General features: G+C 41.4%; 4 protein-coding genes across 6 annotated transcripts; 1 reads left to right on the forward strand and 3 right to left on the reverse strand.

The window, feature by feature from the left end:
* The first annotated feature begins 14,230 nt into the window (after positions 1-14,230).
* RAB43 (RAB43, member RAS oncogene family) lies at positions 14,231-30,991 on the forward strand. The gene is made up of 3 exons (XM_086755208.1): positions 14,231-14,488; positions 23,738-23,921; positions 24,800-30,991. Exons 1-3 carry the CDS (start codon positions 14,267-14,269, stop codon positions 25,051-25,053), a joined length of 660 nt encoding a protein of 219 aa, XP_086611334.1. The 5' UTR covers positions 14,231-14,266; the 3' UTR covers positions 25,054-30,991.
* Positions 30,992-40,977: 9,986 nt separating this feature from the next.
* Positions 40,978-53,193, reverse strand: LOC104477879 (haloacid dehalogenase-like hydrolase domain-containing 5). The gene is made up of 8 exons (XM_086755206.1): positions 53,023-53,193; positions 50,741-50,950; positions 49,562-49,674; positions 48,432-48,525; positions 47,258-47,291; positions 46,181-46,355; positions 43,908-44,096; positions 40,978-43,072 (listed from the first exon to the last, which is right to left on the reverse strand). The coding sequence occupies exons 1-8, from the start codon at positions 53,149-53,151 to the stop codon at positions 42,676-42,678; spliced, it is 1,341 nt and encodes a 446-aa protein (XP_086611332.1). The 5' UTR covers positions 53,152-53,193; the 3' UTR covers positions 40,978-42,675.
* Positions 53,194-55,671: 2,478 nt separating this feature from the next.
* Positions 55,672-68,846, reverse strand: ISY1 (ISY1 spliceosome associated protein). Its single transcript, XM_086755207.1, has 11 exons — positions 68,445-68,846; positions 68,253-68,275; positions 66,141-66,192; positions 64,374-64,439; positions 63,540-63,582; positions 63,259-63,371; positions 62,428-62,545; positions 61,636-61,758; positions 59,077-59,186; positions 57,926-58,012; positions 55,672-56,471 (listed from the first exon to the last, which is right to left on the reverse strand). Exons 1-11 carry the CDS (start codon positions 68,682-68,684, stop codon positions 56,364-56,366), a joined length of 1,083 nt encoding a protein of 360 aa, XP_086611333.1. The 5' UTR covers positions 68,685-68,846; the 3' UTR covers positions 55,672-56,363.
* A 2,628-nt stretch (positions 68,847-71,474) lies between these two features.
* On the reverse strand, positions 71,475-80,651 carry CNBP (CCHC-type zinc finger nucleic acid binding protein). Of its 3 annotated transcripts, XM_086755210.1 has the most exons (6): positions 80,494-80,606; positions 75,579-76,037; positions 74,130-74,249; positions 73,775-73,870; positions 73,395-73,593; positions 71,475-72,448 (listed from the first exon to the last, which is right to left on the reverse strand). In XM_086755210.1, exons 3-6 carry the CDS (start codon positions 74,230-74,232, stop codon positions 72,331-72,333), a joined length of 516 nt encoding a protein of 171 aa, XP_086611336.1. In that variant the 5' UTR covers positions 74,233-74,249; positions 75,579-76,037; positions 80,494-80,606; the 3' UTR covers positions 71,475-72,330. The 3 variants fall into 3 exon arrangements, with proteins under 3 accessions (XP_086611336.1, XP_086611338.1, XP_086611335.1); XM_086755212.1 differs by lacking the exon at positions 75,579-76,037 and having other exon boundaries at positions 73,775-73,867; positions 80,494-80,651; XM_086755209.1 differs by lacking the exon at positions 75,579-76,037 and having other exon boundaries at positions 80,494-80,651.
* Positions 80,652-115,039: the final 34,388 nt, after the last annotated feature.

The raw sequence follows: 115,039 nt of genomic DNA on the forward strand, positions 1-115,039 counted from the left end.
TTCCCCAAAATAAAATAAATGATTAACACTAAAAGCTTATCGCTCTCTTTTATGCCTATAAAGCTAGAGACGTGTTTTTGATCTTGTCATAAAAAACAGGCCTTGCAACCCAATTAATCTGAATAGATACAGCCCATGACCTGTACCCGAACAACATTCAATATGCAGGTGAAGTGGATGAAGTTATAAGTATGCATTGCAACACAGTCATCTTGGAAGTTTGCCAGTGTAGATAAAATAGTAAACTGCTTTACTGTGTAGCTTTAATTATACAAACATATAAACACCCGAGTAATTAGCAAACATTTCTGCTTATACCAACCAGCACATTAAATAGGATGCACAGAATACAGGGAAAAAAAAAAACCAAACAGTATTTGAGAGAACATGTTCTCTAACGTCATAAAAGGAAAGAAGAGAGAATCTCTTCCATGATAGTATTGTATTTATCACTTCTGAACCATCTGGCTTTTATCTGAAAAAAAATTCTGAAACGAGGAAAGCTGGAACTGCTAACTACAGGCTCAAGAGCAACATCCAAATGTTTATCTGGCAAGGCCACTACGTCATGCCTAAGCCGCGTACTCCATCAAATTGCATAAATAAAGCTGCAGTTGCTAACAATGTGCGAAGAGAGGAAAATACATCGCCTATCTAAACATGCAGACAGTGTTCCCAAAAGAGTTTGTAAAGATCCCAGAAAGTATTACTGCATCATGCCTGCAAGAGTGCAAACTAGTGAATGTATCTGTTTTCATACTCTGCTAGAACTTACAGCAAATGAAATATTTGGGGAGTGTAGTCTTTGGTAACACAGGTACAGCTACTGGGATTAATTTCAACTAAAAAGTTGTGACTTCTCATTTAATATTTAGCAAGACAAGTAGTCATACTCAGAATTACTGAGCAAGAATAAAAAATCATTTTTAAACAGTTCACCATAATAAGTAGAGTAGACTTGTGTAAACTGCAATTCAATTAACATGGAAAGTATTTGTGGGCTTCCTCTACTAAATAGAATGGCAGGTGAAATCACCTTTTTCCTTGAAAAGCTCAAGATTTTCTTAACATTGAAACAAAAAAGGCTTGCTCCACCAGAACAATGTCTGTTTAGCTTAATGCTTTCTTTCTGTCTGAGATCTACAGTTAGGTTTTATTCCAGATCCACTATTTGAGTTCATATATCAGAGAGGTTTGCTGCAATTTTTTTTCCTTTTTTTTTCATTTGACACTAATAAATATACAGAATTATTTAGAAAATAGCTACTACCGCTTATACGAATAAACAAGTCTTACCACATTTGACTTCCAAGTTTCCTAGTTTCCCCAAACTTGATGTCACAAAGTCTTGCATTCATTACAAGCATTTTCATGTGCTTGTGTTTGACCTTTTGGCAGCTAGTTTCTAACGTATTTGGATTTTTTTCGCTTTTCCATTAATTCAATAAATTAACTGGGAAAAAATCTTTTGAACAAGAAAATAACTCCCACTAAAGAAAGTGCAATATATTCAAGTGACTAGTGCACAAAATTCGAGTGTAATAACTGGTGGCCACAAACATACAGGATCCTTATTAAAGGGCACACAGGGCAGGATTTCTGCATGAAACAGAGAGGTGAGAATCACCAGGCATAAGCGTCTCACGTGGCCTTCTGACAGAATGTGAAGGAAAAATGAATTTATTAAGGATATATATGTGCGATTGAAGTAACATGAATATTGGATTCATGTAGCGTTGGAGTACTAGGTTGCTTGTAAGAGGGTCTCATCGCATGGCAGTAACATTCAGTATTTGGTTGTATTAACAGGAATGCTTAAACCACTCTCCTGTGTAATATTACCTCTTAATATGACCTAAAATTAATTCTAAAGAAACTAAACTTTACATCCTCTCATGTTGTCTAATGGCTGACATTTTTTTGTATTCCGTTTTTGCCCTTACTGTTTGTTTAGCATCACAAAGACCACCATCCAAACAATGAGTCACACACAGTCTCGGACAGAGTAGATTATTCTTCAGTGCTGTCCCTGCATCCACTCCAAAAAGGAGGAATCTGTTTTCATTAGGTATACTATTAAGCTGTTCACAGTTATTTTTGGTAAAGCTAGGAAAGAAAATCAGTCTGCATTGTAGTCTTATTTTAAGTTCTCTACTGTTTCAAAATCTGGCAAAAAGAAAAGCATTTCAGTGGAAAACTAACAAATTTTTGAATAAAATTATATTGCATAGGTTTAGGCTGAAGATCCTTAATTCAGGTTCTAGAAATTAAACAGAATAACTTTTCTAATTTTATCACTGCTAGATGAGATAATTGTTTCATTTGTAAACAAAATTGTATCTAGTTCTTTTTCCATCTTCATTTATTTATGAACATGTTTGAGCAGTAAATTTAATTACAGGCTACCAGATTATTGATTGACACAATTCCTTTCTTGAAAGTTGCAGATTTATTTACACAACTCTTGTTCACAACTATAAACCAGTAAGGATGAGGTCTTGGCATGTAATAGAACTTACATAGATCTGTTATGTAATAGACTAAAAATCTTCTAATTCCTCGCTCATTACTTGGATATAATTATATCCACTGGTGATTCATATCCTTATGAGGTAAATGAATAAGTAAACACATACTATAAGAGCTAAATACTAATTGACTGTACAAAATAGATGTAGAGTGGCAGCAACACAAGTTTGTTAATTGGTCTAAGCTACCAGACCTGTATTCTTTAAGGTAAACTAATTGGCCAATATACATACATTCTCATACTGGTTTTATGTGTAAATGCACTGTTTTGGGAATTACTAAAATAGAATTTGAGGCTTCACAAATCTGCGAGTTTTCTTGGACTCTTAAGGTCCACACACTTCTATATCATGACTTATACCTGAATTGCATAATTTTGTTACTTTAGCCTGGCAATAGGAGAAATTCAGTACTCTGAAAAATTAACAATTCCTATCTAATGATTCCTTTGATAGCACTAAGTTTATTGTAATGCTTAGTAATGCTAAGTTTGCCTTAGTAATTCTGCTTATCTTAATGCTTTTTCTTTTCAGAGCACTACACAAAACAATTTTCAGAAGTGCTTAGTCTGTTGCTAGAACCCATGTAAATATTTTGCTATTACATTGACGCCAATTAAATTTAGATTACAGTCAATAATGGGTGTGTGACAACAAATTGCTTTAGTTGCATAATGGCCACATGGCTGCTATTTATACTGAACTCTTCCCCGGGGCAGTCTGTTCCCTGACATACCATCTCAGAATGCCTTCCCCAGCGGCATATTCCCAGTTTATCAAAACGATTGCCCACGGGCAGCAGCACTGATGTCACTTTAGCAGGCACATTGCTACTGACTGACGTGGCAAGTTCATTTTAGGCAAAATAAATCTGAGGTACCTGATAGACGTTCATTCAGACTTCATTCAGCTTTACTTATGACTTTCTTGTTTGGCCATCAAGGATCTAGTTCTTTAAAAGCCTACAGTTATTAAAGTTGAATGGCACTGTTTTACACAAGTACATTCTCCGGGAAAAGTGGATGGATACCTCTTCCCTCTGAGAAGTATTATGAAACAGGGCTAAGGAAATGCAGAGGATTCATCTTAGTCTGGGGAAAAGAAAAAAAAAATCACTTTAAGCCCATTCTTAAATGGCCTTGATTCAAAGGGAAGGAAGTGTCAGCAGGGATAGATTACAGGCTCCCTTTTTCTCCTTGAATTATTTTTTCTTGTCTCCTGTGTAGGGGTCAGAAGATTTTTGCCTCTGATATTAATGATTAATTTTTTGCCTAAGACTCATATATTGTCTCTTATGACCATGGAGAAGGAACCTGACACATCTGTCTAAAATCTACCTTTGCTATCCATTCATATCAGTAGCAGTGCAAAGTAGCAGAAGAAGGTGGCCATCACCACATCATAAAAGGTTGCTTTACAGACAGTAGAGCACTTAGAAGCAAGTGTATATTTGACTTCCCCGAGTTTGCAAGGCAACTGCAAAAACTGACAACTTAATTTTCAGAAACTGAAATTTCCACTTACCAAAAGCTGAATTATTGGGAAGACTAAAACTAAAATAGCAGCAATTACAACTTGAAGGAAAAGGGCAACTGCAGTCCATAAAAAAAAAAAAAAAAATTGTTCATAACAGAACCTCAGAGACCCTGAAGTGATTCCTTTAACTCTAGTAACAGTTGGTCAGACAGAAGCTCTGAAACTGGATCAACATTGTCACCTAGTGGCTGCTGAAAACTGCCAGAGAGAAAAATCCCTTGAAGCTTGTCACCCTTTCATACCAAGACCTCAGTAATGGGTTGTGATAGAGTGATTTTCCACACACTCTACCAATTACTGTTAGCTCTTTCTAGAGCCTTAATACAGGTCTTCTGTCACAAAGGGTCAGATGTTGCAAAATGCAAATTGTTTTCTATTCACTGAAACCTAAAGTTACTATTCTTTTACACACAGGGCAATGCAATCTCCATTTACATTCCTCATTGTTTAATCATTTTAGACCTGTCTTAAGTTTTCTGCTACTACAACACTCAAAGACACAGCTCAATCTTCATATTAAAACCTGACATAGATTTTATTTCTTCTGTTCTCCTAAAGTTATGAAGAACTTTCATGCAAGTTAAGATTTGACTAACCACTTTGGTACTATACTTTCATCCTATGAAAGTGTAATAATAAATAAAGAAGAAAAAAATTGTACATTAAGTAACTAATACAAAATAATTAAATCAAAGTAAACAGGACTTCATGGGGTTTTCTTCCTACCATTCCCCCCTTATTGCTGAAAGTCGGAAACAGATCTTTCTGAAACAGATTGTTTCAAAAAAGAAGAAACCTCAACAAAGTCAATCCAAAAATAAAACAAAATTTTAAAACCTGTGGTAATGTTAGCTATCTTCAATGAAGTGAGAGAAATGGTTTTAGATATATTTCAAATAGAAATTATGACCCATTGTTGTATTTTGCATAAAAATACACAGTATGATTTTTCTTCAGCAGCTTATTGTAGTAAAGATTCTTAATACTTTTAAAGGACTAAGCACATGCACTTCCTCTCCCATTTGAGAAAATCTGCTGTAGAGGTAATCTGAAGCCAAAAGATATAATAAACAAAACAAATTTATACCAAATAATAAAGAAAATCTTAATCTATTCAGCAGAGGAGCAAGATTTATGTTCTTTATATACTTTCTTTAAGCAAGAGCGGACAACTTGCCAGTTTCATTAAATTTAATTAACTGTGTGATGTAGCTATATTCACGTATACATCTATCCTTCCAAGTTTGATGCTACCACATATGAGTCTGAACCTACAAAGGCAGCAATAAAAGCACAAAAACCAAACTGCCACATCTGCATTGAAAAATAATTTCAGCTATTAATGACACCAAGAACTGCAAGGTCAAAAGAATGAGAGGGCTGACAGAAGCAGCAAACTTCCATATTATCTGTAGCTATCGTGACGATTAATGTAATTGAGGAACGCATTTATTAACCTTAATGAATACATGTATTTTTGTTCTCTTAATTTCAGTGAGGCTTTCTGTATAATATAGCCTAAGTCTGGCAAATAAAGTACTTAAACTTCTATTTCCCAACACAAAAATACAACACGTAAATGGAGCACAGGACATCTCCCTGCATCAGAGGTCATGGAATACCAAGTGGGGATTTGGTTTGTCAAAATTTTGCATGCAGATTTTGGCAAAATATTAGAGATTCTCATACTTTGAAGTATGAGAATAATGTAACAACACTGGGCAACTTCAGATTTAATAATGTATCCCGTGAAAATACACAAAAGGATTCACTAGCTTTTGGAGCCCAATTTAACCATGAATATGAATACATCTTAACTTCAAGCATACAAGTTAATTCAACTGACTCCTTCCAGCCCAAAACCTTTGTGAAGAGTAGTAACAAATACCAGGTAACACAGAAACTGAGAACAGTTGAGCAAAATGAGCAGGCTATTTAAATCAGTGAGACACTGCCGTTACAGTTGGATAGGCAGACGCTTGCTTTAGTGCTGAGCTCTCATTAAAGAGAGTCAGAGAAGAACAGAAGATAAGCTAATGGAGGTCTGAAGCCAGGTCTCTGGCCTGCCGTCTCACAAACTGCACACTTCTTAGGACAGGTGCACAGCTGTCCTTCAGTTGTGTCCTTCTCCAAGTACGTTCAGGTATAAAAATCAAGTCTTCATCTAGCTGCATGCACTATGCAAATGATCATTTTGTTGGCAGAAGCACAAAGCAAACAAGAAGCCTTGTAATCACTTAAGGTGGAATTAAATTTTGCCACTCCGATGGTGATAATAAATTTTTATAAGATGCTGAAAAAAGTTATTAATTTTGGTAAGAATTTCAAAATGCTTAAATGAAGATAAAATGCAGAGGCTTCTATAATACACTTCTAGCAAGCTAACCATTTTGATCTTTCACATTCTTGGTATGATAAGTAAGATAAAGCAAAGATTTACTGACCTGTGTGGGAAAACAGTTTCACTTCAGAAATTAAAACCTCCATCCAGTATTACTACCTGATGTTAGTCTTCTTTGAGGAACACAGCAGTAATGCCAAGTGCTCAGCAGATTCACAATATATTCCAAAACTACAGGTGTATCTTTTTCTTACCAGTCATGTGTAAATCTGAACTGCATACGTACCTCTATTTCAAATCATTTATACAGCTCAATGGTGTATCTGACCATCAATGCGTCCACACTGCTACCAGTCTCAACTGAATAACATAAAATTGCTCTTTATTCTTATATTCACTGTTCAGTGATCCAAAAATTATGTTGGATTTGCTGTCTATGACACGAAAACAAAAATACTACTCTACCCACAGAAAGAATAAAAAAGGCATTTTCTTACCAGATTTTCTCCTTTTATGTACTGAAGATCTTTTTGCTCCTTATTTGTCTAAATCCTCCAGAGGCACCATAACTAAGGCAAAGATCTGGACTGTATTCCATACTGGCAAAGTTATTTCACATGTTCTAATCCCTGCTGCACCTGTGCAGTTCAAAAGACAACAGCTGACATAAATATTACTGCAAGCTGAATTTAGCCCCAGCTTTTTTATTACTGGTGATGGGGCAAAAGTAGTAATAAATCCAGCTTGCTCTCAGAATTAAAAATGGGGCCACAAGTCAGAAGAGGAAAAAATATTTTTAGTTTAGGCTGAAAATATATTCAGTCAACTGACAGTATATTTTCCTAACACCATTATTACAGTCCATGCTTAGAATCAGTAGTTTTCTTAACCTAGCTTTATTCATCCAGTAATTAAATTACTCTGCCATAGAGGTATCACCATTTGGCTTGAGAAGAATGAATTTCCCTAGAATTTGCAAAGCTGAAAATTCACAAGGCAATAAAATGCAGGAGGGTTTGGAGAGTACTGTCAGAATCATGACATTGTGACAACTGCCACACTCATTATCTCCTCCAGGATAACACAATAAAATTATGTCCAAAAGGATCTACTGTTGGGGACAACGAGTATCAGAAGCCATGAGAATGAGAAACAAGAAGCCATGGGATTGAGAAACAAGGGACTTTCCGAAAGAAGGAAAACAAGACAAAGGACACCTGGTGGTGGTTGGGCGATCGGAAGGTATATAAGCACATAAGCTGCAATAAATGATTTTCGCTTAGCATGCAGCGGGGGTCCGTGACTACATTCCCACAGATCTACTACCTGCAATTTTTCAAACTTATGTTTGCAATTGTGAAGAACATTGTAAACAGTTGGTATTCTTGTTATGACAGGATTTCATTAACTGCCAACTGCTCAATTAGCACACTCTAAAAACACACCAAAAAGTTACACCTTTCAGTCCACCTTTTAATAAAGGTGTAATAGAACAGGCAAAAGTTAAATCACACACTACTATGATACTTAAAATAAGTTGCTTGTAGGTTATTTATATTACATGACATCATATAATTGAAATTACAGAGAAAATACTAGAATTTAACAGAAAGATAATTTTGGTTGTATTTTTTCCAATGTGTTATATCAACACTCTCGTCTACATTTGGGAAAACTGGAATGTGCACTTGAACTGAAGCTTTGCTGGCTGCATTTCAGTTCCATTTTCTAGACACAGCAAAAATTTGTTTGTAGAATATATTCTAGATTTACTCAAGTCACAAGGCCAAAGTAATTGTTCTCAGGAAATAAGAAAGCTATGATATGTAAGACTTAACTTGGAAAACCTCTACACAAACTCTTTAGAGCTGAAGTAATCCTTATGGTACTAAATGAAGTAAAGGTATTTCAGGTTTTGACTCTCACATGAAGACATTTCAGACTGCACATAGGAGAAGCAGCAGCAATTACAGCATAAATACGGACAGAAAATATGTTGAAAAGAGAAAAAGTATTCGCAGCCACTACTTAACCTATTTACACAATTCAGAAGGTAACAGAGACGAGTATGTTTCAAATGAAGACACTAAACATGAAATAATACTCAAAAAAAAAAAGCCTTTTAAAAACTGTAAGTAGCAGAAGGTAAAATGTCTTGAAAACCAAACACACAGTTGAAGAGAAATGATAAAGCAAACTTCTTTAATGAAAAGAAACATCAACAGATAAAGAACTCAGAATAGAAGTACTGCCATGAGATGGGATGCATTAGCTACAGGACTATATATGCAGGAATGAGCTGTGGTTTAACTCACCGCAACCTCTGTTTTTATCACAGGTAATTTTTACAGTATCAACAACAGGAGTGCTACTTTTTGGTAGATTTATAATATTTTTTTACTTTTACAGTGTTATTCAGGAAGAAAATGTATTCATATATATTCAAGCATATATGCATGCATACACATACATACAAGTATATATATCTACACACACACAGATATATATCGCAGATCTATAAATACATCTATTAAAAAAATATATTCACCTATCTTACATGCCCTTACTAAGACAAAGATATCTAGGCTGATATCGTCAAGTGTTTGACAATCTTTATTTCATTTTATTACATCAAGACTAAAACATCACTAAGCCGAAAAGAGAAACAATGAGAGTTAACAAATGCAAAAAAACATTAAGGAGGACAGTTTACACTACATAAAACTGATTCCTAAATTAAATGCATCAGCTCTGAAAAGAAGACTTGGGCACTATGAAAACCTTTACCTAACTGATGTGCAACATCATAATTTTAAAGGCCCAAATACATTAGAATAACCTCAGCTCCCTGAGCAACCAGGGAAAAGCTACCATCAAGAAATCCAACTATCGTAACAGTGTCAGGGGATCTCAGACAGACACGTGGAGACTGTGAAAACACCAATTTTAAGATCTCTGATAAATTTACAGGTACTACACTAATCTCACTCAGAAGAATAAAAAGTCAGCACACTATGCAGATTTCCAGGTGGTTCGTTACTGAGTCTTTAGCACTTCAAGCAATATTTCATGAATGTGCAGTCACAGGCCAGCTGGTAAATCCTCAGTCCACGTGCATAGTGCTGCTCTACAGGATTCTGGTTGCACTTGAAATACAAGAGAGGAATACTAACAAGCACAGGCACTGTTCAAAGGTATTTCACTCATCCCCCTTACCCTACATTCCTGAAGGTGCATCTCCAATCTATAGTGGCAAGATGACACAGGTCAACAACAACTCAAGGAACCACATAGATACCTGAAACCAGGAGACTCGCCTGTGATGACTTGCCAAATAAACCTGACTGCAAGGAACCAAGGTTTTTAGTTTCATCAGCAACTCTTTAGTGTTTGAAACTGTGATTAACAGCTGTGTCTTAAGAAATCTGTTCTATTAATTGCCATGGTTTCTGAAGTAGCACGTCTCCTCTTACACTCTTTGAGATAAAACTCACGCAATGACTGGCTTTCATTCTCTACAGAATACAGACAAGGAAAACGGATGGGTGACTAAGATAGATAAATGCCTTTAGAAGCTAAGCAGAGGAGAATTTGCATTGCATTCATCCAGAAGATGATTAAGCTATGTATATGAATATAGTATTTCAAATGACAATGAAGCCAGTATCCACAACTGAGTCATCTGAAAGGAACTGGAAATAGCTTATGGCTTCTAATATTCAAAATGCATAACTTAGAAAACCTCATGAATGCAATTACAATTTTTTATTACTAGCTTGTTCTGAAACTTGGCTGATAACAAATTCATCACTCACACTGGTTAACAAAGACGTTACACATGACAAAGGCATACACTTTCCTGAACAACTGCCTAATAGAAGGTATTTCATTGCTAGGAATCATCCATGAAGGAGACACTAAAATTTTTCTCAGAGCGAGGCTTGCCTCTGCAAGCTTACAAGGGGAAGTGCTCAATAAAAATCCTTGGTTGGAGACATTTTGGACCCCAAATTCATCCCTGTTTGTTGGTCAGCAACTTCCTTATAACTTGACAGTTTCGCTGCCACTTGTGCTAGTACAGTAAGAGACCACCAGGGCAAAAGCAAAATTTCTGCTAGAACAGGCCCCAAGCCATACAAGGTCTGAGTGGCATTACTCTTCAAGACTCCAGGAGTCTTCCAAGTGCTGCGACCACTGCACTTTTGAGGGACAAATGACTGAGTGTGGAAAAAATGAGCGTGTAAGGTGCTCCAGGAAAAACCCACTGTAAAACTGTGGGGCTTCCCAATTAATCATAATTCTTACCATTATCTTAGAGAGCATTTCTATCTTTATGCTGCTCCCCAATTACTTCTCACACAGAATACAGACACACAGATACAGAACAGAGAGGCTGTCATGTACAGCAAGAATCTCTGTTGACTAGTGACAGTCTTCAAAATACGCATTCACTTTTGTCAGCCCTCTGCAAATGAATGAAAAGGTCTAGACTCCATCCACAGAGAGGACAAAACTTTGTCTCTCCTGTAAACATTCAACACTCAGATAACTTTGCTAATTCTCTTTCTGCTCAAAAAGGCTTTAGAATACTAACAAACTAAAAATAAAACCTACCAACATTTTAACTGGCAAACATCAGGCACTGCTAAACTTCAACGAGAAAGTTTTGGACACAGATATGCCTAAATCAGCATGTTCTTCACTTTAGACTGTATTACTAAACAGTCTATTATTACAAAATTCTTCTGGTCAAAATTCAGAACAATCAATTTTTGTAAAAGAACACATCCCATAATACCGCAGGCTACCTTGCGCAGCAGACTCAAACAGATAGCCTTACCTGTGGCAAACTGAAATCTAAGGCCTCTTCAAGATAACCTCACCCTGTCTGGAAACACAAAGCCACAGCCCACATGGTTACAATCATAGGTAAATTTTTAAAGAGTAAAAGTATTTAATTTCAAACAATATAAAAAATATTATAAGAGGGGAAGAAGAGCAGCTTGCTCTCATGAACTCTAGAATCACAAAATAACTATGAGTTAATATGCACAACCAAGAGTCTATGCATCAAATATACAGGGTCACATGAGGTAATGGTGAGTCCGGGAAAATTATTTTATGACTTAAAAAAAACCCCAAACAAATAAACAACAAATAAGTAGTTCTTGTTTTGTATATATTAATTATTAAAAATAAACATTTAACTATTTAGCAGATATCTCTTTTAAAAAAGAAAGTATAATATATTACGACTTCTGTTGTCTTGAAGAAATCCATCCGTTCAAACTGACTGAGTTGTAAAATCAGCAGGCTATAAAGCCATCAAGAAATACAGATGCTTAAGCATTCTTTTAATCAAAATCTAACCAAAGAAAGTTTGTACCACATAAGGAGTGTTGACACAGCAAATAATAGGCCCGCAATACAAATACAAGAAGAAAATGTTGAACTTCACTGAAAAATGTATTTTGGAACACAGCATAAACAATGTACCACCCCAGCTATAATTCAAGGCATCTTGGTTTTCATGAACTTTGGGTTTCATGAACAATTTTGGCAATTGTTCTATAACCACAGTGGAAGTTATTAAGAATGAATGCTTGCTACTGCATAGAATTACAGGAATCTATAAACTTATTGAGTCATTGCATCCAAAATTTACTTTGAACTGCCACCCCCTGCTCCTTTAAATACTGCTGCAGAAATAATATATTTTAGGACTACTCCTTCTGGGTTTTTTTTTAGTGTTTCACATAAGATGACTGTGCCTACCACCTGTAGCAAAAGCTCTGCAGCTCAATGACTTTATGTTAGAGCTGAAATGCAACTTCTCTTGTTAAACTGAGATAGTGGAGTGAAAAGGACAGTACAGGGAGCCTTCTACCATGTTTTGGTATCATTTTCTAGTACCTACTAGAGCAGCACTAGTCAAGAGACTACTCTCTACTACTAGAAAGTGTTTCCTAGCGCTCTCTACACTTCTCTGATGAATGACTCTCAAATACAGCCTGATACAAATTGGAATTGACTCAAACCCATTTTGTTTTTCCTAATCTTTGCATGAAACAGGTGTTAACTCCAGTGGAGCCTGGGGATTAATCAGACAACATTTTAGCATTCAAGCTGCTATTTATAGCTTTCACAGCCTGAGAGAACTAATGAAAGATCCCTCACATAAACGTAACAACATAATGTGACAATAAATGGGTTTTGTTTGGAGAATTCTTTGCTTTAGAAGCAGTTAAATGCTCATGATGACAAGCAGAAACAATGACAGTTAATGGGGAAAATGTTTATAATGATCTACAGCAAGGATAATGGAATACTTGAATTATAATTATCTTCATGGAAGCAGTGCCTTTATTTTGCCACTAAAATGAGGACACACAACAATTTCTAAATATTAAAGACTGACATCTCTAGCAATGTTTCTTCCTAAATAACCTAAATTCCCTGAAGTGTTTGGCTCAGACACTGAAAACAATACAAGTGCTAATTAACATGAAAGCACATGCACATTGATGTCTTATTTCCTCTTTAAGACTTTTTCTGTCCTGGTTGATTGATACCTCAGAAATCAGTGGCCTGCTCAGTTCAGCGTTGCAGGCTACCAGGAACAGAAAGCCTGTGCTCCAGCCTGACAAAGTACTCATACCTCTGCTCTTGCTGGAAGGTTACCATGGATCACCAAAAATATACATCCAGACCTGAAAGGGAGTAATAATGAAGCCACCCACCCCAAAATACATTGATTCAGAGCATTTCAAGACAAACTGGCCAGGTTGGTCTAAACTGGCTCAGTCATAAATCAGGTTGTTCTCCTCCTGCACCAGTACCTATGGGAAAATTTAACTCTCTCTGCCATTAAACAGTTTAATTTCACAATTTCATCATTTGAAACTATGAGGATGGGATTTAGCACATCTTTGTTACAAAGAACAGACTAACATAATGTGCTGCGTCAAAGCATTTCGTTAGTAAAGCTGGTTTTTATTAGCATCTTGACTCACCACAGAATCTAAAGGAGAGTAGCTATTAGAGAGCAGTTTGTTTTGTAGATAACCCAGGTAGCAGTTAAAACACAAATAATTCCAGATTGCTGATACTTAATACACATAACCAGTCTGTGACGCAATATATAATCACACATATACATGTGCGTACATAAGACACATAGCGTGATGTTCACAGTTTTAAAGACGTGCCTAAGCAGTGCCGCACCTTGCAGGGCTGAAAAACCATCGCCCTGAGCCTTGGACTGTGACTCTGGAAGCAAACCACACCCCGGCTCAGGCCTAAAAATGAAAGGCCAACAAGGCAACTCAGCTGCACTCCCGGGATGACTTAACGGTGTAATTACACCTGTTTATTTCTACGTGTCAGTAACAGGAAAATATAGCTGAAGGAATATGGCACAAAAATATGTCGCTCCAGCAAGAATGTGGACGAATACCCGCATATGCAGGTCCTCTGCACAGGACCGGGGCACGGGCAGTGATCAATGGCTCACCGGTGCCACTCAGGACACCCGACTAACGCGCCTGTTTGCCCACGCGCGATGGTTCCCGTGGGTCGGACCGCGGGTCGAGCAGGCTACGCCAGCGCCAGCCCACCGGCGGGAGCCCGCAGACACCCGGGTGCCCCCCGGGCCGCCGCCAAGGCAGGCGCGGTTCCTCCACACAGCACCCAAGCCCGCGCTCGGTCCCCCACCCCGTTACTACCCCCGCAGCGGGCGGGGAGGCGCGGGAGGCGGCGGCCAGGGCCGGGGCGGGGAGAGGGGGTGGGCCCGGCGCGGCGGGCGCTGCGCAGAGCCCGGCTCCGCTGGGCGGCGGGCGGAAGGCCGGTGGGCGGCAGCGCCATGCCCGGCTCGGCAACGCCAGGGGCGGCAGGGGGGCCCGGCCCCGACTCGGAGGAGAGCTATGACTTCCTCTTCAAGCTGGTGCTGATCGGGGACGCCAGCGTGGGCAAGACCTGCCTCGTGCAGCGCTTCAAAACCGGGGCCTTCGCCGAGCGCCAGGGCAGCACCATCGGCGTGGATTTCACCATGAAGAGCCTGGAGATCCAGGGCAAGCGGGTGAAGGTGAGCGGAACGCCGCCCCGGCCCCCCGTCCCCCGCGGCTCCGGTTGCGGGGCAGGCGAGGAGCTGCGGCTCGGCTGGCGGCCCAGCACAGCCGCCGAAATGCCGGCGAGGCCGCCCGGGAGGTGGAGGAGGAGGCTGGCGGCGAGCGGTGCCGCCCGTCCGGGGTGCCCCGCCCCAGGGCAGCTGCCGCGGCCCGCCGGGGACTCGGCCGTGGGCTGCTGCTGCGCTCGGGGCAGGGCTGCCCGGCGCCGCTGCCGCCTTCCCGGGCGAGGAGGGACCGGGACAGGACATTCCCCCAGCGGAACTATGCGGGCTCTCGGTGGCAGATTCCCTACAACGGACTGGGCCTCCGACTGCAGAAGCATGATCCAACGGGAGGGGAAAAAAGGCTTAGAGCACCTGTAGTTCATAGGGGGCTGCGTAAATCCCTTCACCAGCCCCCTCCAGAATGGAGCCATATAACTATCCTTGCTTATCGACAGCGGGCCTAAAAAGAACTTAATGCAGTCACTGCCTGGGAAAGATCACGAACTGTAAAGCTTTTGGAGGCACAGAAACACGGTAATTGTGGTTGAATTTTGGTCTGTGTTTAGCAAAGCAGGTGTCAAACTCCTCTATTGTCTTTTTCTTATAAATTAACTTTGGTGAGCAGAATATTAAGCAGATAAAGTTGCAGAAAACAGAAGGAATGAAGGCTCACATTTTCTAGGAAGGGAGGGGGGTTAGAGGTTCCACTCGTAGCAGAGGTGTTTATTTCCTTGGTAGTATTACACCTCTTCCTATCATGTATAGCTGGGGTTAGCAGTTGGAAAGGAAACTCATATTTTCTGTTTGTGCTGCGAGTGCCTTTTCTGTGCTTTGTAGCAAGTGAGCTGTTAGAAGTGGGGTTTCTCCTTTCAGATAGAAACCTGGCTCCATTGAAATGCCAGGCACAGAAAAAAGTGACAAACGCATCTGTTCCTGGTGCCAGGGGTCTCAGCTGGATTTCAGGATTAGTGGAGGACTAGCCCAGGAAAGAACCCAAACTTCCTAGGTGTCAGTACTTCATGTTGTCAGTACTTACACCTGAATGTTCCTGTATTATTAGTCAGTCTGTAACAAAACCTGTGGATTATTTCCAAGTATTTAACAAAAAAAAAAAAGGTAAAAAAATGCAAGCTCTTGAGGCTTTCTTTTTCCTCAGACGGCTCTGTACATCCACGTAGGAAAAAAAAAATAGGGATGCAGAAATTGAAGAAGAGTGTTTTAACCATTACTTTAGGCAAATTAATCCAACTTTGTTGCTGATTTACCTTACAGGCATTTTTGTTAGCTGCTGAGTCAGGGACACAGCTAGAATATCAAAACAGTTGCTTGGAGGGGTTTTTTGTTTGGTCTGTTAAGGTGTGGGTTGCATGTGAAGTTTAAATTCCAATTGGACTGAGATTTCAGAGCAGTCTAATGTGGGTAGGTTTGTTCAGCATGCTACAGGAAACAAAATGAGGAGGCATGTCATTATGCTTTTGTGAGCTCCCTTATAATGTAGGCAAGTAGATGTATGTATCTTGCACATTTTACAAATGTAATTTTGGTGTAGTTCTAGTGATTCTAGGCGGAGCACTTCAGCTATCTGACTAGATAATTTCCTAACCCGTTAGTAAACAAGCCTGTACATGTGCTCTGCGAGAGATGCACTGTGTTTCTCATTGCTTCTGATACCCTCACGAGACATGCTTGTTTAAAAGAGTTTCACATGAATTGTTGATTGAGATGCCTCAAATCAAGAGATGTTCAGGACATGTTTAAAATAAAATTTGTTTGATATTACGGTGAATTGGACACTTATTTTGAGATTGAAACAAACATTTTAAGGTTGTGTTAGTGCCACTTTCTGTTTAAAACTTCAGATGTTGTTATTACAGTTACATAATGTTTCTGAACCATTTGGAGCCCAAGGATTTTAAGTCTCGCTTCCTTTTGATGAATTTTTGTTGGAGAAGGGAAAAGCAGCATGTTGTGATACTAAAGGTTCTGCAAATAACTTTTTTTTTTTTTTAAATGCAAGGCTTTTCTTGCATCTTAAAGCTATATTTTTTTCAAGAGTCTCAAACTGCTTCATCAGCTACTGGAGCTGACTAAATTTCATACATGGAGAGACGTTAGTGCTTGAGAAAGGAGCTATTCATGGACAGTCCCGGTAACTGAAGCTTCCTCTTTAGAAAGAAAACGGTAAAGGGCGGGTATCATAGGCTTCGCCAATATGTGCTAACCCTGATTTGCAGACATCTACCACTTCCAGAGAGGAAGAACATGTAAGCTTGTCTGTGCCATCCAGTCTTCTGTTTCTCTTCTTGTTCTTTCAGATCTCCAATTGCAATTTGAGGTATTGTCCAGTGGGATTATACAAGGCAGTTGCCTCTGGGAAAGGCTGTTGCGAGCCATGAGCTCCTGGAGGCATTGGAGCTAAAAGGCAGCCCTCGTGGCATGGAGCCAGGCAGGGATTTGGCATATCTAGCACACTGGGTTCTAATGGAACTTCAAAATCAAAGATACTTGTGATGACCACTTTGATTTTTATCACAAAGGCAAATTCTGACCAGCATATATCCAGAATTACTGCTCCCCCCCCCCAGCTTTATGAAATGTCTGCAGTCTATCTTCATTTAAAAAAAAAAAGCTCTAGTATATGCAGTTTAACTGGTTGAAATTGTGGCATACTACTCTCTATAAAATACATCCTTCCTGGCTGGCTAAATCCTAGAGTACAGACTGTAGTTCCCAAAAGTTCTGGTTGTTGACTTAATGCATAATGATTAAAGTCATATTGATAAAACGAATACTTGTTCTTTGAAGAATCTGGCAATAAGAACAAAAATGTTTTGTAACTGTTATGTCACTGTAAGAGAAGATATTTATAAAACGGTGGAACTAAGATTTTACATAATGATAGGCAAGGACATTCCTAAGTCCAAGTCCATGAATTGTGATTAGTAAGAACAAAATTCCTTTTATTTTTATGAATTTCCTCCTGTGAACTGATAAATTAATTGGGTATCTTTAATGTCTACTTTATGCTGTCATTTCATAGTGGTTTACATATACTGAATATTTTTTTCCTTTATGCCTCTCTTACTGTATCTTTCAGAAAGCAGCAGGAGAGCAGAACATTTGAAACAAACACATTCCTTTTTTAACAAATATTTCTTTATGTATCATTGCACTTTTTAAATTAAAAGCTTTTTCAGCCCATGTGATATCAAGATTCTTGGCTTTTATTCAGGCCTCATAGATGTAACTATAATCCTTTCAGAATGGCCCAAAATGTAATGTGTCACTGTCTGACCAAATGGCAAGTAATACAAAATAATGACTTGGTAACTGTCTTGTCTCCTGACTGTGGTATTTAATAATGTTGCTAAACAAAGACAAACTAAGCTATTGGTTATTAACGGAAGCAGTATTCTTTGATATCCAGAGGAAAGCGTAGCTCTCTTCTCTGTCAATCACTTTGCTACTTTGACGCTCATAATGCTAGAACAAACAAGAATGCTGCATTCCCAGCAAACAGGGATTCCTCATTCTCTGAAAATTTTCTAGGGAAATAATTGAATGGAGCAGTGTATCCTAACTGTTCTGTGTATGGATATAACTTTAAATTGCAATACATTGCCATACAGGTGTTACTTTTGTTGCTTTTGGCAAAAACTGTACAGATTAAGATGCAAGATGGCTTCAGTAAGGCTTTTTGGGAGCAAGTGTTGTGATTTGCTAGTGTACAGAAATGTATATTATTGTTTGCCTTCTGAGATGACAGGACTTAGACACAGTCAGTCAATTAAGAATCATTTAGCACAGTCTTTGCATCCATCATTTCACTACAAGGGAATTTCATGAAGTTGCTATATTTTGAAGAATTCACAGCACAAAAGTGACATTCTACCTTGGTAAAGGTATCAGCTATAGGATGTACTTAGTTATCATTAATGCTGCTTCACAGCAGAAGTAAACCTGAACTCCTGTGATACTTTAGAGGAATCAGGAAAGTACTTACTAAATTATGTAGGAAGTAAGGGAGGGAGAAATCTAATGTGTCTTGAGGCCATTTGTTAAGCGTAAACCTTTGATAAACAATATGTTTATCAATGTAAGAAGAATCCACCTCAAACTATTTGATAATACTCATTTACTATGCTCTTTGGTCAACCTGTCACTCATAATTTTCAATGCTTTGTCTTTTTCTGTAGTTGAAACTCTGCTTTCCTTAAGCCTAATCAGACATCCCAGAATAAGCTTCCAGAGACTCAGCATAAATTTTACCACCTTCTGTTTCCTCTTTACATCAAGTTGAAACATTCCTTATTTCAGTTTTTCTCTGGTGTCTCTCATCTTCCCATCACGTGCCACTGCGAAGAGCCTGGCTCAGTCATCTTAATAAACTCCTTATACGTCCTGGACAGCAGCTAGCAGGTCATCTCAGACCCCTCTCCCATGGTGAACCAGCCTGTTTCTCTCAGACTCTTCTCACAGGGTATGTACCCTAATTACCTGACCATCTTGATGGCCCTCCACTGAACTTGCTCCAGTTCTTCACTGTCTTTCTTGTCTGGGACGCCCAAAACTGGACACTGTATTTTAGCTGGAATCTAGTAAGTGCCAAATAAAGGGGAATAATCACCTCCCTTGACCTACTGGCTTCATTCCTGTCAATACAGCTCAGGGTGCTGCCAGGACATGCTGCTGGCTCCCACTGAGCTTGCTGACTGCAAAGACCCCCAGGGCCTTTTCAGCACAGCTGCTCCCCAGCCAGTCAAACCCCAGCCTGCATCCTTGCAAGGGGTGAATGACATATACTCCTTCCCAACAGAAGAAGATGAAAAAGCAAATATGAAAAGACGTTCAAGACTTTGTACTTGTGGAAAGCTCCAATTCTACTATGACTGTATGGAGTCATGAAAAATCTTACAGGAGTTCATAGCTGGTTTAGCACTTCGCTGTTCCGTACCAGCCAGTGTGAATGACTCTGCTGTCCAAAAATTTCAAAGCTAAAAGCAGCCTTTTTAAGTAAATGGGCATTCAGTAGTGAAACGATTAGCACAAGAAAGGTGTCGCCCTGTTTTTGTTCACTTAGGGTATTCTGTCATATTCCTTCTGAACAATGAGTATTTATTCTCTGTTCTTTATTCTGTCCTCATTTGTTACTAGAGATGGTCCCCCTGAAGGCCTGCCACCAATCTCTTATTTCATAGATGTTTTTTCTTAGTATCCTCAGATGAATTTAACACAATTCTCCAGCAATCCCAACTTCTCTCCATCTTTCTTACGGCAAAATTGCTGTCAAAGTAATTAAAAAATCAGGAATTGCTTAAAAAGGTTACTGAGTGACAGACATGGCTTGCATCACATCATTTATGAAGCTGAAGCACTTAAGGAAATAAATAATTAAGAACTGTGTCATGTACGTGATATACAATACAAAAGAATATATGATCAAATCTTCTTTTTGTAACCTGTGGCTAGTACGGTTCATTTGATATTTTGATTTTAACGTCTAACTTACATTGACGGGCTTTTAAATGAGAAATAATAAGACTAATTTTTTTTTTTCCAAGGAATTTGCAATTGTTATTTCTTGTCAAGAGTTACATAGTTGTAAGTATAGTTTAACAGAGAAACTATATAAAATTTTTACTATAAAATGGTGGTTTTAAGTTACAGTTGTGATTGGTATTCATATATAGTTGTCATGTTTCTTTTTCAACAAAATTGTCTGAAATGTATCTCTGTACACCTACTGGAGAAAACAGTGTTTACTTAGGATCAGATCTAGTATTTTTTTAAGGACCTAATTTTTTTTAATCATGTGAGACTTATTCATGCTGTACATAAATATTTTTCTTAGAATTTTCTAAAGATGCTTTCAAGCCAATTACCTATTTAAAGGAAGATGTATTCCTAAAGGCAAGACATAGCTTATCCAGTTCATAACACTTGCATATTCTATGTGTGTCTGTATCACATGTTTTTAATGACTTAAAATAAGACAGTTATGAAAACTTCAGGCGATGTGACAGGCCAGGTTTTCAAGCTTCCAAATTATAAGGAGTGAGTTACTATCAGCCCCCCAGAAAACACCTCTGCACACTGAGCACGCTGGAAGGGAGGCTGATCCTTGCTAGCTGAAGCTGCCCTCTCTGCATAGGTCTGTCAGAGGAGACTGAACAAGGACTCCTTGCTCAGCTTCAGGTGAGGTTATTGGATCGGTTCACACCCACCTTCAGCAACCAGGTAAACTGAAGGGGCACATACACGATTGACTCAAGACAACTTTGCTATTACTCTAAAGGATCCCCACACCAGTCCGCATGCTTTCAGTACCATGTGGCTGTGTAATTAGTGTTAACCCTTCAAACAAAAGGAAGTTACAGCAGCGAATTAAGCTATATGGTGAATCAGATTAACAGGTGCTAGTTTCAATGCAGAGAAAGGGCAAGGATAGGCAGCTGGGATGGCAAGTCTTTGATGACAGTATGGTCTTAGTTTAGCTTAAAGAAGTCAAACCATGGCCTTCTTTGACTTTCCCTGAAACAAAGAGTGAGGACTCACCTGGCTCCTTCTGCCAGCAGAAGCAACAGAAACAGTGACACACAGGTGTTTCAGTTGATATGTATGTGTGCAAAGAAAGTATCTGCTTATGGGTCTAATACATACTGCAGTCTCAGCAATGAAAGCAAAACCACAACAAACTGAAGATGATGTAAAAAGCTGAATGATTCACAGTCCTTACACAAAAGGAGTGACAAGTAGGGGAGCAGAGCTTCAAATGTCTGAGAGCGTACCTGGAGGGCATGCGCTGGGAGGAAGACTGCTGTGTGAGCTCCTGAGAAGGTGAAACCTGTGGTCTGTGCTGTTCCCAGCAGGAGACTCGGGGCTTCAGTACATTCAGTCCTGTGAACACACAGACATAAACACATGAGGAAAAAATGTGTAGGGGTGCTGTGAGATCTTGCTGGTGACATCTGGAGGCTATTCTATTGAAAGGCTGTGGAAACTGGGGAGGACCATAGAAAGGAAAATATCATATCCTTATTCAGAAAGGGCAAGAAATCCTGAGAACTACAGGCTGGTCAGGCTCATTTTGGTCCCTGGGAAAATCATGGAACAGTTCTTCCTGGAAGAGTAACAATTGGACTTGATGATGTTAGTCTTTTCCAACCTAAACAATTCTATTATTCTATTCTAATTAAGTTTTGACCCCCACTTTGAGCAGGCAGTTGGCTTTGTCACATTCCTGAATCTGTCCTAACTTCATTCTGTGATTCTATGGAATGTACTTATACAGAGGTTTTAAAAATCCAGTATACAAGGCCTAAGACTGGCTTGCTCAGTCACTCTGCAAGTAAATAACGTTTATTTATACTACGTGAAAAGCATAAGCTAAAACAAATGCAGTTTGTTTTTTTTTCTTTTTCTAATTTAAAGAGTTTATAATTTTTCTGTACACACAGAATCTCTGACCTCTCCCAAGAGTCAGGTATTCATCATTAGCCTTGTTTTGCACTTGACCTTATCACATATTGAGATTTAAAACTACATAACAGACACAAAGGTCTAGTGGGAGACTTGAGTACGGAGAACATCATACATAAACCTGCCATGAACTTCCTTGTCTCTAGTTAATTGTCTGTTGACTGCTCTAAATCATTATCTGTTCCATTAATAATCATTGCTTTGAGGTTTTCTGAGTCCATTACAGTCCCTTCCCCTTCTCTGAGAAAACTCTTGCCAGGACTGAGAAGTACTTTTTCATTAGATTGATTCCTTTTAAGCTGTATATCACTTGGGATCTTAACGCTTAATTAGCACAGGAAAGTGATCTGATCAGTATAGCCTTTCTGAAAGTGAAAGTTTCTGCTCAAACATGCAGCAGTCAGAAGACAGAAACAAAACACTAATGTGCAAAAGAAATAAATGGAAAAAATTATTCCATGTTATTTGGTACAAAACATCACTGGCAAATCATGTTAAGTTGTTGTCAGCCCTTTAAAATGAAGGAGTTCAGAGAGAGGGGAACTAATAAGGAACAGGTCCACAATTTGGGGAGATTAAAAAACTCAGGAGTATTTGCTTATGTCCTGTCTCAGTTAAGAGGAGATGCAGAATATAAGGAATGGTGCAAAAAGACAAGCAGTGGTCTCTCATTTATCATTTGGGGATAGAGAAGCGAAAGTGCCACAGAAAGACACAAAATACAAAACTTATAAAACAAAATACTTTGGTTTAATTGCTACTATATATTGAAGCCAAGACTTTAATCCTTTTTTGAATTTGTCAGAGATTTATACAGAGAATGAGAGGATTCACAGTCACTTTACTTAAAAGCTCCTTGAATATAACCTGTCACATTCCAGGACATTAGACAACCTATAAAACAAGAGGATTTTAAAAGACACTTTCCCTATGAGGCAGGATGGTTCATCAGCCCGGAGTTATTTGGCTTCTTCCTCTGGAACATCTAGTGCTGGGAAGTCAAACCGTGACACTAAACTCGTAGTTCTTATGCTGCTGGATTTAGGCACAAGTATGTAACTAAGCATTTCTTCTTTCTGCCCGGATATAATGTCTGTTCTACCACCTAAAAAAGGACAGGTGACTAGAGTGACTACATCTTTGACTGACTATTGAAACCTAGAATTGCTGGTATTTCTTCTATACATTCTTATATTCTATATATTTTAATTGTCTCTTATTTCCTTATAAGACAGCATCAGTGCTCTCACATGATACAGCAACATCCTGCTCCAGTTGTTACTGCCCCTGTAGCAGAACTGGCAAAGCCATGCCAGTACCTCAGACAATATACCAGTGAAAACCCACTTGTAGTTTCAGTGACGCACCAGATGAACTGCAGTGGCTTGGCTCTGGGCTCACATCTTGTTTTGCTAACTCTGCTAGAGCAGGAGGCAAAGGGGTAGAGCTGGACACACAAAAGTGATAATCTCAGAATCTGCTACAGAAGGATGCATCCGAGCTCACCTGTAGGCACCTAGAGTGTCTCAATTGATACAAATATAAACTTGAACAGCCAAGTGTGAAAAGGTTCTTCAGTGTATGCGATTATCCTTAAATCGCAAACAAAGGACTAGAAAAATGTGATGCTAGAATGTGTTACATGTAAGGGAGATTTATAACAAGGCTATTGAATCAAGTTCTATCTTTTGATTCAGGAAAGCTTGCTGGCCAGTGTCTCACTGTGCGCTTTGTTTTATTTAGTTGCAGATCTGGGACACAGCTGGCCAGGAGAGATTCCGAACTATCACACAGAGTTACTATCGCAGCGCCAATGGAGCAATCCTAGCCTACGATATCAGCAAGAGAGGCTCTTTCCTGTCCATTCCTCGCTGGATCGAGGATGTGAGAAAGTATGCTGGTTCCAACATAGTACAACTACTGATTGGTGAGTTAAAGATATTAATAGCAAGCGCTACAGGTTACTGTACAATGTAATTAGTTGCAAGACTTGTTTAAGATGGTTAAAAGTTTTATTTTTGGTTGAAGTTAAGATGCATGTAACAGATCTGATTAGAAATTTTCCCAAATTTTTTTTAATTAGAAAGTGCTGATTAATCAAAACAGAAACATTTTGCTTTGATTAACTTCTGTTAATCTGCTTCTCACTTAATGGAGAACTGAGCACCTGAGATTCTCAGGTTCAGAGGCACAGCTGCTGGGAAGCTGTGCTCATGGTAAGGACCGTAAGGTTTCCAGAGCCCAAAGAAGTTCCATTATATCAAGCTGATGTGTTTTGGTGAACTGCAACGCTAACATACTTCAGCAGTCGGGGGATTTCAGAAGGACTTTGGGGCACTCAGGGTTTGTCAGTTCTCTGTTACAAGTTCTGCTTCCCAGCCCGATGTTTCTGACTCAAGATGTGGCTCTCGCGGCCTGCAGACCTGCTAATACGATGCCAGTACTACTCTAGAATCCCCTAGGAACCAGCAGACTGCTGTTATTTTCACAAAATGGTTTTAGCTTTCATTTCTAGTCCATTTTTCTTTTAAGGTCTACAGCCACCACTATGCAGTTACTGACTTTCTGTTCTCTATATGAAGCACAGAGAAATACAGGTTGGAAGGGGCTCAGGAGATTGTCTAGTCCAACCTCCTGTTCAAAGCAAGGCCAATGTCAGGTTGGTCAGAGCCTTTTCAGTCAAATTTTTAAAATCTCCAAGAATGGAAATTCTGTAGCTTCTCTGGGCAACCTGAGAACCTCCTGCTAAATACTCAATCTGACATAAATAGTAATTATAAATTACTTTGTTTCTTTCTCTTCCAGGAAACAAGTCTGACCTAAGTGACCTTCGAGAGGTTCAGCTGGAAGAAGCTCAGAGTCTGGCTGAACAGTATGATAATATCATCTGTGCCATAGAGACCTCTGCGAAAGACTCCAGCAACGTGGAGGAGGCTTTTGTGAAGATGGCTACAGAGCTCATGATGAGGCATGGAGGCCCTATGTTCAGTGAGAAGAATACTAACAGCATCAAGCTTGACAGCAAAGACGTTGTCGAAGGCTGGGGGTGTGGTTGCTGATATGAGCTAGGCGATATCCCTGACTTTACTGGAATTTAGATGGTGCTTCACCCTAATGCTGAGTAGCACAGTAGCCATATTCTCCTCCTCCTGTGAAACCAGCAATTTTGTAGAAGTTAGACACAATCCTGTTTGCTTTGGTCCCTTTATTTTTTAAAAGGGACTCTTGAGAGGTTAGTCCTAAAGTCAAGCCCTCTGAAAAACTTACTCAACATTTGTTCCCACCATTTCCTTTTCTGTAACCTTCATACAAGTTACGAAAGTGGAAGAAACAACTTTGAACTGGTGATGTGGGGTGGGGAGACAGATGGTTGGGGAAGAGATGAATGCACACCCAAAGTTCTGAAGCATTTAGCATGGGACTGTTGGCAAAGGAGGTAACTTTTGGAACAGGCAGTCTTGACAGTGTGTCTTTAAATCCTCAGCACCCCACCAATGACCAGAAAGTGACAGTACCTTTGATAAAGGTATTTCAAGTGTCAGAATACCCAGCATTTTGATTACAGGACCAAATAGCAGTCACCTGTCCTGGGGCATATGGATTGCTAGTTAGTGTTGGAACACGCCCAGGTGGGAAAGCCTTCTCTCAGGTTTTGTTATAATTTTTTTAGGTTATCATTTTAACAAAAAGCAAAACCAGCCTGAGCAGTATCAAGTGACTTGCTGTCAAGCAGGACTGGACCAGTGTAGTTATTTTAAATACAGCCTTGAGGAGAGGGTAGATGCATTTAATTTGTCATTGTTTGCACAATGATAGCTCCCTCTTCCAATTGTGTATCATTGAGTTTTTGCCCTCAGGTCTCTTCATTTCATTCCGTAACTCAAGACCTGCACCACTGGAAACAGGAACTGGAGAAACTTTGAACTGACTGGTAGCCAAGATCTCCTGCCATAAGGTTAATGGTCATATACACGGTTAATTCTAGTCAAACATGTGACATTATGTTACCAGAGTGTTCACTGCTTAAGTGGCATAAGTGGATTTGGGTTTTGGTCTGAGTTTTTTTTAAACTATCTCTTTAAATACGATCTTGGCATATAATGGGAAAGAAGACCTCAGAATAGCTGAAAACTGCATGCATCGCAACTTGTTGGTTGTAAGAAACCAGCATATTTTTGAGTGATTCCCTCCCGACTTTGTACTCAACTGTTTTCCTCTCCCTATCACAAGCTGCCAATTGCTTTTAATTTCTTGAAAACACTCAGCAGGAAAATTATTTCATCGTTTATCAAAGGTCTACGTTGTTAAGTAAAATAGATTTTATAATTCAAGTACATATAGTCGTCTTTCAGATTCAGCACTGTATTTTATGTTGTAGATGCAGTAGTACTGATGGCAGCAGTCCTCTCTGGATTTAAACTCTCCAGCACCTTATAAAAGTGAATTTCCGAAGGGAGCAGAAGCAGGATTATTTTAAATTCTGCAAGTTAAAGCAAAGGAGTTCATAGGTGACAAGTAACTTTTGCAATCCTGATACTTTAAAGAGCTCATTTTCAGAAAGCAGCCACTTCCAAGTGAAGTCACTTGTCCCTTTTGAAAATCTTGATCAAAAAGGACCTGGATTAATTTGCTGCTAGGACTATACCGGTTTTTAGCCATTCAACATATCCAGTATCATGAAAATCAGGAAGATTTAAGAAAGGGCTAATGGATCCTAATTTCAATACTATTGATCTTCCTGCAGAAAATATTAAACCATTTTCTGGTCTTTCTGTTTTTTTAAACTATGAGGTAGACAATTGACGAGTTACATATGCTTTGTAGCCTGTTTGCTTTTAATCTAAGGGGTTAGTTGTAAAGTTTTATAGTTGAAATAAACCACACTGTGAGGGTGGTGAGGCAGTGGCCTAGGTTGCCCAGAGAAGGCGTTTATGTCCCATCCCTAGCAGTGTTCAGGGCCAGGTTGGACAGGGCTTAGTGACCTGGAATAGTGGAAGGTGTCCCTGCCCAGGGCAGGGAGGTTGGACTAGATGATATTTAAGGGCCCTTCCAATGCAAACCATTCCATGATTCTAAGAATGAAAGGGCCTTAAATTTTTCAATTAGTATAGTTTTCACAATTCTGATGTTTTATATGCAAGAGCAGGTTGAGCTGCAGTACTCGGTAGTATTTTTGGATAGTTTTCCAGGACATTCCCAACTCTCTTACATCCAAAGATAACGGACAATAAGTGTCCAGCCGTAGCTAGACAATGAAAACGAGAATTGTCCAAGCTCCTCTGGACTTGTTAGTGATTAGCAAACCCTGTATTCCGCTCTCAGGAGAAACTATGAAGACAGTCAAAGCTAAAACTCAGTCCTGATGACTGTTTTTTCTTCCTGGTTAAGATGATCTTTAAGATACAGAATACTAGCTAGCATTTGACTTTGTCATTACGTACTGTAGTTTACATCTGGAGGTCACAGTCCTGCATGCTTGAACACGGACCCTCAGATAAGCTCAGCCTCCCACTATTTTCAAGATTTAGTGCCAAATTATTTAAGCCATATTGATAAAAATTCACATGCATTTAATAACAGTATTGCTACTCCTCAGATTGTAATTGGTAGTTTACATAGTAACTAATCTTAAAACGGGAGCAAGATGTAAAATGATCATAAATCCTGCTTCCAGTGCAGTCAGTGACTGATTGTGTTTTTACAGTAGATGGAGAAACAAGGAAGTATTGATCCATTTCCTTAGTTTTGGTGTTTGTTTAGTAAACAAGTAGAATTAGACCAAGCACTATACTTTTCCTTACAATTTGCCCCCATATATCTCTTAAGCTAGTCATGAAGGTTGAGACTCTGTCTGCAGGTTAGTCTTTCAGTCAGAAAACATGAAATACAGTGTCAGTGACTTGTTCACTCTGTTTTCAAATGAGGCACCAATTCAGATTAGTTTCATTTTGCTGTAGCAAACTAAGACTATGTCTTTAACTAAGCTTTGTCATCTAACTGTTGGCTGGCTCTTCACTTGTTACAACATAGTAATACAAGTTTGCATGCCCTGCCTAAATGAACAAAAGGGAACAAAGAAATAGACTGAAGACCTGGGTTGGTTTCTTTTCAGATTAGTAGCAAATATGAATTACAGTGCTTGAGCTATCAGAAGTAAAAGGCTATTTCAATTTCCAAATCCCTTTGTCTATTAGTAATAGCATGATACTCACTAGACTGATAGCTTCTTGACCAAAAATAAACTAAATGGTAAATGTAACTTAGCTTTTCACTCCCTTTCTGGAGACTTCTATTAAATCTAATTCACACGCTTAGCTATGTTATTCAAGTATTAGAAAGACAGCCCTGTTGGCTTAATTCCATTAATCCTGTTGAAACCAAAAGGATACCTGGGTGAAGAGAGTAAGCAGCAATAAACTTGATGTTTACGGGTAAAAACCTGTTTCAAGTCTTAGGTTACAAATGTGCGCTGATGTACATCAAGTGAATGATTCAGTAGTGCATGATCAGAGTTCACAGGATAAACATTTGCCAAGAAACCTGTTTACTGGGAGTTGAACATTAACAAAACTATGGTGCAGTAATTGCTTTTAAGCAGCTCTCCTTGGCTAACCACGTATTTGCATTAGTATTTATAATTTATTTTTGGCAGTACCCAAAGTGTGCAAAATATTACAAAAACACAGAAGGGGACATTGATCCCTGCCTTGTAACACTTAAGAGTGGAATGCAGAGGCTAATACTGAAATGAAATCATCAGCAGAATGTGGTTCCCAGGAGCACGAGCACTGTAATCCTTTGTATTGATTTTGATTTAAGCTAATTTTATCTCATCTCCAGTTACTCATCCAGTCCAGCATCATGGATGGAACTTGTACAAATATTTATAATTATGTAAATATAATACCAAATAAATGTCAGCTCAGAAACCTGCTAACATTTGCTTTGCAAAACAATTTTTTTTTTAAATGAAAACACTTAAGAACAGAGGAAAAGTCTTAATGATTTTATCACTCTCACTGTACTGGAAAGCAGGTCACTTTTTTGGAGAGGAACTACAAAACTGAATGAAGCCCAGCTAATACTACATAGATTTCCAAGAACTTCATGAAAAAATTGAGCTCTTGCTCAGTTTTTTCTTTGCCTTTAAAGAAGATGATATTTGTGTGGAAAATAGAGCTGAGTCATGTGCAAGATACATGTGTTACTGCAGTAGTACATTACATTATGTATACACTTGCACAGTAGCACCCTTAAATAACATTAAAGCCATTCCTTGATTTACCCCAGTACTGTCCCACAAGATTTACACCTCCGTTATTTAATCTTAGTCCCAGCCAGTTGATCATTTGAATGCCTTTTGCCATCTCAGGCCAATCGCGAGGGAACTGGGAGGAAATAACATTATTAGTTTCTCTCCATGGGATTGTTTAACTCAATGTTATAATGAGAGTCTTTTTTAATGAAGATTAATTTACATGATATTTCATAAATAGAAATTGTTTCTCTTTACCTATCCTGCTTACAGCATGTATATATATTAACAGATGACTGAAATTTACCCTATTGCATTGTTTTGTGTAAACAGTGCTTGAGGAAAATGAAGTGAGAACAATATGTGTTTTGTGAAACTGAAAAATAAAGTTACTCTCCTTTTAGTATCTTCCAGCCTTGGAGAGTGCTCAGTTTAACCCCTGTCAGTCATTCTCTGTGGAGACTTCACAGAAACAAACCACCTTACAGGCAGAGAGTGCAACCAGTAAACAGGGAAAATCCAAAGAAATTGGAGTGAATATGTACTTTTTTGGGAGGAGGTAGACCTCACATAACTCGCTTTGCCCCGGTAGCTGATGATGACCATGTAGCTTGTTTTTCCACCCCTGTGGTACAAGAAGTGAGGCAATTAAAGAGGAATAGATCCAAGGACGTGCAGTTCTTGGTGGAATTGAAAGGAAATTAATCTCAAAGTTTAGGCTCATCACCCTAATCACTTAATTATCCTTTCTCAAATGATACTTGGTTGTATCATCAACTAAAAGACATTCTACATTTACAAAGTTGGCAATAAAAGATGCCTCATTTTTAACCCATGTAGATTCATAGTTACATTTCATTAAGTATTGTTAATAAACAATAGTTGTATGAAGTTGTGTGAAGTATAGTGACCTACAGAGCAGAGTCCTTTATAACTGGGCTGTGCTCAGTTCTGATAATTCTTTCCATGCTTTAAGAGACTTGTAGATTTGGGAAATACTGTCTCAGTTTCATTTTTTTTTAGTATATTCTGGTGCTGACCATCCCACTGAGATTTCAGTTACAGAACCAGCCTCCTGAGTCTTAGTTATTGCTAGCCAGTTAGCATTAGATTTTTTTTAACTCTCTTGAATTGGGTTATAGAGCTATTTGAAGCAGCAAAAATTCTCACATGGAAGCATTTAATTGCAATCCCCACTACGTACTTTAGAAAAAAAACCCCAAACTATTCCACAACTAGATGTTCTGACTTCCAGCACAAGTTTAGCCCTCTGCATCTTTTTTATCTTATCATTTTAGTTTACTTGGAAAAGAGCAGGGTTACAAAATCAAAACAAACAAACCAACACAAATGTTTGTTGTCCATTGAATTGTTGCCAGAGGTTAGATAAAAATAGCCAGCATACTCTCCTATCCTGCTCTTAGATAGCATTTTTAAAATATGACTGAAAAATGTTTAAATGCACTTCAAAAATAATTCTTTGAAGTGCAAAAGGGTTGTGATTTTTTAACTGTGTCTTTTTCAACAAGGGTTTCTATTACTTGAACACTGATAAAGGCAGTTACCTGTATTACATTCATAACTGAAGACCACTGTGTTAACAATTGTCTTGTTTTTCTGTATGAATCAGCAACCAGTGGAAAATAAGTGAACAGAGTGACTTCACAAGAATGAGAAAAGTCTGTTACTGAGTAACTGTCAGGGAAAATTTTCTGTTTAGACTGATTAAATGTGTTAGGTTTAATCACTGCTTACTCAGTTGAAAGAAAATACTTTCCTTCCCAAAGGTTAAACAATACACTATACAAATAGTTACGGGTTTTCCTGTTTGTTTTTTTTTGTACAACAGAAATGTTACTGCTGTCCATGCTGAACAGGAGTAGACTGCTAAACTAGTTAAGTGTATGGTACCAGAATAGTTTAACATTTGGGGAGCTGTTAAATTGCCTTAAAGCCGTATTTAGAACTTATTCCTTCTGTTAGGAGGTAAAAACAAAAAGTATGTCTCTCTCACCCAGGACACCATTTGAAAACCTTTAGAAGATCCAAGATTGTACATTGATAAAAATTTATTGAGGCTGTCTTTATAATTAAAAAAGTAACTTTCCATGTTTCGTTTGGAAGATTTTTTTTAGACTTAATTGAGTTATTTCCAATTCAATTATCCAACTAAACTGCTGACACTGACTTCTACTTTCTTTCAGCCTCAAATTTAACAGAAAACTGAGGATTAATCTTCCTATCACAAAGTGCTGAAGGGCCACCAGATAGACGATAACCAGCAGGTGTTTTGTCCTGTATATCAATCTCCTGCGACAGTTACTTAATATCTGTAATGTGTGTATGTAATGCACTGTACTCTGAAATCAATCAAGCCCAGCTTTGCGATCATTCATCCGAGTAGACAGTGTAAGTCAGGGTAAAGTACTAGGTAAGCACAGCAGCTTCACAAAGCTTGCTTCTGTTTGAGCCAGTTCTGTCTCAGGCTTACCTAGCCCATTCAAAATTTGCTATTACAGCTAAATTACTGTAAGTGAACTATTTTCATTTAATCATAAAACTAACATTAAAAAAATCCTACATTTATATCTGTTCATTTTAAAGCCTATACTAGGATACTAAGAACAGCAGTGACGTATTTTAAGCTTTCATAAGAACATATACCTTATCATTGACTATTCTGTAGGAGTTTAAACCTTAATTTCTCCATAAACTCACTCAGACGTCTTAAACTATGCACTATTCAAATGTAACAGCTACCTAAAAGGATCCAAGTTTCTGTAAATTTTAGCTTAGAGAAAGTACCTTACATATGACCGAAATTGTGGCAAGCTAGCAGTTACGATTTCTAATTGTTCGATCAACACAAGAAAACCTTATGACATAAAGATTATCTTCTCCAGGTAAAAAGAGAGGAAAACATTAAATGAAAGACTGTATTTCCTTAGAAATTTTAAGGCACCTGACCAGCACAATGTGTATGCTTCCAAAATCCAGTGTCTTTTCAGTAACCGCTAAGTAACCACTATTACAGTGCACTGTGCTGTAAAACATGCGATTATCAATTCCCTTTTTTTCTGCAATAAATTCTATAAGCAATATAGACTCATGTGAAGATGTGAGGGAGTGACTTTGGGTATCTAAACTATTGTATGGGGAAAAGGGATATGAAAGATTGTCCTTTGAATACAGCATGCAAACTTGTATTGACAATTTGAAGGTACTTTTAAAAAGTGAGTTAAGAGCTGAATTTTCAGAGACATGAAAGCCGCAGACAGATGCCTACCAATGTCTTCAAAAGCATCTAGTTACCATCGCAAAAGAGCACAAAACTTGTACGGAAGTAGTTTTGCACTAAAGGGAAATAGTTATCAGAAAAAAAAAAAAAAAACATTAATGTGAAGGGCAGAACATCCTGTTTATTTTGTATTCTTCATGTTCATTCCCTATCGCAACGCTATGCATTATTAAGCATTTTGCTCCTTTATAAATGGTATTAAGATAGATTATTCTAAGTGTGAAAAGCAGCCTGATACTTGACAAAATAAAATGCTATATACATTTTCTTCAGAGAGTGCTAATATTGATGAGGAGAGTGAGTTTGCTAATACAGTTTGGTGGTGTAAGATAAGGGATTCACCAGATGGAATTAAGTATTGGAATGGTGCTACATACACATACCGTTTCAAAACCAGGGGAAGCCAATGGATGAGATCAGACATAAAGTAGACACAGATATATACTGAGCAGAAGGTGAATTCAGTTATTCATAACAGTTTTTACAGATCTCTATTTTATAAGTCTGTAAGAAGAAATGCTAAGATTTTTGAAAGTCAGATATGCTCAGTGCTTTTCTCTCTTTTGTGCCTCACTGATAGCTGACAGATAGAAAACCCACAACTCCATACACTAGACAGCATTCAAGTGAGTCTGGCTCACAGACCTCTTGGGGAGAAAATAAAAATCTCTAATTCATATTGAATTAATTCACTGCATTCCAAATTTGTTTGAGGGGTTTGGATAACAATGTTAAAATTATTCTGTATTTTCTAGGACAAATCTGTTGGTGTTTTTCAAGGTTTCTTCAAGAGATGCAGGCTGTATGTTTCTAATCATCAGTAACTACTTTGCTTTAAACTTTCATATCACAATACTGACTAGATCATTTGGAATATGAGGAGACAAGGGAGCAAGCTTGCATACTGCAGTATTTTTTATATTTTATCTTCATCTATTTATGAATTTATTATGAAAAATATTTTTGAACATATGAAACCTGCTTTTTGTTGTGAATGTTAGCAAAGTAGTGGATACATTGTACTGTGTATCATTAAAAAGGTTTAATTAAAGTAAACATTTGGCAACTAATACTTTTGTTGCTATTTTATGCATGTACCTTGCTATAGTTTACCATGAGAAACAAAATCAAGATTTTAAGAAATTACGTGTCCTGTTCTGCAGTGCTGTATGGTCTTCTACTTTTCCACAAGATGCAATCTAAGGTACTCTTTACTAAACAAACGGTGCTTAACTCTTCCCCTTATTCCCTACAACTGCCCATCACTTACATAAATGCATGCACATTACATTGTTTCAAATTAGTAAGCTTTCCAACATAACTGGCCAGAAGATTCAGAACAAAAACTGAAGTCCTCAGTGTTGGATAAGTGCAAATAACTTTTTTTCAGTGCTTACAATTAAGTGTAAACAATGTAGTTACAACTGTACCTTCCTGAGGGAACATTTAGATCCTGGGTTTTATTTAACTGCTGTAAATTAAACAAAGCAACACCCCTTTCTTTTTGCTTGGCTCTCTAATTCTAAGATCAATAGATGGGCAAGCAGGTTTTTAAAACCTGCCTTTCTGATCAGCAGGAGCCCAATATTGAGTTACTTGATTCTGTATTCAGCGTATTACTTCAGTAAGAACCTCAGGTACCAAACCAGCAATCAGTAGTTTGCAACGAAATGATCATGCTCTAAAGCTGGTTCCTCAGAGTGCTAGGTATAGCTGAACACATTTGTTCCTTCTCTTATTCTTTACTACTGAAACTTTCTGGATGCAACTATACATGTCACCGCTGTGCGCAGTGCCCTAGAGAATCAGTGTAAGAGATAAATAATGCAAGTGTCATCCTTAACGTGTACCTACTCTTCGTAGCTACTGACCTTCATTTTTTTAATGTGCTTTCCATGTGTTCTGCACATCTGTAGTACAGTTTCTAATTCTGTGCAGGGGAAAAATACAAAAGGAAAAGGAAGTTGTGAATTCCAAGACTGTGATAAGAGACAAAATGTAACAGCTGAAACAAAACTAGGTTTCATAGCCCCTTCCCATGCCATCTTCCAAAGCACTATATGACATGCAGAACACACAACCCTGACTGACAAGGGAGCAAGATGTGGGGCCAGAATCTCCCCAGGACGCCCCTGTGCACCTTTGAAAACGTGAACAGGCTAAACTAGTCATAAAAGTTTATGCAGTGGGAAAAAAAAAACACACAGAAAAAAATCCCAAAACTCTGCTGATCTCTGCTGCCTCATCATATTTAAGTGTGTGTGGCAAATTAAAATACGTATCATTAACAAGTGTCTTTCAGTAACTTGAATTTATTTCAGAAAACAATCATGATAACTCTTTAGTTGGCTCATTGTAAGCACATACGACAAACAGTTTAAAGGGACAACTTAGTTGCATTTCTGGGAACCCTTTCTTGAATTCTCCAGGAAGTGAGAATAGTTTGGATACAGAAGGAGATCTACACACATCACAACCATTTTTCTTTTCTTATCAGTGAGGTAAACTGACCTTCGTTACGCAAAAAAAAAAAAAAAAAAAACATACCTGTATTTTTTTATAGTCTAAATTCACTGAATATTTTTTCTCCCCATCTCTGGTCCAGAGCTCAGCTGTTAAAATAGCAGAAAGCGTATTCACAGATACACTTCCATAAAACAAGACATGAGACCCAAGTCCTATTGAAAATCCATTTCTTATTCTGAGAAATATTCTTACCTTTACAACAGGTGCTGCTTCTGCTTCAGAAAGACATCAAGAGATAAACCTGCAGTAGACCTATCTGGGTGTTGAACTGTAAGACATGCTTAGGATGACCTTAGGTTCTGATACTGGATTCTGAGCTTGGCATACAAGACTAACAAAATGCAAGGAGGAGAACTTTTAATTAAGACCAGCTGAGTCTCAGGTGGTCTCAACGACACCAAGTAACCCCATCTGTGCTATTTTGAATAGGTACTGATTTATACACAGAAGTGACCACAGAAACACTCTTTTCTGAAACTTTCAACATGCAGGCTGTTTCAGTCAATGTTGAAAACAGGATATATTTCGTCACCTGAGAATTCATCCTTGTATAGACAAAACATTTTAATATAGATTGCATAAGATACGCAGTGATACTATACAATAAAGACTGTTCACACTCGTTTCTGTTCAAGTAACAGAACATACAAGCGCACCATTGAATTTTAAAGGAACACCTGTAATCCTGACTTCTCGCCTAAGACACTGAAGGAAAGAGATTTCTACCTCTTTCAGCCTTCTGTGCGTAGTGTTATTCAGGTCACTATTTCTATCTTCCTTTAAGCCCTGGTGAGACTAGGTGGGGGAATAAAATAGCTACGCTGCACTCGACATAACAACGTGGCATTCTTGCTTTTAACCAGCACACGGAAGACAGGGTATGTGGAAAGCTAAGTCAACCAAAGGTCTGGGCAAGTTCACGTCCTTTCAACTGCCTGTGTAATTAGTGTAATTTAAAGCAATATATACATGTACATTAATTTCAAACGTATGTGCACTTCATACAAAACCATATTAAATCATTACACAGGTGAATGTCCTGGTGCCACTACACGCAGATATTGTGCTTGGAGCTGCACTACAAACAATTCATTGACTCAACTGAGGTTAAATCCTAGCTGTTAGGAACAAAAAGAACTTACATTGGAAAAGTCACAGTTTAGCACAATGTTTCTGTGAATCCTTTTGTTAATATTCCTCCTCTCCCTCCATCACTTACAAACACTTTTTGAACAAGAAAAATCTGACAAAGAGCTGACATTGAAGTTCTGAAAATCTAGAGCTGAGAAAACATGGCTGTGGTACAATACCTGTCTCTCCATGAGTCCATCCACTGATGAAAAAAACCCTAAATGTTCCACAGCCTTTCAACTGTGCATCCTCACCACGTTTTACAGAAACAACCCTCACTGTGTCACTTCCATGCTACAGTTGCTTATTTTCTTGCTGAAGAAAGCCCAAATGTTTGTCAGTTTCACAAAGCACTTATACTCTAAACATAAAGCAAAACTGGGGAGTAAATGCCTCTTTCCCAGCAGCTGGGAGAGGTTTCAAGAGCAGCAAGCTCCAACTCATCTCTCAAACTCCTAAGGCACTGTTTCTTGGTCTCCGACAGGAAAAAATTACTAGAGAGGGACCCACACTTCGCACTTGTTTGAAACCAAGAAAGGGTGAGAATGAGAGGAAGCTAAAATTATTAACATTGTCTCCTATTTTTTAATAATTTTGACTTTTTGAGGGCCTGCCAAGCCTGTATTACCACTTACCAAGCTGGGGTTCAGTCCACAGAGATGGAGAACCTGAAATATCCTGAGCCTTGGAGAACTGCGTGTGGGCAATGATTTTGCATAGTATTACTTCGATTATACGGAAAAAAAAAAAAAAAAAAAAAAGATGCAAGAGAGGAACGAAGTACCCCAACTGCTCTCCCCGCCGTGCCCAGCACCTCCCCAAGCAGCCTGCCTGAGGTGCAACCAAGATGGCGGCGAGCGCCCCCCGCGGCGGCCGCCCGCAGGGGCCGAGGCGGGAAATCGGCCCGCCCTCGCCTGCACCTGGAGAGCTCCGCAACAAGGGGATTGCAGCAGAACTTCGCTCTGCCGAACTAAATACCGCTGAGAAACGCCTGTGACTCGCACTCATGCTATGAGGCTATTGAAAGGCGTGTGCCTCTTTGAAGAACAGTTTATCTGTGTAAAAACCAAAGATGACAAAACGATGTTCACATTCATGGGAGATAGGCCTGGACAACTACATTTTTTAAGCTTTTTAGGAGGCAAGCCACACTATCTTCTCAGAGAACCTGACACCAATTTGGAGATTAATTCTACTTTAAGCATGCCACTGTCTTCTGCCAAAAGAACAGGTTAATTCACCAAAATGGCAAATGAGCCCCCTGTCGTAGTTCAGCCCCGATCAGGACCAGACTACGCAGTCTCTCTCTCACTCCCTCCACCCTCCGAGAGAACAGGGAGAGAAAATATAAGGAAAAACGGCTCGAGGTTTGAGATAAGGACAGGGAGAAATCCTTAAAGTTACCGTCACGGGCAAAACAGACTCGACTTGGGGAAAACTATTCATTTATTACTACAAACAGCAGGATAATGAGACAGAGAACAAGATAACCTCCCCCCACCCCTCCCTCTTCCCAAGCTTAACATTATCTCTGCCACCTTCCCCTCCCGAGCGGCACAGGGGGAAGAGGGAACGGGGGTTGCAGTCAGTTCATCATACGTTGTTTTACGCTGCTGCTTCATGGTCGGGGGAAGAACTCCTGACATTCCTCCCCTGCTCCAGCGTGGGGTCCCACCCCTACACCACAGTCCTTTGTGAAACTGCTCCGGCGTGGGTCATCTCTTCCCTGGAGTACAGTCTCTCCAGAACGGCTGCCCCAGCGAGGCTTCCACGGGCCACAGCCGCCTTCAGGCATCCACCTCCCCTGGTATGGGTTCCTTCACGGACTCCAAGTGGATCTCTGCTCCTCCGTGGACCTCCATGGGCTGCAGGGGGACAACGTGCTCCACCCATGGTCGTCACCACAGGCTGCAGGGGAATCTTGGCCAGGAGCCGCATTACTCCTCCCCCTCACTTCCGAACTGACCTTGGCGTCTGCAGCCGTTCCTCACAACAGGCTGGTAGATGTCTCTCAGGATCTTTCTCATCTCCTCTCCACTTCTTGCAGCCAGGCCGGACCGAGTCGGGCCCAGTCGGCCACCTGGCGAGAGGCCAGAGGGTGAGGCCTGCAAGGCTCACGCCTCCCCCTCTGCGCCTCTGCCCCCGCTCAGCTTCTTCACATCTTCTCTTCTCTCTTTTTTTTCTGTTTTCCCCTTCTTAAATACGTTATGGCAGAGGCATTATCACGGAACATTCTGCTACCAATCGGCTCGGCCTTGGCCAGCAGCGGGTCTGCCCTAGGCCCAGCCGAGTCCACTGGACAAAGGGGAAACAACTTCCAGCAGTTTCCTACAGAAGCTGCCACCTTAGGCCCCCCTCACTAACAAAACCATGACACCCTTCAAAAACTACAGATGGTAGTGGAGAAGTGAACACAGGCCATGTGTGAAAGCAGACATCTTTGCACCACGAACAGCCCAGCCCAAAGCCATGTACGTTCTTCAGTATTCTTTTAGAACAGAAGACTGATTTCAGAAATGTATGATGTACTACTACTCCTTTAATTACATTCATGAGTATTCGAGTGTTGACATGATCAACTTAATTATAAAGGCAAGTATTTTTAATATCAAAGAGGAGATACCTGAAAATCTGTTTCTTAAAATATGTCTCTAATATTCCTCCAACTTTAGTTTAATTGAAAAAGGCTTCTAAAGAAAAACATGATACTGAAGACAGCACACGATTGGAGTTTAAAATACTGTTGATTTTGTATTAGCAATAAGAAGTATGGGATATATTTCTGAAAGGTTGTTTTTGACGGTTTGTATCAAGAATAAAAATACTATGCAAACAAAGGGCAAGTTCTACTTATAAGAAACTACAGCAAGATCCTCAGAAGTATTTTTAAAAGTTATTTCAGTGAGCTATTTCTGTACATCTTGATCACTTAGGTGTTTTAACAGTACATTTTAAACTTGAAAAAAGTAACATCCAGTAGCTTACCTATATTATGACTGAAATACACTGAACAGAATATGTGGGAAATACTGCATTGCAAAGAGCTGAAAACACATTAAAGAAGGTAAGTGAAAATCCAGGTAAGAGGACATCAAGGAAAAGAGAACAAAAGTTAAGGTCTTAGCCCTTTTCTTACCTAACATAATATTCAAGCATCTCACTCTTAGCTGAATATTTAGAAAGAACATTTTACTAAACTCATCTTTCCTTAAGAACTCTGGAAAAAAAAAAAAAAAGCACCTTTCCAGTACTAGAGATTGAGATTTCCTCCAAGGATTTTCACATCTTAGCTTGTTACTAACAAAGAATCAGTAAATTTTACTTTACAGTACCAGAGCAGGAAATGTTAGTAATGACACTGGTAACTCAGATGCAATGTTTTATAACACTTCTTTTCAAAAAAATCCTCATCTGTGCCACTTCCTGAGTGAGTAGAAGGCACAAAATTCAGACTCAGAAGTCTGTCGGTGTAGCATTTTCATCTGTTATGTTAAATAATAACATAATGAAAATGTCTTAATAAAAAGGTAAAGATGACAAATCTTTTGCTGGAATTCAGTATTGAGTAAAGCAGGTGCAATTGAAGGTTTGCCTGAGTCGCATACTAGCAGCTTGGCACAAATATTTACACCAGAAACATAAGTAGAAGTGTAAACTGGAGTGGGACTCCCTGAGAGAGGAATGCACATGCTTTTCTACTCCTTTTGCAAAATGTGAGGAGTTTGCTATACTACTAACACCAGGAATATTTCAGAATTCTAACAGCGGTGTAAGTGCTGAATGCACATAAACACTGGAACATGTCACTGAGGAAGCAGTTTACTTTCAGGCTCTAGAGCTAGACCTGCGCTGTGGTTGCAGTACTAATTAGGGAATACACCATCTAATTCCAGTGTACCTAGCTCAGCCCTGCAGTGAAGTTGTGGGAGCACCTCGCAAGTGGGTGCTGTGACGTCCTTCACATTTGGCAAGAGCTCCAGGTAAAATCCTCAATGGTAACTCACTGTACTCCTTCTATTCCTTCCTTAAAAAAAAAATTATTTTTCATTATATCTCCCCAAAATATACGCCTAGCTAACTGGTATAACACAAGTGACTACTACACTAACATTGCTGTTTGTGTTTTATAATAATATATTAATAATTTTTGTCCACCATCTGTGGCAACAATTGCCTATTTCTTATTTTGTGCTGACACAGCTCCAAATTACCGGCACTGGTCTGCTACTGGGACTTGGTCATACATTCATACACAGAATCACATTAAAGATAGCCCAATCAGACTCATCAGGCAACATTCACACCCCAGCAACGCAGACATAGCCTAAATGGTCTAAGAGGGATATAGACTAAATACCTGTCTTCCTTTCAGTTCAAAAACAGTAGCAGCCTCTTAGCAGCCAAACAGTATTTTTTCTACATATGCATTACAAGTTAATGTTACCAGGAGGGATGAAGCTTAAAAAGCATATACACCATTCCTTCATGAACCTTTTGAAGTGTTCATGCATATTCTGGGGGGAAAAAAAAAGAAAAAAAAAAAAAAAGAAGAAACAAATTGAACATTTTCTGCTCTTCATCAACTTTCACATTTTCATTCCTTGCTTCACTAGCAGCCTGAAACTGCTTCCGGAAATAGCTAAAGAGCTGTGCAACGTGCTTTAGGATGGAAACAACGCAACTTCAGTCACCCTCACGTTTTATAAAACTACAATCTTCACTTAGAAAGATTTGGCATACTTTGCAAATAATTGGTGTATGACAGAAACGTGCTAAAGAAATAGGTATATATATCTGTTTATTATAACAATTTTAAAAGGCAAGAATGTGCTGCTGTAGTACTTTCCCAGTGAAGAAACAGGAAATACGCTGTTTAGAGCAGTGTCCTTAAACTGGATCCAGCAAGACGATGTTGAAAGCCACTTATGAAACATTACGAGTGAATGAATCAACAGTCCTGACAGTAGAGGGAGGGATTAACAGTGGTTTGCAAATGGAGAAAAAACAACCAAAAAATCTGACTTCATAGCAGTAATGTTCTCTTCATAATGCGAGTTTTCAGAGTTTGATTTCAGGACAATAAGCAGTGAAGAAGTTGGCCAGGAAGTAATTTCACTTTATGCCACCAAATGTCTATCTTTTAAGGTAGCGTTCTGCTAGTTCTGCAAGAACTTGGTAAAACCGAAGACCCACAGAGTTTTGTGTGTACAATTTCTAATTTGAAAAAAAAAAAAACCAAACCATAAAAACCTGACTAGCCCCCAAGGTGGTGTTAAGCAATATTTCTGTGTAAGCTGACTTTGTTTTCAAACATACTTAATTGGCTTATGTTTTCCCAGCTTATGTCACCAGTACACCATATACTGTGTTGTAACAAGTTAACACAGAAGTATTTCAAAGGCATCTTTTGGATTAAAAAGTGTAAAAATATTTTACAAAAATAACATAAAATAAATTACTTAAAAAAAAATGAACAGCTTAAAATCCATGAACCAAACAACATATAACGTTGACACAAAATGAAATATATTACACTAAAGGCTGGTTAATTACCACAGTGGTAGGAAGCTTCAAGTAAATTACTAGGCACTTTTTGCCCAAACAGTAGTCAGTCTTTCAGTGGAGAAGTCCAACTGACAGAAACACCTGAAATGTAACTGCTAAAGCTTTCTAAAATGCTAAATTCGTCCAGAAAAGTGCAGATAAAAAGGCAAAGCAAAAAGGCCAGGTATTACGCCACACAGGACACCCACTGTTAGCCACTCTCCTTACACGACTGTGATCAGCTTAGTCGGAGTTCCAAAAATGGTGTCAGCAAGTCAGCCTCCATCTTACACGGGCAATTTTGTTAAGGCTTTATGTGCCAGAGTAGAGCAAAGCAACTGCGGCTCCAGACACATGGGAAAACGGATGAAAAGAAAGGCTGCAGGGTACTATGTGAGCAAGTACGAAGCAAAAGAACATACCCGAACTTCGCTCTAACCTGAAAGGGCACTCACTAGTTGCAGAATACCAAGTAGTAATACACGTTGTGCTCTGTTCCAGCCGATTTGTAATGGTGGGAATGACCCCTGCACCCCCATCAGCTATCCGCAAGATCCCCAATACCTAGAAGGTAAATCTTCCAGCAAACAAAAGAATACTGTCATGTGGGAATTCGAGTACCAGTAACATGCATAAGCTGTTATGAAAAATTGCAATTAAAATAGTGAACATCATGAATAGAAGTACAATAAAGGGCAACTAAAGCAAGAACTAACATATTTCAAAATACTTTAAAAAGCATTACTGATACTTAATATATTAAGTATATTAATATACCTAATAAGTATACTTAATGTAAGATTGGATTAATTTAAAAGTTAAAATGTTTTAGAAAGCAGCAGTTTGTAACATGATTTGAAAGCACAGGGTTTTTTTCCGGGGGAAGAAAAGCATAGCACTAAGTAGTCCTTAAGAAATCATGTCATCTCAGTTAGGTGAAAAGTTCTCCAGCTGGAAGACCAGGTCTACAGCAGCATCGACATCTGGTACAATATGATCTGGTTCTACTAAACCAGGATCAAATCTAAAATCTCTGTGGCCATGGAACACTGTTTCAGTTATGCTCTCCCTGGTATCCAAGGGCACCTCCGTGTGAGGGTTGTAAACCCCAGTACAAACAAGAACAGACCTGCAGCGGGCAGCAGCTGCAGATGCTAATTCATTCTCCCAGCTGTTGTCTATTTCATCATCCTGAGAGAGAGCGGCAGGTCCTCTGCCACCAGCAACTTTGGCCTGAATTCGTGATTTTGAACCTTTTCTGGAGTTCTCTTCAAGATAGCGGTTGTAAAGGTTAGCACCATAGACATCAGTCATGAGATTATCTCTGGAAATAGAAGAAGAAAGTTTAGTCAGCAGCGCAGTTTTAGTTGTCAGTTTTCAATTGTATGAAAGATATTTATAGAGTTTTGATTTAACAGTTTATTTTATACTTTACATAACTGTACGTGGAAGAATGCAGCGAGGAAGAACTCCAATCCTACAGCTATTTCATGACACCATTTTCATTAAGCATGACCTATGATACAAATGAATAACTCTCCACATCGGAATTGCAGACCAGGGCAGGGGGAAGGGAAATCAAGGACAGGTATTAGCAGTCCATGAATGAGCTTATTATATTTCCAGGCATCTTGGAGGTTCTAGAACAGTCTTTAATACAATACAGCTTTATCTCTGTCTATGAAAAGGAGTCTATCATGCGACAGCACACACAGTAGCATATGACTGAACTTAATGACCTCAGAAATAAATTCTAGCTCTATATTCCCTAGTAACTATCCTCTACTCAAAGGCTGTTGGTGTTATACCAGTAAACCTAACACAACAAATACACATGCAGATCCTTTCTGTTAGATTTACACAGCCTATTACAGAAATAATTTTTTTTAAAAGGGAGAAATCTTAGTTGCATGTAAACCACCTTTTGTGCTTCTACGAAATTACACATGGAAATTACACATGGAAAGAGCTCAGTATTATTAATTTTCAAGATTAGAAACAGTGACGCTCAAAAACGTTATAAAAAGTACACCACAGCACCAAGAATGTTAGGTGGTCCCAACGGTATGAGAAAGAAACTAGAGTTGTGTATTTTTCTTTGCTGATATTTATGTTGCGAGTAACTTCCTGCTGTACTCGTTGGACTTATGATACCTCACCCGATAGCGTAAAGCGTTTGAATAGGTTGCTTCCATCGTCTTTCAGCCGCCTGAGCCCGGATGAGGTATTCCGCGTACTGGTAGGTCAGTTTACTAGGTTTGCCCATTAAGGCCTCGTATTTCAGATCTTTGCCAGTAATCTTCTTGTAAATGTTTTCCAAACAAACCATGAATGTTCCATGACCAAACCTACACGGATATAAAGACAAATCAAATTATATTAAGTACACATAAAAAGAAAGCAAGGCTTTTTTATTTCATGATCTTTTAGGAATACATCATATCCTGCTAACTATCAAATTTCCCTTAGTTTGCACACAACATTTCCACAGCTGTTTCACTGAAAATTCAGTGGTGATTAGCTGAGCAACAAACACCACAATAAAAAACACATTATTGGGGCAGCATAACGGACTTATCTACTTTTAAAATGTAGCAATGCTTTGTGTTAGTGTTACTTGCATTTAAGTAGATACTTCAGTTACAAAAGTGATGCTTCTTGAAATAATGCCCAGCCTGTGTTGTGCTCTCTGCAGTGACCTAACAGAATCAGCTGACTTAACAGAGAGGAGAAACGGTAAAGGGAAGGTAGAATCAGACAGAAGGAAAATCTAATCTCTTCTTAAACACAAGAGTATACCAAAACTAATTTGTAATATGGAAACAAAAAAACTTCATGGGTTTATCTAAAAACTGGATGCAAAGGAGGATCAAGGAACAAACTGTAATTTTATGGCATGCTTTTAATAACTCAGGTTTTTTGATCAATGTGGAAACAGTGATGATGGTTCATCAACCAAGCCAGTAAGTCAGTAACATAGAAGATGTAATCTCATGATGAAAAAAAGCAGTCTGACTTCATTACTGAAGTCAGGGTGTGGGATTAGGGATGAACTAATACATATCACTTGAGAAACACGGCATTACCAAAAACACCCTAAGAAGAATAAAAAAATTGCTATATAACAATTTTATATACAATTAATTACACATACACTCAAAGAAGAGCTGCTAGGTAACTTCTAATGTACATAGATTAGTATGTGTGCTCAAACCAGGTATCTATAGCCTAAAAAAACCCAAACGACCAATATAATGAGCATCAGAAGCCAGCAGAGATACATGAGGTATCTAATAAAGGCACTAATAAAGAAATTAAGTCTCTAGTGGCCCAGAACTCAAAATAGTCTTTTAACGGAAAAAAAGCTACAAAGAAGGAAGCAGCTGTAGCACTTTCAAATGTGGTACAGAATTAGCTTTTCTGAATTGTGAATTAACCCTTTATTCCCTCTCTCCACCCTGTTTGTTGCTTTCTATTACAAAATACTAATAAATAAGCATAAAGTTATTTCCAGTAATTGTTAGCAACAGCATAAAACAACTTAGTCATGGTGTTATATTCCAATAGTGAAGGTAACGGCACCAAGAGATGCAACCTTGTCATACTGCCAGACTCGAAGGAAAGAAAGCAAAGTTTATACTGGACCTTTCCCAAAGAACACAACTGAAACTCCATTTCTTACTCACTGTAGATATATCGGTTGCCTGGAACTAGCCTGGAACTGTCACACGTCTTTTGCCAATGTGCTAATTAGAGACGGTCTTTGCATCCAAGTAAGGGTATCTGAGAAGATCTTCGACCCAGGATCAGGGCAGCAATGAAGGCATAATAACGATTTTTATTTCAGTGTATGTTCAAGTTTTAGACCAGGGGAAGGGAGGGGAAACAAAACTACGAAAGAACTATCTTCTGTTAAAATCAAACAACAACAGTGCTGGAGATCATGCCACCTCGTTCTATGTGTTCTACTTGTTCTTTCTTATGCTCCTTAACGAGCTCACTATATTGTTCTCAGCTCAAAAACACTCAACTAGCAGGGTCCATTCTTCACCCTACCAGAAACTGTAGGGTGGAGAAGAGAAACATCAAAGAAGGACCTAATGAAATGAAACAATGGCCTCGATAGTTTTTTCTGAGGCCCTCAGGCAAAAATTTCTATTTCCCTGCGCTTCTGGGAATGGGGAAACAAAAAAGGCTTAGGGCTTAAAAGCAGCTTTTGTCTTGAGTAACTGATTTCCTGAACCAATTATGTAGACAGTAATAAGGCAGCATTTGCTGAAAGAGCATTGCTTTAGAAACGTATTCAAAGTTGAGAACTACCGTGAAGGTATAGCAAACATTTTCTATACAAATATTGAATCTGAATTTTACTGTAGAGATTAGGAAATCCTGAATATATCGCGATATACATGTGTGTTATAATTGCATTTACCTTGGAGACTGTGCTTCAGCTACCCACATCAGATCCATGTTACACGCAAGGACAGGAATGTGAGGGTAACTTCCGTGGTGATAGGGATTTCCAGGATAGCCACTTGTCAGCAAAACATCTATTATCAACTGGAGGTTGGTTTCCCATCTGACTGGCTCCCCAAACAACACAACAGCTATGAGAACAATTACAAAATAGAGTTACGGAATTAGTTAACAGGGCACCAAATCTCTGACACTAAAGCTCGGTCTAAAGGGACTGAACAAGTAATTTGATTTAACCCTGAACCAAGGTAACAGTCAAATTAAGTTTATCTTAAGGTTTTAATATATTACATACCCATTCATTCATAGAAAATCCCAGAATTAATAAGATCTCACTGCAAAATCTACAGGTTTCAGATTTTTTTTAATTGGCTAAGTTTCTCCATAGCACCACAAAATATTAACTTCTAAATTGTATTTCTAAGTCTTCCATACCTTTGTGAATTCTATGTTTACATACAGTATTTAAATAATCCATCAGAGCTGTTATTTTGTTCATCTTAAAACAAAATTTGAATGTAGTTTTTAGACATTTTTCTGGTCTCCAGCAATAACCTGACATGGATTTCTTTAAATCCTCAAGTCCAGTTTCTACGTTCCTGTACTTCAGGTGAGACGAGCGTGAATATGGTATGCTGAAACAAGATCCTTCTCCTACCACAACTCTGCAGTGACCATCCTGACCACTGTACGAACAAGACCGGTTATTTCTGAACAATTCATTCCTCATTTTTGAAAGGAAGGCAACAATAGCCTGTTAAGGGAAGATGGAAAGGAAAGCAGGCCTCACCTGTCTTCTGAAACTTCAAAAACACACGGCTGGAAACTGCACACATTTAAAAAAACAGCTTTATCTCACGTGATACATTCCAAATTAATGACAGATGTCATTAACAAGGACATTTTAGAATTGCCTCAGCCAGCTTTCTGAAGTGCCCAGCAATCTAAAAAGAACTTCTAATTAGAAAGAAAAGTAAAATAAAGATATTTCATCTATTAATGGACAGTTGCAAGTTAAGTAAAGATAACTGACCCTCAATCTTGGGAAGCTCCACAGCAGAGGGGTACTGCAATAAGAAAAAAGTGAAAGTTTTCTACAAGATTAAACATCTATTTTTAACAGAATCAATTCAAGTATAGCTCCCACAGTTGCCTTCTGCAACACTAACAGGAAATCCACTCTCTATGTTGGTATATACCTGACGTCAGTTTACTTAGAAACTTGGGTGGCAAACGGACAGCAGACAAGTCAGCCTGTTCCACATTCGCTAGCCTCCTACACCGATTTAACTTCCTCCGGCAAGCTATAAAGCTTCAGTTGTTTAATTTACTTGTGTACAAAAGTATGGATGTTTATTCTTCCACAGGAGTAAGAGGCCTCTGGTATTAACAAGTTATTTGAAAAACACTTTTTGAAATGTATTTCTTTAACATTGCAAAGAAAGAAAAATACATTGTATAACACATGACGTATTTGCTAAACAAATCAGAGTTTTACTCCCCATGGTGACAAATCCATTAGCAGTTCCTTGAACTTCGCCATCTGCATGGTTGAGAAGCAAGGCAAAAGGTGATGTTACGGAGTTAGGGATTCTATGCACCACAAAGAATTTCTTGACTTCACTTTATATACTGACCCTGAATAGGTACAACACACACGCGTATTTACTGTGTATGCATTCACTTCTTTTCTAAATTCTCCATGATTCAGTTGAAACTATACTGTACATACTGATAATATTTAAATATATTTAAATAATGGTATAAAAAAGAAAAGGAGTCCTTTGGAGAAAAATTAGTTGTCTGCAAAGCATTAATTTACAATCAAAGCAACCTCATAGCCTAGAAACAATACCAAGACAGTCCTATAGCGGAGGAAAAAGCTTATTTTAATCTTCCACACATCTGAGGAAGCTAGAAAGCTTTCCAAGATAGATTTTGAATTAGATATCTGTACTAAATTATAAGTTCTCCCACAACAGTAAGTTACAAAATCAAAGATTATGTTAAAGAATTAGCACTGATAGGAAAAAAAGTCTATACAGTTGTTTTTGAAAATGCTGTATTAAAACAAATAAAGAAGCAGAAAAGCAAAGTCAAAATACAATGTAAGAACAACAGCATTAGCTCGGTAGTTTAAACACTGACCCCTATTACAGAATGTCATCTCATGAGGAAACAAAGTATTTTAAAACAAAAACACTCACCAGAACGTTAGGTCTCCTGTCATGGTCAACTACATCTAGCAAAGGGTATTTCTCCCGCAGCGTTTCAATGGTAACAGGTTGACAGAAACCAAGGCTGGGGAAATACCAGTTAAGGATACAGAATTGCTTCTATTAAGAGATTTTTAAGACCTGGAATTCCATTTTTAACAATTTCAACATACGCAGTTTGTCTGTTAAAGCAAATTATTTAGGAATGAAAGCAACATATCAAAGACTGATGACTTCTGTGAGATAAAATGATAATCTCTTTATTTATAAATGGGAGACCTGTGTGCCTGAAATCTTAAGACAGAAATTATACATAAAACTTGCTCAAAATGAGATGAAAAGCAAGAAGCCACTCTACACATGCAATACTCCTAGATCATCTTTACACAAGCACAAAAATAAGTTTATCTGACTGCAAGACAACATCTTGTGTAACTGTTATAGGAAAGAAATAAGAGCTAGTTGAGGAAAAAATCCTGTCTCCACAAACTGCTTCCCTTCGGCCATTCCAGGTGCAAAGGTACAGCTAGGTAAACAAACATCATAATGCTCAGTCGCTTGCAAAACAGCGGACTGACCAAGAAGGTTTAATTGTCCCCTACAGGTAGTTAAGGTACACACCGAAACACATCCAAAAAGGAAAGGAGCAAAAGGGAAAAAAAATAACCTCCTGATTTGCATAGTAGTGCTCTTAAATGCTGATATATCCCATTAATTTAAACTTGGTTAACAATAGGTAATCAAACTAAAACTGCTTATTTATGTAAAAAGCAGTTGTGATGCTACTCTCAATATTAAGATGACTTCCTACAATGCAAACAAAAAGAAGAGCTATTTAAATATATCAGTTATACAAACTAAGCCACCTGATTTTCTATTGGAATTAGCACCACAGGCCATTTGTAAAGTTGTTTTAAAATAAGATTATCTCATATGAAAATGCTAAGAGAAATAAGGTTTTTTTAATATTTTGCATTCAGCCTTGTAATATACTTTTCTGTTAGCCATATCTAACAAACTTTGTAGTGTTGAAATGTTTGGTCTTCACTTGATCCACAAGAGCCCCTGAACCTGATTAAGGAAAATACTTTAAAAACCCCAGCTTTCTCTTTAAAAGATACTCTCGTGCAATATCAAGAAGTGGTCCTTGTCCAGACACAAGAACACATTTTTCATGGTAACGTTTGAACATCCGCAGAGGGCTGTGTGACATCATGACTTGATCTTGCGAAATCTGTTTGGGATTTCAAAACAAAAGGAGCCTGTTGTTTTTCAGGTAAGTTATTTACATGTAGATTTAATTAACAGGTGTGACACATTCTATGAATTACAAAACAATCATACATATCTGCCTAACACCCTACCGTATCATTTTCCTCTAAGTTTTACAGATTTTGTATTGATACACCAGAAAAAAAACCACATTACTGACAGTGTCCTACACAGCTCTTGCAGCTTCCAGAATTACTCTGTTCAATGCGAACACCAGGTTTTCTCTCCTAGTTTTACAGGATCACCAAATTCATTTAGAAAACAAACAGTGAAGAAGAATCACAACGGCCCTAGTTCTAATTCCGGCCCCTTTGCTAGACTGCAGCATTGATTTAATTATATCACAAGTTTACATATCCCGTTCCTTCAATACCTATAAAACCAGTAACATTATTATTCTGGAAGGACGCTGTTGTGAATTGCTACTTACCACCTTTACTGATCTCAAAAACCCAGAAATAACTCAGGACGCACAGGATTTTACTGATACAGATATGCCCACATTTGCCAGCCCTCTCTGAAACAAAAGGTGCTGCAGAACTGACTTTATGGCTTTCCCTTCGTACTGCTCAAACAGTCTCCAGCAACGGAGAAGTCCTACTGCCTGCAAAGCCCACAAATCAAGGGGGAATAAAGTTTTACCAATTGTATCAAAAAGAGGCAGGAAGCTCCTGTTTTGCATATAAGCACAGAAGACATTCAGCTTGCTAGCGCAGAGTTTCAAGTCACTGGCATGTACATTTTTTTTTTAATTCAGAAAGTGGCAAGACTTATTCCCACAATAGTAGTTTTGCAAAGAAATACCACTGCCATTAGCTTTACCATTGGAAAAACCAACACCTTTACCAGTGGAAATACCATTAGCGTTGGATAGCATTTTTTACTTTTATAGTACCTCCAGCAATGCATTTCAGAGGGCTTAAGGGAAAAGCAAAACTGATTAACTGAGCGGCATTTAATGGAAGAGAATACACTTGACACATTCACCGTAAGTAAATAACTAAACAAACAGGATTTAAGCTACTCACTGGAACTCCCAGGAGATGAGACAACTGATCAGCTTTTTCCTGCCGAAGGCAATTCCCTGCATTGGTGACAAATACTACAGGCACCAAGAACTGTCCCTGAGAATTAACTAGCTTTTGAAAGGCTGTTTTTGCAGCAGGAATTGGAGTCTTTCCTCGTACCAGTACGCCATCGATGTCAAAGAGAAAGCCAAAGGATGGCGGGATGTTGAGCTGCAAGAAGGAAATTAAGAGTAGATTAGTTATGCCCTTACACCCGTTTGGAAAGCTTACAACAGCTAAAGCCCAATGAAAGCAGACTTCCACAGAGAAGGAATGGATCTTTAACTCTGTATTTTAAAGTGCCTTACAGACATTTTCATACGCTACAATACCCACTGTGAGAAAAGGAGCACTACAACTCCTTTTTCTTTATGCATACAGCCTCGTGAGTTCTGCCTTACTTTATGGGTAGTTCCAGAACATTTCAGAAGATTGTTGCAAACTGAGTTAACCTGATAAAAAGAGGTACAAAAGACATGCTGCTGTGCCAGGGAGCCACGCTTTTGACTGATTTAACCCATCTCTATTTCACAGGTCCTTTCAATGCACAGGATACTGACAAACTGAACTACTAACAAAATCAACAAAAGTAAATTTCTCAGCAGCAGGTAGGTCTTGATTGCAAATATTGTCCTTGGCTCCTCCCTTACAAGATGTTTAGATACTAAAACTGTCGCTGCTGTCACCGGTATTTATCTGTTCCACAACAGGTTTGACTACGGCTGGGTATCTGTTCCGCTCCTTATACGTCGCTTCAGTTGATTCTTAGTTTTATATGGGGCAGACTAATGCCTACTGGTAAAGTTAGCACTTCCTTAAACAAAGATGGTGCTTGAGTTACTAAAATTTATCTCACTGCCTGCCTTTGAAGAAGTCAAGAACTGGACTTCATGAATCCAGAAAAAAAGAGGCTAACTGGGGGTAAGAGGGATCAGCTGGGTGCTGAGCCTAAGGAGAGGAGAGAAGACAGAGGACTGTCAAGCAACGAAACCATTACTAAATCAGGTTGGAAAAGGATGGACCGAAAAGGGTCTATAATATCAACTTTCATTTTTTTGAAGCCTAAAATGGAATTAAGTACTCTTGGGATTTATGATCCCCTCTTTCATTGTTTGATGAAAAAGCAGTGAGATTACGCAGCGAGCCCAAGTGCGACGGGGAGCACAGGCACAGAAGTGACTCCAGCCGACGGAGGTGGGACAGCCGTGGCTGTTGGGGCTGTGTAAGGGCACACGCTGACAGCAGCCCAGCCCGCTGCTCTTCCCACACACGGAGAAGGGCGCCTTGCCTATTTAGACAGCACTTTGTTCCTCATCCATTATTCATCTGCTACATTTTTTTCCTGCAGCTGGGTACAGCACAGAGACACTGCCACCACTGCGTGAAAGGTGATGCAGTTACAGACACATGCCTTGACACACTGGCTCGCGCCGGCTGCTGCCCTTTCTAAAACTGTGACACACAAACGACATTTGAAAACCCGGAGTTAGTACGTTCCCTGAAGCGCCCTCCTTTTTCCCCTATATAATCACCAGCCCTTGATTTAAAAACAAAAAAAACCCTGCAATCATTGTCTCCAAGTTGTCTGGAACAGTTTCACGAGCGCTAAATCAGAAACAACGCAATTGCTGCACAAATGATGCTGTGGCCTTGCTGATGGGCATCCAGCAGTGATCTCGGGCTCTGTAAAGCAGTATGTGAAATTACTGAGACTACAGTTTTCTTGTAACTAAATCATACTGAAACTAATAGCTCACTTGTTTTTATATTCATCTATATGGTATATATTTTTATGTACATTCAGAAACACAGTTCTTCACATTAATTTTGCTATCTGTAAATAACATCGATTGCAAACGTGAATTTTACAGTGAACAGAAAAAAAAAGAAAAAAAAAAAGAAAAAAAAAAAAGAAAGAAAAAAAGCTTTTTGCTAAGGATACAGAGACAAAGCGCCCAGAGGGGGGGTCAGCAGGGGAATAACGAAGCCAGCAGCTATTTTTCCCCTTCTGACCGTAAAGGCGCGCTCTCCGCGGGGCGGAGCGGGGGTGCCGGCTGCCCGCCCTTCCTCTTCCCGACACCCGAAAGCAAAAGCAGGCCCTTGGGGTGCACGGGGGGCCCGCAGGCGGGGAAACTCCTGCTCGTGGCCTCCCGAGCCCCGGCTGGGCCCGCCGTGCTCCCTCCCCGCCCGCCTCGGAGCTACCGGTACCGCCCGGCCCTGCCCGCTGCCGGGCCCCCGCTCACCTGGCTGCCGCCGCCGCTCCCTTCGGCCGCAGGCGCCCCGCAGAGCCCGCGGAGCGCCGGGAGCCAGGGCGGCCGCCCCGCGCCGCCGGCCCTGAGGAGAGCGCGGAGCGGCGGCAGCGCCCGCCGCATACCGGCCGCGGGGCGGGAACGGGGGGGGGCGGAGAGCGGCAGCAGCGCCCAGCCGCCGGCCGTGCCCCGCTCGCCGCCGCCCCGGCTCCGAGCCGCCGCCCCGCCCCGAGGGAGCAAGCCCCGCCCCTCTGAGCAAGGCTCCGCCCCCCCGGAGCGGGCCCCGCCCCCTGCCGCGCCCAAGCATGGCGAGGCGACGCCAAAGGCAAGGGAGAGCCCGACCCAAAGAGCCCGGCCCCGGCAGGGCTAACGCGGGCCGCGAAGGCTTTTCCCGGCAACCAGGCTTGAAAGTGAGACCACAGCACAAAATAGCACTAGTTAATGGGTACTCTGCGGAGTCACCTCTGCTGATCTTGCTCATCTCTAATACAGATTAGGTAAATCCACTTATTTCCTAGTACTGCCAACAAATATCCCTCACCCCATCTCTCAGACTCCGGGGAGAAATTGATCCTGCATTGCATTCACAGCGACAAAGATTAAAGAAGGTGTCTTTCGATGTGCATCCCTTAACGTGGCTGGCCTTAAATGAACGAGAGTCGAATGCATTTCTAGAATACAAAAGCAAGCCAAAATTGATGCAGAGAACAGAACGATGGGGGATGTTATCCCCCTAAAGCTCACACACAGCGCAGAACGCTAACGCGGGCAGGAGAACAAGCTACGTGCAAACATGTACAAAATGTTTATTTTACAGCCTAGACACATTCAAGGCTCAGGCACTGCACAGATGGCACGAGTTACAAGCCTGATAACACACGCATCCAAGTACAGCTGTGCGCTTGAAGCAGGAGCTAACGCAGAGCCTGTGCACCATCTCATTCTCTAGGACAAACTACAAGACCAGTTTCCTGGCTCTGGCTACAGCAGCTTGCGAGCCCTAACTCCACCAGCAGCTGAACAGCCTCTACGGCAAGCAGAGCACAAGCGTTTTGCTATAGACCACTGCTGGCAAACAATTACTCTGCAACTTATTGGCTCAGATGCAGCCAAGAAGAGCATTCAGCTTACAAATGCTTAGCACTCAGAGCTACAGAGTGAACATTTAGTACCGGGGGTTCAAGCAGCAGCCACAGTTTGTATGGCACAGTTCCATACTGTACTTCTGCTGTACATTTATTCCAGTTCTGTGTTGGTCAGCAGAGATCAGCACTGCCTTAAAGACTATGTCGTTACCTTGGTCTTGCTCAGGGCTGGTAGCTACTCCTCTGAACATGAATGCAATTACTATCCTGTCTTGATTTCCTCTAATTCTTCCCCTTTATTCACTTTTTATCCCTCCTGTCATTATCACTCTGTCCCTGATCTCTTTACCCTTCTTTTTTCTGTTTTCTATGTTATAGATCAATACAGTGGTGGAAGGGATCAACCATCAATATTATATAAAAAAAAAAAAGTACAGTCTAGCAGAAGCATCATTGGCAAGCAGCTGTTCCCAACAGAGCTGTAACACTAAACACCTTTTTGGCAAGCCCATTTGGCTGCTTGAGTTTTTTCGTTGGTGTTGTGCATGTCCCCTGCCCTGGTCATCCTATGGTCGACACTCCTGAAGGGTGATAAGGGCTTAACAGACTGCCTGCCAATTTATTAAGCCCCAGGAACTCAGTTAGTGGCTTAGTACCAGGCCACAAAGCCTTTATCCCTCACATGCTAATCTTTTCCACAGGTGAAGCACCCTAGTCTGATCCAGTACTGCTCGTCCCTAAAGCTGTTATAGCACATCCAACATGAAAGGAGCCTCTCATTCCACTCTTGGTGACCAGAGGTTTCAGAGAAGGAACTCTGGGAAGCAGCGTTGTCTTTTACAGCATACAGACAGCATGTGGATAAAAGTGCGTCACCTTCTCTGAACCAAGAACAGAGAACACTCAAGTGGTAGAAGCAAAAACTAACAGCTTTGGATAGACGCTTGCAACTCAGAGCACACAAATCATTACAAGTCAGAAACATTTCTTTGCTGATTTATTACAGAGCAGAAAAAGTTATGCTGCTAACTGGAAAAGAATTTGTGGTTGTCTGCTATAATTAGAGTTTTTTTTTTTCCTCTCCTCCTTTTTTTTTTTCCCCTAAAGATTTGAATTTGGCAGCTATGCTTCCACTTTTTCAGTACATTTTTTGTTTAATCATTTTCATCAAGTCAAGACAAAGCTTACCTCTGTAATTTAGAGCTCTGACCGTCTGGAGTGGATTCTTTACAATAGAGTTGAATTCTAAGAGCATCTAGAAACTCTAGATAGTCCCAGACATGGTGACTCGGTTGTTAAATACCATATTTCTTCTACTCCATGGCTGCAGATGTCCAAGTTAAGATTTCACTCGTGCAGACCTGTATAACAATGTTTGTCACCTGTAAGACGCTGAAGAGGCTCTGCTGTCATCTGCCTCTTGTCACAGGATACACAGGCTAAGAGCAGTAGGGGATGCACAGCTTCAGACCCCTACATGGACGGCTGTTTATCATCCCACTCTTTCACTACCATTAGGGAAACAACACAATCCTTTGAGCTAGAATGAGACAAGACATCAGGTTGTAAATAAATTTTACTAAAAAATATTTGAACAAGGTATTGCAAAGTTGGAAGTATTTACAATAGTTGCTGAAATATCCAGCGTTTAAGCAATTCACCCAGGCACGGTTACACACCACGAAAAGGGCAGCAGCTTTTGGACATATTGCGTGTGTTACATAAAGAACCAAATCGAGTTCAAAGCCACCCTCAAGATCTGCCATCAAGGTACCTCTAAACAGGCTCTAGGCTATTCTGGTAAACTGACCAGGCATAACAGACTAGGTTACTTCTGGACTCAGGTCAGCAAAAATCAACACGAGAAACATGTACACTTACAGTCAGGATAGAGCAGGCAACAGCAGCAACATCGGTCAGTTTTCCTTCGGGATTTAAGGAGTGGTTTGTGGTTCTATCTGCAAGAGGCACCCCTGCACGGACCGTTTTACAAAGTGAAAGGACTGAGGATAGTTACTGAAGATGTAGAGACAAGTTAACCTAGGTTTGATCTCTCTCAGCACTGAAGTGCAAGTCATCCCAGCGGATAAACCAAAATGATGGTTTTCCTTCTGCAGAACACACGGTAGCTTCATCAGCTTACTCTTAACATCCAAGGGGACTTCCAGAGCTAAAAGTGATTGCTGCCAGAACACAGGAACCTGTTGCTTTAAGATGGATTACATAAAACCAGGACATACTGGTGCAATGTTACAATCCTAAAAGCGTTTTTGCTTCTTCACTCTGTGCCATGAGGGTCTCACTGGCATATTTCTGAAGAAGCTCCATCTTCTTTCTCCGTACAAGAGCTTCCTCAATCTGCAAATATAAAAACAGGATGATACTCAGCTTGAGAGGCCAAAACCTAGCGTGCTTAGCTATTAAGACAGGAGGAAGAAAACCACAGGAAATAGACTGTCAAAGTTAGAGGTGTGTACTAGTGTAAAAGTAGTTGAATTAAGATGAGTCAGGAATATCTTTTTTTAACACTCAGCTGAAGCTCATGGAAGTCAAAAGCAGCAGTAAAATAGATGCCAGTTTCAGATCTCTGCTCCTACCCTTTTTAAGTAGCAATTTTATTTTTACTCTCAGTACAGTCGTTTGAATTTTGTTTCAAGCAGTTGTGTCGGATATAGCCTTAACAAACACAGACAAGTGGAGTCATTCCACACTAGTCCACAGCCCCGAAACAGTTTAGCAGTGTCTTTCACATTAGTAACAGCTACAAACCTCTTACCCAAATTTGGTCTGGAAGTGCCAGCAGGACACAATTCTTTAACAAGCATGTATTTTAAAGATCTACTAATAGCAACTTGCCAGACTTGTTTTAATCTCAGGAATGATTTGTATTTGTCCAAATCACACACAGTATCTCTCAAAAATAAATGTTCTGAACCTTAGCTTTTGGGAATTTAGAATCTAGAAGGCGTAATCCCATAGCCATAAGGTATGGAGTGATTTGCCACTGAAAAAGAGAAAAGATTACACTGACTACTGTCTAATTAGAAGAGATAACTATGTAAATCAGTGGTTATGTATTAGGAAGCCAGTTTTCACTCTCTGTTATGCTCTTGTCATTCACAGAACACCACTGGCCACAGAGCAGTTTTTTTAATCATTATTCCTCCCCTGCAGTTTTGACAAGCCATGACATGTATATTTTGTTAGATGTGCAGGATGATGACTTCACAGCAGAATACCACATTGTTATCTGATGGGGGACAAACTGCCATGTGCCATCTGCCTGACGAAAAGGCACACCTACCAAAAGGTACGTAACTCCGGAACCTTTCTGCCTATTTCAAACAACCTGCCACTGCTAAGGTAATATATACACTCTAGAGCAGTTTCAAAATACAATAGTCAATTCAAAGTCATGCCACCAAAATAATTTCAGAAAACTTATGAGAGCAAACCTTGCAATTCACAAATCATCCCACTAAATTAGAAAAAAAAAAGTTAGACCATCAGCAGAAAAGCACAGTAAAGATACAGCAGGCAATCAGGGTTATCTTGATCAGAACAACACAACACTTTCCCATCTATGTAATACTTATGAAGGTTTTGGAAATTCTCAGATGAAGAGGGTTATAGCAATGGTACCACAGTTCTGGCCAGTTCCACAGCATTAGCAAAAGGATTAAACAGCTGCAGAGTCAAGTCACAGAAATAATAAAATCGAGGACATTTTTACTGATGACCCGTCACAAGTTAAGACACTATCTTGCAAAGGCCAGAGTGCATCTCTGCAACTTAGCCTTCTTATGTCTTACCTCCTGTTGAGATGGCACTGGAACATGTGCAATAAATTTCTGTTGGCCTTCTTCACCTTCGTTTTCCTTGCCACCTTCCTCATCAGACTTTAAAGAAAAAAAAATTAAGCCACATCAAGTTTACTTTCTGAAGTGGTCATAAAAAACACCTTTTTTTTTTTTACTTGCTTTGCCAGAAGGAACCAGATAGAGAACGATCGATGTTACAAACACAAGAACTAGGTGAACAGGACCAAACAAAGGAATATGACAAGCATCACGTTCAGATCCTGCTCCTTGACATTTTCAGGATTGCTGCTTTCATTCTTCACATGGCTTTTCTTCTGCTGTGGCATGAGCATGAATACAAAGCTAGTCCCCCATCTTTCATATCTCTCTGGCTGCCATAGCAAAGCTGTAAACAAAAGATGAGCTAACTAACCAAAAAGTAAGTGAGTACCATAAAAATATAGGTACGACTTCCCCGTATAGCTCCCTACTGCTTCTCTCTCAAGCCCAAGAGCTCCGCTTATAAATCATGAGATGATACAAATAAAACAGAGTACTGAAGGAACAACCAGTTTTACCTTATGGATAAATCCATTTAGGTACAGACTGCAAAATAAGGACTCCTTTCCAGCACTCCTTTTACAGGTCTCTAAGAGCACAGGGAACATCCCTCACTTCTCAAATTGGCACAGGGAGCAGGGAGAATAAAGCAGCAAGAGCCACGTCACAGCAGTGACTGCAGCATCAGCAAAGCCTTGCTGTACCAGGAGTCAACTACAAACAAGATACTGCAACCCCTGGTTCTTCTGTGCATTGACAGCATGAAATCATACTGCACTCAAAATTACTTGTGCTGTTACTGATGCTGAGTGTACTCAGAAGCAAGACCGATCAGGGTTCAGTTACCAACAAGGTCTCTGCTGTTAGTTGTTTCTCATTTGAGTAAGAAATCTTCCCTAGCTGCCAGTTTTCATCACTCTCTAAACTTGGACCAAGAATGCTCATCTATTACTGATTTTTACTGAACAGGGACAACTGTATAGCAAGTTGGGCAGAGAGAAAGGCAGAACACAGCAGCAGACAGACTGCTGGCAAACTAATTCTTCTTCCAAGAAGGCAGCGTAGAAGACATGAAATATTACATCACCTTATCCATCACATACCTCATCATCGTTGACAGCATAGATATTTACTTCCTCTTCCTCCTCCTCCTCCCCTTTTGCAAGTCGTGCTTCTCTCTCCATTTTCCATTTTTCCACTGCTTCTGCTATAACTGGTTAGCAAAGGAAAACGGTAACTGTATCTGAGAGCAAGTTAAAGCAGCGTGGTCCAGCTGTAGCCCCAGTTTCCTTGACAGCAGCTCCGCAACAACTGAAGCTAAAGTTCCCTTGATTTGTCTCCTATTTCCAAAGTTTTTCCAACAGACTTAAACTTCTTGCTTAAATCCTTTACATCCGTAACACACACTTACTGTAGAACCTTGATGTAGCAGCTAATAAAATATATCCACTTCGTCTGAGCAAAACCCAACGCTAGAATTGTGAGAGTGTGGTACCTGCTAATACTTAATTTGGGTACATTTTAGACTCTAAATGTCACGGTTAAATATCAATCTGCTTTCTAAACTGAATAACAAGGGCTCACATGACCAGGCTAAGTGGCTCGTACAGCCCTGTAGCATGTCAACAACTATAGGAAGGTTGATCACCATGTAATTAAACATGATTATGCTCCTTAGCGTGACCACCCATGTAAGTCAGTCTTTTCATCTCCTACTGTATTTCTCTTATTTTGTGGCACAACTCAAATTCTGTAACTCGCTGCTAGCCAGGAGCCGTTAGGCTGCTGTACCTCTACCAGACAGCAGAGTGCTAGTAAGAGAGCTAAAACAAGTTTTAGGAAGCTTAAAGAAATCCCAGGGAGCTGCAAGATTAATGCAACCAGGCAGTATGGAATGCCTACAGCTATGGAAGTCAGCAGTCATTCCCCTCGATTCTCAAAAGATTAAACATTAAAAAGCTCTCCCAGAGAAAGCAAAATCTAGCTAGTGGCATACAGCTGTGTTTTCACGTGGTTTTGTAACAGAAAAGATGACCTACACTAAGAAGTTCTTTCAATAGTTTGGTTTCACTACAATTTAACTTTTCTGATAGCAAAGGTAAAAACCATAACAGTCTAGACAACAAGTGACCCTAGGGGAATCTTAGCTATTGTACACTAATAGCGCATTAACTGTACCTTCATAGTACACCTTTTGGTTCTGTTAGCATCTCGAGCCTTGTTATTCAAGTGTCACAATCACCAGAGATGGTAATTTTCTCAAATAACCACGTGAATCCAGACAAGCTACCTCTCCTGTGCAATTAGCAAGATGAACAGAGTGGGAGGCCTTTCTGGGAGCGCTGCACCACACAACTTCCCTTCTTACGCTATCAATTGTCTGCCACCCAGCTACCGCTCACTTGGTTTAAGGCTCTAGGCTGTGCTGCAGGACACAGATAAGTGAAGTATTTCCTTTATTCCCCTCATCCTCTCTGTGCTATAATCTAACCGACATGGCATGACAAGGCATGATCTCCAACACGGCCACTATGAAGATCCCACACGTGGAGAAGGAGTAAGTATAAGAAGGAGACGACCACACCAAGAATAATTACAAGCTCAACAACTTATAATAATTTAAACAAGTCACTTCCTGCAGTTCTGTTTAAAGCTTCTCTCTCTAATTCCAGAGAGATCATTATATAAAAAAAAGAAGCACCATTCAAGCAAAACCTGATTATCTGCTGTGTTCTATGGAAGAGCCTGCCAAGACATTTCCTACAGAGAACTGAGGATCTGCCTGCAGCAGAAGCTTCAGAAGAAGCGATCATAAAACAAACACACTGCAAACAGCAACAAATGGCCAGGATGAGATAACGCTCACCAGCAGCCCTAAGAGAACTACTTAGAAAATAGCTACGCTCTTGAAGGTGGCGTGAGGCCTTTTGCTTAAAGCTACACAAACACCGGAAGATGGCACACAGTGCTGAATTTTAAAGAGAGTTTCAGGAATTAGACTCATAATCCTGATGTCTTTACTGGGCAAGTCGGTAGAAACAAAGCTAGAGAACTAAGTGACACTTGGATAAATATTACCTGTTGAGAAAGTAGGGGTTTCAAGGGAAAAAACCATTCACAAAGATGTTGACGTTCCGAGACAGATGACACATGGATGAATTAACACAGAACACCTAGACTTCAGGGCTTCTTCCAGAAGGTCCTCTCTAATCTCCAAGGAAACTAAACAGCTATGTTTATAGATAAATAACCAAGCGAGACAGGAAACCGATAGTACAGTCAGTTCTGAGAAAGGAGGGAGAGAACTGCTTGACTTCCATAGATCTCCCTGCTGCAACCCACTCTTTTACAAAAAGGTGGAGAGAGAAAAAAAAAAAAAAAAAAAAAAAAAAGGAGATTTTGCTTCAACAGCGAATCACTTGCTGACAATATTAAATCATTAACAGCAGTAAAGATAAAAGCCAAATCTACAGCACACGCCCTCACCCCTGAAATGCCTTAAACAATAGTGACTTGGGTACCTATGGGGCAGATGAAATCTGACAGCTAAGCACAAGACAACACTCGCAGGGAGGTTAACAAAAAAAAAAAAAAAATTTAACCTGAGAGTCCAGCATCACCCCTTCCTGGACTGATTTATGCGGGTTTTGAATCTCCCATACCTTTCTTTTCATGTTCTTGTTCCAGTGGCTCCAGAATACCATCATCTTCATCCCTGTAGCCATAGTATTCTGCATCAATGGATTTCATAAGCTCAGCTCGAGTCTTCCGAGGCGGCGGGAGGGCTGAAAGAATGCACGACTGTCATTCATCCAGGTCCATCTTGAAAGCTTGCTGTGCAGTTATTTTTCCCTTGGTACTGGAGCCTCAGTACCGAGCAAGACTACTATATGAAAGGAAGTAAAAAACTGTCCAAAGCTCCCCCAGATTGTGCAGTACTTCCTGCAAGTTTTCTTTGCAGGTGGCGAGTAAGACAGGGATGATTCAGTAGCCCTGTCTCGCTTTCAGGTCCAAGTAATTCCACTCATTCTATGACAAATTAATATATAAGAAGTTTTATCCACTTACACCTAGTGTCTCCTATTAAGAAAGTGATTCCTGCTTCTAAAATTATGCTCAAATCAACTATATTTTTTTTTTAATTCTGAACTCAAGAGTACTATTTAGAACCCATCAATAAAGTAAACCCATTAAGCTGGAAAGTTTCTACAGAACGTCAGTTCCTACCATTTGGAACTCGCAGTAGAAAACAAGAGTTTACTCTTTCATACATTTCTTTAATTGCAAACAGCCAAAAGCATTCTTTGCCCAAAGAAACAGCATTTAATTAATGACAAGTGTTCAGCGTTTCACTTAGCTATCTAAGACATAATGTCACGTACTAGAGCAGACATGCTACTCAAGATACACTACTATGGAGACTTATGTCTGGGAAGAGCTCACTATTTACTTACGTTCCTTTTCAAAAAGTTCTCTCACTCCTGGTAAATCCTTTGCAGCTCCAAAATATTTGTAACCTCTGTTTCCTGGAACTTCTCTCCCTTCATGATCTAACATCTTCGGTCCAATTCGCTGGAAAATAGAGAGAGTTCATTGTTTAAAATGTTATTCCTGTTGCATCTTGTATTTCCTTGTTTTCCTGGGCAGCTTAATAGATTACAGGATTGAGAAAGGAGATACACTATAGCAGTTCAAACTGCCCCATGAGTAAAATGTTCTCACAGCTCATTTTTACACAGATTTTCTGCTTTTACTACAAATCACACATCTGAAATAGCCATGCAAACCATAGAGTGCCCATACCGCATTCACCTTCACAAAATATCTAACCCTGTCTTACCCTCTGTACTAGTATATTCGGGTACCAGACAAACAAGCACTACTGAATCTGACAACAAGCACACTTTTGGTGTTTTGGCAAGTGAGAGCTAGTGTCTTTATTTCCTCTGCAGCAGTAACTAGGTGAGCCAAGCAAAAACCCTTCTACAGACTGACAGAGTACAATATAGAAAAACAACATCTACTGACGCGTCAAATCAGACCATTGCTGCAAACTCTTGACAGGAAGGCAAGACCCCTTGAACTGACGTTCCAAATGAAAAGTCCTATTCGTTCATCATGGAAACGAATACTTCCTCTAAGACAATCTAACATTTTTAGGGACTGAATAAAGCTCCTCTCTAATAAACGTTGGCCAAGTAATACACTAAATATTGCATAGATTTTTCTCATTACTCACTTTACTTGCAAGCAGAACCACCATGTAGTACAAAATCTACACTTACAGCATAATCGGGACCTCCTAGCTCCTTTATTCTGAATTCCCAGTGTCCTTTCTCCCTCAGAAGTTTATTTATTTCATCATTCAGGTCTCGAATTCTGAATTCACCCAATCCAGCTGTTAAGAGAGGAAAAAGGCAATAAGTTAGTCTGCTGACTAGAAGCACCAGAGTAACTTCAGAATTTATGCAATGGAAACAGTATAGTTCACAGGAAATGTGATTTTTATTGCAACTCCTTAGGACTGGAGATTAAAAAAAATAAAACATAATCAGAAAAATCTTACCATTTTGAATCTGTGCCACTTTCTTGGAAATTTCCCCAATGATCTAGTTAAATAAGAACACAAAAGTTCATTTCTCAAAAAAAAAAACAAGCAAACAAACAAACCCAACAACCACCAAGCAAAAAAAACCCCACAACGTTGAACTAAAAAAGGCTAAAAAAAAAAAAAACCCTAGAAAGAGCCAACTCCTAAGTTGTCTTTCTGATCTTGAAAATTGACCTAGGCCTACCAATTCCAAATATCAAAGAGATTTTATTCAGACACAAACACAGTACTTAAAGAAGCTTAAAAACCAAGGACAGATTTTTACAGCTGTATGTGTGGTGAGGGCAGGAGCACATGAAGTACAAAGAAAGGCTGAGAGAGAACTGGGTTTGATCTGCCCTGGGGAAGAGGAAAAGGGAATAATTTATTGCTGTCTTCAACCACCTCGTGGAGAGTACAGAGAAGGCAGAGCCAGACTGAGAGGTGTATGACAACAGACAGGTAGTAACAAACACAAGATGGAATGGGGGAAATTCTGATTAAATTCAAGGAGAAAAAAGATATTAAGAAGGTAATCAAACACTGGAACAGAAGCCCCCAAAAGTTGTGTAATTCCAATCCCTGAAGATATTCAAAACTCAGCTGGACAGGGCCCTGAGCAACCTGAGGTGGTAGGACCTACTCTGAACACCACGATGAACTAGATGATACTGCAATCTAAATTACTCTGTGACTTAACTGTAAGCGTACCAAGAAAGTCCGGAAAAAAATTGTACCAGGCTGTCTAAATCGGAAGTGCTAAAGTTCAACCCACTATAGAATTGGAAAAAATCTATAGCTTGACATTACCTGTCGCCTCCATTTCTCAGCCTTAGGTAATTCATTGCACTCTGATGCAAGGAAAGGTCTTCGCTCCTGTTTGACAGAAAGCCACACACCATGAAGTTTTAACCCAGCATCAAGAAATTCACAGCATTTCACGCAAACTTTATTGCTTGACTAATCCCAAGCTACGCTACCAAGCTCCAGTGCCTTCTGCTCCCTCCAATTTTTATTAACTGGAGAACAATGATGATTTGCAGCCCTGCCAAATTAAACTATCACAAAAGAAAATCTGCCAGCTGTTTTTTCAAGTCACCCCACAATCCTCTCCAATACAAATAACGTTCTATTAAGGACAGCTGAATTACAAGATCGTTTTCAATATACCAGCATCTAAATAAAACCTGCTGTTTTCCAAGTAGCTATTAAGTTTAGGCCTGTCTTTCTCAATTGCTACTACCCCAATACTGTATTTTGTTCCAATATTATTTTGTTTTTTTACTCTCCCAACGACAGTTTATCCAAAACACCTTTTTCCCAACCTTCCTCACATTCCCTTGACTTGCTTCCACAAACTAATACTTCATCTTACCTCTAGGGTTCTGTGGTGTGCAGTCATTTTGTCCCTTTCCCTATAGTACTTCCACAGCCCTACCTTTTCCATATTAAAAAGCCTTCCTCCACATAATATCCTGGAAACTCTATTCCATCTTATTCTCTGGCTGTTGTTCGCAGAATCCTTCCCACTACAGCTTCCCCAAACTGTTATTTTCCACTTTAGTGTTTCATATTGCTCTCACTTGTGTGTAAAATATCATTTCTTAAGGGGCAAACACAGGACACCTCAGCTAGTTTCCAGAATTCCTCCATCAGTTACCCCAAATTAAAAATTATAAACCTGTCCAAAAAAAAAGTTCTTCAGAACATTCTGATCCTCACATAAATATTCTTGCAATTTGAGTTACGATTCAGTGAAAAATGCACAGGAATATCCACAGATAGTTGAGAATCAGTCTCTGAAGTTCCGTGTAGGTCTAGGGGTGCTATTTCTTTCATTATAGTGGTGCGGTTTTTTAAATTACAAAGTTGCTAAGTCCATTTTTTCTCAATCTTACACCAATTAAAAAAAAAAAAGCTGCATGACTGTGAAGACAATTCTGAACAGGTACACAGCTATCATGTTGGGTTAATAACATGTCAATGTTACGTCTCAGGCAAGCCTCGAGATCACAATGGTGCTAAAGGCCCTCTGCTCCACGGTTACTCTTTTGTCAGAATATTGCCAATGAATAAGATCACCAGAAGGACTTCTCTACCTCTTCTGGAAATAAATCCAAGCAAACCTTGTAATTACTGGCAGTAAAAATAAGTGTATGTGCATCAATTTGCTAAGTAGTTGCAGGAAGAGACAACTTCAGTCTTAAAAATAATGCTGCTTTTATTCATAGCATTATTGTAGTTTGTTGGTTTTTTCTTCAAACTATTATATATTCTACTTACATTACATAAAAAAATTAAGTCATGTTCAATTTGCACTTTCTTCTCAGCAGCCAAGCCAACATACCTCGGAAACATACACCTACAGAGATTTTTAAACAGGCAATTTAGTTAAGAAAATTCTCTTTACTGTTTCTGTTTTGTGTCCCTGTGAAACACAGTCCCTGCTTCAGCTGCTGTCCAGATGACGAATGCCAGACTCCGACAGGATACCTGTATCTGGCACGCAGCTCTGTACACGGCCTGCACTCCACTCTTGACTAGAGTTAACAACGCTTTAGGTTTTTTACATCATACCTTAACTTTTCCTTCCTCAAGCTGAGCTTGCCGAAATCTTGCCAAGGCCGTCCTAAAGCAAAGAAAGGAAACGTATTTACTTTTGCAAATCTACTTTCCAACAGGAACAAGTTCTGCTCTAGATTTTTATTACGGACTTAATTACAGTTTGTAGAAAACAAGAGGCTTGAACATATCCAGTGACTAGCTCTTCTGGCTAGCGGCTTCTTCAACACTAGAAATCCTCAGTAGTTAATTCCTTAGATAGATATAAACCCTGGTAAGCAGCTAATTTTTTTTTCCTGTTTAGCATACACCAGCATGTTAGATATTGGCAGCGACAAGATGTCAAGAAGTTATAAGCACAGGCGTAAAGTTTACGAATCCTAGCAGCGGATATATCAAAAGGCAATGCAACTGCTGCTTCAGGAAGGAAATCCACAGCTAGTAATCAAGTCTATTAACATTACCATGTTCTGAGTCTCTCACAACGGAGCAGGGACTACGCACATTACAGGTTTTTAATACTCAGTTTTATTTATTTACTAGACTTTTAGTAGTTACATTAAAAAGCACAAAATTTGAATGCATTAAAAACCTTTAACAGCACACCTATACCCCAAGTCTAAACCAATTCTCTAGGCTCCACCTGCTGTCAAAAGGCATTTCCAGAATGAAAGTCACACCACCCAACCCAGCGTCCCAGAGGCACTGGATGGGATCACCGTAAGAGGGCACGTCGCAAGGTTCCAGACCTCTGTACTCTCTTCAGCCTCTCTGCGAGTTACTATTACAAGCTTGGAAAGCATTTCAAGAAGGAGCACAAACATGAGACAAATATATTGAAGAGCATCTAATCCAGTAGTTCTAGATACGTGGTACTTTTTGAAAAGCACCCAAGGGAGTTAATACAAAAGTAAATATGGTGGTGGATGCCCCATCCCTGGAAACGTTCAAGGCCAGGCTGGACGAGGCTCTGAGCAACCTGATCTGGTTGGGGATGTCCCTGCTCCTGGCAGGGGGGTTGGACTGGGTGGGCTTTGAAGGTCCCTTCCAACTCTAACCATTCCATGATTCTATGTTAAAAACCATTGGTTTAGTCCAAGCCACTCCCAAAAAAGACGAATTATACTTAAGCCAAAGCTGACAGGATCCTATCTAGCCTGGCACCTCTCCTCCAAAAATAGGAACTGCCTCACACTGTAACAGGACATCAGAACACATTTCACCACATTTTATCCTCCAGCCTTTGCTGCAGCTTCTTTCCTGCACTGGTTAGCGCAGCACCACCCAGCACAGGCACGCCAGCTCCGCAACACCGGGTACCCTGCGTACAGATGCCTCCTATCCCTCCTACTCCCGTCGTCTCCACAGCAGCATAACACCCGCAACGAAGCGCTGAAAAGCGCTATCAGACTCCTAGGGCTTTAGAAAAGGCTGAACAGCGAGTCATAGAATCATAGAATCATAGAATAGTTAGAGTTGGAAGGGACTTTCAACAGTCATCTAGTCCAACCCCCCTGCAAGGAGCAGGGACATCCCTGACTAGATCAGGTTGCTCAGAGCCTCATCCAGCCTGGCCTTGAACGATTCCAGGGATGGGGCTTCCACCACCTCTCTGGGCAACCTGGGCCAGTGCTCTACAACTCTCATTGTAAAAAAATTTTTTCTAATATCTAATCTAAACCTACCTCCTTCTAATTTAAACCCATTACCCCTTGTTCTATCACAACAGGCCCTACTGAACAGCTTCTCCCCACCTTCCCTGCAGCCCCCTTTAGGCACTGGGAGCCGCTCTCAGGTCTCCCCGGAGCCTCCTCTTCTCCCGGCTGAACAGCCCCAGCTCTCTCAGCCTGTCCTCACAGGAGTCCCACGGGGCAAGCACAGCTCTGTGGGTGTGAGCCGTGGCACAGGGTGCACAGATGCCTCTGAGACCAAACACAGGCACAGCCTCAGACGCGTGGCACAGCGTAACACAGGAGCACGATGGCCATGCAGTTTCAGAGACAACACAGCCTGGTCCCGGGAACCCGCGGGCCTGGAAGGTCTCCACCCCAAGGCCAAAGCAAGCGGCGCGTGTACCGAAGTGCCCGCTCCGGGGGGGCGAGCACGGGCAGCCCCAGCAGTACTTACATGGCCTTTTCCGCGTTTCGAGCCTGAAAGAGAGAAAACAGACACGCTGTTAGCGACCGTGCCCGCCAGCACCGCACGGCCCGGCCCCGTGCCTAAGTGCCCCTCTCTGCTAAGCGCCTGGAAGGAGGGGACGGACGCCAGGCCCCTGCCCTCATCCTCGCCCTCAACCGCCAGCCGAGGCCCCGCACTCACCATGGCTCCGAGCGGCCCCCTCAGCCCCGCACCTCCCCGCCGAAACCCGCCGCCAGCCGCCCCAGCCGAGACCCGGAAGAAGACGCGCCGCCCCCTCGGAACTGAAACCTGCCCCAACTGCGCATGCGCGCCAACGGGCAGCGTGGCGGCAGGGGCTGCTGCCCGCCTGGCCGTACTGCGCGTGCGGGACGCGGCTGGCGCGCCGCCACGACGGCGGCAGCCTCTCCCCCAGCCGCGCATGCGCCGGGCGCACGGCGGCGGCGGCCGCGCAGAGGCGGGTGCGCGGGAACGGGGCTGCGGAAACCGGGGAAAAACGGCGGTTTTTTCAAATGCGGTGCCGGCAGCCCGAGCTGAAGGCAGAGCCGCGCCCTGGCGAGCGAGCTCGTTCTCGCTTTGGACACAGCTAACCCCCGCTGCGAGAGACCGGTACCAGCGACCTCCATCCTACTCATCATCCAACCACGTGATGGGCAAAATTTTAAATTCCCAGCCACAAAACGTTGCATTGCACAGCAATTTTTCCTAGTCTTATATGAAACAGCAACTGCTTTTCCTGCTAATAGTTTGACATCTCTAAGTACTTATCTTGAAATCCACGCACGCCTGCACAGTGCTCTTTTCCAGCATTTTGGCAGCCTCGGACCCACCTCTCCTGTTGTAGCCTCCCATCGCCTACTGACCGAAGCTGCCGGTATTTTACCGTGCGTCTCGCTGTCAGGGAAACAGCAGCATCAATCCTTTGCAGTCGGTCTAAAAACTAAACCAGGAAGACTGGCTGTCAGCAAGAATTTATTAAATTTCCCATTCCAGAAAACGCTAGCCCTTCAGAGCCCTGTTTCAAAAAAAAAAATAATCTCCCTGCCTCTCCGATCCATTTAACCCATCAGATCTATAAAAACCACTACACAGGGGGTTGTCATGGGATCGGTCTCCAAAACAAGTAAGATGCTTCACTGTTAGTGAAAAACATGAACACAGAACAAATGAAATATTGGGTTTGACTTTTCCCCGTCCCCACAAATTCTGCGATCACTATTCGCTTGTTCATCTTGTTAACTTTGAAACAACTGACACCTGAAGTAGCAGCATTGATATTCGAAACTGCTCTCTACAGAAAGATGACTCAGAAGAGATACCTCAGTTGGAATAATTTTCTCTTTTTTCAAGTTGCACCCTGGTTTGTATTTTTCAGCTTTCACATCCTGTTTTGTTGAAAACAAGTTTCTGAGAGAACAATACTACAAGAATTCCCCAGTGGTGATAAGGCAGCCGAGCACCACAGCAGCAACGCAGTAGCTGCAGGATCTCCATAACCAAGCTTAACCACCCCGTTCTACAGGAAAGGAAAGTAGGTTATCGGTGTCACCAGCACTGCCGGTCTTTGACACAGCGGTTTTTTAAGCTACAGGTTAAGTCCCAGAGACTTTCAGGTCTTTGTAATCAAGCTTTATCTCCGATTAAGCAAGGCAGTTGCATGTAAAGATACAGTTAATTCACACGAACCTCCCAGAAGGCTGAACTAGAGGCAGGCTATGGTCAGGCTATCTGTACTACCCAAAGACAATCCGCTCATTTCAGGTGTGGATTTTACAGGGGTCTTGGTAACCATGTTTAGGGCTCAAAAGTACATTCATACTCCAAGAGCAGCTATTAAAAAACACTAAACACTCCCCGCTCCCAAAAACCTCCCACAGCCCAGGGAAGAACCTCTTCCCCACCCCCTAGTTCCACAAGAGCCGGAAGGCTTTGTTCTTCAGCAAACAGGTTGGACAAAAGGCAGCCTGCCAAAAAAAACACCAATTGTATGAGCAGTCACCATCTCATCTTGGTTTTACACTCTGTAGAACCTGCCTCCTACATCTTTATGTCACTCTGACCAGGCAGAAGCAAAATTCTTAGCATTTTTTGTTCCTGCTTAAGCAAAGCAGTAGAACATCGCCTCTGCAACTTTCACCTACGTGCTCTAGTCTGCTGAAAGCCACAGGCTTCAGTTGTTGCTGAAAAACCACAACCTTCAGGGGCATTACTGCATGCCTGCGTCACATTTAACAGCCTTGCTTCCAAAGTAACTGAAAATGTTAACGTGACGCTTAACTGGTTGATTATAACACAGATCTAGAAGGCAAGTAATAGTGTAGATGTCTTTACTCCAGCACAGCTGTAGATTATCAGTATGGTACTCCCTCTCTCTAGAGATCCACAATCAATCCCAACATCCAGGGCCTTTTTCACTGCTATAGCATACGCAGCCTACGCAAAACACTTTGGGACTTCAAAGTTGGAAAGCCTTTAGTTTGCGTGTGAAGATGCAAACACCAGCTGACTACAGCACATTACCCCTGACCATAACTGCAGAGATTCCATACAACAGCCCTGAGGCTGCTGTTGGTCACCTGTAACACCAGATGTTACAGACACGCTCTCTACAGTTGTGCCATATGGTGACACACTGACCGGCTGAGAACTCCTGCCCTTGTTTTTCTTGTACCTCAGAACTTTATTCACTTACTGAGTGGATGTGCTCAAGAGACATTCTGCCTCAGCTCCTTTTTCATCTGTGTAACTATTTAACAACCCTTAGCCAATCAACAGAGTAGAACATATGGGAAGTGCCTGTAACACTAAGTGTTGTAAAGATGCTTCGTAGTGTGATGACATCTGTGAAGGCTGAAGTACTGCTCTCAGACCATTAAACTACTCCAGATTTGGAACTCGCTATATCTTCAACTTTTGTGCCTTCAACAACTGTGAAGAAATGCTTTAACTGCGTCAGCACCGACAAAACAAGCCCACTCGGAGACCATGCAATCCAATCACACGAATATACGCAGATCCACAGTACTCTGGAAGGACCACATACTTGATGCATTTACAACAGTTCAGTGCTACTGGGCGGAAACTCAGCGTAAGACAGTACAAAAGAAAAAGTCCAAACTGAACTTATTACACCTCCACATACCCCTTTTTAATATGTTATTTTGCACTGTGTACATGAAAACCAAAAATAAACAAAAGGAACTTTAGCCAAACTCCCCTTCCTCCTCCAGCTTTATTGATAGTTTTAAAATTACATTTTCTATGCTCTAGGACTTCAATTGCTTTTACCATCTTAAAAACTGATTACAAGCAAATGAAACTCAGTTGTCTAAGTGATATAGTATACAAAAATAACATCTTGATTTCTGTGAAAATGCATTTATTTGCAACTCCTGAATAGCTCCAAATTGTATATGCTATGAGCACTGATGTCTGGGTTTCAGATTTACTTTGAAATATTTATTCAAAAGCTTCCCATTACGTTCTGTATCTCCAACATGAACATTCATTGACTGAATTACTGTTACTTTTAAGTTTATTCCTGATTTCTCTCTCTCTCTCATGGCCATTAACAGGCATGTGCATCTTGTTTGTTTACTCCCACTCAGCTATATGCTCTAGGTAGGGCCTGATACAGATATTACGCGGTGTTAACAGCTACTGAGGTCAGACAATCCAAGGCCATTGCAATAAAATTAAAGTTATGAGGAAGTTTAGACACTTCCAAAATTTCTTTCCTCCTGCATAGGATCACTTCCATGTAACTCAGAGCGGGTTTGCTGGTCTGACTCAACTCTTCCCACTCGTCAATCCCTATTCACCAGTGGCACGGAAAGGGGGTTCTTTAACAAAGCATTATACATAACACCTCTACCAAACTAAACATAAACATTTTTGTAGTTAAATGCAGAAAGTTGATTTTTCCACCCCTTTCCTCCTTTTACACTGCAAGTAAAGCTCACTGGCCTGGGAGTAGCCTCTATCTGCCAACCTTTGGCCAGTGAAGAGGATTCAGAGAAAAATAATACAACCATCAATCAGAAAAAGGAGGGGCGACAAAGGAAAATAATTAGGCTGTAGCTTCAATTGTGCATTCCCGTGCAAGGTGCCCTGACTCGCCGCAGCGATAGCAGTTGACTTCACTGGTCTTGCTGCAGTTGATGGCTACATGGCCAGTTTCACCACACCTGGAAAAAATAAAATCATTTTATCAAAATCATTCAGAACAGTTACTCAGAAAAGCAATCCTATTACGTCAAGAACATAATCTACTTAAATTTCATGCAACACTAGATCTGCATTCAAGATTTCGTTTCAGTATCCCAGAATTCTTTGATGTAAAGAGAGAGTTTCCATCTTCACCAGAGCCAGGAACTGTTCCTCAGCTGATCAACTCACATTAATTGCCATATATGCCAGGGCCACCATATATCAAATACAGAGGGTGAGTTGTCCCCTCCACCCGACCCCCTGCCCACGTGTCAGGTTTTGCCTGCTCTGATGCTTCTGTCTGCAGTTTAGCCTTGTTTGCAAGAGTACTTAGTTGTAACTGCACTGCGTTCTCTCTCCTTCCTCCACAGAGGACACCTTGGTGGGGGTGAAGAATACTGCACTGAGGAACAGGCTGTTGCTGGTACAGGGCTGCATTCGAAAACCAGGCTGCATTCTGAAGCTGGTGTTTCAAACCGATTTAACATCCGCTTCTATGAGCGGTCCCTATAATCAGATGTTTTAAGCATATTCCTGCTGGGGCTGGCTGTACCCGTCAGCTGACTGGCACAGCTTGAGTTTGTTCACTCCGTCACAGGATACAGGGTACCCAACGCTAGTTCAAGTCTGTGCTACAAGCAAGTACTTCCTGCTACTGTCTACAAAAAGATACAGCCCCTTCTGCTGTGCAGCCTAAGTGATTCAACACCTGCACTGCTCTGGCCGCCTGGAGACAGGCATCACCAAATGTATGACTTGATTTTGCCAACAGGTGTTCAAGGCTTAGTTTGGAACAGCAGTAGCTAGCTTCAGAGAAACAAGCCACCTGGTGAAAGTTTAAGCTTCATTTGGTAACCAAAATTAGAAACAGAATGCATCTATCACTTCAGGTGCATTCTGCAGTTGTCCCTTGTCAGTTCTTACCTATAGCATTTCACTTTGGTGCAGTCTTTTTGAATGTGTCCAAACTCTCCGCAAGAATAGCACTTCTGCTCATCTGCATGGTCACAGTCACGAGCCAGATGGCCAGGTTTGCCACAGTTGTAGCAGCACTGCTCTCTCTCCCTCTTCGGCTCCTTGCAGTCCTTCGCAATATGGCCACCTCTACCGCAGTTATAGCAGGCTTCCACAATAAGAAAAACATACCAAACAAGACTATAAAACCTTGGTAGAGTGAGATGTAGCATGCTCCAATGAAGGACATGTACAGCTCACTTCCAGCTAATTATGACTGGTGTACTGCATCCTTCTCTTCAATCACAGATCTCTGCGGTTGAAGAGATAGAATATTTAGTGATACTTACCATCCTCCTGAAGATCACAGTCCTTGGCAAGATGGCCAGACTCACCACAGCGGTAACAGATATCCGGGAGAGACGAAGACATGAACTGGAAGCCTGCTTGAAATGGGTAACAGGAGAAAAAAGGCTTAAGTTCAGCATATTTCTAAGAGTTAATCAAGGACACTGACAGCTGAACTGACAAGTTAACTTCACTCTCAAAGGATCCTAGCAAAACTTATGTAGAGGCCACAACTAGCAAAATTTATTACCAACTTGTGTCCTAACTTCATACTAACAAAGCCAGGATTACACACTGTTCGGAACAGTCAGCTGAAGACTTTACTGTACAAATACTAAAACCACAGCAATCAATCACCTCTGCCACGGCTTCTCATCCCACGACCACGGCCAATTCCAGTAGGGCACTCCCGAGCCCAGTGGCCAGTACGTCCACACTTGAAACACTCGTTGCTGCTCATGGCTGCAGATTACTTGCCTGAGGAAGAAAGACATTTTTAGAACACCTTCCCCAACCAAAAGCTACGTTAAAATACGAGAATTAGAGGTTTCCCATCTTTCTGGCAAAGACAATGAAAACCAAGCAGCACTTCTGGCTAACTCAATACCTTATTGTACAACATCTGATTACAACTATTAAAACCACTGTAGGAGACAAAAGTTTGTCTCTGCTTTGTTAGGAGTAAGGCAGCTTTGGACAGTCAAAGATACATCTTTTCCTCTAATTCGTTTTCGTAGCCAGTCTTTGCTCCAAAAGCTTAGAAAACGCTTAGGAACGAGGGGAAAAAAAGCAGACCCCTTTAACTGCAGTTAAACTCTGAGAAATAAGAATTACAACTTCAATATATCAACCTATAGCTCAAGATGCATAATTCACTCCCAGGTTTACATGAAATAAAATGTTTAAGACACTTGGCTTCCCTAAAAGACACCAGACACTTGCCAGATATCTAGAAGGCTAACTTGGAAAACATCCTTAGAATGCTAGGGAAACATCAGATAGGCATGCCTGTGCGAGACAATATAAACCACTTCTTTTGCCCATATTGGGGAATAGAGGTATGCGTTTCATTGAGCAGGAAAGTCAGCCTGCCACAGGCCACTGAGGCACTGGTTAGGATCGGGCAGGCTACACAGACTGCGGTCACAGCACCGTGACTCCCCTAAGCTGTAATCCAGTTACGCAACACTTCTAGAACTAGAAATAAAAGAACAAGGAAGTTAAACATTTAAATTGGAGTCTTTTTTAAAGTGTGCTTGAAGACAAGTTTAAAGTATACTAGCTTAAAAATACACATGTCAAATTGTGTTTTGATGAAGTCTCTAGGTTTAAATACTTCACATGCTCTCTCTCAATTCATTATTCTTAACCCAACAGAAGTAGAATCATTATCTGGTATGTTTGGTCAGTTTACCCAATCTCTATCAAGACAATTCTCCTGTAATCCTACAATTTATGTTACAGAATGCTTCCCTCCCCTCCAAACCATCCCAACATTCCAGATTACCAGGAATGTTCATGAGTTGTGTCTTGAAGAAAGAAGCAGTAAGAACAGCACATGACCTCGAGAAGGAACCAGAATTAGCTTCCTGACATTTAGCTCTTAAATAGCATATATCTAAATACAAATTTTTAGAGTTATTTTTAAATTACTCCAATGTTGAACAAATTCACTGTGGCTTTTTAGCCACTCCTCCCCTAAAGCAGTTACTCTCTCCAATCATCTTCAACATAGAAGTGACCATCCCCCCTTCCAACCACAGCAGAAGCCTGAGAATTTGAAGTACATAAACTTTAGCACACTACCTCCCAGCTGTACTAGATGATGGTATTTGCTCTTAGTTTGGTCAAGTTCTGCAATGGAAGAATGCAAGATCTTAGATGTTAACAAGAATAAAACAACTGGTTGTCTGAGCACTTGAAACGTACTTGGATTTTACACATAACCCAGTCTTCTCTGCTTTATCTCAGGTGTTGGAGATGAGGACACCCAAGGGTGAAGAGCTGCCTACTATGGTGGCAGCAGCTGGCACTCAGCATGCTATTGTTTATGCTTGTTTCCATAGCAACCATGTTGACACTGCAGAACAGGAAAAACACAGGCAAAGCCAACTGCACGAGCTGGGCTCAGGCACAATAGTTGATGCTGCTTTTGATTTCAAGGGGCACAAGATGGAGTCTCTGAACTATATAGCAGATATATTCTTCACACTTGCAACTCTTAAAGTCCTCACATCAAAACATTCTAGAACAGCAATGTAAGACCTGTTAAAAGAGGAGAACAGTATGCCAACGGCTGTAACAGAACTGCAAGACATCTTTACAGATACTAACAACTACGAGACTTTCATTGCAAACCATGAACTTGTGACCACAGCACGAAGCGACAAGACTGAATACTGCTGGCAGTTACCCACAGGAAGAACCTAACATAACCAGTTCGGTTAACATAAGGTAAACAACAAATGTTTAACAGGCGATGTAGACCTGCTTCAGATACACAATGGAAAAATGTTGTTACTAAGATCAACCCATCAGCCTCTACCTAGTCTGTCAGAGTCAGGATCCGCATGGTAGACAAAAGCTCACAACCCACTGTTCCAAAGGAATCTGAAAAGAGAAGTTTTAGATCTCAAAGTTGCTTCCTTTTTAACAGCTTATTGAAGACCAAAACCTGAAGTTTCGTTTCCTCTGGTATATAGCAAATTGGCAAAGTACGATTAAGCAAAATGAGTAAGAAATCTGAAGTCAAACAACAGTCTCTGCACAAACATTCTTCAAGACTATTTCAGAAATTCATTTAAGAATTTTCATCTTCAGAAACCACTTTTCCCCCTGAACTCAGAGACATTTGAAGATTATAGCTGCCATAGAAGTATGACTACAAAGCACACTGTTCCATCTTCAGATACCTTAAGTATACGAAAATACCAAACAGTTTGCCTGGAATTTCTCTTCGCCAGTATTTTAATGTTTAACTCCTGCATTCTTCCTGTAAAGGATCTGAAACTAAACACAAGTTCACCAGCCAGAGGTGGATGCAGCTGACACCAGTTTTACTTGCCCCACATTCTAAGAAGCCTTACACAGGACAAAATTCCCCACCGCTGTAAACTGTTTTAAAAACCAACACAAGGATTTAGTTTTCAGATAAAGCCAACAGCCACCTTTAAGCAGCAGCATCCAGAAAAGGCTGCTTCAGGAGGCAAGTCCTTAAATGGATAGCCTCCCAGCAGTTCGGACACCACCACATTTTTCAGTTACTTCCAGGAGAAGAAAAAAAGGAAAAAAAAAAAAAAAAAGAGTACCAGTAAAAACCACCCAAGTTCAAATTCTCCCCTATTAGTCAATACTCCTCCATTTTGTCACCACAGGCAAGCTTCCAGCAGTTCCTTTTATCTATCAAGGCCACTCTAAGTAAGCCTTCTGCAAGGCAGCTACTTGTTTAACTCTTCTTGGAAAGTTTTCACTCAGTCACATCTATCAGTGTTTTCCACAGCTCAAATGCGTTATACAAAGTGGCTTGCCTCTGCCTTCCCAACCCCCACATCCCAAAACAAGATTTTTTTACCTCACCAGGACAGGAAAAGTAACAACGGAAAACAAATTTGAATTATTAGCCTCAATCAGCATTTCTGAGACAGGTCAAGTTCTGCAAGATATCCTAAGCCGGTGCCTCACAGACTAGGCTCTAAAGCCTGTAAAGAAACACAAGTCTAGTTGCCTCAAACCTCACCTTTCTACTAGAGGGAAGGCAGCCATTTATTTGAACTCCTCCTAAAGAGCTCCACAACTGCAGTTTGAAGCCGAAATAAGTCACCTTGCAGCTATTCAGTAAAGCATTATTAAAAATGAATTTTAGACTTTGTTCTGTATGATCCCCCTACTGCTAAAGATCATGGGCTGAGAACAGCTCGAAGATCCAAGTGAGAGGTGTCGCCACAGTGGTTTCGTAGGTCAGATTTGAAGCTTCTGAGTGCAACTCTAGCACCAAACTTCAAAGTGGCAAAGTTGCTCTGTCATTCTTCTAGTGACAGGAGAAACTTTGAAGTTTCTTCTATCAAACCTCAAAGTGGAAGATCATGTCTTCTGTGGCTTTACAGTTAATACACACTGAAAACTTCTAAAACTAGAGAGCTGCTATTAAAATCTCCAGTCTTCAACAATATCCAAGTCTGAGCTCCATCATAACGCTCCTTATTTTATAGCTTTTAGCCTAGATGCCCTCTGAGGAAGAGGTCTGTTTTAACAAACAGAAGTAAAACTAACTTGGGCTCTTCATAGGAGAAAGGAAGCTGAACTTCACCTGTAAGCTTACTCACGACTCTTCCAGATACTAGCAATTCCTTTCAATTCAGCAGCCCAACATAATAGGAGCAATTATCTCCATTATACTTACCAGGTGCTTCTTTTGATCTACAAGTGTTACTTCCATTCATTATTAATAGGACTTCACTCCGTCAATCAAAGGACGGACTAAATAAAAACCACTGCTAAAGCCAGCACACTTTTAAGAGCTCTTTGGCAAGTCAGCTGCATCAAAGAGGCAAGCATTGAGAAATCAGCAGTTCCTTTCCAGGTTGCTGGCGACCAACCTACAATACCACACCTGAATTTGACAACCCAGCCCAGAACCAGCCTGAACACGGTGAAGCTAGGAAGCACAGCTTTGCTTTCCTGCAAGATAAAGGAATAGAAAGGCAGAAAGGAGGGCTAACAGAAGTGCCAGCATGTAGTTTCAAAAGAGAAGTCAAAGTATTACTCATTCAAAGATAAACACTTCCTGTGAGGAGTTTTTATTTCTCAAGAAGCATGTTTTAAGAATTCTTGAACACAGGACACATGATTGTCACCAAACTACTCAGTATTCAGCTGACTGAGCTTCCACATCTGTAACCTGAAAACATGCTACAGCATTAGTGATGGTCCTGTCTCTGGCTTTTGTCCTCACTAGAAAACATAGAAAATTATGTATTCTGACCACCAGGTAACAATACTCCACTTCTGCAAGTAAGAAGTTCGAAACTTCAAGAAAACCTGTGGAAGTGGAAAGCCAAGCCCTACGCTCCATTTGAGTCCCCTCAATACATTCCACAGCTAAGCTATTCCAAGAATGCTGAACATTAACTAAAACTCAAGAACTTGGATCCCTACTGAGGGGCCAGAAGCCAGGTCAAGACATCATGACTTCGACTGGACTAGTAATTCTTGGGTAGCTTTGTTGGCACAAATCAGGAGAGCAAAAGTTCAAACTGACTCTGTAGCACCTTCTGCCTATCTATACCAGTTAATATACAGTGGGAGAAACTATAGATCATCTACCAAATATGCACATCCTACCATCTTCCTCTTTTTTTATTGCCACCTGTGCAAAGTTTTAAACTTAAAGAGAAGTAAACAAGATCAGCAACATGTGAAGTTTTTAACATAAAATTCAGTACAGACATTAACAAAGTCAGTTTAAAAAAAACGGTAGGTTAAGCCTGCAACTCGCAAGGTTGTTGCGCAGCCCTGGTGAACTCATTTAACCTCTTCACTTGGAAGACCAACGCAGGATTGCTTCTCTAGGCAAGTCTGCATCAAGGAAGAAAACATGGACTATGCCACCCTAACGCTGCGTGGCAACAGGATCTTAGTAAGCGCTGAAACAAAAATAAAGCCAACTATTAAGTTTAATAATTCCTTATGACAATTCTGGATACTAAACGAGTAAGAGCGGTTACTTGAGAACTAAGCCTGACAGGAACTTAAATAAAAGGCTGCTCCACCAGTCTGCGATCTGTGCGTGTCACAGGCTATTTTTCCTATCCATTTATAGGTCACATTTGGATTTGGAGCAGGCCACCATCCACGCCTGTGGTCGGAGACAAATAGCTGCAACACCTCGACCCCCTCGTCTCCGGCAGAGCCTCACACGTGGGCGGGCAGCCACGTGGTGCGCCCCGGCCAAGGCCCCGCCGCCAGCGCTCCGCCACAGCAGCGAGGAGTTTAGCAGAGATTAAAAAAGAAAATAAATAAAATAAATAAATTAGAAGGGAAAAAAAAAAAAAGAACAGTTTTATTTCAGCCACCTTCCGCCCAGCCCCTGGTCTCACAAGATCTTCTCCTCCCCAAATGTGCTGCCGCCGCTGGCCCGCGGGGAAGTCGGCCGCACACCCCAGCCCGTGCGGTAAGGCCGGACCGGGCGCTTCCCCCGCTCCGGCCACGTGAATCGGTACCCCCAACTCCCACGTCGCCCTCCGCCCCCCCGCCGCAGGCCCGGCCAGCGGGACACGTCGTCGTCGTCGCCGAACTTCGGCCAAAAGGCCCAGCGCCGCCACCGGCCCGCGAGCTCGGCGGGAGACCCCTCCCGGGCAGCGCCCGGCCCGCCCGAGCGGACTGGGAGAACGCACTCCCGCCCCGGCCTCCCTTCCCCCAGCGCCGCCCGGAACCCGCCAGAGCCTGACTCACACGCCGCCACCGCCCGTCCTCGCGGGGCCTGCGGCGCCCCGCTCTCCCCCTCCGCGCTTCCCATCCACCTCCCTCCACCCTTTCCCCGCCACTCGGGCCACGCAGAGGCGCCTGAGCCCGGGCGGGCCGCTCGGCGCCACTTTCCCGCGCACTAGGCCGGAGTGCGCCAGCGCCATCATTCCCCTCCGCTCTGCCTTCGCTCCCCTCTCTCGGCCCCGGCTCCGCCGCAGTAGCTTCCCCCCACCGCTGCGGAGGCCAACCCGGCGGTTACCTGCGGACTCCCGACCCCGCCGCGGCAGCAGCCCGCCCGGACGACAGTAGGCCCCGCTCGCCCCGGCTCTGCTCGCCTTGCTCCGGGTCCCTTCTGGCTGCGCCACACGCGGTTTGCACACGGCCCCACGCGCTCTCCCGGATCACCCCGCCCCTCCCTACTACTCTGCGCACGGCTCGCTGGAGTCCACCTCTCAACCAATAGGCGCAAACCCGCTTTTCCGGGCGCCCAATGGGAGCTGCAGACGGGGGCATCCAACCATCGCAGTCGAAAGGTGGGAGGGGCCCGTCTCCCGAGCCCCCCCTGGCTGCCTGGTGCGGGGCGGGGCCTGGGCCGGGCGGCCGTTCCCGTCAGCGCCGCAGGAGCGGGTGGCCGCTGCCAGGCTCTGCGGCACCTCCCTGCCCTTCGCGCCGTGACTCACCGCCCGGGCAGCTCCGGCTTCCTCCCTGCGCCCTTCCCCCCCACCCACCCCGCTCCAGCGGCAGCCGCAGCGCAGGGAGCTCCGCCGCCTCGTGCGAGAGGGGACGCCAGGCGGCCCCGGGATGCAGCGGGACGCGGCGGGCGGCCGGGAAGCGCCGCGTCCGAGCCGCCCTCTCTCGGTCCCCCCCCCGCTCCGCAATCCGGGTTAAAACCCCGCTGTGGATAAGACACGCGGGCCGGTTGCTGCTGTGGGGTTTTTCGCAGCTCAGCCCCACGCAAAATCAAAGGGCTCGCCGCGCGCCCCGCTGCCCTCCCGGTTTCCCGTTGCCCTGCCCGCTGCCGCGCCGGGGCCCTGGGCAGCACCCGGCGGTGCCGCGCCGGCTGCCGGGACAGCGCGAGGCCGGGGGCGGAGGGGAAGAGGGCAGCGCGGGCTCGCGCTGAGCGCCGTGCTGCGCCCCGCCCGCGGCGGCGGCGGCCCCGAGGAGCGGCGGCCATCTTGACAGGACGGCCGGGCCCCGGGAGCGCTAGGAAATGGTGGACACGGGGATCGGCCCGGCTGGAGCCCGGGGGTGGCTGTCTCGAAATAACCGTCGGTTTTTACCCGGCTTTGTCACTTCACTGGTGCTGATGAGGACACCAGTCAACAAGGCTTCTGGTATTTTCACGTATTACAGCCAAAAGACACGAGGGAAAATGGTTTTTTGAACTGGATTACTGAACAAAATTTACTGTTACAATCTGCATCTTATACAAGTCTCTTAAATATTATTATTTCTCTCACGCTACGAGGATTTTTACATAATCACCCTCCCGCTTGCCTAGTAACTCTGTAAATGAATTAACAACTTAAATATTGTACCAAAACCACTTCTACGTGAAAGTCAGGAAGTACTATAGACTGGCAATATCCACAATTACTCCGTTCATTTGGTCATCATCGTTTTGTTTCAAATTCCGCCATTTCAGCTTCACGTTGAAATGTCTTTCCCTTCCTGTCTGGCGGTTACAAGAGCAAGAAAGCCCCACCGGGCCCCGGGACTGGGGCGCGAAATGTCGGTGCGAGGCTCATCATGGAGACGCTTTGGATTGACCTTTCCTCACGCTGTAAATCTAATATTATAGCACTATAGTTAGGTTTCTTTTATTCGAGTATGAGTAACAACCTATGTCTTTTCCTCCATGTTGTTAAGTGCGGTTTATTTAAGATGGCTTGGTTTTATTTGTACTTTTTGTGTTGTATTTGCGTGTCTGTGTTGTGTGTTTTATAATGTGCTGTATTTTCTACAGAACTAAACCAGACTGGATTGCATCAGCGTCGAGGTTCCAAAAGGGGACGAGCCTTTCAGGCCTATCTCCGCATGTTACACTGTAGTGTCTTACTTTTGCCAACTCTCATTCTGGTATTTGTTCTGCAACAATGTAAAAACATCAACATTGCCAACAAGCTTTGAACTCGTAATAACATTTCTTCCCATTAATTGCTTTTTTCGTATTCACTGTGATGTTTCAGCATAATTTTCATGGCCTTTGGTTGCCTCGGATACATTACAATCCTGTTCGCAAATAGTCGTACTTCTAGTTTCATTACTAGTCTTTTCAGGTGATAAAGGGAAAAAAAAATAATGTGTGTTGCTAAGGAAGTGCTTAGAGCTTCTAAATCACGAGTGTGCCTACACGGCATCAAAAAAAACCCAACCAAACCACAGATCCATGTCACTGAGAAGGAATGCAGAGAGAAAATCATATATCCTCAATTTTTTCATCAAATATTTACTTTTTAAAAGTAATAAAACCTGGCTTCTGTATGACTCTTTGTAATGGGACTCGGGAATTTGAGACTGACAAAACAATTGTAACACAACTTTTCTAACTTATTCTTGTGTTCTGCTGGTTGTACTTCTGGTACTGTCCGTCGGGCTAGGAAACTCCAGGCTTAATCTTGGTGGCAATCTGTAGACTTACAGAAAGTTTTTGTGACTGATACAGCCAGTGAATTCCCCTGAACAAATCAAAAACTGTTTACTTTACTTTGAAGGAACTTTAAATCATATCCTGGAGTTGAAATGGAAATAGGGTGCAACTGTGAGTGAAAATGCATTACTCAGGAAGTGTTACTGCTGGTCACAAACCAATTAATCATCCTCTCTAAGGATGCCTCAAATACAGTTCCAGTGTTCTTACAGGATATTTTTTAGCTATGTTTCATTGTAAGGGATGAATTTTTCCCCCAGCAGATAAGAGAGTCTTCTAACAGCATTTGGTTTGTGTACTTACCTGAAGAATTAATTTGGCCTGTGGTATCCTAACGAAGCTTGCAATTCTCGTTCTGCAGGTTTCTCTTTGATATTTAGGCAAAGGATAGCCTTGCAGTTAAAGAACAAAAGGGAGAGGCATGACATCTGTTCCTGGCTCCATTAGTACTTCCTACAGAAAGCAAGGTAGGTTGAAAACAAGGTAGAAGTACAAAGTCTTTAAATTTCTTATGCGCAAGGAAAAGACGCATCACTGAACAATTTTATGTCCGTTCCGGACTTCTCCGCTGTGTTAGCTCTGCCCCAAAAATTACAAGCCTCAAGAACAATTCATGAATAATAGTGCTCAAAGGAGTTCACGTACAGTAACAGTTGAAGGTAATCTATTATTTCAGCAATGTATCTTTCCTAATGCAGACAGTTCTTAGAAGTGTTGGATGAAGAGCCAGATCATTTTAAGACCAAATAAAACAACAAATCACATTTTGCAACCTATGTTCTTGCATTGTTTTCCAGTGAGTGGTTGGACATGTGGGTAGAAAACTCTCTCAGTTGCTGGGCAATTGTTATTGCTTCTGAGCCAGAAATTTTTATTGTTAAAGTAAATCTTGCTTCATTTTGTGTGTGGAATTTTTCAAAACCAAGGAGACCTAAATTAATCGCTACAGATCGTAAGTATTCAAAAGATAAACTGCTTTTGGAGAAGGGTTTAGCTGAAAACAACTTGTCAGCAGCAGTTTCGGAACAAGTGGTAGCTGTCGGCCGTTCCTTCCCCCATCCCCAACCATTCATTTCCCTGACAGGAGGCCGTAGCAGAGCAGGAATACACACCCATCTCTGCACAGTTCTGCCCTGGAATGTTCTGCCCTAGCCTCTGCAGTAAATTTAATTCTAAGGGTATACGAATAACAAAGGGGGAAAGTATTTGTTTTTAAAGATTGGGAAGCAATGTTCTCCCTCTAAAATCAATAGATTGCTTGTGACATTCTGTATTACAGTGTTGCACAGGAGAAGCATATTCTACCTGGTTTAAGCCCAGTGGGTCTGGTCCACCAGATTACTTCTACAAAATGAGAATAATCTGTTGCTGAAAGAAACAGAGTGAGTCTTTAGTTAGCTCTTTTATTTCTTTATTTCTTTAAAAAAGTCATAGTCAACCAGCTGTTGAAAGGAGGTCTGATAAAACACCCAGTGACATCAGTTTGAAAAAGGAGAGACTAACTCTGGTTAATGCTTGTCTATATAAATGACAGTTGTGTAAGCGTCAGTGGTGATCTTAAAGAGACTTTTGAAATATAGAAAGCATAATCCCCTGGATGATGCAACGGATAACAGGAAAGATCTGCCTGCTTATTTTATAAAATACTCCTATTTATAGTCAAGCTCCGTGGCTGAATTATTGCATAGGCTTTTGTATCCATGTTTTTTTGAGAGTATGTCTGTGCTAAATTAGCTACATACAGTCTTCTAGGGTAAAATTATTCTGGTTGAACAGAAACAATCATACGTACTGATTCCAGATGCTTAGTTCATTTTGGTTTATTGCAATTAGCTGATGAGATTTCAAATAACTACTTACTTTATGTATATAATAGTACAAGAATGATTAGTTAGCTCATGGCTGTTGCACAGATATCCACATTTAGAGTTGGGCCAAAAGAACTTCCTTTGCTAACTACAAAGTCCAGGTACACAATCATTCTTCTAGTTCTCTGAAGAGAATTCAAGCCTTAAATATGTCTGAAAAACTACCGTACGCTCTCTAAATATTTTTAAGAGTTATGTAAGTATATGCAGCAACACATATATTATTTGGCAGGGACCAGTGAGGGCCAGCTGCTCCCCAGGGAGCAAGGAGCCAGGAGCCAAGCGTGATACCAAGGTGGCAGGGCAGTGGCCGTGCCAGGCAGGGCTCAGCCCCACAGCATCCAGGCAGGGCAAGCACAGGGATGGCAGCTGGGGTCAGCCGGAGTCTGCATCATCGGTTGAGCTCATAATGAGGAGGCAGGTCTGAGGTGATGCCAGGAAGTCAATTTGCAGACCAGGGTCAGTTCCTGTGGCAGTAAACAGAGTGAGATGCAGTCTGGTGAAACTGGGAAGATACACCCTGCCTATGAAGGCACCGTGAGGGCACATCCAACAAAACCCCTGGCCAGCGTACCAGACTGAGGGACAGTGAGAACATGTCTCAATAAAGTATTCTCTAAAGCATGTTCTATGACGTGAAAAAAAACCACCCAAACCTCTTTTTGCTGTTCTCTTATTTTTAAAACAACCAGTGGAATAACCTGTTCGCTCCCAGCTGCTCAGTATACTTGAACATTTTGCACTTTTTCAATCTTGAAGCTGTCATTTCCCTTAATCACACCGGCAGTTGTACCATTGAGCTAATTTTTATGTCTGTTAAGCTGATTACAGTGTTAAAAATTACACTAATATTTGATCATCTGTATGACACTTCAGGGAACTATTTTGTACACAACGGAGCAGTCCTTGCTGAAGGATGTCTGTAAGACCACACACATGAAAAAGTTTGAAGAATAACCTACATAACCTGAAGTGTGAAGTAGCTTAGGTGTTATACCATTATAATAATAGTAGATGTTTACATGTACACAGTCTTGATGGAGTTCTGGCATCCCTCTAAAGTGGGATATTCAGCTAAAGGGTCAGATTTTATAGTGCTGCTGCGTCTATTTTTGTGCAGTGCCCTAAGGTTAAAATGTTAAATGTAAAGCCAAGGGCAAGAGGTGCCCGTGATTGTACCGGGGAATGCACAGAAGCACACTGAAGTATATTATCAGCTGTCTGACCCTCAGGCATCTGCCGCAGTCAATCTGCAGCCCTGGGTGCTTGCTTGCTTTTCTCACTTCTCCCAGTCACTTGCACAAGTGATTCCACAATTTAAGTTTTGCTGACTAGGAAACCAGTGACAAGATTTGTATGTAGTGTTTTATTCCAAGTACCACTAAAGATATTAATTACTAATTTAACATGATTGGGCTATATGAGCCCAAGTCTTCCAAGATGCATCTAGCAGTTGAAAGCTTGTGCAATTCTGTTTACTTCATGGGGTGCCTCCTCATCTGCAATTCCAGAGGAGTAGCAGATGCAATACCTAAAACTTTTATTTGCTGGGCAATCATACTGCACTGTCTAGAACGGATTAAGAAGTCTACATTTGAGATTCATAATCAACCCATCTTGTATCAGCATGTGTTTGCTGCCAAGCACCTGTACTGGACCCCAGAGATTTCACCTTCTTTAGAAGGCGTCCCCACATGGCGATTCCGGTTAACTCTGGGGAAGAAAGTGATTCTTAGCAAAAAAAAACCCCGATATGTCAGGAGTGCAGCGGCAGCCCAGAGATATCCAGATGCTAGAACAGCTTTTTAAGTTTTCAAGAGGCAACTGTAGACACAGAAAATAGACTGTTCTAAGTTGACTTGACTACAAGACAGCTAGAGCCTAGAAGAACAAAAGCAAAGCTTTTTTGTCCTTTCACACTCCCACTTCTCCCCAGTATCAGGTTCCTAATCTAGTTTGGATTCAGTAATACCCAGCTTGGATCCAAAAATGAAATGAACTCTTTATCTGTACTTGACTAGACTCCAAATTATTTCAGTAAGAGGAGGCTGAGTAAGGGCTTGGCTGTAGGTGGATCAGAGACTTTGCAGTGTTTATTTATTAAAGATATCCCGTTTGGTGTCCTGTTTGCAGCCTGCCAAAGCCAAAGGGATTAAAACTTACCCCCCAGCCCCCTACATCTCATTACTGAAATAATGAGTAGAACTTTTTTTTTTCCCTCTGCATTATTACTGGAATAATCTGTCAAGCAAGCAATTGAGTTGTTTCACCTTATCACAATCTTTGCCAAGAAAGATTTAGCAGCATGATAATTTAATGGAAAATATTATAGGCACATTCCTTTCAGACATAAATTCTGTGAAGAAGGATAGACATCTAATGGGAAAAAAAAAGTTGGTGTTAGTGCTACAGAGATGTATCTGCTTTATTGTTTTTTTTCCAGTATGGTGCTTTACCTGAAATAGTGCAGAGCATATATGAGAAAGAGCTAAGTGAAGTTATCCCACCTCTTACTGAAATGGAGACATAAAAATGACAACATCCTTTCAGCTTCAGTAAATATTAAGTAGAAGTACAAACATAATTATCACAAATACTCTTTTGATAAAAGATGATTCAAAAATATGTTCACTTAGTGCTGTGCAATGCCAGGTTAGGGGGTGTGCCTGTCAGGAAGGAGCAGCGGGAGTAATGCACAGTCAAGGCAGAAATTACCTAAAAAATGTAAACATTCCCAGCATCAACAAGATAACTGAATTCCATGGTAATTTCAACCAACTAACAAATGAAAACAATCAAGCTCTACCAACAGAGATGACAAACAGTTCTGTAGTTCCTAGAATATTTTTATCTGCTAAAAATAGGCATGTCTCACTTTAATTGCATGAGAAACTAGAAGCTGAGGATGAGTAAAAGGTCATAAAAGTGCTTGGCTTGAAAGTAGAGAAAAGCATCAGAGCACACATATCAGAATGTAAAGTTATGATAAGGATGTGTGTGTTAGATATTCTACAGGGCTGAGTTAGCAGAGTTGCTTTAATTATGTAATAAGCTAGAAGTTAGAGCAGTAATACAGGTGAGGCAATGTTAAAGGTTAAAAAAAGCCCAGATACTGTGGGGTTCGCCAGCAGTGCAAACATACTGTGTTTGGAACTGTAAAGGTGAAGATTTACAAGTAAAATCTTGTGTAAGTCATCCTAACTTCCTCTCTTTTCGTCTCAATTCCATGTGAATTAGATAGAAATTAAACAATATTCTCCTCATAATTGTATGAGAATATAATCTCCCAGCTGTTTGTAGCAACAAACCTAAATTTACAGATCTAATTGTTTATTTCAACCAAATAGAAAAAATCATCAGCTTCAACACAAGCTTTTAGTAAGTGGCATCATCCTAAAAACATGAAGCATCTTCTTCTCAATGTGTATGGCCAGGTTCTCCTCTTCTCCTGTTGGGACAGTCTCAAGTTGTTCTAAGGATTTCGGTCCCAGAAATGCAAACAGACATTACAAAAACACATACGAAGTCCGGGGTTTTGCTGGCTGTTAGAACACAGGCAAATGGCCCCACATCCCTAAATTCAGAGCGCAATGCTGACTGAAAGCCACCTTCATAAGCCAGGCCCCATGGAAGCTGCTCATCAGGGCTAAACTCAGGACATGCTCTGCACTACTTCTGCACTGCCATGAGTGCTGTTTTCATTTCCTGTGAGTGCATTTCACTGTTTTAAGCAAGACTTACTTAGGAAGGAACTATCTTCATTTCCTAGGCTTCTCATTAACGTGTAAAATTTAACTTAGTAAATAGCTGCCTAAATCTTGAGTTTCAGAAGAGGATTTACTCTTGAGCACATATGGTCTGCTATATGAATTCATGGTTCGTAATTCACAATAGTGTGATCTGCTCTGTATAAATACATCATTTTCTTCTGTTTTCCAGCTTTTTTAATTCATTATTCATAAAATCTTGTGGTGCATTAGGCTTAGGGAATTTAGGAATGGCTCTCTCTGGAACATACAGTTTACCTTAATACTTTTACATAAACTCATCTCTGGCATGAATGCAGAAAGGGCTTCCATTTAACATCTGACTCTTCATAATATGTTTGCCAGTGCAGTCTTCTAAAAACACCTTCCTTCTCACGCTAAATACATCCACTTCTACTACTCAACTTGAAGACTGTTTAGAGTCACAATTAGACATTGGATGTGCGCAGGGACATGGGTGCAGAAGGGCTGGTGTATAGCAAAAAAAAAGTCTAGACAGGAGCCATGTGTTGCACAATACATGTTGCTCTTACATTGCTGGTGGAGAAGCAGGGGTCCTGTGGGCTAAAATGAAACATGGTGATAGGGTTAAGAACTTCAGTTCTGTTCTGTGAGTCACACAGGTTGAACGCACAGTAGCGTCACTCTGGCCTTTCATAATCTCAGGGTGTTTGGCCATCTCTTAAATGGGTATCTGCACGTGTGAACGCGAAGAGACGCTTAGTGCAGCCAGCATGGTGGTTTTTAGACCAAGGGCTGTGTCAGCATAGCACACCGAGAAGGCTAGTCCTGGATTTTCACAGGGTTATCTCAGCAGCCTCCATTATAAGCACACTGGACACTGGAATTCCTTAAACCTGTATTCCGTGGAAACCGAGGCAGGTTGCCACCTCTCTTATAGAGAAGCTGGTTATTTCTATTTTGTAATGTCCTATGCAGTGACATTTTGTTTCCCCTCATGTTTTTTCTTCCCATGTGGTCTCTCTGGAGTGGCTGGAAAACCCACTTACACATTTTGTGTGACTTTAGAATTACACAGAGTGCAAAAGATTCTTGCCCCAAGTATTGCTCATAGGTTGTGACCTGTAACTAAACTCCTTTCTTGATTTGTCAACACCGCAACAGGACAATGTATCACCAGTTCTTTACTTCAGAAAAGTGGCTTACCTGGCCTCTAATGGAAAAAAACCCTATTATTAAAATTACAAGATTAAGCACTGTTATATCCCAAACTGGCAGAAACAATCAATTAAAAAGAACGATACTCCTCCTTGCATGTTCTGTAGCTTGACCAAGCTGTGTTATAAGGAGCAGAAGTGAAGAGTCACTACCCATTCTACTGCTCAAGGAGAGCTCATTCACAGAGAGGGAGAAAAAATAGTGCCCAAGAAAAAGGAGTACTCATTTGGAAGAGAGCAGGAACAAGTCTTGGAGCGAGTCCAGAGGAGGCCACACAGATGATCAGAGGGCTGGAGCAGCTCTGCTGTGAGGCCAGGCTGAGAGAGCTGGGGCTGTTCAGCCTGGAGAAGAGGAGGCTCCGTGGAGACCTGAGAGCGGCTCCCAGTGCCCAAAGGGGGCTGCGGGAAAGGTGGGGAGAGACTCTTCAGCAGGGCCTGCTGTGACAGGACAAGGGGTCAGGGTTTTAAAATAGAGGCAGGCAGATTCAGACTGGATATAATGAGAAGTTTTTTTCCGCTGAGGGTGGTGGAGCACTGTCCCAGGTTGCCCAGAGAGGTGGTGGATGCCCCATCCCTGGAAACGTTCCAGGCCAGGTTGGCCGGGGCTCTGAGCAACCTGATCTGGTTGGAGATGTCCCTGCTCCTTGCAGGGGGGTTGGACTGGATGGGCTTTAAGGGCCCTTCCCACCCAAACCGTTCTGTGATTCTATGATTCTAAGTCTGCCTGAAATATGGGTTAAATACTAGATGACTTTTTAATGCAAAATAGTAAGTGATGTTTTGCAGATCTTAGTCTTAAGACTGATGGAGGAGTCAGAATAAATCCAGGTCTTTCATAACAAGTGGAAATGGTGTTTGAATTTCCTATCCCACTACATGAGCAATAAGACTTCACACTTTTAAGGCTTTTTTTTTTTCCCAGTGGCTCAGGACTATTAGCCCAACTTTACATCATCTTTGAAACTGAAGAGGATTAGCAGGATCACTGCTGAAGTATAGTCTCTTGGGTAGAAAACAGGATGTAATTAAAAGCTCTATTAATTCGACTTGGCCAGTATTTTGATTCTAGTTCTTTTAGGAAGAGTTTACAAGAATATTAAAAAGCATGAATACACCACCTAGAATGCAATTTTTAAGAGAGCTGACAGCAAGTTTCTTTTTCAGGGTCAGATACAGATGGGTGGAATAACATGTTCGTTTATACTCCAAAAGGGGATTCCCAGTCAACCTCCTGCATGATTTAAGCATCACTCTCTGGTCTGTTTGGCAAATTATATCAGATTGTGCATATGGATTTCAGAACTGCAGACACTTGGTTTTCAAGAGTTCTCTAATTCCAAGCTGATGGTACAAGATAGGGTATGTATGATGACTGTTTCGTAATTTATGTAAGTGCTGTAAAAGTAGATAGAGTCACCTGAGAAAACAATACTGAAATGGTAATTGTTTACAGGATTCGTTATTCCATACAATGGGGTAAAAAGCCTCTCTTTGCTCAGAAGTATGGTTTGTTTTTCCTCACTGGTGTCCTACTTGATAATATCATATTGTAGTAATTAAATATGCAAGAACTCATCTTAGCCTCAGATTATTAGTATTATCACCACCTTTAACAGGTACACTTCATATTAAAGTCTCCTTTAAAAAAAAAATCTTTCTTTAAGATTCATGCAACGTGAAGCGTAGGCATAACTGTATCATAAACATCCATCTCCAAGGTTGGTCATGCTAATAAAACGAGTCATCTAGAAGGATGTTTTATGCATGTGAGCCTGAAAATGGCACAATACAGGTATCTAGTGAAGGACAGGAAAAATGAGGTTGTATGTGAAATGAAGAGGAAAATTATATACCTCTGAAAACTGAAGAATAAATAAAATTAACTGATTTCTGCTTTCGAAGACAGAAGACATTATTTTTTATTTTATCCCGTTTTTGTCTTTAGTGTGTACCAGGATGAAACATGTTACCTGCTAGGGTCACGATCATTTTCCTGAAAGCAGCTGTCAGTCAGCTTCAAAGTGGGAAAAGTGATAAAAGTGATAGCAAATTACATCAAGAATGTAATTTCATATTTGGAGTTGGGAATGACCTTGGGTGTTGCCTGATCCTTCTATGGTTACAAACATTCATACAATGACTAACGTTGACACTGGAACATTCAAAAACAAATACGTTTATTAGTCAACTTGATGAACAGGTTTGTGGTTATGAAACTCCTGCCAGCCTCCATGAGTAATTAAAAGCTCCACACAATTGGTTTGAAATGGAGACCTGAAAGGGAGGACCTCCATTGTACTGCAGACTGTAACTTACCCTTTGTACCTTTGCAAGTTGGGTTGTAGACGGTCCTGACAACCGAAATCTCTTAGCCGTATCACGGCTGATAGCCGGACTGTTTCTGCATGGAACTGAGAATCTGTGCTCCCTACAGGTGGTGATTCCAGCAAGTCCAGACAGGTTTTCCGTTTGAAGGAGGAACAAGGAGGCACGTTAATCAAACAGCTCATCGTTCCTCATCTGGTGGACAGAGAAATCTCTTCCCCTTGTACATGTATAAAGGGAGGGTCTGAGTGGGCTCTGCCATTAAATTTTCATTTAATGGAATGAAACCTCCCTCTACTAAGACAGGAAAGTGCCTTTTGGCCAGCCCATTGGTATTGGTGAATATCATTGTTAATTCTTCAGGCCCACATATCTGCACACTGAGGCTGCTAGGAACAGTAGCTACAGAATGTTGATGATGCATGTGAATTTCTAGACAAAATTCATCCAGAAAACAAACCCATTTATTAGAATCCATGCAAAAAGCTGCAGACCAGGCACTCCAAACTTGGGGCATGCTAGAGTTAAGTTTGTGTATGCAACTTTAATTCAGTGAGGACAAAGTGAGGAAGACGGGGAAATTTCTGTCTTTCCAGTTTTAAAAATTGAATAATTGACACAGTGCAGGGCAAACAACAAGGTTTAAAAGAGTGTAACAAACTGCTCCCACAAGTGTCTCCGTGCCAATAATGCACTGGAAACAGAGGTTGCTCAAGTACACTTTCTACTAACACAGATCCTAAAAAACATTTAGATGCATTGCGGGCATCTGAAGGCAATGTTACGCTTTGTATCAGCTTCACATACGTCCCCATCCTACCGTTAGATCTGAGTCTACCGCCTCTTTCATTGTAAAACTCCGTTCTGAAATTTAGCCCACCCCACACTCAGAGAGGAGTTGTGCAAACCGATCAGCACACACTCAGCGCTCAGGGTATGACTTAATCCATTCCCGTCGGCCTCTGAGTCTTGGGTGTGATGCTGACCTCAGCAAGATCACGGTGCCTTGTTACTGCCTGACGTACTTCTTGATATTATTCCTACCCCACCTCTAAAAAATTTGAGGTCTTAGTACAGTCTTAGCTGACATCAGCAGCTACTTGCAGTTGCACTGGTCCTCAGCTGAGGAAACTCACCTGAGACCAAGTCATAGAGATCAGTGTTCAGAGTCATGATTCCTCTGTGATCTTGTAATTGTCCCCTGTTCTGTGTAGATCTCACGTGGAGCTCAGAGGTCCTGATAACAGCTTGCCAGACTCCTGTGTTTTGCTTTGTTTCACTTTCTTTTTAGAGAATAAACTGATAGAAAAATGACTCCCAAGTAATTATTCTGGAGTACTTGGAGTACTTCTGTCTATTTACTGCAGTACAACTGGAAACACTTTGGCAATACTGAACTTGTCAAAATCAAATCTGAAACTTCTCTTGTTTTTCTATTTGACGCCTCTCCTTCTGGGCTTTACACTGAAACTCAGGAAAACAATACTTCTGGAAAATGGGGGAATGAAAACTGCTAGCAGTGGTTGAGCAGAGCCAGGGGAATCCCTCTGTACAAACCTCCCTTAATGTCTCTGAGAACAAAATCACTGCTCATATGTCATGCCCTTTTGTGCCGCCCCTGAAAATAAGCAGTTCTTTTCTGAAAAATTAGAAAAGAGGGTACTGAGAGAAAGATTGTCTCTAGCTAGTCACTGGATCCCGCATTGTGAGTAAGTTTAAACAAACAAACTAAACCCATATCCAGTTAAAGAAGTAACTTTAAAGTGTTTTCCTAAAATAAAATCCGGCTTATTTTTATTACTCTATCCTAGAAAGCTGCTGGTTTAACCAGGTCAACGCTTTGCACTTGCACTTGGGAGTGTGACTGGATCAGGGAAGTAATTCTATATTTGAATAATGACAAGGCAGAAGCCACGCAGTACGTGACGTGACGGTGGTCCGTGCAGGATGAAATTCAGAAAGCGCAAGAGCCATTTCACCCTGCTCATACCATGTAGAACAGGATGTGTGAATTCCAGCAGATCGAATTTCCAGTTAACTCCGCATTTATACTCCTGGTGCTCATCTGTTGCACCAAGAAAAGATCATCTGAAAAATGTGATCCCTGTTGATCGTCGCTAAAAAGCTCGTTCAGCTCGTCAAGTAAAGCAAGCAAAACACTTACTGGCAGGAGCAACAGCTGTATGCCTGACCTTTACCCATTCTCTCTCTTCTCGCTTCACATCCCGGACCAGGCTCAGTGCATTCTTAGGAGGCGTGTACTCGGAAAGAGAGGGCTATTTTTACTCGCTGTGTGGTTTCTCAGCATAGTGGGTCTTTAGGAATATTTCCTTTCACGTCAATCCTGTTAAGCATTTTACGGAGCATAGTCTGTTCTGGGAAGTTAATAAATTTGAATTTGTGTTCTGAAGTTTTATCATGACTTGGAAGATAATGTGCAGCAGGCAGATAGCACAGTTGATGAATAAAGCAAATGCAGACTATGTAGTCCTGCTAAAGCTATTACCAGAATATTTTACATTTTCCATGCACCCAAATTAAACCCTTTATACAAGCAAAGCAATCCAAAACCATCTGGCACCAGAATTTGGGATTTCATAATGCTTTAATGCAAACCATGTGAGCAGGATGTCCAAATGTCTGTGTCAGTGGGCTGAATTAACACATGTAAAAAGGACGAACTTTGCAGTAGTTTTGTTTGGTTTTCATTATGTCCAGTCAATGAGTACCTTATACCCCTGCTGTTCAGCACGGATAACTTCTGCACTCTTACCTTTCCTTGCCTGACACTTGTCCCTTCACTGTTCCTGAACATGGAGGAGTAAACAAGATCAGAGAGGAGGAGCTCAAATTATGAAGCCAGATGTACAACTCCAACATAAAGCTAAATAGCCACGTGATTTTTTTTCCATCTTGTTACTGAAAGACAGTAAGAATTTGTTACTGTGGGTCATCAAAGACCTGTTTGGCCTTCAGTAGGGAAGAGATGCTTCATCTTTTGCCTAGCTGTTCTCTTCAAGTCCTTTCCCACCCTACATTTCAATTTAATAAGCAATGAGACAAAGGGAACTTGGGATCACTTTGAACTCAGTGTCCCTCTGTCCTCCTCTCCGGGCTGAATCCTACAATGAGTCACCACTGGGTGACCAGGCAGATACTGGTTCCGCATACTGGAAGCCCAGTGTTTTCGGAAACTTGAGCATATTGCAGCCAAACTGACTCCTTACATATTTAACAAGCATAAACTCTCTCTGTCCTGACTGTGCCTCTCCAAAATGTGCTATGACAAGTTTTGCCAATACACACTTTATCTTTCCAGACTCCTTGGGGTCCCAGCCTGTTGTCTTCCCCACGTGGCTTCTTTTCTCTCTTATGCGTTTTCTTTGAGAGCACTCCCAGAAGTCACCTACACTCTTCACACTGGGTCTCGGGGCCCTGAGGATGCTGACAGGCCTTACTGGCTTTCACCAGCCTCGTGTGGCTCCTCCACCCACAGTCCCTGCACATGGGCCCAGGAGCTCCACTTAAGTACAGCTCTAGGCTTTCAGTCCCGGCCCAAAGAGGAGTACTGCTCAGCCACAACTGTACCTGGCCAGGGACCCCACTGATCCTGACCCCTGGACTGACCTCCCAGCTTGACCTTGGTTCTGTCTCTTAACTACAGACCTGCCCAGCAATCACTGGACCTGGTCCTGGCCCTGACTTTGTGGACTGAGCTGTTGGCCCTGTCTCCTCACTGTGAATCTGTGGGATGATCTGGACTCTTGGTTGAACCTAGCTACTATCTTTGGGTCTGGCCTGCTCGCCTTGGTTGGTTGCCATGGGGCTGGACCTTGGCTGCATTACTGCGCTTGGCTGCTGGCTCCCTGCCCCTCAGGGAGCAGCTGGCGCTTGCTGCTCCCTGACGATGGGCACAGCTTGGTTAGACTGAAGTTGTTTACAGACCCCTCAAAGTTCAGAAAACCCAAAATTTGGTGACAACATAACTGAAAACAGACTTGGAATAAATCTTGAGACATTTCAGAACTCTGATTATCCCAGGAACCCTGTTGCAAAACAGAAGCACTTCATTCTGTGTTGATTATTTTGCATTAATCCATGCAATTCTCAACTTGGCTGCTGCAGTGAATTCTGTTGACTGCTGGAAGATGACTCTGCTCTACTCTGCTTCTGACTTGTGCAGCCTGATCTGGTGATGCTTCTAAAAAGCGTCAATGACCTTCAAAGTCTTAATATTGGCCAGAGTTGCTCAGCATTCTGAGAATCAAACAATTGAAGAATATCCAGGCTATTCTTTACTAAGTTAATCACATTCCTCAGCTCTGGTGCTCTCACAGAGGAGCTGGAACCTAACAAGATGGGATTGTTGCATCTCTAGTGAGAAGAAATCGAGAGATGCTAGCTTTCAGCTAGCACTTTGAGATGCGTACAATACGCAATAGGCAAACGCTGTGCCTGAATGTAAGAGACTGCTTTACCCTGGCAGGGTGGAGCAAGAGAACAGCGGGCTCACCTGGCACCAAGCCTGTGTAGGCAAAAATTTCACATGAGACAACCTTACAGTACTGTCAGTAAAGTAATCACAACATTTAACATTAATCTGGGAATGCAAGACTGAGATCCTTATGGCAACTTCAGATCTCTCCTAGGCACGTTGAAAATCACCTAACGGTTACTGTGTTACGTCAGGTCATCAATCAGGCAAGGACCAAATAAAGGCAAGAATCTACTTTATATCTACTTTATATGCTTCTATTGAAACCTTAGGCAGCTATTTCTTATTTGGGAGCAGCACAGCTTTTGGGAGAAGCACCCACCAGTCGCACTGGTTTCTATTTCCACCTTCAGTATCTAAACGGGCAGAGTGGGGCAGGAAGGCCAGCACGGCCTGCCCCTACAGACGAATGCCACACCACTGCGGAGGGGCAAAGACACAGCTGCTCAGCATCTCCTCCGCATCCAGCTTTCCAGCCGCTTCATCCACCGGAGGATGTACAGGGGCACTCCGTTTAGAAACGCAGTCTTTGGGCCATCTCTCAGACCTGCAAGCCTGGTTCCTCTGGGCTGTCTTCTGGAGCTTCTCTCCTTGTCCCTGCCTTGAACGAGCCATCCTCAATTCCTGGTTATCCATCCTTGCCAACCTCCTTTCTAATCCCCTTCCCAGAGCAGAAGCTATTCCAGCATTAGTAGCGTACCAATCGTAGTACACCGGATTAGGGTACTATACTATCGGTATAGTAATTTTAACAGAAATGTTTACTGGTAATTTAGTAGTTACTTTAGTAAAAATAATTATAAATTCTGGTTTTCAAATTAACAACTTGAAGTATTTTGTTGTTCTCTTTTTACAAAGCTGTGTCTGTGTATCTTTAATTACCAAAATAACCGCCTGTTTGCCGTCCCAGTTGCCAGGTCCTGGCTGAGGCCAGCCCAATCCATTTTCGGGGCTGTTGTGTTCCCCAACGCTGTCAATCTTCGTGGCAGCCACAAGAGGGAGGACGTGACATGCAGTACACTAGAGAGTCGAGTTTACCAGAGAAGCTTCCAGTTTACAGGAAAGTTACACGAGTTTACATTAAGGTTCTATTTTAAACCAGTTTAGTCAAAATCGGTGCAAGAAGTTGGCTGACATTTGTAGTCAAATTTAAGAATAGCTTATTTGGGGTTGCCATAAACAGATTCCAAATTGACATAAACTAAACTGAGAGTCTTTACAGAAGTGTTTATACCAGTTTAGCTGCACTGGTTGAAACCTCCGTGGAAGATTAACCAGTGGGACTTTGGTGTTTGGATAAACACTGAGCCAGAAATACACTGATTTAGCTTAGAATAGGAATGAAAAAGTCTGGTTTAACTTCAAAAGTAAACTGTGTACTATATTCATCACCAGCTTCACAGAAAGTCCCTCTTGAAGAAGAGATTACTCATCTGTATTTGATTGTTTCTATTTGAGTATTTTGCATTTTTTTTTTTTGTGGTGGATTCTGCTTCAAAGAAACAATCTCATAGCACTGGGGTATTCTGTGGGTGCAGCAACACAAGTGAAGACAAGGGAGAAAAGATGTTCTAGTGCTTGAAAATTTGTGAACTTTGCATTTAAAGCACAATTTGTAGCAGACTTTCTCGTAGCTCTCTAGAAAAAAAAATTACTCAGAATTTGTTTTAATAATGGTGCTGAGATGTTGCTCGTTTGTTTGTTTGGTAGGACAGAGAGGGAAATCCGTGTTCGGAGTGATTCAGTTTGAAAGCTCTGGATCTGTAGAGTATCTTCTGGGTATTTTTTTCCTTCACTTGCTTCTCTTGGTTAAGATTGCCTTGTTCTTCCCGTTCATACACTTCCTCCTAGGCTTTGTAATCTACATTGCCCCAAGGAAATGCAGCTGTCATGACGGTTCACAGATCAAAATTCAGCCTTTAATGTAGCTAAAGCTTGATCCATTAACTACTTTGAAGATTATGACCAAAGCCTTCAACTGGCATCTGAAATCTGAAACTTCAGCAGGAGTTAATGAGGCCCAGGAAAGCTGCACAGGAGGCAGCTATTGTATCCAATACGACGTGATTATAGAGACAAAAGTAACCAGCACTGCAGCAGAAGTAAGCAGCAAAGTCAAGTCTGAGACAGTCTGAAGCAAGATAAAAAATGAGTAATTTTACAAGTACGAAGGGAAGTTTTGACTAGAACATTAAACAGACATAGAAGCTAGAAAAGTCTGAAGACGACTGACGTGACCTTGCTCAGATTCCCAAGAAGCCAGGCAGCAGCACTCATCATGTTTAGGAGTTACTCTGAGCAACGCAGAACACAGAGAGGTTGCCCTGGCAGCGAAAGGATGGACAGTGGTATTCCTAGAATGCACAGGAGTCACTTGACAGTGGGAGACTCTAGTGATGTCAGTGGTGATAATTCAATTCATACACCATAGGTCGTGTCGGCTGACAGTAAATGGAGGAAAATAATCCAGACTGAGAAGGGATGGAGCAGTGACCACCATGTGTTCCCATCAGCACAGCACTAGAGTGCCAGAGATGGACCTACAGTTTTACTGGATCTGAGCTGAAGGTGAAAAAGAGCAAGGAGTCATCCGCAGCATCAATTAAGCAGGATACATTTCAACATCAGCATAAAGAGAGATGCTGAGATTAAGGATTGACCAGAAATAGCCCAATAAGTTTCCACTGAATCAACATTTTCTGATGGAAAACTGTCCTGGCTGGAAAAGTTTCAGCAAGCTTAAATTGCTACCCTGAAAGTACCAGTTATCACTTCTCCATTCTATAAATACAGAGCGTTCATGATCGCTGGCTTTCCAAGTTTATTGTAATTCTCAATATGATGGTGCTGTGTGACTCACTGGAACGGACCAAATGACAGAAGACGTAAATTGACAAAACTTGGAGATTTAAGTATTAGAATTATTCCACTCAGTATATACTTCATGGAGACTCCCATTACAGAAATACGTTAAAATTTTGTTTTTAAATACTTAACACGACTTGTGATATTCAAAGGGAAGTCACTACAACTTGGTTGTTGTGCATATTCACTATCTCCTGTTTTACACATCACCAGCTGAATGAACGTGTTTCCATCTGAATATTAAAGAGGACAGCCTAAAAAGCAAAAAGTGAATGAATCGAAGTTTGTATTTTCAACAGGGTGACATTCATGCACAAACAAATCTTTTACCAGCTGACACAGAGCCTTGTTCATACAGCTAGCTCTAGGTTGTCCTTCAGACTTCACCACCAAGTCAGGCAGGATTCAAAAAAGAATTAACCTGAGATGGCAGGTCATCGCCCAATTGATAATGAACCTTTTTTTTTCTTTTTGTGATAGGAGGAGAACTGGACCTGAGGTCCAAGGAATTTCTTTCTGGTTTTATGCCCCAATTTGGACACCAGTATAGATGACCTCAGTACCTCAGTGACTGTGGATGAAACAATCCCAGCAGAGCTGGTTCACAGCAGGTCGTTAGCGCCAGAACACTTACATCATATACAGGCACACTGCACCCTTCTGTGGAGGGGACAGGCCACCGATGGCTTCCAAGAAGTGAAGCTCTGCTTTAGAATTAGATGTTAACTGCTTACTGCTGGTGCTTTTGTTTTGACCAAGTATTTATTTTGTGTGGTTGTCTGGCAGCCAGCTGCTCTGTCAGGCTTGACTCCCTGCAGCTGAGAGGCAAAATACGAAATGCAGCTCCATTTTTCATTGTGACTTTTTTTTTTTTTTTACTTCTTTACACTAGCTGAAGTATAAAGATGTAAATATTTGTGCATATTCCCCGGGCCTTGTCTCACAGTTGGTTACAAATACACATACTTTGGGTGATGGACTCTACAGCTCAATAAGACTGTGACAATGTCTTTGAACAGCATCTGTGTCCTTCAGAGCAGCCAGACTGGTTGTGCCATGGCAATGGCTCATGCCTGACGCAGTCTCCCAGGCTCCAAAACCATCTTAAAATACAGAGTCCTCTATCTACACGTGCAGCTGAGCTGGCTGATGAATTGCAGCGCTTCTCATCCGCACAGTTTGTGGTTTATGGATTGCAAGCGCTTGGCTGCAGAAGCGTCCACATGTTCTTCATATCCTTGTAGCTGGATTTTTTTAGTCTAGAGCCATGACATGGCAGCTCCAGCACTCCCATGCTAGCAGGGAACACGCACTGAGACTCTAGTATTAGCTTGCCTTTTTAAAAAACTGTTCTGAGAAAGACTTAACCATTAACAAACATTTGTGATACAGGATTTGAATAAAGTAATCTGAAAGAGTGGCTTCAGATACTCAACCCCTTCACCCCTTTCCTCCATCCGGCACTGTCACAGTCATTATTAACCTTACATACAGCTTGTCAGCTAGCTGCAGAAGAGGTTTTCGGATGCCCCCGTGCTCCTGCACCTCGGTAGGTATTTGTTTCTAGCTACCTGCAGATATTTTGCAGGATAATTTGCTGCAGGGCAGCAGGGAAATTATTAACTCTTTTCAGGCCAGGCTGTCATCTAAAAGTGAGGCAGGAGTTGGATGAATTGGATTAACACAGGAATGTCAGTGTTTTGTTGAGGAGCTGCTGGCAAGCAAAATCACATTGTTGGCCTATAGCATCAAACAGGGCTCTTTGCACTCAGAATGGTCGATGTCAGAATGCAGGGGAAGCTCCGCTTGCTTTGAGTCATGAGGAGAGCAGGGGTTTGGACTAGATGACTTTAAAGGTCCCTTCCAACCCAAACCATTCTATGATTTACCCTCACTGGTCCTCCTGTTAAGCTCAAGTCTGAAACTATGCCACTGGAAAAAAAAATGTAATTCCATGCAGAGTGCATGTTTTAAGTCAGACAATGAATACGCTCTCCGAAAGACACAGCATATGCCAGGGTACCACGTAGTCCCACTCATTTCATCACCAGCCTCTGCTGCAGCAGTGTAATGCAGCTTTCTCCATGCAATCTGTGGACATCAACTAATATTTTCAACTTGCTACTGATGTGAGTAAGAAAGGAAATATGGCAACAATGAGAATATGATGCAAGACCCCAGACTGAGTTTTCTGTCTTCAGCAGAAATTAAAACCTTGTTCAGACTTCCCAAGGAGGAAAAACTTTGAGTCTGTACCCTAGGGAGCCAGAGAAACATCTATAAAAATAATCTTGGAAGAAATTTGAGTGTGCTGGGTGGTACTGGCATATCAGTACAGCATCTTGCATCTTTTGTTGGACAAGAAAATAGGAACATTTGTATTTTAGCTTTATTATAGCTTTGCAATTAGTAGAAGGGAATCTATTATTAGTTGTACAGACTCATTAAAGTCATCTGTGCTTACACAGAGTTTCTCTGTCTCAGCAATGACTCTCTAAAAAAAATCTCAAGTTTATCCATATTGGATCCTTGTGATTGGAAAGTCTTTTTCAGTTACTATTTCTGACTTCTAATGCTTATTCTGGGTATTAAAAGCACCCATTCGCTGCTAAGCACTTTACCATAGACAGGCTTCAAACCTTTATTAAACAATACAAAGCTGTGACGCCCAATTCTATGCAAATGCAGGTAGGCCAGTGTCCCCAAATGCGTAATTTACCTGTTAAAGACACTTGATTGCTTCTTACAGCTCACAGGCAAAGACAGAAGGAAGCTGAAGGGAGGGTGGGTAGCTACCTGTATTACTGTTATATTCCTCACGACCGATTTCAGAGACTCCTTCCAATTTCCTGGGATACCCCGTGAGTCACATCTGGCCATGCGGCGTCCTCATGCCCCATACGCTGCATTTGCAGGCTCACGTCACTCATCCTGTTTCATGAGGGAAAGTACGTTCGACAGCGCTGCCATCGCATGCCCGGAGTTACTCGGCTGTGGCGAGGAAATGCGCCGGCTGTTGCTCAGCAGCGGGAGTTTTGCATGGGGGATCTGGAGGTGCACGATGGGCTGAGCAGGCGTGTTTCCTTGGTGTTCTCGCCTTGCCACAAGCAATCATCTCCTCCATAATCTTCCTTGCAAAACTCTGGAAAAGCAGTGTTTTTCATTGTGCTGCTTTGTCACAGCGATGCATGCACAGAATGATTCTTTGACTTAAAATTTAAGAAGCTGGGTATTTTGGGTTCTGAGTTTGGCCATAGGTCAGGCTTCACAGTCAGGGAACTGGAAGCTCTTTAAAGACCAGATTTGAAGTCCTTAGCCAAAAAATATTTCCACTGAAATTCGCAGGCTAAACTAGTACAGCTTTACAAATCAGACAGTTAAATTTTATCTCATTTTGAGCAGCACTGTCCTAAATTTGGTGACTGTTTATGATGTTCTACATAACCAGTAGGAATAAGGGGGACAGCAAACTCGACTTGGAGAATGGAGACTACAATTTCAGGGAGTCTGTTGTTTCAGGGAGTCCATGACTGATTTTTCTGGCACTCCGTACATTCAGACAGCATGGGTGATGAACAAATCCCATTAGACCAGCCAATCAATTAAAAAAGGACCAATACCAAGACACCAGTTTCACATGAGACTGTAAAACTGAGCAACACAAAACCTCTCTGCACCTCATTTCCTGCTGGGCACAGTACTGTCTAGCATGCTGCTCCACATTCTCGGCAGGAAGGTGGGAATGGCTGTGCTGGCAGCACAGAAACTTCAACGCATTGTGCCAGACCGCTTCCAGCTGGTGGAGATGCTGCCTTTATGTACCACACCAGGAGAAGGATCCGAGTTCCTTGACCAGACTGGCTTGTGTCTGCATTACAGAGCTCTGGGCCCTGCCTGGTTGTCCTGAGATCACTGTTACTGTTGTTTTGGTTTTTTCCCTCAGCTGCAAATGCAGGAAATAATAGCTGGCTGTGTTGCAGCCTATCACAATTGTGAATTGTGTTTTATAGGATGATGCCAAAGGTACAGATCACTTGCCTTTAGGCATCCGAGGATGTAAGAACTACTAGAGTAGTATTAGAACAAACTTGCTACAGTTCATGTCCAGATTATCTCAAGGCTGAAAATCTCCTCTGGTTTCCTTTCAGTTCGAGAAAGGAACACAGAGGTGAATGAACTTGACAGGGGCCCTAGGATGAAACGGGGGTTGAGACAAATTGAATGTGTACATTCACATCACTGACTCATCCATGGAGTTGTTGATGTAGAGATGATGATCTGCATATTGGCATCTCCAACTGCTCCCTTGAAGCTTTTCGGCATCTCCCTCTGTATAGGATCCCCCGTCTTCTGGGAAGGGGTTCAAAGGTGCCTAACACAAGCAGGGGCTGGAAACTTCCTCAGCGTCAGACCTTGGCTGCCTACATCCTGGGACACTTCTCAGCCAGCTACAGAATTCCCCCTGACAAGGGCAGCAAAGGGGCTCAAATGCTCTTAATAAATAAAAAACATTAGAATTCCTAATGTTGATTTTGGGAAGAACTGCACAGAATAAATAGCTCAAATAAATGCAATATGTTATACTTTATCCATAAGTTGAAGCTTTATGCACAACGTTAGCAAACTCAGGCAGCACACAGCCTTTAAAAATGCAGTGTTGGTAGTCAGTTTAACACTCTTGTTTCTATTGTTTCTAGTCTTAATAAATACCTTCCCCTCTTGGGTCAAAGCTCTCCATGTTCAGTTCTAGATCAAAGACCAATTTTCATGTCTGAAAGACCAAGTGAAATGAGTTTTCCGTTGTGAATTATTCAAAAGTGAGAGCAGGAAGGAAAGGGACTTTAACGTTGTGATAAAAAATGTCACCTTCTAATTACTGAAAATTCCCGATCAACTTCAGCCACCTTTTCAAAAATCTGTTTGGACTGAGGAGAATCAGCTCTCGGTGACTTTTGATTTGCCCTGGCTGGTTAAGGTTGCTTTGGGACATTCCCTTCAGATGTTAGTAGCTTTATCGGGGTGGGTGCAATTGTGCCACAAAGAACTGGGGATCCCGTTTCGCACAGTCAGCACCCCTGCACTCATCTGGGTATGTAAAGCAAAGAGCTCCTTCCTCAAGATGGTGCAAAAGCTCTCCCAGCTGAGTACCTCTGCAGCTGTGTGAAGAACAAGGTACGGCAGAAATAAGAATGCCCCCTAAGCCAAACAGGCTGAGCGTGCAAAACTGGTGAATTTCTAAAGCTCACGTTGCTCTCGTGCTAACTTGGCTGTGGCTGCGCGTTTCCCTTTGTGAGGCAAACCTCAACTGTTACTGTTATTTGCTCTTTGCGTATACCGTAAAACATACAGGATGTGAAACGTGGAAGGTTCAGAGATGCAGGAACACCTCTAAGTGAAGGAGTTTTCCCATTTAATACTGAAGTTACAATTTCAGGTCTGGTTTGGTAGTTGCCCTCAGTACTTTGCAGTGCCCCGTGTCTCTTCTGGAGACTTGGCTGAAGACACAGAACTCCTGCAAACTGTAAGAGATGCCAGGCCTGAGTCAGCAGCTTGCCTTCAGCCTTGTGAGACAGACTGGCTGAAGAGCAGAAAAATAAGCAAAGCAGATCAGCGTGTTTTACCATATTTGCAAGAGCCCAGCTACCTTTATATAAAAAGCCTTAGGGGTAGGTGTCATTTGGAATTTAGACCCAGTCTGAAACAGCCAAAAGCGTTTAGGGCATATAATGAGTAATGGAAAATGACTTTGAAAAAGGCCTCCTGTAACCATATGTGAAGGGCAGACTCCATCTCCAGTGCTGCAGGTACCTGTGCCTTTAAAGGCCCTGACATTCACTTAACCTCCCTGGTATGCAGTGTCAGATAACCAGTGCTCTGCCGAACAATAGACAGCAAGCTGAAAGACTTTCAGAGCAGCAGGCTGGGTTTACTTTAGGCATTTTCCATAAGGTCCTTTGCAAAGGTACACCCAGATCTGAGAAAGAGAGCAAGCAGTAATAACTGCACTCAGTAATGTGTACAGTAAATAGACTTCCCAGCAGCTAAAGTGCCTTTCTAATCTTAAAAGTGACATTGTGGAAGACTGTGTCAATCTGTCTCTCTTTTGATCATTTTATAAACAAGTTTTTCCATGAACTGCCAAGTCTGCCCGCTCCCCAGAGAGGCTGAAGTGAAGCAGGGTTCCTCCTGACTCATGCTTCATAGACAGCGACCGAGGATGTGTAAGTGGAACTCGTTTAACCCTGCCCGTGACGGGAACTATCAGCTCAGCGGTATTTCTTACTAGAAAGTAACTCGCATGGCTGAACGCACCTGCAGCTGTTTCCCAGGTACATCTACCTGAAGAACTTCAGGAACAGTGTGAGGTGACTTAAGGAAGTCCTGCAGAGAGACTCGAAGCGGCGCAGTTAGACCAGAACACAAGTTTGACAGTTACCGTCACCATTAGAAAGATCAAGTTGTCACTAGCATGAAATAATCTAAACATTAAAAATTATCACAGGCTTTTCATATCACAGGTTGGTTTTCTGCTCTTTTTTTATTTGAGCTTAGAGAAAGCTCACCCTAACTAGTGTTTCTTACACTGTTTCCCAGAATCTTCTACTTTTTATATGGTAAATAGCAAGGACTGACCAGAGAAAGTTCAGGCTGTTGCTCCTCAGAACTCCAAAGCTGCAAAACGTTCCTTTTCTTGTCTGTATACCACTCTTGCAGTGGCTGTATAATCTACCTTCTCCACAATTTTTCATCACGCAAAGGCTTCACTTCCCACCTTCTGGTGTCTTTAAGGAAAGCAGTGGGGAAGACACAGAACTTGTTAAAGTCACCCTTGTATCAAATGCAAATGAGGGTCTGTCTGTGGTGGTATAGTGATATTCCAAAAAATAAAGTTCTTATTATTACTAAGTAGTTAAATGATTAGATCTGAAATCTAACTGCTATTTTACTTTGGACTAGAGTTTTCATAATCTCTCTTTCTAGAGAGGGAAAGTAGATCCATTAACAGAACTTGTATTTTACGGAATTTCATTTACTAATACCTTTGCACAGTTTTGATTGGTTTGCAAATAATGTAGGATATACATAAATATGTATATATATAAAAACCAAAAGCTGGTTTCATTGACCTGATTTTTACTGCTGTTTTTCCTTCTTCCTAAAATTAGGACACCAAATCCAAACTCCTTCACAAAGCAAACCTATTTTATAAGCAGCTTTTTTAGCCCTCTGTACAAATTAACGAGCCCCAGTAATTTGGAGTCAGGCTGCAGAGGAGAGAACCTCAAGCACTTGCTCCCAGCTGATAACAGGAGAACTGGGAGCACAGGGCCTCCTCCCACCCTACCACATAAAAGAAGGGACTGAACATCAAGGATCCAGTTTCAACCTCGAAGCAGTCGTTATCAGCACCAAGGAGTGTCTTTGTTCTCATCCTGGCTCTTGACCTGTATCATGAAGGTAAATATGCTTTACAGTTGCTTTTCCTATACGATAAGCAAGAACGAACAGCCATGAAAGTCCAAAGACCTTGTTCCAACAATTCCAGTTGAAATCCTGGCCTAATCCACATTTGTATGCCACTCTTTATGCAACATGGCCTTTAATGAAACTTCTGCTTACTTAAAAGGACCTGTAATGGTAATATTTTACATCTACTGTACAGACACAGCAAGTACACATTTTTTCAAAATCCTGATTATCTGTGTATCTTTACTGCTCCTCCATGCAGTCTGGCTGGTATGCTGACCGTGTTGACAGTATAACATCCAGTACTATATTATTTAATTATGTTACTAATGGCATCACGGAGAATTCAGCCATGGTTACATGGTGGTGGAGGTCTGAGACTAAAACCCAGAATTCTCTCTCAGGAGTCCTCACTGGGACTCAGCTGTAACTGTTGGCTCGGAGGACTCTGGCATCTTCTCCCTGGTTTTCCCTCTGCTGAGATGCTGAACTGCTATTAGGGCAGTCTACGAAGCCCAACAGTTCAACAAAGTGCAGCTTCCTGCTGCACTTATGAATGAACTCGTGACACCTTAGCTCACCTAGAATTATCAGAACAATCAGAATTATTCCGGTCATGAGTTGTATGAGGTAAACAAAACGAAAGAGTTCTTTTTATCCAAAATGATATTACTTCCGCATTGTCTTGGGCTATCACGTCTAGACTCAGCCCTGTCCCAGACGTACAAAAAATGTAGTTTGCTATTTAGTAATATTGTATGACTGTTCTCTCCTAAGAAGCAGAGAGGTGTAATAGTCATATGGGAGTTCACTTCCCTGCTCAGATGTGTTTCCTGGTTTTCAGTGTCTCCCTCTATAAAGCAATATCTATTACATGGAGATTTCAGGGGCGTTGAGAGCCTGTGTAAGAAAGGCAAACAAAATGTTAACTATCACTTCGTCTTCGAATATCAAAGTGGTCAGATACAGTAATTTCTCTAAGAAATCCAAGATTTTGTTAATGTTATTTTGCTTTGAATTTTGTTGAGTATTAACCCACAGGAATGAGGGTATAAGGTGTATTTTAATCAGTAGGGAGAATTCAGTTGAGCCTATCAGAAGATGAGTGATGTAAAAAGAGACCAGATAGGGTAGCCTATTTTGATTCTGGAAAAAAAAAAATAGTTATTTAAGCACTGTAATAAATTGTATCATCTAAAAATTAATTTATTTGGAATAATGTCTGCTCTTTTTAGTAGTGATATATTTGACTGTTGCCAGGATTGTTACTTGCTACAGATATCCAGGTATCTGCTGCTCTGCCCTGCCCAGGTCTGTATACCTGCAACTTTGAGAGCACTTTTCTCCCTCAGGGTCAGGTTTCTGATCTGGGTAAGCAACCATAAATCATACCCAAAAATAGTGAGAAAGAAACCAAGTAATAATACTGTAACAACACTCAAGATGTATGTCCAAGTCAGTAACAGAACGGTATCGCTAGGAAACCGAGCTCCCTGAAAATGTTCTTTGCATATGTAATGTTTTTTTCATCACCAAACCTGTTGCAGCTAATTCAGATCATTTCCCTGCACACAAACAATTGGGTCAAACAAAGCACGAAGGATACGTTATAAATGAATGTTCAGCCTAGTGATAAGTTCAGATTATGATACATAAGAAATGAGGGGTGTACTTATTTCCCTATATGAAGCAAATACTTAGGAAAGCAGATATTTCCCTATGTGAAGGAAATACTGATGGCTGATGGCATAAATGACAGGCACATTGTCAGCTATGATCTGGAACTGCACTTAAAAAAACGTGTCAATGAAACTGATGTATTGAGCAAAACAGCACTCCAGCTCAGAGATCTGAGTCTGGTTAACTTTTGACAGATGCATAATTTTTCACTCCCAGTGAAACAAGAGAGAGGAGAGATCACATCCTTCTTAGTCTAAAGCAAAATCCTCACACTGAAGGAATTAATGTAAAATGGTTTGGCTCTGCCTATGCTGGCACGCTCTGTACTCAAAAGAGAGAGATAAGATCTTCCAGAAAGTGACTCAAACAAAAAATGAGAGTCCACTTCTTTCCATAGAGACCCCAAGTTTAGATTCTGCAAGTTAGATTGTGTGGATACTCTCATCCCTCTCAAAAACATAATTAAGGTTGCTCTCTTTGAAGTTAAAGGACTGAATAAAAACCTTTGGATCTGAACTTGGATTATCCACAATTCTCTCCATTTTGGTTTTAAAATCTGCCTTCTCCACAATACAGATTTCTCGATTAATGGTTTTTACCATATCCAAAAAAAGAAAGAATAAGTCCAAGCAGTAAAGAGCAACATGCCTGCAAGAAGCCTGTCAGGGTAGGTAGGAAGCAATCTTTCTTTAGAGATTAGTTGAAAAGAAACTGTTTATTAGTGGTAGCTACACAGCACACAGATCAGGGTTTGAATAAAATACACTTGCATTTGAGAATAAAACAGAAGAATTGATGTTTACCCTAATGCATAGGACTCACTATCTGCTTTGCAAATATTTACACGCTAAAAGCTTAAGGCTTCTTGTGTGTCCTGCTCTCATGGACTGGCTCCTCTATATTTCTTGGTGACAGAAATGCAAAAAGTCGATGAATCATGACCAGTAGTGGTAACTCAGTCCCTACTGTTTAAGTCATGTAAGCAGCACCCCATTTTCTTTTTATAACTGCCTTAGGCTGCCATGTAGGCTTCCTAGAATATCTGGCTGCATTTCCTGCCCAGCACAAATGGTTCTGCACCATCCAGCATAGAAAAAGCGCTGCCATGTACATTCAAAGCTGTATATATGTACCACACTTAAAATCTCTTTTAGTAGGGAAACTTATTAAATAGGATGTAATATAGGCCCTGAAATTATACTTTCAGGGCAGTGTATCAGGCTGCTAGCCAGCAGCAGGAAGAGAAAGCTAAGGTTTTGGGTCATTTAAGGAAAAATCTTGATGAGAACAACTCTATGGAAAAGTTGCATCAATATGGGAGAGTAGCAAGTTTTCCACTTTAGCTGTGCTTGACAGGACGGGACACTGAGGCATCACAGTGGCAACTGCAGCTCCTAAACTGTGACACTTGGTGTCAGGGGTAAATAATAGCAGTTTTCTTGTGTTTGCTCATTGGGACAATGTGAAAGAAGGGTTAACAATGAAGGAGAACCAAGAGGAACTGTGGTACAAAGAGTAACTGAAAAATTAGAGGATGAGAATACAGCAGATTACACAGGGCGCGTTTTTACGATCTTTTCCCAGTTCCAGCCACAGCTGACCAGTGAAGGCAGAACACCTCCTGCCTGCAGGCGAAGTAGCATCCCTTACAGCTGGCAGAACTACTTCAGACTGGCTGTCCACGTTTCGAGTTAGCTGAGCGAATACCGAACACCAGCTATGCCAAAGAAACATGCTCACGTTGCATAATTTTCCAAAACCAGTTTTAAATATGCCAGGAAGAAAAAAAAAAAAAACCAAACAAAACGTTCTTTTACTTTGTATTTGTTACTTCTGAAGAGACAGAGAAGCTGCCTTCTAAAAAATTCATTTTCAAGCAATTTCCATGTTACACATAATCTATATATTCAACGTCCTGGCAGACAGTATTCTCGTTCTCTCTGAGTGCGGTGTTGCTGCTCCGGTGTCCTTTGCTCCATTTTAAGACCAATGCTTTCTCTGTTTTTCTTGATTTGCACTCTTTCTTGGCAACAAACTATTAAGCCTGCCAAAACGTAGATAAATAACGAGGTGAAGTGCGAGGACAGGAGTTGAGCATTTTCCACCTAGCTAAATGAACTTTATTCCCTGGAGGCTGTGGGAGGAGCCGTGGTTTAGCGAGCTGCAGATGAGATGGGCAGTCTGAGCGCTGTATTCTAATCTGGGCTCTGCTGCTGACTCATCCTGTCACCTGTGGGAAATTACTTGGTTTTTCTTCCGTGAAGTGGTCACACTCTGTCATAGACACTAGTTACCGTAGTTACAGATCCCAGAATAGTCAGGGTTAACAGCTTCTCAATCTGATAATCTGGCAATCCTTCATTTTGTTTTCTGCTATAGGAAGAAAGGGCCGGAAGTGATAGAAAATAAAAAAGTTAAGTTCAAGGTAATCCAGCTCCTTAGATCAGAGACCAGATTTATTCCAGTTGCATACCATGAAAGAATAAGGTAAAAGCCTGACACCTGCTTATCAAAGGCTGGGTGGAAGATGGTGGTCCGTATTAATCCTAAACAGAACTGGTAGTTGCAGTTACGCGTGTACCAAACGAGCCATCGTAACTTGGAAAATCTGACCTGCGAGATTACTGTCAGCAGTGACCTGCTGCCAAGCAGCCGATTCTTATTTATTCCACTGAAGTCAACCTTGCTGACACAAGCCTTTTTTAAAGGCAGTCTGCTCTCTGCATGCCTGTCCCGTTACCAGGTTACTAGAGAATGAAATATCTCTGTTTTTTCTAAATCCCTGTTCTTGCTTTTGAAAGTCCGGTCACACATATCTGTGGTATAGCAGACCTACTTGCATCTTTGATTTCTGTTTACTTATCCCTAACCTTTCCCAGCTATTCTTTACATTTTGATGAACTCTCCTTGCCTCCTTTCCCAAGCCCTGCCGTAAGATAAATAGAGGATTCAGACTATTTGATGTTGACTAGTGCCAAGGTTTGCGCTCCCGGCAGCATGCTGATCGTGGCTGCAATTCCTGGTTTGTGGGGACTTGGGATCCAGTTACATTGGCTGGCGTCAAGCAGGCTCTACAGACCGCTGTGAAATACTGAATCTAAAAATAAAAAGAGTGAAAAAGTACAAAACCAAAGAGAGCAGGATATTAAAATTCCAGGAAAACTGTAGAAAAGTTAGGAAGAGGCACACAAGCAGTCTCAGGGGAAAGCACGAACATCTCAGGGGAGTTTAAATGAAGCCTATGGGTTTGCCTTTTTTAGCTCGGTCACCCATGTGACACTCAAGAGTTCAGCCTGCGGGTCCAGGTATTTCTGCTAACTGAAAGAATGCATTCAAGCCTTTTGGAAAGGCAAATCGTTCTGCTGCAGCTCCTTGCCTTTGCTCTCCCCAAGAACTGTTAACCCCAGGCACACTTGCTTGCTGTCTGCCCCCATCCTACCAGCCGGGGTCCCGTCTCAGCCTTTGGATTTCTCCTTCGGATCAAAATCGCTACTGATGGTGCCAGCCGGCTCGCTGGATGCGGGAAGAAGTTTCAGGCTCTGGTGAGTCTCAAGGGGGACGAGTCGGGGGGAATATGATTTTCAAAGCTTCTGCGGCGCTTTTAATTGTACAGTGGACGATTAGTGAATCTGTGGATCCAGGCTAAAGGGTCAGGATTAAATACCTGCTGGACCTGATTCAGAAGGTTAAATTAATTAGTCTGAGATCAGATAGAAAAGCCCAAGTGCTATTTTTAAAGAGCATTTTATGAATCTCATCTAAAGAATCTGGTGGGAATTCCCTTGTTTTCTGAGGAAAAATCTATTCATCTTTGAAATGGTCTTTTCCTATTTAAATATTAAACCAGCACAAGAATTAAGTTTTACCAAGTACAAAGTTGCATTTTTAAGTGCAACCCTTGTTGTGACTGTCCTTCCCTGACCAGCACGGTTCCATTTTAGGGTTTCGGACTGCCTGTGTTTGAATTGTTTGTAAAAATTCTGTCTGGATTTAATCGAGGTCTATTTGCAGGAGACTTTATTTCTGCCTCCTTTTTTGATGCTTTGAAATGAAAACCACGATGACTGCGAAACTGAGGTTTAAAAGGAGATGTGTGTTTGCATAACAATGTATTATATACACACAGTACTAGAGCTCCATGGCTACCCATAATTGCCGTGATAGCATATCTGCAGCGGTAGCTCCTTGCAAGGTTCCATATAGGTCAGAAGTTTCCAAATAATGACTGAGAGTATACGTATTATGGATTGCATTTTCCAGGTATGCCACAGTTCAGTCATGGGACTCGTTAGCACTGGTGAGAGCTGAAAAGTTCTGCCCCTTCACACTAAACTGAAAGCTCAGCTCTGTTCCTGAACCAGCTCTGTTTCATGTTGCTGAGATATTGCAACGCCTTCTCTTACCTCTTACCTCAGTTTCTTAATGCGTTGCTGCAACGGGGCATATTGCAGTGGGTGAAGCAAGAGGATCCAATACCTTGCGTCCTTGGCCTTGTGTGTTATGCAAGTTTTCTGTTTGCTTTGGTTCTTGATCCTAAGTTCAGTAGCTCACGCTGTGCTTTCTAAAGAAACCTAGAAGGGATCTCCTGCCAGTATTAAGTGGATGTTTAAAACTGCAGGGGTGTTTTTCTTGGGGTTCTTTCTAACAGACTAAGAAAAAACCTCTCTTGTCCCAACTGTATGACCTTGGAAGTACTTCACATGCAGCATTTGATGCAAGTTAATTGGTTTTTGATAGTATAGCTAAAATGAAATGTCATAATCACATGTAAAAATTTAAAAGACACAATCCAAGTATTTTAAAAACTGTACTGCTAATTTATATTTCTTCATTTCCCTCATGAACTTTATAGAACAAATTTGGACCTAGATATTTTAATTTACAGCAGAGGAGAAGCCAATGGAACCAACAGGTGGGCATTTGAAGCTGTTTCACCGTGTCTCAGGCTGCATGTGTTCTAAACAAAAGACTTCTCAAAATAAACATGCTAAATACCTGTTTCTGAGGTATATGGACTTGGCAGACTCCTTTATATTTTTGCACACATCAGGTTTGCAGCTTAATGGCTGATGAATTGCACCTTACAGTGAGAGATCCTAAGAGTAAAAGGAACCAAATGCACTGCTCTGTAATCCCATGCAGCTCACCAGGTCGGTGAGACTGATTTAGCGGAGCTGGAGGCAGGGTTTGCGTGAGGACTCACAGCCATCGAGACACAGCCAGAAGGCTAGGGCAGGATCCCAGTCCCGTTGGGCGCTGTACCTGTAGAGCAGAGGTTCACCTTCCCGCTGTTCAGTCCTGCTGGCCTGCTGTGATACCTCATCTCACTAGGTTCAGCTACAGAGCAAATCCTTTGAAGCCTCTGATTAACAAAGATGAATCAATAGGTTGAATTTCTCATTAGAACAGAAAACTGTGAAACTCACCCCCCAAGGACTTAGGTTTTATGTTTTTTTCCTAGATAGTCTGAGGTTTAATACATTTCAGCTATTTATTTGGAATTCATTTTAAGGAAATTACAGTCACTCATATCCTCTGATAGAAAAATTCCAGACTTTTTGATGACTGTCCACAGTTGGACAATATCTGGCAGCAGGTCAGAAGTTGCAAGAAAAGCAATAATATCCTTCTTTATCAAAGCCTGTGTCAGCCAGGACATTTAGCACAAAGGAAGGTCTGGAGTTTCTGCCTAACTCTGAAATTCTTCAGCTCCCTCAGAATTGTAACTTCTCTTCAGTCCCTCAGTCTTGTGTGTGTCCAAGTTCTCTCCCTCCGTGCGTCCACGTTCTTGTGAAATCCATCCTCTCACCGCTAAGTAAAAATAAGTTATTACACACGTTGTATGAAACCTGACCCTACCTTTTATCATAACTGAAACAGAGGTCAAGACAAAAGGTAGGGGATGTGAAATACAAATTTCTCTTTTGCAAAATGGGGAACTGAGGCAGAGGCTAAGTAAGTTGCTCAAGGACACATTTTCCACTAGTGGCGAGGGAACCTGAGCAGCCTCACTGAAGCTCACAGGAAGCTGTACGTAGCACAGAGCAAGAGACAAGCAGGCTTGTGTACCAGAAAGATCCAGTGTAACTGTAGGACAGAATGATGTCAAAATAAACTGACGTTTAGGAGCAGCAGAAAGATAAAGTCCTGAAGGAAGGTCCAGATCAGTTAAAAAGAATTGCAGAAACCTGAAAGACATGTAGCACAGTCCCAGATCTGTTTCAATGCCGTGAGGAAACTAAGCAATAGGAATATCACTTATCTTCTCTCTTCATCTTGTCTTCTTTCTGATGTACCTTCTAAGAAAGGAGTAAATGTGTTAAAACTCTCGTGGACAGTCTGAGCTTGTGTTCTGCCTTTATCGCATGTCTTGGAAAGCAGAGTGATTGTGGGGTGTGCTGGGGTGCATGCAAAAGCTTCTTGAGAGGTTTCAAGCAGTGAAATGTCAGGGCTTTGACTGAACTCTCCACCATGAGAAAGGATAACAGGCGCAGTCTTGGCCCCTTGCAG

This window comes from Chlamydotis macqueenii, chromosome 10 (assembly GCF_036417535.1).
Source record: "Chlamydotis macqueenii isolate bChlMac1 chromosome 10, bChlMac1.mat, whole genome shotgun sequence".
In the NCBI taxonomy this organism is placed as follows: Eukaryota; Metazoa; Chordata; class Aves; order Otidiformes; family Otididae; genus Chlamydotis; species Chlamydotis macqueenii.

What these genes read in the sequence shown, in the direction of transcription:
- ISY1 (XM_086755207.1), bottom strand. Translation starts at nt 68,684, where the DNA reads ATGCGCGGCTGGGGGAGAGGCTGCCGCCGTCGTGGCGGCGCGCCAGCC. An exon ending in CGAAACGCGGAAAAGGCCAT is followed by an intron (nt 66,193 to 68,252) that starts GTAAGTACTGCT and finishes TCTTTGCTTTAG; the next exon opens with GACGGCCTTGGCAAGATTTC. An exon ending in AGAACTTTTTGAAAAGGAAC is followed by an intron (nt 61,759 to 62,427) that starts GTAAGTAAATAG and finishes GCATTCTTTCAG; the next exon opens with CCCTCCCGCCGCCTCGGAAG.
- LOC104477879 (XM_086755206.1), bottom strand. Translation starts at nt 53,151, where the DNA reads ATGCGGCGGGCGCTGCCGCCGCTCCGCGCTCTCCTCAGGGCCGGCGGC. An exon ending in CTCATCTCCTGGGAGTTCCA is followed by an intron (nt 49,675 to 50,740) that starts GTGAGTAGCTTA and finishes AATCCCAAACAG; the next exon opens with ATTTCGCAAGATCAAGTCAT. An exon ending in CTTCTTGATATTGCACGAGA is followed by an intron (nt 48,526 to 49,561) that starts GTATCTTTTAAA and finishes GTATTTCCCCAG; the next exon opens with CCTTGGTTTCTGTCAACCTG.
- RAB43 (XM_086755208.1), top strand. Translation starts at nt 14,267, where the DNA reads ATGCCCGGCTCGGCAACGCCAGGGGCGGCAGGGGGGCCCGGCCCCGAC. An exon ending in TCCAGGGCAAGCGGGTGAAG is followed by an intron (nt 14,489 to 23,737) that starts GTGAGCGGAACG and finishes TGTTTTATTTAG; the next exon opens with TTGCAGATCTGGGACACAGC. An exon ending in CATAGTACAACTACTGATTG is followed by an intron (nt 23,922 to 24,799) that starts GTGAGTTAAAGA and finishes TTTCTCTTCCAG; the next exon opens with GAAACAAGTCTGACCTAAGT.
- CNBP (XM_086755209.1), bottom strand. Translation starts at nt 74,232, where the DNA reads ATGAGCAGCAACGAGTGTTTCAAGTGTGGACGTACTGGCCACTGGGCT. An exon ending in CTGTGATCTTCAGGAGGATG is followed by an intron (nt 73,594 to 73,774) that starts GTAAGTATCACT and finishes TTATTGTGGAAG; the next exon opens with CCTGCTATAACTGCGGTAGA. An exon ending in ACCAAAGTGAAATGCTATAG is followed by an intron (nt 72,449 to 73,394) that starts GTAAGAACTGAC and finishes TATTTTTTCCAG; the next exon opens with GTGTGGTGAAACTGGCCATG.